Here is a 121,896-nt window from a genome sequence, read left to right on the forward strand (position 1 = left end):
TCTCCAAGACGGAGGTTCTTTGCAAACCAACCGGCTACCATAAGAGATTCGTTCATGAGGCCATTCACATATACAAGCACAGAGACAATTTCAACCGAGAAGATGGATTCTGGCTTAGTAACCATTGGAAAGATGTTTTAAATCATTTCTGTTCTTAATTAATTGTATTTTACGATGACCTTCAGACCGCAGCTCTTTCGCCAGCATTGACTCTTAATACCTCTCACACCACGGTTAATGGTATGGTTTACAACATGGAGTATAATAGCGCCTCGCAGCTGTCTCTCTCCCCCTCCTCTGTTCCGACCATGGATGAACTCGTCCGTCTGAACGGGGCCCGTAGCTATCCGTGGTGCTAAAGTTGAGGGTAAGAATCCACCCATTTTTTCGCCATATAGCATTGTGATATATAACGACTTATTGTTGGTAGCTTAGCTGATTGGAGAATATAGAGTTTATTGATAACATTAAGGTAATTTATATTTTAGTTTTTTATTGGTTCACTATATAGTACTGTGAATAGCTCAGATGTGTAGGCCTTGACTTCAACATAGTCAATTCTGTGACCAGTCACTAGCTAATCACTCAGTTATTTCAATGCTAAATTCGCCTAGTTATTTCAATGCTAAATTCTCCTGTTTGATTTGTACTAAGTGCCTCGGTGAATGTGTATGCTCTGACTTCAACGTAGCTATTTCTGTGACCAGTTACAAGCTAATCACTCAGCTATTTCAATGCTAAATTCTATGCTAATTCCTTTGTCAAGGGGTGCCTCTGCGGATGTGTATGCTTTAACTTAGCTATTTCAATGCTAAATTCTATGCTAATTCCTTTGTCAAGGGGTGCCTCTGCGGATGTGTATGCTTTAACTTTTAACATAGCTATTTCTGTGACCAGTCACAAGCTAATCACTCAGCCATTTCAATGCTAAATTATATGCTAATTCCTTTGTCAAGGCGCTTTGTTTCCTCTCACACAGCTTAAAGGTCGTGATCTGAACGTGGCTCTTTCACTCCAGCGCTGTCCTACCAGACAGTCTCGTCCCTTCACCTGATGAAGGCCGCTTGTGTTGTGGCCGAAACGTCGTGAGAATATTTTGTGTTATTTTATTTTATCAATTTATTATTTTATTCTCATTCTACGCGACTTTACCGAAATAACCAAAGAAGATGAATCATTGCAGTCACGAAAGCTTTAAATCGAAATCTACTACATCTAAAACAATCTGGGTTCTGAAAAAATACAGCACTACATCTGCTGCATTAGACTCTCTGAATCAAATTTACAGTAGCCTTGATAATAAGCAGTACTGTGCCTGTTTTTTTTCTTGACCTGTCCAAAGCTTTTGATACAGTAGACCACAACACCCTGCTTGGTAAACTAAGTTGCCTCGGTTTTTCCAAAAATACAGTAAAATGGTTAAAAAATTACCTCTTTTCTCACACCCAAACTGTGGTCACAGATGGTTGGAGGTCAAACAGTGTTAAGATAATAAAAGGGGTTCCACAGGGTTCCATCCTCGGCCCCCTCTTGTTCTCTCTTTATGTCAATGACTTGGGCACTGACCTGGATCATTCCAGAGTAAATCTTTTTGCAGATGACACGATACTGATTACTGCTGGCCGCTCTCCGGATGACGTGATTGCTAAGCTCCAGGGTGAATTCAACAAACTACAACATCAGCTAGTTGCTCTTAAACTAGTCCTGAATATCTCCAAAACCAAGGTGCTATACTTCTCACCAGGACTAAAGCAGGAAGTTATTTTTCCCCAATTACATTCCTTAAATAATTATCAAATAGAGCAAGTCAAGATCTATAAGTATCTTGGGGTCATCCTGGATTCAAAACTGAATTTTGAAGATCACATGATTATATTGGTAAAAAGACAAAAATAAAAATTGGTCTCCTGTATCGACACAAGCACTGCTTCCCCCCAATGTTCCGTTTGTAATTGATAAAAGGTACCATACTGCCTCTACTTGACTTCTGTGACATCGTGTATAAATCAGCCCCAAGTACTGTACTGAAGAAGCTTGATTCCATCTATCACTCGGCCTTAAGATTTGCATTGAACTGCCCATATAGGACTCACCACTGTGATCTCTACATTGGGTCAAACTTAACATCTCTTAATGTTCGACGGCTTATACACCAGATCTTATTTATTCACGATGTACTTACAAAAAATCCGCAGACTACCTGCTGGATCTCCTCTCTGTTTCAAAGAACAAATTTGACCTCCGGTCTTCGCTCATCTACCAGCTTCACATTCCCTATTGCCATACAAAAACCGGAGGAAGGGCCTTTGCTATTGATGCCCCCAGAGTATGGAATGCTATTGCCAAGTAAACTGCAACTTGAATCACTACCTATGAGATCTTTACTCAAAACTGCTCTAGAGGAGTTGTACACCCCTAGCTGCCACTGCTATTCAGTGGCCTAAAATAAAATAAAATGTTTCGCTCCGCATGACCGCTGCAAAGTATTATCTGTATTTGATCTGGTCTTAAAGGTGCATTGAAAAATGTGATACTCCGATTGATGCTCCTGTTGTTTGTGGAGTGACTCATGCAGCCAGCTGTGGCTCTAGGGTTTGGTGTTACATGTTATTTATGTAGTTTATTGTTAAAAATTCGGTCACAGTTCCTATGATCACTGTTACATTGCATTTATAGCTTTATTTTGGTTATTTCTAAAAGTTTTTTGGTTTGGCCATGTTTTTGTTTATTGTAGTTTGGAGTTAGACTGATGGCCTTAATCTAAGTTTTCTTGTTGTTGTTTGACTTGCATCCCACTGGGATTTTTGCACACAGCGTTGGTGTACGGTGCTATTTCATGAATAGTTTGATGTTTTTTCCTGGATTTTCTGTTTGCACATGCACAAAGTCACTTTAAGATGTTTTCTTGTTCATGTTTTTGTTTTTTTGTTTGTTGCGGTTGCACCCGATTCAAGAGCCGAATGGCTCACAGGGCTATACCAAATAAATGAAACTATGAAAACTATGTGTGTAAGGGTGAGCGGTAGTGTAGCCGTTAGCGCACTGTGCTACAAACTCGGCGATCCGAGTTCGAATCCCGCTCATAGCCAACACAAGTGACGATTATCTGAACCGGTCCTGGGCCTCCCCTAGGTCGACTCGGCCTCAAATGAGTACCCGGTTCTGTCTGCAAACATCAACACTGGGGAGACAAAGGCGGCTGGGCGTGGTACTGGCCACATCACCCTCTCGTACACCGTATCGGCCTTAATAAGATCTCACTAACAGCAATTGCCCCAACGGCCTGTGTGGCCTGTGTGGGTTACACGGGGATCTTTGTGTACGTGTGCGACAGATGTGTTCTCGGTGCGCGTAACGGTGAGCGACCGCTTTGCCAACGTGTCGGCGCTCGCCGGGAACGTGACGAGTGTTTGGGGCGTCGCCGAGCTATCTCTGGACGCGACGCTGACCGTCACGGCCCCTCCGGGCCGCGCCGTGTTCCGTGTGACTGCCCGTGACCGGGGCCACCTGCCCCCCGACGTTCGCTACAGCGCCGACTTTGGGGACGGTCGCACAGGTGAGCACGATACCCTGGAGCGATGAGGGTGACGTGGGGTTTTCCTGACTCATTTCATCTCTGGGGTAACTCGCTCGGCCACTCCTTATTCTCAAACGTCAAACATCGATTACAATCTATTCTTACGCTCACGTTAAATGCTCCAAGGATTGCTCGTAAGAATCACGTATGAATGACCGGCGTTAGTTATGTGTGGATGCGCCTTTCAGTTAATGAAAGGAAGCACGACGGAACAAATGCATGCATAACATCTGTAGCAATGAAGTTGCCCTGAATCATGACAACTCGTAGATCTACCGGGGTGATTGCTCAACCATGGCCGCGGGCAGCGGTTGGCCCACGTGGTAACAGAGCGATGTGGCTGATGCGTTCTGGGTCGGCTGCGCCAGGTTCCAGTCAACTGAGGGACCTGCAGATCCGGCACGTTTATCGACAACCAGGGACCTACCTCGCCCAGTTCAACCTGAGCAACCAGGCACGCCCTGTCCGCACATGTACCCAGCACCCTACACCCAGCACCCTGCACCTTACACCCAGCACCCTACACCTTACACCCAGCACCCTACACCCTGCACATTACACCCAGCACACTACACCCAGCACCCTGCACCTTACACCCAGCACCCTATACCCAGCACCCTATACCCAGCACCCTACACCCAGCACCCAACACTCAGCACCCTGCACCTTACACCCAGCACCCTACACCCAGCACCCTACACTCAGCACCCTGCAACTTACACCCATCACCCTACACCCAGCACCCTGCACCTTACACCCAGCACCCTACACCCAGCACCCTACACCCAAAACCCTACACCCAGCACCCAGCACCCTGCACCTTACACCCAGCACCCTACACCCAGTACCCTACACCCAGTACCCTACGCCCTACACCCAGCACCCTGCACCTTACACCAGCACCCTATACCCAGCACCCTCCACCCAGAACCCTACACCCAGCACCCTGCACGTTACACCCAGCACCCTACACCCAGCACCCTGCACGTTACACCCTGCACCTTACTCCCAGCACCCTACACCCAGCGCCCTACACCCAGCACCCAGCACCCTGCACCCTGCACCTTGCACCCAGTACCCTACACCCAGCACCCTGCACCCAGTACCCTACACCCAGCACCCTGCACCTTACTCCCAGCACCCTGCACCCAGTACCCTACACCCAGCACCCTACACCTTACTCCCAGCACCCTACACCCAGCACCCAGCACCCTGCACCTTACACCCAGCACCCTACACCCAGCACCCTCCACCCAGAACCCTACACCCAGCACCCTGCACGTTACACCCAGCACCCTACACCCAGCACCCTGCACGTTACACCCTGCACCTTACTCCCAGCACCCTACACCCAGCGCCCTACACCCAGCACCCAGCACCCTGCACCCTGCACCTTGCACCCAGTACCCTACACCCAGCACCCTGCACCCAGTACCCTACACCCAGCACCCTGCACCTTACTCCCAGCACCCTGCACCCAGTACCCTACACCCAGCACCCTACACCTTACTCCCAGCACCCTACACCCAGCACCCAGCACCCTGCACCTTACACCCAGCACCCTACACCCAGCACCCTACACCCAGTACCCTGCACCTTACACCCAGCGCCCTACACCCAGTACCCTACACCCAGCACCCTGCACCTTACACCCAGCGCCCTACACCCAGCGCCCTGCACCCAGCACCCTGCACCCAGCGTCCTACACCCAGCGCCCTGCACCCAGCGCCCTACACCCAGCACCCTACACCCAGTGCCCTGCACTCTGCACCCAGCACCCAGCACCCAGCACCCTGCACCCAGTAGCCTACACCCAGCACCCTGCACCCTGCACCCTGCACCCTACACCCAGCACCCAGTACCCTACACCCTACACCCTGCACCTTACACCCAGCACCCTATACCCAGCACCCTACACCCAGAACCCTACACCCAGCACCCTGCACCTTACACCCAGCACCCTATACCCAGCACCATACACCCAGAACCCTACACCCAGCACCCTACACCCAGCGCCCTACACGCAGCGCCCTGCACCCTGCACCCAGCACCCAGCACCCTGCACCTTACTCCCAGCACCCTACACTCAGCACCCTACACCCAGCGCCCTACACCCAGTACCCTGCACCTTACACCCAGCACCCTGCACCCAGCACCCAGCACCCTACACCCAGCACCCTGCACCTTACACCCAGCACCCTACACCCAACACCCTACTCCCAGCACCCTACACTCAGCACCCTACACCCAGCACCTTACACCCAGCACCCTGCACCCAGCACCCAGCACCCAGCACCCTACACCCAGCACCCTGCACCTTACACCCAGCACCCTACACCCAGCACCCTACACCCAGCACCCTACACCCAGCACCCTGCACCTTACACCCAGCACCTTGCACCTTACACCCAGCACCCTACACCCAGCACCCTACACCCAGCACTCTACACTCAGAACCCTACACCCAGCACCCTGCACCTTACACCCAGCACCCTACACCCAGCGCCCTACACGCAGCGCCCTGCACCCTGCACCCAGCACCCTGCACCCTGCACCTTACACCCAGCACCCTACACCCAGCACCCTACACCCAGTACCCTGCACCTTACACCCAGCGCCCTACACCCAGTACCTTACACCCAGCACCCTGCACCTTACACCCAGCGCCCTACACCCAGCGCCCTGCACCCTGCACCCAGCACCCTGCACCCAGCGTCCTACACCCAGCGCCCTGCACCCAGCGCCCTACACCCAGCACCCTACACCCAGTGCCCTGCACTCTGCACCCAGCACCCTGCACCCAGCACCCTGCACCCAGCACCCTGCACCCTGCACCCAGTAGCCTACACCCAGCACCCTGCACCCTGCACCCTGCACCCAGCACCCAGTACCCTACACCTTACACCCAGCACCCTGCACCTTACACCCAGCACCCTATACCCAGCACCCTACACCCAGAACCCTACACCCAGCACCCTGCACCTTACACCCAGCACCCTATACCCAGCACCCTACACCCAGAACCCTACACCCAGCACCCTGCACCTTACACCCTGCACCCTACACCCAGCGCTCTACACGCAGCGCCCTGCACCCTGCACCCAGTACCCTGCACCCAGCACCCTGCACCTTACTCCCAGCACCCTACACTCAGCACCCTACACCCAGCGCCCTACACCCAGTACCCTGCACCTTACACCCAGCACCCTGCACCCAGCACCCAGCACCCTACACCCAGCACCCTGCACCTTACACCCAGCACCCTACACCCAACACCCTACTCCCAGCACCCTACACTCAGCACCCTACACCCAGCACCTTACACCCAGCACCCTGCACCCAGCACCCAGCACCCTACACCCAGCACCCTGCACCTTACACCCAGCACCCTACACCCAGCACCCTACACCCAGCACTCTACACCCAGAACCCTACACCCAGCACCCTGCACCTTACACCCAGCACCTTGCACCTTACACCCAGCACCCTGCACCCAGCACCCTGCACCCAGCACCCTGCACCCTGCACCCAGTAGCCTACACCCAGCACCCTGCACCCTGCACCCTGCACCCAGCACCCAGTACCCTACACCTTACACCCAGCACCCTGCACCTTACACCCAGCACCCTATACCCAGCACCCTACACCCAGAACCCTACACCCAGCACCCTGCACCTTACACCCAGCACCCTATACCCAGCACCCTACACCCAGAACCCTACACCCAGCACCCTGCACCTTACACCCTGCACCCTACACCCAGCGCTCTACACGCAGCGCCCTGCACCCTGCACCCAGTACCCTGCACCCAGCACCCTGCACCTTACTCCCAGCACCCTACACTCAGCACCCTACACCCAGCGCCCTACACCCAGTACCCTGCACCTTACACCCAGCACCCTGCACCCAGCACCCAGCACCCTACACCCAGCACCCTGCACCTTACACCCAGCACCCTACACCCAACACCCTACTCCCAGCACCCTACACTCAGCACCCTACACCCAGCACCTTACACCCAGCACCCTGCACCCAGCACCCAGCACCCTACACCCAGCACCCTGCACCTTACACCCAGCACCCTACACCCAGCACCCTACACCCAGCACTCTACACCCAGAACCCTACACCCAGCACCCTGCACCTTACACCCAGCACCTTGCACCTTACACCCAGCACCCTACACCCAGCACCCTACACCCAGCACTCTACACCCAGAACCCTACACCCAGCACCCTGCACCTTACACCCAGCACCCTACACCCAGCGCCCTACACGCAGCGCCCTGCACCCTGCACCCAGCACCCAGCACCCTGCACCTTACACCCAGCACCCTACACCCAGCACCCTACACCCAGTACCCTGCACCTTACACCCAGCGCCCTACACCCAGTACCCTACACCCAGCACCCTGCACCTTACACCCAGCGCCCTACACCCAGCGCCCTGCACCCAGCGCCCTACACCCAGCACCCTACACCCACTGCCCTGCACTCTGCACCCAGCACCCAGCACCCTGCACCCAGCACCCTGCACCCAGCACCCTGCACCCTGCACCCAGTAGCCTACACCCAGCACCCTGCACCCTGCACCCAGCACCCAGTACCTTACACCCTACACTCAGCACCCTGCACCTTACACCCAGCACCCTATACCCAGCACCCTACACCCAGAACCCTACACCCAGCACCCTGCACCTTACACCCAGCACCCTATACCCAGCACCCTACACCCAGAACCCTACACCCAGCACCCTGCACCTTACACCCTGCACCCTACACCCAGCGCTCTACACGCAGCGCCCTGCACCCTGCACCCAGTACCCTGCACCCAGTACCCTGCACCCAGCACCCTGCACCTTACTCCCAGCACCCTACACTCAGCACCCTACACCCAGCGCCCTACACCCAGTACCCTGCACCTTACACCCAGCACCCTGCACCCAGCACCCAGCACCCTACACCCAGCACCCTGCACCTTACACCCAGCACCCTACACCCAACACCCTACTCCCAGCACCCTACACTCAGCACCCTACACCCAGCACCTTACACCCAGCACCCTGCACCCAGCACCCAGCACCCTACACCCAGCACCCTGCACCTTACACCCAGCACCCTACACCCAGCACCCTACACCCAGCACTCTACACCCAGAACCCTACACCCAGCACCCTGCACCTTACACCCAGCACCTTGCACCTTACACCCAGCACCCTGCACCCAGCACCCTGCACCCAGCACCCTGCACCCTGCACCCAGTAGCCTACACCCAGCACCCTGCACCCTGCACCCTGCACCCAGCACCCAGTACCCTACACCTTACACCCAGCACCCTGCACCTTACACCCAGCACCCTATACCCAGCACCCTACACCCAGAACCCTACACCCAGCACCCTGCACCTTACACCCAGCACCCTATACCCAGCACCCTACACCCAGAACCCTACACCCAGCACCCTGCACCTTACACCCTGCACCCTACACCCAGCGCTCTACACGCAGCGCCCTGCACCCTGCACCCAGTACCCTGCACCCAGCACCCTGCACCTTACTCCCAGCACCCTACACTCAGCACCCTACACCCAGCGCCCTACACCCAGTACCCTGCACCTTACACCCAGCACCCTGCACCCAGCACCCAGCACCCTACACCCAGCACCCTGCACCTTACACCCAGCACCCTACACCCAACACCCTACTCCCAGCACCCTACACTCAGCACCCTACACCCAGCACCTTACACCCAGCACCCTGCACCCAGCACCCAGCACCCTACACCCAGCACCCTGCACCTTACACCCAGCACCCTACACCCAGCACCCTACACCCAGCACTCTACACCCAGAACCCTACACCCAGCACCCTGCACCTTACACCCAGCACCTTGCACCTTACACCCAGCACCCTACACCCAGCACCCTACACCCAGCACTCTACACCCAGAACCCTACACCCAGCACCCTGCACCTTACACCCAGCACCCTACACCCAGCGCCCTACACGCAGCGCCCTGCACCCTGCACCCAGCACCCAGCACCCTGCACCTTACACCCAGCACCCTACACCCAGCACCCTACACCCAGTACCCTGCACCTTACACCCAGCGCCCTACACCCAGTACCCTACACCCAGCACCCTGCACCTTACACCCAGCGCCCTACACCCAGCGCCCTGCACCCAGCGCCCTACACCCAGCACCCTACACCCACTGCCCTGCACTCTGCACCCAGCACCCAGCACCCTGCACCCAGCACCCTGCACCCAGCACCCTGCACCCTGCACCCAGTAGCCTACACCCAGCACCCTGCACCCTGCACCCAGCACCCAGTACCTTACACCCTACACTCAGCACCCTGCACCTTACACCCAGCACCCTATACCCAGCACCCTACACCCAGAACCCTACACCCAGCACCCTGCACCTTACACCCAGCACCCTATACCCAGCACCCTACACCCAGAACCCTACACCCAGCACCCTGCACCTTACACCCTGCACCCTACACCCAGCGCTCTACACGCAGCGCCCTGCACCCTGCACCCAGTACCCTGCACCCAGCACCCTGCACCTTACTCCCAGCACCCTACACTCAGCACCCTACACCCAGCGCCCTACACCCAGTACCCTGCACCTTACACCCAGCACCCTGCACCTTACACCCAGCACCCAGCACCCTACACCCAGCACCTGCACCTTACACCCAGCACCCTGCACCTTACACCCAGCACCCTACACCCAGCACCCTACACCCAGCACCCTACACCCAGTACTCTACACCCAGAATCCTACACCCAGCACCTTACACCCAGCACCCTGCACCTTACACCCAGCACCCTACACCCAGCACCCTACACCCAGAATCCTACATCCAGCACCCTGCACCTTACACCCAGCACCCTGCACCCTACACCCAGCGCCCTACACCCTGCACCCTGCACCCTGCACCCAGCACCCTGCACCCAGCGCCCTACACCCAGCGCCCTACACCCAGTAGCCTCCACCCAGCGCCCTACACCCAGCACCCTGCACCCAGTAGCCTCCACCCAGCACCCTACACCCAGTACCCTGCACCCAGTACTCTCCACCCAGCGCCCTACACCCAGCACCCAGCACCCTACACCCAGCACCCTACACTGCAGTGTTATCTTATATACAGGGTGCATGCACTGTGTGTGTAATGTAACTGAGGAATGTCTCTCATGTTATTGACGCTGGGTGTGATGCTATAGGTGAGTACGGTGATTGTGGTGACCGGTTGTGATGCTCTAGGTAAGCGTTGTCTCTCTGGGTGTGATGCTGTAGGTGAGCGCGGAGTCGCTGGAGGTGAGGGTGCATGTGGAGCCGGGCGAGGGAGCCGACTGTGGGACGGTGGGAGTTGCAATCGCGGGGGGCGCAGCCGCGCGTGCTGACGCTCTCCCCCACGCGCTGTGGCGGCCGCTCACTCTCCGTGCCATCGTCACCGCCAACTGCAGCCACACCGCCTCACTGCGGTAAGCCACAGGCATTCGTTCCCTTCAGCCGTGATCGCTGCAGTCACCCTCGATCACTTCAAGTTGCACGAGCGTCACTATGGCCAAAGCCTCCAATGCCACCATCACATCTCCTCACCAGCACTGCCTCCTCTCCGCCAGATCCCACAGCTGCTTCTGCCGGGTAGACACGCAGCAACCTACAACGTCTGCCCTCACAGTCTCCCACCGAATCATATATACAGCGCTCACCGGCCATGTTATCTTGCGGACATCTGTATTGCTTCTCCTGTTTTGCCACGAAATTCCGAGCATCTGTCTCAGACCCCTAAGTTCAAATATCAGCGACTTCATTTCGGGCTGCTTATACTCCGGATCCAGTTCAGGAATGCAGATCCTCAAAATACCCTTCTCTTTGCACTCGGACTCAAGTCATTTCTCTCGCAAAGCGGTTTCCCCAGCCATTCACAAACCATACATATGTAGAGGTGTTAACTACTCACTGTTCGGTAACCTGCATTGCCACTAGGTATCAAAGGGGCAGTGCGGCGTTACCTCTGTGTACATAACGGTTGGGGTCAGACGAGGTGAAGTAGATCGTAGCCACAGTTTGGTAAGAACCAATCAGACAGTTCCACGTGGGAATGTGGGATTGATTACACCTGGCCACAAACGGGTATAAGAAGGGTGACCGCGCAGAGCGCGGGGAGTTCTCTCCCTACACGAAGACCGAAGCCTGGGCTGAAGATAGCCAGGACCCTGGACCCAGCCTTCCAGCCCTTCTGAGGGCTAAGGCTCGGCATATCCAGTGGTCAAGACCCACCGGGCCAGCGGTGGGTCAGATAGCCTCCCCTAGGTCCCAGCCAGAGGACTCTAGGGTAGCGGTAGACGTGTAAGTAAGTCCCGCCAAGATAGGAGGCTGTACCCCCTTAGGTTAGGAAGAGACCTGTGTGTAGGTCACACTAAGTCCGAAGGCTGTACGTTCTTAGGGTATCGGGTGAGGGGACCGTATACCCCTCTGTGTGTTAAGGACTGTGTAAGAGAAGTATTACAATAAACAATGTGCCTCACAAGAAGGTTATTCGTCATTATAAACACTACACATACATACAAACCTGCCCTGCTGAATGGGCGTGCCTCTTGACCACCTGCTCACAGCACCCCCCCCCCCTTCCTCCCCCGCATGATTGACATTAATGCCTCAGTACACAAAGTCCAATCCAACCCTGACCTCCTCCCATCCATGACTCGCGATCCAGCCACAGGAAGCCATGACCACTGCAGATGGCCAGATTCACGTGGGCATTGTGGAGCCCACATTCTCAGAGCGGCTGCCAATGGAATTTGCATTTGACGCTCGTGACCACGTTGGTTCCTCGCGTTTGTGTTGAAGGCTTCTGCGCTACAAATGGCGGCTGGTTTCCATGGAGACAAATGAAGCCATCCGCTTGCCCATCTCCGTGGAGACTCACCACCCCGAGCTCACGGTGCCGGGCCGGACCCTGGCACCTGGACTTCACCGCGTGGTGTTCACGGCCTGGATGGGAGGAGGAGGAAATGTGGAGGAGGAAGAGGAGGACGATCGCTGGGAGGGGGGCGATGGTTCTGAGCCCCCTGACTCGGCACCGGACTTTGGCCGCGCCGAGGCGTTTGTGTCGTTGCGCCCAGGGTCGCTGGTGGCGGCTATTGTGGGTGGCGCGGGGCGCACAGTGAGCAGCGGCCGCCCCGTTCTCCTCGACGCCTCTGCATCGCACGACCCGGACTTGGGCCCCACGGCCATTGAGGGTCTTGCCATTCCCACACGGAACCCCCAGACCCTCACTGCGCCGACTGCTCTCAACTTCTCTTGGGCGTGCGGTGAGTGGCTCTCACAATCGCGACGCGACGCCCATGATTACACATGATGCTCGCACCCTGTTAGCGGTAGTCATGCTCGCGCAAGTTTGAACGCGAATCGGCACACTTAGTTACACATTTCGGCCAATGTACAGGAGGCGTCCACCGAGCTACGTGGCGTTGTGCTCAGGGAAGTATTTGAGCGTTCGCGCTGTCGCTGCTCGTGGTCGTGAGATAGAGGTGCACACACGGCGGTGTTCTGTGTTCCATACGCACGCGAACCGGCCAGGCTTCCGGCCGGTTCGGACCGGGAGCCACTCGTGCTCTGGTCTTGATCCCTGCAGATGCTTGTGAACCCTCGTGCCTGGAGACCGTCTCTCTGAGCCGCCCGGTTCTGGAGCTCCCCTCCGGCTGCCTGGTGGCGGGATCAGAGGTCACGGTGAAGGTGACGGTCTCCGCGCTAAGCAAGCCAAGTGCCGAGGCTGAGCAAATGCTGATGGTGGTGACGGGGGCCGTGCCAAGAGTGGAGATCAGGTAGGGCACGCTGTAGTTGTGTAATGCTTTGAATTTGTCGTTCTTGAAAAAAGCTTCTTACGTCAATGGGCTTTACTCGGTAAATAAACTTCTGATTCTGGGAGGCACAGGGCCCACGCGGGGGCACGGGGTCGGAGATTCAGGTGTCCGAGCGCCGTCTCCTGCTGCATCGCTCCCATCCGCCCTTTAATTCACAGCCGGGATCCGCAAGGCCCAGGGAACCTTTGAGATCGAGGCCACTGCCAAGGGCATATTCTCCAGGCTGGCTGATTAGTTATGCTGAACAAAGCTCGTGCTTTGAAACAAAACCGATAAATTGACTCTGCATAACCGAATTAACCCCTCAAGTCTAATTGGACCCCAACCAAGCAGTTAAAAAAGGGTTGTTGGCACACGCAATGAGACAAATGCTGGGAATTTCATAGCAAGGCAGGATAAGAGATGCAGAAGTCGGGGGGTGTTGGGAGACTGTGAGGGGAGATCTAGGAGGATGCTATGTAGCAGCTGTGGGATCTAGCAGAGGGTAAAAAGCATTGGTGAATCATGGGACCTCCTTTGCCAGTACCAAAATATGAGAATAAGTTTTCCCCTTTTTTCTGGCAACAAAACAGGTGTTAAGATGTTAGAACACCAAACTGAAACCTTTTACAAGGAATCATGTCTGCATTAACCACAATACTTGTGGTCTTTAGAAATGGTATGTAGGTTATCATTACGAGATGTATTATATGTATCCTGTTTGAAACACGAGCCAAGTTCCCAAAGTTCCCGCACTCCTAGGCAAAGGGAAGGAAAGGAGGTGAGAACAAATCCTGGATTCGGCCTTGGGGCCAAGCGCTGCTCCCGGAGACCCTAGACTGCCCCTCCTTCCCAACGTGTCTCCTGTGTCCACAGCTGCATCTCTAACTGCGGGGCCAAGGTGATCCCGGGGCAGCGGCTGGCGCTTCACTGCTTGTGTCACGACTGTCAGGGCCCAGTGTCCTACAACTGGTCCCTGAGACAGCGAGAGGAGCAGGTACAGATGTTCGAGTGCACAGAGAGATGTTGTGTGTGGAGACCTGGGTCCGTGTTAATTGATGGAAACTTGGGTCAGGGTTAACTCACGGAGACTCCTCTCCAGCGAGCCATCGCCACACTTTGCACAAATGCCACGGTGCAATTACGGAGACTGTACGGTGGTTGTGGATGCTTAGGATGCAGCACTGGTGGAACGGGATGTGGACTGGGCAGCGGTGAGCACCACGGGACGGGAGCAGCCGTACCTCGTGTTCACGCCGGGAGCTCTGAGCAACCACACGGGAAACGGCATCATCCGGGTTACAGGCGAGACCCTACTTCATGCTTCTGCGTGTACTTGCGTGCTTCTGTGTGCTGCTGCTTGCTCCTACGTCTTGCTACGGAGTGACATGTATTGCCTTCCTGTGCAGTGTCCAACCAGGGTGCCGTGGCGCTGGCTGAGTTTGCGGTAGTGGTGGTGCCGCCCCCACACCGTGGCCACTGCTCCGTGAGCCCCACCACAGGCTTGGCGCTCTCCACGCGCTTCTCCATGCTCTGCTCAGAGTTCAGCTCTCCCGAGCCTCCACTCATTTACTGCTTCACCGCCGAAGACGGACACACGTGTATGCATGCATGTGCACCCGCACGTACACACTCTCGCACGCGCTCTCTCGTCACCTGCTCATGCACGCATGCCAACTCACATGTCTCCTGTGGTGCCGCAGCCTCCCTGCTGCAGTGCGGAGCGGAGCCCATGATGGAGGCCGTGCTGTTGCCCGCGGGGGACCCAGTGAATGGCGGGCGACTCCTGCTGCGTGTCTCCGTGACGGACGCGCTCGGAGCTGCGCTCTCCCAGCTCGTGTCTGTCACGGTAAGACGCCGCCGCCGCCCCATCTCGCAACACGTTGCCCGGTCTATCTCCTTAAGACACGTCGCCGCTCGTTGCAGAGGTTCACTGTTTGGATCTGGCAGGCTGCCCTGGGTAACACTGAGATTGTATTAACCTCAAAATACTTTGGGCCGTCTGCTTCGCAGGGCATGTTAAAGATCTCGTGACATCGTTTGAAGAGTAGACCATTGTGTGCTGGCGTCACGATAAAAAAATAACCAAATTAAAAATTACACGCCCACTCACATGAGTGAGTGAGTGAGTTGGGGAGTTGGTGACCTTCAGCGTACTGGTTGAACAATGTGGATGATGACATGAACCAGTCTGGTAAACCTCAACACGGGAGGAGGAATCAATGAGTAAAGTCCATGGGAACAGTGACCATGGGAGTAGCAATAGAAGTGTGAAGAGGAGCCAACTGACTGCCAGTGGAGTGAGCGAGGGACCGGAATTCATCGGTGCTGAACCCTCACCCTGGCGCCTTTACCTGCTGGGATCACAGGTGGTGGGTTCAGGGTGAGTTCAGGGTAGGATTACAGTTGGTGGGGTGAATATGTGGTCAGTGTGAGGTTAGGGCCAGTGGGATCAAGATTTTTGTGATGAGAGGTGAATGGTGTGTGGTTAGGTGGGTGGCCTTTGTGGTGTGGTGAGGTGCGTGGTGTCTGTATGTATGCACCGTATATAGCTAACCATGCAATCGAAGGTGCGGGGGAAAGACAACAAACTAAACACAGAAATCAGTTCTAAAGAAATGAGTTTTCAATCTAGATTTAAACGATGTGATGAGGTGAGTGACATGTGTGGTGAGGTCAGTGGGATGAGTGGGGTGTGTGTGGCGTGGTGAGTGGTGCGTGTGGTGAAATGAGTGGTGTGCTGTCCACGTAGGTGGGCGTAGCGCTGGCCGAGGGTGGCGTGGGCCTGGACGTGGGCGACCCGCTGGCGCTGGTTCACACGGAGAACGTGGGCGCCCTAGCACAGCTCACGAACGCCGTGGCCTCCGTGCTCAACCAACCCAGCAGATCGGAGGGGGGGGAGACCCCCGCACAGAATGAACAGGTGGGGGCACGGATGGAAACACGAGTGGGAACACGGATGGGAACGGAAACAGGAGCAGGGAGAGACACAATACCGAGCAGGCGCACACGCCAGTTGGTTCTGTCTGCATCCTGACGTTTGCTATTTATTCCATTCTGTGTGATAACTGATGCATAGCTGCCTGCTGTCTGCTGCGTCCTGTGTGCTGCCTGCTGTGTGTTTGTCCGTTGATCACCGTGTACTTTGTGTGCGCTGTGCATACTGGGGGCTGCAGCTGAGGGAGAAGATGATCGTGGCGCTGGGCGAGATGCCGGTCCGCGGGGTGCAGGGTGCTCAGCAGCTCTCGGAAGCTTTGAGCCAGATCACCGCGCGACCCAACGAGCTCAGCCACCAGGCGCGGGTACCAGCGGCATGGCCACAACTCGCACCGACACCGTAACCCTCAACCATGACCGCGAGCGCCGCTGCTGCCACCATCACCACCGGCACGTGTCCGTGTCGTGCGCGTGTCCCCGTCAGCTGCGAGCCAGCGCTACGCTGTCCACGCTGAGCGCGTCCCTCCAGGGCGCGGCCGTCCTGGATGGGGAGGAGCGGGAGCAGGGTGCCGCCGGAATGGAGCAGGGCGCCCGGTGCCTCGTGGCCGTGGCGAGCAACATCCTCCAGGTCACCGTGGAGACGGCTCACGGCCGAGAAGACCGCGACGCAGGCCAGGTAGCGGCGCATCTGTGTGCGCGTGGCCCTCGCCACACCCCACCCCCTTGTGCGCCGTACCAGCCCTCGTGGGTACCTGCCCCAACAACCTGTGTGGGCTCCATGGGATTTTTTGTCTTGTGTGTGTGTGGCTCAGCGGTAGGTTGAGCAGCTCGCTTCGAGAAGGTGAAATCTTGGTTGAGGATTGACTCGGCCAATCAGCCAACTAGGGCCAATTTGTGAGGAAGTCAACAATAACTCATCTATGAATGGATTCACCCCTCACCAAAGGAATGTGAAATTTCCTTGACTGGCTCAGGGTAGCAAATCACTTTGACTCGTGTGTGTGCGTGTACGCGTGCGTTCACTCGCGCATGTGTGCGCGTGTGTGCACGAGTACTCGTGCGTGTGGGGAGCCGGTAGTGCAGCGGATAATGCGCTGCTCTACAAACACGGCGATCCAGGTTCGATTCCCGCTCAAGGTCAATACAAGTGACGATTATCTGAACCGGTACTGGGCCTTCCCGAATTAGACTCAGCTTCAAATTAGTACCTGATGCAGTCTATAAACATCCCCACTGAGGAGACAAAGGCAGCTGTGGATCGTGTTGGCTACCCACCCCCTCATGTGCCATTCTGGCCTTCATAGGTGCTCGTTAACAGCACTTGCTCCTACAGTCTGTTAAGGCTATACGGGGGATATTTGTCTTTGTGCGTGACTCAAGGTGTCAAGGCAGGCTCTGGAGGCCCTGGACACTTTGCAGGGCGTGCTGCTCTCAAAGAGGGTCCCAGGGGAGGGCACGATGCTCGTATCCACGCCAGCTCTGACCCTCGCGATGGACCGGTGTGTACCGACCGTGCACACCACGCGACCACGCACACAAACCACCGGCATGCGCACCCTGCATTCCCCATTTCCAGATGGATAAAAAGTCTAAAGTGAGGCTGAGATTCTAGATTTTTTACGATGTCATTTGGTGTTTTGTTGACGTTACTTCGGCGGCGTCGCGTCTGCGCTTTTCCTGACGAAAGTGGGGTCGGACGACACGAAGACGATTCATCATGCAATGCAATCCAAAACCTGTCCACATTCGCATTAGACTCGTATTTCCGTATCTGTTCACACATCAGTACAATAGTCACTCTAAAAATGTTGAATGTTCCTCTAACTTGATTTTGTAATTGTACGATGATCAGTCTAAAATAATCTGCTGGAGCCGACTCACGCTACAGGAACTATATCTCATTTAACACTGATTTATGCTTATGCAATATTCTCGATTTTTCATGTGACACAGTTTTTTTTGTACTGATTTCTATTTGCTTCAATGGTGGTTGACGTGGTTGTTGTAGTTATTGTGGTTGCTTATGGTTGTGGTGGTTGTTGTGGTTGTTGTGGTTGCCGTAGTTGTTGTGGTTGACGTGGTTGTTGTGGTTGACAGCCGTTCTGGAGAGTCGATGTCCGGCTTCGCTATTGGAGGATCCCAGAGCTCGGACGCGGCCTTCACCCTGCCCAGCGCGCTGCCTCTCCCCTCTGCAGAGCCTGTTGATATCCAGGTGACCCTCACCTCATCCTCGCTTATCAAAACTTAACAAGGTCAGGCTCACTGAGCGATATAGCTCTTTTTCAGAAGTGACCTGGCCACAAATGATAACTCAACCAAGTGACTTATTGTGGGGAAATTTACTGCAGCCAAGTACTCTAAACGCATGTTGATTCTAAATATGGAGGGAAAAACCAGACGACCTATAGAAAAAAACCAGACGACCACGCGGAGAACACGCAAGCTCCATATATGCCGCAGGCGTCAGGGTCGGGATCCAACCCACGACCTCCAGCATATCAGGCGAGGTAGTGAGCATCTTGCCAACGCGGTGCCCCACCCTCACCTCACCTCACCCGACTCTACTGTTGCGTTGTGTTTCTTTGTACGTTGGCCACCAAACGCTCAGATCCCCCCTGCACTGGGACTAAAACTGCTTGTCTGCCCCCCCCCCCACCCCGCGTGCATGTGTGCACGTGTGTGTGCGCGTGCACGTATCCATAAACTGGTCCTGGGCCTCCCCTAGGTCGACTCAGCCTCAAATGAGTACCTGGTGCGATGTGTAAACATCGCCACTAGGGAGACAAAGGCGGCCGGGCGTGGTGTTGGCCACCCACCCCCTCGTGTGCCGTGCCGGCCTTTATAGGTTCTCGATAACAGCACTTGCCCCTACAGTCTGTTAAGGCTATACGGGGGATCTTTGTCTTTATATCCGTATGTGCATGAGCATTTGTGTGCGTGCATGTGTGCGTGTGCGAGTAGATGGTGAGCTTCGTGTCGAACCCGTTTGCCTGGTCGGCGGAGGGAGGGGAGGTGAGCGGCCCGGTGAGCAGCCTCTCGCTTCTCTCCGCCGTGGACCGCGCTCCGATCCCCGTGCACAACCTGAGCCAGCCCATCGAGGTGAGGGCTCCACACAGCAGGGGGGAGGTGCCAGTGGACAATCCGAGGCGTGGGCCGTGGATATTCCCCGAGAAAACGTATTTAATATTTTTTATTGATGTGAGGACCAAATTAAAACGTTTAAAATATCACGACTGCCGTCCCACCTCTTAGAAAGTTTCATGAACGGCCTCTGGGAGATGCTGCGTGAGCACTGGGGTCCCGACAACGTCACGGGACATTCAAAGTCCGCTGTGAAGCAGTAATACGCTTTAGTTAATACACACCCCAGTATTAACCGGGGCGGCCCGCCGGAACGTCTGGGCTATTGCTCGGCCGCGTCACCGCCCACGACACCCTGAGGTCGCGTGCGGTTGCGCACGCGTCACCCCAGTGCTCGTGTTGTTCAAACCCCGTGCCATCGTCCGCCTCGCCCTTACGCCGTTGTAGATAATGCTGCCGCAGGCCGCTCCCTCAGAGCTGAGTCGTGCCTTGGTGCCGGGAGACGGGCGGCTCACCCTGCTGCAGGTGAACGTGACGCGGGACGACCTCACGCTGGTGGTCACCGTGGAGACGGGCGGGCAGGCGATGCGCCTCGCGCTCTTCCTGTCACAGGGAGAGGAACCGACAGAGCGGCGGCACAACCTGAGCGTGTCGGTGGACACGCACGGTGAGGCATGGCGGGGTAACGCGCATGCATGCACACACAGCAGGGTGCCCGTGTCTTCTTCACGTGTGAGGCACAGGATCACACACCGGCACCCCCCTCCCTGCTGTCGCCGTGCAGGCACCGAGTACACATGGCTCGTCGAGCCCGAGGAGCTGCCGGGCGCTGGAACTTACTACGTGGGCGTGCAGGCAGAGCACGGCGCCGATGGCACAGGTGGGGGTTCCGCTCTGCACCGTGTGGTGGATGCTGTGGTTTGGGTGTGCGGGTGGGATAGGGTTTGTCTGACGTGGCGATTGTTGTTGTGGTTTTTGACAGGAAACGCGTCGTTCTGGGTGGGAACGTTCGCCACTCGCTGTCTCTACTGGCACGAGACGCAGCGACGCTGGGCAGGGGACGGGTGCAGAGTGGGTGCTTCCCACGCCACACTGTGTCACTTCACAACACGGACCACATCCTCACCCCACAGTCCACCATACCAGAGTGCATCACATCTCACCAGATAACACCTCACCTCACTTCCCCACAGCACATCACAATACACCTCAACCACACCGCGTGACTCGTGTGTGTGTTAGGTGGGCCCCCTCACCACCGCGACGCTCACCCACTGCCTGTGCTCTCACCTGACGTCGTTCGGCGCGGGCTTCCTGGTGATGCCCAATGTGGTGGATGTGTCGCGCACGGCCGAGCTCTTCGCCACCGTATCGGAGAACCCAGTGGTGGTGAGCGTCGTGGCCGCCGTGCTGCTCCTCTACCTCCCCATCGTGGTGTGGGCACGGCGCAAAGACCGCCAGGACCTCGCCAAGGTGCATGCACGGTGCGAGCACGTGTGTACATCCGCAAGTGTATCGGCGTGCGGATATGTGCAGCCTCTTGGAGCACTTGTTGATGCAAAGGCGGCGGCACAGGCAGCATCCCTCACTGGAGAGTAACGCTCACCCTGGCTGCCGGTCGCAGGTGAAGGTGACCGTCCTGGCCGATAATGACCCCCAGGCCCAGCAGCGCTACCTCGTCACGGTGTACACGGGCCACCGGCGCGGGGCCTGCACGACCGCCAAGGTGCGGGGGCTGGGGGTGGCGTGGTGGGGTGGTGGCACGGTCGCGTCGGTAGAGGCGGGCGGACGTGCACAGGCGAAGGGGAAGAGCAAGGTGTTGAACCTGGGCGTGGACAGGTAACGCTGACGCTGTACGGCGCCGATGCGGAGAGTGAGCCGCACCTGCTGGCGGACGAGCGCAAGCCATTGCTGGAGCGCGGCGGCGTCGACTCGTTCCTGCTCACGACGCTGGCGCCGCTCGGGGAGCTGCAGGCCGTGCGCTTGTGGCACGACAACTCGGGGACAGACCCGTCCTGGTACCGCACCGCACACAATCCACACAGACCACGCAGCGCCCCACACACGTCTTGTGTTCTGTACACACACGCGTGTCATGTCGCGTGTCGTGCCGCATGTCGTACAGGTCGCGTGTCGTGCTACGTGTCGTACAGGTACGTGAGTCGCGTGGTCGTGCAGGACCTGGAGCAGGAAGAGCGATTCCACTTCCTGTGCGACGCATGGCTCGCACTCGACGTGGGGGAGGGGTCACTTGACCGCGTCTTCCCAGCGGCGAGCACCACGGATCTCAAGCAGTTCCGGTGACGTACACACACACACGCGTACACGAGTGCGCATACGCACACAGACAAGCACGTACATGCAGCATGCATGTACACACACACGCACGTACAAACATCCACACACACACGTATACGCATGTGCGCTTACACGCACGTGCATAAATGTAGTGCACGTATACACGCACAAGCGTACACACGCGCATACACACACGCATGCTTACACACACATGTGCATGCAACACGTGTGTATGAGTACCCGTGGTGTGGCCACCGCCAGGGCCTTACATGGTCGCGGTGCATGTACACATGGCACGTGTGTGCACGTGGGCACACAGCTGGAGGAGCGCACACCTCATGCTCACTGCCCAACGAATCCCCATTCACCCTCACCACTCTGCACACTCACCCCTCGCTGACCATTCCTAGCACATGCTAGTCGCCATTCACCCTTATCCCTCACATCTCAGCATCACCTCTGCATGTGTATTTGACACGCAACTGCATTTGTCATGTGTCCCTGTTCACAAACCAGTGCAGCAATCACCCTAAATCTGTTTTGCTGTGCTATAACTTTACTATGAACGGCCGTAAAATAATTTGATCCATATTTCACTAAATGTATTTATTTTAAGTCACATCGATTGATGTTTGTGTACTGCTTGAGATTTGTTGCGTAATACGGTGGTGTCTGCCCTGAATTGTATTCGGTTGTTTTTGCTCTAATTGATATTTGCTTCATCGCTGCACCTTATTCAATGTTATTGCTTTCGTCAACGTTGGTGACCAAAGTTGGTGACCTGGCCTCGTGAGGTCTCGCTCGGTGAAACCAATTAAACTTGGAATTCCCCGGCCCTGGCATCGCCTCCCCAGGAACCTCTTCTACCAGAAGACCACACGAGATTTCCGCGACGGACACCTCTGGTTCTCCGTGCTGAGCCGCCCACCCCGCAGCCCTTTCACCTGCGTGCAGCGCGTCTCCTGCTGCCTGTCCTTGTTGCTGTGCACCATGCTCACCAGCATCATGTTCTGGGGCGTCCCCACGGGCCCGCCAAATGCCAAACTCGATCTTGGTGAGCAGCCACCTCACCGCTCCTCTCTCCCCGCCTCACTCCCACGGCCCCGCGTCTACAGCTGTATGGATCTGCTTGGATGAGGAGAGGTGGCGTGGTGGTCAGCGCACTGTGTGACGAACCCGGTGACCTGAGTTCGATTCCCGCTCACGGCCACTAATAAGTCGTGGGCCTCACCTCGGTCGACTCAACCTCAAATTAGTACCTGGTGCGATGTACAAACATCACGACTCAGTAGATAAAGGTGCCAGGCATGGTTCTGGCCACCTATACAGTGAGGGAAAAAAGTATTTGATCCCCTGCCCATTTTGTAGGTTTGCCCACTGACAAAAAATGATCAGCCTGTAATTGTAATGGTAGGTTTATTTGAATAGTGAGAGACAGAATAACAGCAAAAATCCAGAAAAACGCATGTCAAAAATGTTATAAATTGGTTTGCATTTTAATGAGAGAAATAAGTTTTTGACCCCTCTGCAAAATATGACTTAGTACTTGATGGTAAAACCCTTGTTGGCAATCACAGAGGTCAGACGTTTCTTGTAGTTAGCCACCAGGTTTGCACACATCTCAGGAGGGATTTTGTCCCACTCCTCTTTGCAGATCTTCTCCAAAGCATTAAGGTTTCGAGGCTGACGTTTGGCAACTCGAACCTTCAGCTCCCTCCACATATTTTCTATGGGATTAAGGTCTGGAGACTGGCTAGGCCACTCCAGGACCTTAATGTGCTTCTTCTTGAGCCACTCCTTTGTTGCCTTGGCCGTGTGTTTTGGGTCATTGTCATGCTGGAATACCCATCCACGACCCATTTTAAATTCCCTGGCTGAGGGAAGGAGGTTCTCACCCAAGATTTAACGGTACATGGCCCCGTCCATCGTCCCTTTGATGCGGTGAAGTTGTCCTGTCCCCTTAGCAGAAAAACACCCCCAAAGCATGTTTCCACCTCCATGTTTGACGGTGGGGATGGTGTTTTTGGGGTCATAGGCAGCATTCCTCCTCCTCCAAACACGGCGAATTGAGTTGATGCCAAAGAGCTCCATTTTGGTCTCATCTGACCACAACACTTTCACCCAGTTGTCCTCTGAATCATTCAGATGTTAATTGGCAAACTTCAGACGGGCATGTGTATGTGCTTTCTTGAGCAGGGGGACCTTGCGGGCGCTGAAGGATTTCAGTCCTTCATAGCGTAGTGTGTTACCAATTATTTTCTTGGTGACTATGGTCCTAGCTGCCTTGAGATCATTGACAAGATCCTCCCGTGTAGTTCTGGGCTGATTCCTCACCATTCTCATGATCATTGCAACTCCACGAGGTGAGATCTTGCATGGAGCCCCAGGCCGAGGGAGATTGACAGTTCTTTTGTGTTTCTTCCATTTGCGAATAATCGCACCAATTGTTGTCACCTTCTCACCAAGCTGCTTGGCAATGGTCTTGTAGCCCATTCCAGCCTTGTGTATGTCCACAATCCTGTCCCTGACATCCTTGGAGAGCTCTTTGGTCTTGGCCATGGTGGAGAGTTTGGCTCTGATTGATTGATTGCTTCTGTGGACAGGTGTCTTTTATACAGGTAACAAGCTGAGATTAGGAGCACTCCCTTTAAGACTGTGCTCCTAATCTCAGCTCGTTACCTGTATAAAAGACACCTGGGAGCCAGAAATCTTTCTGATTGAGAGGGGGTCAAATACTTATTTCCTTCATTAAAATGCCAATCAATTTATAACATTTTTGACATGCGTTTTTCTGGATTATTTTGTTATTATTCTGTGTCTCACTGTTCAAAAAAACCTACCATTAAAATTATAGACTGATAATTTATTTGTCAGTAGGCAAACGTACAAAATCAGCAGGGGATCAAATACTTTTTCCCTCACTGTACCCTCGTGTGCAGTGCCGGCTTTCATAGATGCTCACTAACAGCACTTGCCCCAACAGCCTGTTAAGGCTATATGGGAGATCTTTGTTTTTTTTTGTCTGGGGAGAGGTGGCATAGTGGTCAGCACGCTGTGGTACAAATGCACTGACATGAGTTAAAGTTTCAGCTGTGGCTAACATCAGTGGCCAGTGATATCTGAACCGATCCCGCACCTGCCGTAGGTCGACTCGTCCTTGAAAAAGTACCTGGTGTGGTGTCAACACCAGTGCTGGGGAGACAAAAGTAGCCAGCTGAATAGGTACTCACTGACAGCGTTCGGCCCAATAGTGTATGTAGGCTAAGCAAGGGATTTTTGTATTTGGTGATGATGAAAATGGTCATGATGGTGGTGATGTAATTATGGTGGTGGTGGTGATGATGGTAGTAATGGTGATATAGATGGTAATAGTGGTGTTGGTGGTGATGTTGGCGATGTTGTCACAGGTGGGATTGAGATCACATGGACAGAAGTGATGATCGGCATCGAGAGCTCCATCCTTATGTTCCCTATCAACCTCCTCATCGTGCAGTTCTTCCGCAACGTGCGCCCCAAACCCAACCGCCTGTCTCCAAGGCAACCGGCCCGATCCGCCCTCCCCGCCAAACCCGAGCCCCCTATCAACAAACCCGGGAGCATTCAGGTGAGAGGCGAGCCCCCATAACCAGACTTGGACTCGGGGACCGTGGCAGCGTGGCCTGCATGCTGCCGTGTGGTCTTCCGTGCCCCCCCCTTCCCCCTCTGCGTCACGAGCAGGAGCTGCGCAGGCTGGCACGCCGTGTGCTGCGGGCGCTGTGGCCCCGAGACACCCCGAGGGTGGCGGCCGCTGTGGCGGACGAGTCGGACGCGTGCCGCCTCACGGGGCTCGAGATGAGGACACTAGCGGCGCCGGAGCGGCGCATGGCACCGCTCGACCGGAGAACGGGTGCACGTGAGCGGCGCGGGGAAGAGCGCAGGGGGCCGCCCTGCGGCGCGGACAGGGAGGTGTCTCGGCTGCTGACGCTGGTGTCAGACGCGGCACGGGCACCGGCCTCTGCCAACGGCGACTTCTATGGCCCGGAGCGCAGGCACCTGGACTCGGTGTGCCTAGCCCTGGAGAAGCTGCTGCCCCCAGGTGTGAGCTGCACCCACCCGGGGTCTCCACTGTCTCTCCCGGTGGATCCCCACCGCCGCAGGGCGATCGCGAACGCCTCCCAACTGAGGGCGAAAGCATCAGCTCCGTCCGTTTATTTGTAACACGGGGGCATGGTAACTCCTGTAAAGAAGATTCAAGGTGAAGATCCTCGTGCAGGATTGTGTTGCTATTCAGAATTCGCCCTAATGAGAAGGGAGAGGCAGTGGCAGGACCATGAAGGGTCTGGAAGATGAGATGTTTGTGTAATTGTGTACGTGCATCGTCATGTCGGTGAGTCATCATGTACGTGTGTCATTTTGTACATGAGTCTTCATGTACGTGAGTCTTCATGTACGTGAGTCGTCGTGTATGTCTGTCATCGTGTATGTGTGTCATGTAATGGTTAGCGCGCTGCGCTACGAACCTGGCGAATCAAATTAGATTCCAGCTCACGGCTAACACCAGTGATGATGATCTAAACTGTTCCTGGACCTCCCCTAGGTCGACTCAGCCTAAAATAAGTACAGTTGCCTCGCCTTTTATGCGCGTTTACATAACACGATTTAGAAATAGCGCGTTAGATTTATTTACACTTATTTTTATGCATGCACGATTATTGAAATAACGTGTTCCAGCGCGTTGGCCACGGTGTAGGGAACGCACTGCGAGCTAATCGCTAGTCAGGAAGCCAAGTTCAGTAGCGATGCTGCCTGAGGTGCAGTATGACAACCACAAGCGCAGGCAGCATTCGCATCTCCTTGCGCATCATTTTGACGATCTTGTCCACGTGAAATTTGTCTTATGCACACATATCCCTCCACGTGGAACGTGCCATCATCTCTGCCATCGTCACCCAATGAAGATGACCCCCCCTCTCTCTCCACCACTCTCCACTCTTCCCCTCGACCAGCCCCAGTATGCCACACTCAAGCATCTCAATGTGTATTCTTTGGTTCTTTCGGTAAAGTCACGTAGATAGAAGAAAAATAAGACTAAAAAACCCACTAATGTAGACGGTAGTCTGGTTCTTAATCAGAGTGAGTGTACTGGCAGTCTATAATGTAGACTGTAGCCTGGTTATTAAGTTTGGTGAGTGTACTGGCAGTCTATAATGTAGACTGTAGCCTGGTTCTTAACCTTAGTGAGTGTACTAGCAGTCTATAATGTAGACGTATTCTTGGTTCTTTAAGTCATTTAAATATAATACAAAATAAAATAAAAACAAAAACCATGACATTTCGATCGCAACATAAGCGGTCGTCATCAGGAAAAGGGGGGTTAGCCTCTAAAGGCAAACTGTTAATAAAGGTTTAGAGATGGGCGTAGCCCAAGTGTGTCAGCAGCATAGGCGGGGCAGCTAATGTTAATGTAGGAGAACGCCAACGCAGTGGGTCTACACCGATCAAAGGGCCGCTAGGCAATCATTGCACCTCGCTCCACACACCCACACTGCTGACAGTGGAGGTTGACAAGAAAACACAAATCAAGTCATGACCCAAAGTGGTTGATGACATATTTCCAATTATTGGTGAGTTTAAACTGGCCCAATATCTCTCTGATAATAACATCTCACTGTCCCCAGGTGATTTGCTCATTAGTTTTGATGTAGTTTCTTTGTTCACCAAAGTTCCTGTGCCCGATACCATTGCAATCATTGAAGATTTGGTCCAACAAGGATTGAATGCTGATGTACCGGCCCTGGTGAGACACTGCCTCACTAATACATACTTCACCTGGAATGGAACATTCTACAAACAAATGGGTTCTCCCTTATCTCCGGTTGTAGCCAATATTTTCATGGAAAAATTTGAGATGGATGCCATCTAGGCATCCACTCTATGCCCGTCCTTGTGGAAGAGGTACTAGGATGACACGTTTGTCATCTGGCCACATGGCCGATCAGCTCTGAACCAATTCCTCAACCACATAAATTTCATTCACCCAGCCATCGAATTCACCATGGAGGTAGAAAAGGATGGCATGCTACCATTCCTGGATGTCTTAATCGAAAATAGACCAGATGGCTCAATGAGCCATTCTGTCTAGAGGCAAGTAACCCATACTGACACCTATCTAAAACCTGATTCCCACCACCATCCATCCCAGAATAATTCCCTCATCAAAACGCTACACCTTATAGCTCAATGTATCTCCGACCATGAAGACCTAACCAGTGAACTCAAACACGTACACCAAACTCTCAAGGGGAATGGATATTCTGACTACACAATCCGCAAAGTCATCACCCCAACCGTGAGGAAGGAGCCATCTGAGGATCCAATCAAAACCATCACCTTGCCATACAAAGCAGGGGTAACCAAAAATATTTCCAAAATCATGAACAAACACAAGCTCCAGGCCCGATTTAACACAGTACATAAAATTCGTGATCTGATCCCATCTGTGAAGGACAAGATTCCTGACATGTAATATCCCGGCGTCTACAAACTAAGCTGTATCTGCGGCAGCAGTTACTTTGGGGAAACTAAGCGACATGTCTCGGACCGTGTTTGTGAAAATAAGGCAGATTTTAAACATGGTAGGACCAATACTTCTGCCGTGGCTGATCATTATTTTAATGTGGCTGGTTTATACGAAATTGATTTCTCTAAGACGATGGTACTTTGCAAGCCTACTGGCTATCAACAAAGATTCGTTTATGAAGCTGTCCATATACTGTATACAGACACAATTTCAACCGAGAGGATGGTTATAAACTCAGCAATCATTGGAAAGATGTCATCAACCACTACATTATAGACTGCCAGTATGCTCACTCAGGTTAAGAACCAGGCTACAGCCTACATTATAGACTGCCAGTACACTCACTCAGCTTAACCACTACAGTCTACATTATAGACTGCCAGTATGCTCACCAAACTTAATAACCAGACTACAGTCTACATTATAGGCTGCCAGTACACTCACTCCGATTAAGAACCAGGCTACAGTCTACATTAGTGTGTTTTTATTCACTTAATTTTTTATTCTTATTTTTCTTCCATCTACGTGACTTTACCGAAAGAACCAAAGAATATTAATTCCTGCAGTCACGAACGTTTTAAGTCAAAATTCATCTCAATGTGTTTTTACTTTATTTTCCTTTATTTAAATAGGCTATCTTTATACATGTATGGTAGTATTGTAAATATGTTACTGTAACCAGTGAAATATGTAGACGTAAGAATGAGGTTCAATACCGTACTCTCCCTAACCCCAACCATTTGCTTTATTTATTATGGGATTTAGAGTTACACGCTGTTTTTTTTAAGAACCACACCCCCCCATGTAAGACGAGAGGGAGCTGTACCTGGTGGGATGTGTAAACATCGCCACTAAGGAGACAACAGTGGCAGGGCGTGGTGCTGGCACCCACCCCTTCGTGTGCCGTGCCGGTCTTCATAGGTGCTCGCAAACAACACTTGCCCCAACAGACTGGTAAGGTTATACGGGGATCTTTGTTTTATCAGGCGAGGGTGCGGGCGCCGACTCGGCGGAGCTGTGCGTGCATCTGCAGCGCGTGCTGCACGGCCTGGACGCCGGTCGCTACGGCGACGTGATGCGGGAGGTGGACGTCCTGGCCGGGCAGCTCGGTCGCTACGACAACGCCTTGCGGGAAGTGGACGTGCTGCCCGGGCGCTTCTATTACCGTGGCGACGCAATGCGGGAGGTGGATGTGTTGCCCGGGCGCCCCGGGCCCACCGCTCCTTCTCCAGCCCCCGGGACCTCGTGAGCACCGCGTCCGGCCCTTTCTGTATGCACAGGCGCCGATTGCGAATGCCACTATTTCGATACCTTTGTCAATTTCCCCCCAATTTATTTCATGCCAATCGTGCATCAAGAATCCTTTTGGATCTCACGCAGAGCAGTGCAGCCGTGTTGAAGACTGGCCAGTGGAAGAGGATAACACCGAGCAATCTCTGAGATCCCTTCAAGTGACCTCTGGTCCACACACAGTAGGGGGAAGCTCTTTCCACTTGCGCTACATATGAGATTGTTGTCTATCACGTGACGGTCAACATATTTTAGCTGCAGTTTAGCCATGTTAAGTGCAAACGCAAATTTAACGTGGATTTTTTTTTGTGCATTCACCGAACTTGAGAACCCAGTTTAATCACAGGCAGCTGAAATTTGGATTTGAACTCAGGACTTCAGTGGTGCCGGCTCAGCGCTCCAACCTGCATGTCACCCAGCATGAATACCAACACTGCGTTGGCATTAATACTGGGTGACATGAGCAGCCAAACAACATCGACCCTGGTTGCCAGCCGATGCGGGTAACAAGGTCACGCAGGACGTGGTGTCACGTCGTAACCAAAGAGCGACAACTCTCAACGCCGAAGACCCTCGGACCTTCAGCTGAGGCAGGGACACTCGTCCGCATGCGTCTTTGCGTGTATATGAATATGCGTGAACATGCGTACGTACTCTTTGGGTTTTTTCGGTAAAGTCACGTAGGTAAAAAATAAATCAAATCAAATAAATGAAAAAACAACTAAATTACATCACGACGTTTCGGAGGCAACACAAGCTTCCGTCTTCAGGTGGAAACCGTCACAGCAAAATTGCTGTATCAAGTGAAGAGAGCTCTAAGATACCCGAGATTATATACAGGTTAAGGGGGGGGAGGAGCCAAGAAGGGCCGTGGGGGGGGGGCTAAGTTAAGCTGCCTTTTGTTATGCTGCAGGGGGTTTGGGGGGCGGGGAGATGGCCGTGTGCAGGTTGAAGAGCATTACATATGTGAACCAGAGGCAGGAGGTAGTATTTAAGCTGACAAACTGGTTGCCTTGCAGTATACTGCTGTAAACTATAAGGCTGCTAAAGTTTAACTTAGGTTTAACTTGGTTAAAAAAGGGGGGGGCTAATCAAGCTGGGAATAGAAACCAACTGGAAGAAATGGAAATGGCTGTACAATTATAAGGCAGCTAAAGTTTGACTTGGCTGATGACATCTTTCCAATGATTGCTTACATATAATGTGTGAATTCATGTGTGTGTAGGCTGGTCAAAGTGCGCCTAGTCTGGCTAAGCTCTGTTGTGACATCACCGCCATTTTGTGAATTGTGTATATTGAATGAACACATGTATTGTGTATTGTCTGAATACGCGCGTGTGCGTCTGTGTGTGTGTACACCTCTGTGGAGAACTGTGGCACAGTGATTAGGGCGCTGCGCTACGAACCCAGCCACCCGAGTTCGATTCCCGCTCACGACCAACAACAGTAATGATTATCTGAACCGGTCTCGAGCCTCCCCTAGGTCGACACCACCTCAAATGAGTGCTCACCATCCACCCCCTCGTGTGCCAGTCGGCCTTCATAGGTGCTCGCTAACAGCATTTGCCCCAACAGTCTAAGGCTACACGGGGGATGTTTGTCTTTGTACGTGTTTGTGAAGGATGTTGCCTCACGCTGGCACGCCTCCCCGGCGAGGCGGGCTGCCCTGGTGGTGCGTCTACGTGGGCTGGGCCTTGGTGGTGGCCACCAGCGGCGTGTCGGCCTTCTTCACCATGCTCTACGGCCTGCAGTACGGCCGCAAGCGTTCGCTCGAGTGGCTCCTCACCACCAGCATCTCCATCTTCCAAAGTATCTTCATCACTCAGCCCCTCAAGGTGCAGCGCGGGCGACATGACTTCCAATTTTTATCTGGTGGAATTCGGATCCTGATTTCAAATCAAGATCCAGGTGTCACCCCGGCCAAAGCCGCTCATGTCACCACCGCACCTCCTCGTCAATGCGTTCTACCCTCTGCCACATCTCATAGCTGCTGCTGCAGGGTAGAGACACGGCGAACTCCTAGATCTGCCCTCAGTCTCCCACCACCCGCTGCGAGGTCTTGGCCCTTGGTCGCTGGACCTGTGGAGACCGCTTCAATGCCCGTCTCGGCAACGGGCCCTCACCCATCCTTCACGCGTCTCATCCAGTGCAACCATTTTGTCAAATCATATCTACAATACTCACCTGCCATGTTTTCTTATAGACTTCTGCATTGCTTCTCCTGTCTTGCCACCAAATTTCCAGCATCTGTCTCAGACTCCTGAGCTCAAATGCCAACACCTTCTGTTCAAGCTGCAGTCAGGGTCCAAGCGCTGTAATCTGCACAATAAAGCATTTCCTCAAATACCCTCTCCTCTTAGCACTGGGACTCGTTTCACTTCTCTTCCACACTGTGTCTGCGAGTTGGGTTCACAAAGGGGCTGAGCCTCCAGCAGGCGAGCTCAGTTCCTCTGACGTGATGGGGCTGCGATCCACTCCTGAACGCAGTCCCCTCAAACTTCCACAATCAACTGCCCATGTGCGCCCGCACCCTCTGGCTCGCACACAGGTGCTGGGCTTCGCCGTCTTCTTCGCTCTGGTCCTGAAGAAGGGCGACGAGGTGGAGGATGGCGAGGAGCAGATCGAGGACGCCATCGCCGGTCAGTCGCGGTGCCGTGCGTGCACGTGTGTGTGTGTGTGAGGGTATGTGTGTGAGTATGTGTGTGCCTGGGTATTTGTACCATCGGACACTCCACCCCCACAACTCCCAATCGGTGATGGGGCAGTTGTGGAGAGAGTGGAGAGTTTCCCATACCTGGGCAGTGTGCTTATGACTGGCTCCAGTTTAACAGCAGAGGTCTCACTCCGAATCAGTCGAGCGGCAATATCTTTTCATCGGTTGCGCAACGCTGTGTGGAAGCTACCTGGTCTGCCGCTCCGCACTAAGCTTCAGGTCTTCTCGGCCACGGTCATTCCCTCCCTTCTCTACACTTGCGAAACGTGGACCCCCCCTAATGGAACATCTTCGCCGGTTAGAAACATTTAGGCTGGCCTGCCTACGATCCATCCTGGGTTTAACCAGGCTGGATTGTGTGAGGAGCTCACAAATCCTTGAAAGATCTGGGCACGGTCCTATCGGTGAGCTCCTCCGGCAGGCAAGGCTGCGTTGGCTGGGTCATGTAGCCCGCATGCCCAGCCACCGCATGCCGAAACAGCTTTTGTTCGGCCGGATCGAGGGGGCTAAACGGGCGCGGCACAGGCTAGAGAAGAGATGGAGTGATGTGGTACAGGAGGACGTGGAGCTGAGTGGACTTGCCGATGACTGGTACCAGCGGTGTCAAGATCGGCCTCTGTGGAGGAGGCTCGTGAAGGACGCTACTGGGCAGTTGGAGGCAGTTGCCCTCCAACAACAACGGAGGGCGGAGGAGCGATGCTCACAACAATGAGCGGAACGCCGGGTGGCTAAAGCACAGCAGGTTGGCACAGTAGGGGGCACAGGTGGTGCATCAGCCAGTCATCTCAGTCAGTCGACCCGTGGCACCTGGGTCTGCCCCGTGACCTCCTGCCAGCGGGCATTCAACACTTCACGTGGCCTCAAGGTGCACATGGCCTGGCACAAGCGTCGTGGTGATGTCACCGCCACTTAGTGGCGAATGGCAGTTGTTGTTGTTGTGTTCAGTGTGTGTGTGTGTGAGTCTGTCTTTGTGTTCAGTGTGCGTGTGTGAGTCTGTTTGAGTGTTCAGTGCATTTGAGTTTGTCTGTGTGTGTGTGTGTGCAGTGCCTGTGAGTCTGTCTTTGTGTGAGTTCAGTGCGTGTGTGTGAGTCTGTGTGTTCAGTGCGTATGAGTCTGTGTGTGTGTTCAGTGTCCAGCAAAACAACCCCCTACCTCCTCGTCGTGCCGGACGGGCAACACTGTCGTGGGTAGTGCTGTGGGGGGAGGGCCATTTCCGATTGGCCTTTCCCCTCATGGCGTTTGTGACCACCACAGCGGCCAAAAGGGGGCTCTGGACAGGTGCGAGAGGCTGGTAACCCCTCCAGCTTCAATTAATTACCGCTAAACCACAACGGAAACATTTAATTAATAAGCTTGTGCCGGAGGCCCCGGGGGGACAGGCGTCTATGACATCTCCTGGCCAAACCCCATTTGGTGGAGCCAGGAGACTGAATCCTTAACCTCGGGGCTCCTCCAGAAACAACAAAAAACCACTACATGTGGCCATGTGGAATGTTCGAATGCTCACTGCTGAGGAGAGGCTGCCACTCCTCTGCCGGGCGCTGGACCGGTACTGCCTGGATCTCTGTGGTATTCAGGAGGTCCGGTGGACCGGCTCTCGCTCCTGCCACCATGAGGGATGGACAGTCCTCTTCTCGGGGCAGGAGACTGCTAAACAACAGGGAGTGGCTCTTCTTCTGAACAAAAGAATAAAGGGGGCGTGGGAGCGTGGCGGTGAGGTGTGGGAAGCTGTAAGCCCCAGGCTACTTTGGGCTCGCCTTCCCATTAACTTGAGGCGAGGAGTGCTCATGGTTACTTATGCCTCCACTGAAGACGAACATTCGTGGAGGGATACAGGTGTAGTGAGTCCAACTGAGTCGCAGACGTTGTCTTGGGAGCAATACTATTTATTCAATAACTCAACATAACGTAACAAAACCTACACTTGGGTGTTGAATGCTCATCTAGCCACGCTATGCTATCCTGGCCCGGACCACAAGCTGGGTCCCGGACCGCGTGGCTAGAGGCTTCTTTTACCCGACGTGAATCTTCATCACCAGCAACACGAAGAACCCCGAGCCCCTCACGGAGCCCCCGTTATATCGGCCCGGGCTGGGGCTGGCTCTGCCCCTCGCCCCGCCCACCTTCTAAATCTCTCGAGCTCTTTCCCAAAGGCTCCCCAAGAGCTCTTTTATACCACGTGACCGCCCAGCGGCCCCCGTCCACCGGTAGCCCCCCTCCAATATCATCCGGTCACGTGTCGGCAGGTCAACAAGCGTATCGTGCCCCAACGTAACCCTGGCTGGCTGACACTCCCTCTCGCTCCATCACCGGGAGCCCGCACCGCACACTGTACGTGGTGCCTCCGCGCTGACCAGCGCTCACCCAAGCCCCGCTAGGGCTGGTACTATGCCCAGTAAGCGGGCTACACATAATGCCAACACATTATCCGCCCTGGTTTCGTAAGGCCGGCACCACACAGTGACAATCACAGTCACTACACAGGCAAGGGCGATGAGTCAGATGCCTTCTATGACCTCCTGTCACAGGTGCTAGCTAAAGTGGCCCCTCAGGATAGTCATCTTGTTGGGTGACTTCAATGCCCGAGTTGGTCATGATGCTGGCACCTGGTCTGGAGTGATTGGAAGGCATGGGCCAGATCAGCTCAATAACAACGTTAGGAGGCTTCTAGATTTTTGTGCAGCCCATGCGCTTGTAATTACCAACACGCTGTTCCGGCATCGGCGCATCCACACAACATCATGGATGCATGCCGGGTCCAAGCAAGAACATCTGCTGGACTACATAGTGATGGAACAACTGATGCGGGCCCATGTCCTTGACACCAGGACCTACCGTGCAGCTGATCTGCCCACTAACCATCGACTTGCCATCTTTAAGATGTGCCTGCCATTCTTCCACTCCAGTGGTGGGTGTACACCCAGGACCCCATTCAAACCCTTCGTGGCATGGTCTTAGCTAGCTGATTAAAGTTGCAAGCGAGAATTTCATCATCGCTTGCGGCTGGGGTTGGCATCGTCTCCCACTCCTCCTGATGTCGAGGGTAAATGGGCGAGGTTTAGGACTGTGACTCATGCAGCTGCAATGACTGCTTTCGGTATGCGGTCCAGACCTCCCCAGAGACCCTGGCTGACAGAGGAGGTGTTCAGGATGGTTGAGAAAAAGCGACAGGCCCACTCTAATCGTCTACAGCATCCCACGTCAGAGAATGAGGAGGCTTACCGCAGCCTTCGCTCGGAGGTTCAGAGAGCCGTGAGGCGCTGCAAGGATGGGTGGTGGTCGCGGGTTGCTGAGATGGAGTCTGCCTCAGTGACCCGCGATCACAGATCCTTATTTAACTCCATCAAAAAAGTTACCTGCAGCGCCACACCTATTACCATCATTGGGGAAAAAACGGTGATCCAATCTCCGACCCCCAGGAACAGGTTTGCAGATTTGCTGAGCATTTCTGTGAGGTCCTGGGCGAGGGGAAATCCCTCAGCCAGGAAAACATCGTGGCTCAATGTGGGAATGACCCTGCTGAGGCTACGGCGCCTCAAATATTGCAAGAAGAAGTCACCCCCTGTGAGTGGCTGGCTGAGGTGCCATCTGTTGAGGAAGTACTGAAGGCGATCCAGAGTCTGAGACCAGGAAAGGCACCGGGCAGAGATTATCTCCAAAGTGAAATGCTGAGGGAGGGTGGCGTTTGTGCACAGACTGCCCTACATGACATCATAACAACAGTCTGGACCACTGGACGGGTTCCGCAGGATTGGAAGGATGCCCTGGTGGTCCCCCTCTTTAAGAAGGGGAACCGCACCGACTGTAACAACTACAGGGGCATCTCACTCCTCAGTGTGCCGGGAAATGTCCTGTCAAGGATTATTCAACATCGCCTTGCTAGGCGCGCTGAGGAGAGGCTTGCGGAGCCCCAATGCGGTTTAAGGAAAGGGCGGTCCTGCACAGATGCCATATTTTCTGTCCGTCTGCTACAGCAGAGGTGTAGGGAATTCCAACAAGATCTACATCTCTGCTTTATTGACCTGGTCAAAGCCTATGATACCATCAGTAGGCCTGGGCTCTGGGTTGTTCTTCGTGCTTTTGGAGTCCCTGACCTTCTGCTCTTGATCATTAAGGACCTTCATGATGGTGAGCGGGCCCAGGTAAAACTACGTGGCAGAGAATCAGAGCCATTCCCTGAACTTCTTGGGATGCGACAGGGATGTCCTCGAGCTCCCACATTATTTAACATCTATTTTTACCACGTAGTTCATGAAGCCTTCAATAGCTGTACCAGGGGAATTTCCATTTGGTACAGATATAATGGGAGGCTGATCGATGCCCGGGTGCGGTCAAGGGATGGCTCCCTATTGGTCAACCACGTTATGTATGCCGATGATTTGGTAATTGCTGCTCATTCAGAGGAGGAGTTGGAGACGCTGCTGCTGAAACTGGAGCGAGTCACTAAGAGATGGGGCCTTACCATCAGCCCCACCAAAACTAAGCATCTGCCTGGGTATTTTTTTACCATCGGACACTCCACCCCCTCAACTCCCAATCGGTGATGGGGCAGTTGTGGAGAGAGTGGAGAGTTTCCCATAGATGGGCAGTGTGCTCATGACCGGCTTTGGTTTAACAGCAGAGGTCTCACTCCGAATCAGTCGAGCGGCAATATATTTTCATCGGTTGCGTAACGCTGTGTGGAAGCTACCTGGTCTGTCGCTCCGCACGAAGCTTCAGGTCTTTTCGGCCAAGGTCATTTCCTCCCTTCTCTACGCTTGCGAAACGTGGACCCCCCTAATGGAGCATCTTTGCCGGTTACAAACATTTAGGCTGGCCTGCCTACGATCCATCCTGTGTTTAACCAGGCTGGATTGTGTGAGGAGCTCACAAATCCTTGAAAGATCTGGGCAAGGTCCCATCGGTGAGCTCCTCTGGCAGGCAAGGCTGCGTTGGCTGGGTCATGTAGCCCGCATGCCCAGCCACCGCATGCCGAAACAGCTTTTGTTCGGCCGGATCGAGGGGGCTAAACGGGCGCGGCACGGGCTAGAGAAGAGATGGAGTGATGTGGTATAGAAGGACGTGGAGCTGAGTGGACTTGCCGATGACTGGTACCAGCGGTGTCAAGATCGGCCTCTGTAGAGGAGGCTCGTGAAGGACGCTACTGGGAAGTTGGAGGCAGTCGCCCTCGAACAACAACGGAGGGCGGAGGAGTGACGCTCAAAACAACGAGCGGAGCGCCGAGAGGCTAAAGCACAGCAAGTTAGCACAGTAGGGGGAACAGGTGGTGCATCAGTCGGTCATCTCAGTCAGTCGACCCGTGGCACCTGGGTCTGCCCCGTGACCTCATACCAGCGGGCATTCGACATTTCACGTGGCCTCAAGGTGCACATGGCCTGGCACAAGCGTCGTGGTGACGTCACCGCCACTTAGTGGCGAATGGCGGTTGTTGGTGTTGTGTGGTTGTTGTTCAGTGTGCACGGAGTGGTATTGGTAAGCGCGCTGTGCTCCGAACCCGGCGACCCGAGTTCGATTCCCGCTCTCGGCCATCATCAGTGACGATTATCTGAACCGGTCCGGGGACTCCCCTAGGTCGACTCAGCTTCAAATGAGTACCTGGTGCGGTGTGCAGTAAACATCGCCACTGGGGAGACAAAGGCGCCCGGGCGTGGTGCTGGCCACCCACCCCCTCGTGTTGTGGCGGCCTTCGTAGGTGCTCGCTAACAGCACTTGTCCCAAGTCTGTTGCAGGCTATAGGGGGATCTTTGTCTTTGTGTGTGCGCGTACGTGTGTAGCGTGGAAGTGGAGTTTGTATGTTCTCTCCCTAGTGTGCAGTGTGCATGTGTGTATGAGTGTGCGTGTGAAATTGTAGTTTACCAGTGTGTAGTTGTGTATACTGTATACACAGCACTTGCCTCGACAGTCTGTTAAACCTATATGGATAATATTTGTCTTTGTACACGCGTGTGTAGGTGTTCGCAGTCTGTAGTGGGCTATACGGGGGTCTTTGTCTGTGGGTGTATGTATGTATCTAGATGCGTTATGTGTACGTTAATGTAGCGTAAATTGTTTAACGTGTTTCTTGGCGGTTTGTTGCGCGATTTCGCGTGCGTGCGATTCAACACGTGCGTCTGTGTACAGTATTTGTATTTTTGTGTTCTTTGTCCTCGTGTGTGTATCTGTGTGCGTATGTTGTCTCTGTGCATGATTATGCGTGCATTGCTTTAATGTCTAATACTGTGTACAGTTGTGTGTCGACCAGCCTAGTGTGGCTTACTGCAGAGTGTTTAGTCGGTGGAATACTGTAGCGTGTGGTGTACAGTGTGTTCAATTGGGCGCAGACACATCTAAGCGCCTGCCTGGGTATTTTGCACCATCAAACACTCCGGCCCCTCAAGTTCCCATTGGTGATGGAGCAGCCCGACTTATTTATTTATTTTGGTATAGCCCTGTGAGCCAATCGGCTCTTGAATCGGGTGCAACCACAACAAACAAAAAACATGAACAAGAATAGTGTGGAGAGTTTTCCATACGTGGGCAGTGTGCGTATGACCAGCTCCGCTTTTACAGCAGAGGTCTCCGAATCAGTCGGGCGGCAATCTTTTCATTAGCTGCGTAATAATGTGGAAGCTACCTGGTCTGTCGCTCCGCACGAAGCTTCGGGTCTTCTCGGCATGCCCTCCCTTCTCTGCGCTTGTAAAACGTTGACCCCTCTAATGGAACATCTGCGCTGGTTAGAAACATTCAGGCAGGCTGCGTTGGCTGGGTCATGTAGCCCGCATGCCCAGCCGCTGCTTGCCCAAACAATTTTTGTTTGTCCAGATAGATGGGGCTAAACAGGCATGACACTAAAAACTTTCGTGATTGCAGGAATTCATGTTCTTGTTTCTTTCGGTAAAGTTACATAAATAGAAAAAAACTGAAAAAATTATAAGATTAAATAAAAAGCGGTCTTCATCAGATGGATGAAGACCGCTTGTGTTGCGATCGAAACGTCGTGGGTTTTTTGCTTTTATTACTTTCAATTTATTATTTTAAATTCATCTGATACATTTTTTATTCTATTTTCATTTTTTTTTATTCTATTTACGTGACTTTACCGAAAGAACCAATAATAGCCATGACACGGGCTGGGGAGGAGATGGACAGATGCGCTACGGGAGGATGTAGAGCTGAGTGGAATTGCCGAAGACTGGTACCAGTCGTGTCAAGATCGACCTCTATGGAGGAGGTTCGTGAAGAACGCTACTGGTCAGTTGGAGACAATCACCCTCTAACATCAACGGAGGGCAGAGGCGTGACACAACAGCGAGCAGAGTGCCGGGGGGCTAAAATGTAGCAAGTTGGCACGGTCGGGGGCACAGCTGGTGCATCAGTCAACCCATGGCACCTGGGTCTATCCCGTGACCTGTCAGGGAGCCTTCAACACTTCAGGTGCCCTTAAAGTGCACCTGGCCTGGCACCAGCACTGTGGTGACGTCACCGCCACTTAGTGGTGAATGGCCGGTGTTGTGTGGGGGAGTGGCAGTGCAATGGTAAGTGCACTGCACGACGAACCCAGCTACATGAGTTCGATTCCTGCTTATGACCTACATCGGTGACATATCTTAACTATTCCTGACCCTCCCCTCGGTCGAGCCAGCCGGGCGTGGTGCCAGCCACCCCCTTGTGTGCTGTGTCGGCCTTCATAGTCCGTTAAGGCTACAGGAGATGTGTGTGTATCCGCGTCACTACAGACCAGCGGAGCCGAGCGTTGGAGCCGGGTGCCCAGAAGGCAGAGCGGAGCCGCATAGTTTACACTCCTCCATCGAGCACACGCATGGAGCAGCTCAAGAGGCAGCACGAAAAGGAGCAGCGCATGTACGGCCTACTCCGGGAAATCCTGGGTCAGCTCTCCCACTCGCCTACTCGCACCCTCCTTCTCACAGGCTCTTCTTGGCACTCCTCTCTCTACCGGGAGAGACCCTAGCTGAGTAATTTTGTGTGCGTCCTTACGTTAACGCCCTGCCGTTCAGTGGGGCTGGGAATGCTGAGCAAGCCACGTGTCGGCTGGGATCTGTTTGCATTACTCCTGCGCCAGTCGCTATGCCAATCTCCATGCCAGTTTCTTTCCCAATTGCCATCTTTATGCTTTGCAATCGTGCCAATTACCGTGTTAATTGCTTTGTTGATTCTTGTGCCATGCACTATTTACTCTGCCAACCTCTAAAAATTGCTATGTCGATCTCTGTGCCAATTGTCACACCAATCTGTGTTATGATCGCTGTGCCTGCAGTGTACATGTGCTTTCTCTGGGTGCTGCTGCTCGTGGCATACGGCCAGCGTGACCCCCACGCCTACCACCTGAACCGCGCACTTAGCGCCAGCCTGGTTGGGGAGCTGGGCAAGGGCCCCATCAGCCTCCGGGACGTGTTCTCCTGGGCCAACACGACGCTGCTACCCTCGCTGTTCGGGGAGCACCCAGGTGAGCGCGGGCACCCTGGTGCTGATGCGACGTCACTGTGGCCAAAGCCCTTGATGCCACCACCGCACCTCCTCGCTACGGACGTGTTGTCCCCTCCGCCTGATCCTGCAGCTGTTGGACAACGGACATGCGGCGACCTGCAAGATCTGCCCTGATAGTCTCATCCCATCATCTGGCCTTAGGTCTTCACCGAGGTCGCTGGTTTTATGAAGACCACTCTGATGCCCGTCTCGACAATCGACCTTCCCCCATCATGCACACGTGGCCCCACACAGCACAGTTGTGTTTTAATGATCATATATACGACACTCACCTGCCATGTTGTCCATGTAGCGCTATGCACACCACATGGACATCGTGCGGTCAGTTGGCGCCCGCGATTCGTGCACGTTCTTCTCTGGCAAATGTCAGTGCTCATGTAATCCGTCAGCAGGCGCCTTCTCCCCTGGTACTTACTGTCGCACTGCAGAAAAATCCTAAGTATTTCAGGCACTCTACCGCAGTCCTGGGACAGCTATATCTGAGCTCATTCAGGATCAGCGCACGACGAAATGTGCCCGCAGTTGCATGATGCCAAACGCTTATCGCACTCGGCCACTAGTGACATTGATATTGTTTTGACTTCCTGGTTGCTGACCTGAAGATGCTCAACGCAGCTTCAAGTGAAACCTTGCATCTAATTGCTCAACTTGTGAGGATTGCTCTTCCACCACAGGTGTGATCTTAAAGGATAATAATTGGCACATTTAATGTGTGTACACTTCGTAATTGTGGCGGAGAGTTTCACAACAAAAACTTGGCCAGACCATTACGTGGCCCAACCCTAAAACCAAGAATGGCTCGTGATGCTGGCTGCGTTAGGTTCAACAACAGTTCTACTGAATCCGAAATCAGATTTTTTTTTTTTTAATTTGACACTCATCTTGAGCCCGTTTTAATTCATGACCACACTCGAAGCCTAAATAGGCACTCGCCAATAACCATGGCACCGTGCTAACCAGAGGCGGTGTCGTTCCCACGGCGTGGGGCACAGGCTTCCTGGTGGGGGGCACGGCGCGCCTCGTGGGGGCCGTGAGGCTGCGCCAGCTACGCGTGGCGCCCGGGCGCTGCCACGTAGCTCCGCCGCTCTCCAGCATCAGTCCCCCATGCCGCGCGCTCTACTCCTGGGAGGACGAGGACACGCGGCACTACCACGGAGCGCAGTGGGCTAAGCAGCCGCAGCTCAATGCCACGGTGGCACCCCGCTCACCCGACTCTACCCTCCTCCAAATCCTCATGCCCCACCTCCTCTCCTCCCCATCTTCCCCTTCCCCCCCTCTCTTCTTCCACTGGGGTAATAGACATGCAATCTCTGTGTTCACAGATAGCTCGATTAACATCCACCACAGCAGTGGTCGGTGTGTGTGTGCATAATCCTCGTGTGTGTGCGTGGTATGTAATATGATGCATGGTGTATGATTTGTGGAGTGGTAGTGTAGCTGTTAGTGCACTCCCCTATGAACCAGCGACCCGAGTGTTAAATTCATGCTAATGGCCAACACCACTGACGATTATCACGGGCATTGGGCCTCCCCTAGGTTTAATCTGTTTCAAATGAGTACCTGGTGAAATGTGAAAAAACATCGTCACTGGGGAGACAAAGGCGGACAGGCGTTGTGCTGGCCACCCACCCCCTCCCTTCCTCGTGTACCATGCCAGCCTTTATAGGTGCTCACTAACAGAATTTGCCCCAACAGTCTGTTAAGGCTATACGGGGGATCTTTGTCTTTGGTGTATAGTGTGGTGTATATGATGTGTGGTATGTGGTATGTGTCTGATGTGTGGTGTTGTGTATGTGGTGTTGTGTATGTGGTGTACAGTACGTGGTGTATAGTATGGGGTGTGTGTGACGTGGTGTGGTACCCTCAGGGTGGTGACGCCGGTGAGCTCTTGGCCGGTGTGTGGCTCTACCGCAGCCAGGCCAAGTCGAGGTCATTCCCGTTGTGGGGCCGCCTGGCGTTCTACCGGGGCGGAGGTTATGTGGCTGAGCTGGGCACGGATCGTGGCCACGCTCAACGGTGCTGCCTCTACCACTGCACTGAGCACCACACTCGGCACTGTACTCATCCCCACCCTCAACACCACTCGGCACTGCACCAAACACCACACATAGCATCGCACTAATCCCAACCCTCAGCACCACATTCTGCACCGCACACTAATCCCAACCTTCAGCACAGAACTCGGCACCACACAAATCCCAACCCTCAACACCACACTGAGCACTGCATGTGACGCATCAGGTGTGCCGTGCATGAGTTCTGATATGTGCTATGGGGATGTGTGTATCTCCGTGTGCTGAATCTCCGCATGCTATACTCAGGCTGCTGCAGGTACTATTTGACAGCAGCTGGCTGGACACGCGCACCAGGGCCGTGCTGCTCGAACTCACCGTCTACAACGCCAATGTCAACCTCTTCACCACGGCCGCCGTCGTCATGGAAACCAACGGCCTGGGTGAGAAGAGGGCGCCAGAACAGCCATCATTCTCGCTTCGCTGCTGGTCGAAGCCTCTAGCCTGAGGCCAGTAGGGCATGGAACCAATGAGTGTTCATACACGTATATGCATCATCATGCAATGCAGTAATCGTCATTTCATCATCAGCAGCCATGGTCAATCCACTGCTGGCTGAAGGCCTCCAATGGCTAATGATGACTGTGTTGCATCATACAGCTATGTGTATCCCATGTGCACTCCGTGCCACGTGTGTTCCGTACAGTTTTTACTCTGTGTCACGTGTACTATGTACACTATGTATCACGTGCACTTCACAGCACGTGCACTCCATGCCACGTGTATTCCATACCACGTGTACTCCATGCCTCGTGCTATGCTTTCACAGGAGGTTTCCTGCCCTGGGTGGAGCTGCACAGCCTGCGCCTGTATCAGTACACGGGGTCTCTGCACATCTTTGTGATGATGGCTGAGATAATCTATTACCTCTTCATCATCTACTACATGGTGGTGCAGGTGTGTGGCAGATGTCCATCGACATAAAGCAAACAGTCCCTCGAGCGCGAAGAGCCGGGTGGCTGTGTGGTGACTCACTAGGCCCGGTTCACTCCGCAGCTATTGGGCTACATCGGCAGCAATAGCAGCAGCAGCTTCTCTGTGAACGTCTCTATCACCGGAGCGAGTGATCGCGCAGCTGGTTGCTCCCCTGGAGACGGATTCCACTGTCACGCATCGATCGGCTCGGATATTCGTAACGACGCATTTAATTGCTTTCACATTAGTGAAACTAAGATCGGTTGCACGATCATGAACGTTGACCGTTGGAGTAAACTGAGGAGAGGAGGCCACTTCGTGCTTGGCAGAGTTATTGTGATAGAAATCAGCGATAAATAAAATTTATAACACAGCAATAGATGAGACAACTTTTACAACTATTCACCAGTAACCAATGCAGAAGCAACGGCACCGACGGAGCGAGTCACCAGCGCAAATTCGCTTCTAAACCGGGAATCGTGTTGCTCAACCAATAATAGCTCAGATATGGATAATGCCGCTGTGGGAGGTTACGTTGATAACACTCAGGTGCGGCGGACTCAGCTTTAGACCGTGGGGGACATGCGCCGGCCCAGGTGGGGGCGTCCATCAGTAAGTGGCCCGTACCTTCCTGACTGCAGGTCAAGGCGGTGCGCAGGCTGGGTTGGCGCTACCTGCGCTGCCGCTGGAGTCTGCTGGAGGTGGCCATCATCGTGCTGAGCTGGGCCGGCCTGGCGCTCTTCACCAAGCGCCTGTTGCTGGGGCAGCGCGACGTCGCCCTGCACCTGAAAAACCCCAACCGGTGGGCACGGGTGGACGCACACACACACACGTGTACACACACACACAGGCGTGTAAACACACAACACAGGAGTGAGCAGCTCACAATAAAAATGTTGGAGTTCAAATCCTGATTGCAGATTGATGCAGCCCATCATCCTTCTACAGTTAATAAAAGGAATACCACTTTGTGGGAAGTCAATAGTCGCTGTCCTATAGACTCACTCCCTCTACACACGCACACACACACATGAGCGTGTGTGTAAGTATATATGGATATACACACATGCACACGCGCACTTCCACATGTACACCCAAGTACATGCACACACTCCCGTACAGACGACACCCACATATGCACGCACACAAGCACATGTACACATGAACGCACACGTACACAAGCAACGACGCACATCCAAGCTACACTGGAGCCTGCGTTGCTCGGGGTCAGGGTTCATTGATGCCGATGCTGCTTCGGCATTATCTCCCAGGTTCGTGAGCTTCTATGAGACGGCGCTAGCCGACTCGGCGCTGGGCTATGTGCTGGCGCTGCTGGTGCTGCTGGGCACTGTGAAGCTGTGGCGGCTGCTGCGCCTTAATCCCAAAATGTGCCTGCTGACGGGCGCACTGGCACGCGCCGGGCGCGATATGGCGAGCTTCCTCACCGTGCTGCTCGTCGCGCTGGGGGCGTATGCGCTGTCGGTAAGCACAAAGACAAAGGTCCCCTGTATAGCCTTTAACACTGTTATCTATTAAGACCGGCACAGCACACGAGGGGGTGGGTGGTCAGCACTATGCCTGGCCGCCATTGTCGATCTAGGGCAGGCCCAAGACCATTTCAGATTTTAGCCACTGTTATTGGTTGTGAGCAAGAATCACACTCCACTTACCGGTTACGAAGCACAACTCGCTAACCACTGCGATCCCCAAGCATGCTCAAATACACACATACACATGTACGCTCACACATACATGCACATACGTGCAGAAAAGGTCTTGAGAGGGGTCCGCTGTACAAAACGGGCTGAGGAGCACTACTGTGAGGGCCATCTTGCAGTCACAACTGAGTCATATGTTAGTGTCTGTGTGTTAACGTAGAAGGGGAGCGGTGGGTTAGCAGTTAGAGTGCTGTGCTACGGACCCAGCAACCCCAGTTCGATTGCTACTCACGGCCAACAACTGTGACGATTATGTGAACCAGTCCTGGACCTCTCCTAGGTCGACTCAGTCTTAAATGAGTACCTGGTGTGGTGTGTAAACATGGCCACTGCTAACGTATGTCCGTGTGTTAAAGTGTCTGTGTGTTAATGTGTAGCGAGTGGTAGTGTAGTGGTTTGCATACTGCGGCGGCCCAAGTTTGATTCTTGCTCATGGCTAACACTGGTTACGGATATCTGATGGGTCATGGGCCTCCTCCAGGTTTGACTCAGCTTTAAAAATGAGTACCCGGTGCGATGTATACACATCATCATCGGGAAAACAATGTCAGCTGGGCGTGGTGCTGCCCATCTACCCCGCTCATGCACCGTACCAGTCTTCATAGGTGCTCTGCAACAGCACTTGCCTCAACAGTCTGTTAAGGCTATATGGGAGATCTTTGTACGTGTTAATGTGAGGATCGATGCCCCCCTTGGTGGCGAGGGTGTGGGAGACGAGTGTGACGGTTGGTGCCCCGCTGCCACTGACGTGTTGTGCGCAGTGCCACGTGATGTTCGGCCGGTGCCTGGAGAACTATAAAAGCGTGTGGGATTCACTCCAGACGCTTGTCAGCCTCCAGCTGGGGGCATTCAACTACCGGGAGGTGAGTCACCCTATGAGATGAGTCACCGTGTGAGGTAAGTAACCCTGTGAGGTGAGACTCCCTGTGAGGTGAGTCACCCTGTGAGGTGAGTCATCCTGTAAGGTGAGCCTCCCTGTGAGGTGAGTCACCTTGTGAGGTTAGTCATGCTGTAAGGTGAGTCTCCCTGTGAGGTGAGTCACCTTGTGAGGTGAGTCACCCTGTGAGGTGAGTCATCCTATGAGGTGAGTCATCCTGTGAGGTGAGTCTCCCTGTGAGGTGAGTCATCCTGTGAGGTGAGTCACCCTGTGAGGTGAGTCTCCCTGTGAGGTGAGTCACCCTGTGAGGTGAGTCACCCTGTGAGGTGAGTCTCCCTGTGAAATGTGTCTCCCTGTGAGGTGAGTCCCAAGATTTGAGATTCAACAGTTCATCATTAGACGTTCCTCCGATATTCCAAAGGGTTTATTCCTTTGCTCACAGTCCGCACACAGGGATACGTGCCTTCCACTCTCAAGGTCAGAGATATGCGTTTGTCCTCACTTCCTTGACTGCCCGAATTCACATTCCTTGGCCTTGTAAGGTTATGTAACGGCGAGATGTGATGTAATATTAAGGTGCACAACGTCCGTGTTAATACTATGTATGCGAAGCAACACCCCGCCATGTGGATTGCAGCCTGGCCCCAGTAAGTGTGTGGACTCCCTATGATGTTGACTCATTGTTGCCAAGCTCTAAATTTTTAACGTTACCCCAATAGCAATGAAGGGGAAAATTGTTTGAATCTGTGTGGAGGCGTCCTATGTCTGCGGCTCACGGAAGGGGGGGCGAACTCTCGGCTTGGAATTTCCCCTCCCCTCTTGGTGACCTATGCGGCTGTGTTTCATCAAATAGGTTGTTTGTCATTTGGCAAGCTGGAGATTTTTCAGATAGTCGCTAACCCCTCTTCGCCCCGGAGTTTATTATTTATTTGCTTAAAAATGGCCTTTTTACGATCTCCATCTGCTGTTTACTGGGATGAGGTAGCTTGACGGTTCAAGGGTGCTATTATTTATTTATTGACTATTAAAAAACATATCGGCAAATATTATTATTGATATTAATTGTGGAAAAAGGGCCTATACAAGTCATCCTGTGAGGTGAGTCATCCTGTGAGGTGAGTCACCCTGTGAGGTGAATCACCTTGTGAGGCGAGTTACCCTGTGAGGTGAGTCACCCTGTGAGGTGAGTCAACTTGTGAGGTGAGTCATCCTGTGAGGTGAGTCATCCTGTGAGGTGAGTCACCTTTTGAGGCGAGTTACCCTGTGAGGTGAGTCACCCTGTGAGGTGAGTCACCCTGTGAGGTGAGTCATCCTGTGAGGTGAGTCACTCCGTAAGGTGAGTCACCCCTTGAGTTGAGTCTCCTCGTGAGGTCAGGCTTCTGACGAGATGTCACCTCGTGAGGTGTCATCCTGTGAGATGAGTCACCCTGTCCACCCTCTGGAGCTCATCAGTCAGGGTTTCTTGTTCAGCTGACACAGCCACTCCTCTTGCTCAGTGGTGGTGAACTTGACACGGTTCACTGAAGCACACGGCGAGAAGACCAATAGGCCTGGACGCCGATCGCTGAGTCTCTGTTATTGAGATACGTTTGAGGTTGTCACCTGCCATGACATGCGAATCAGACACATGGACGAGAACAAAAACGTGGAGCAAAATCTGAAAAGTGCACAAATGAGCGCAGAGTGGCACTTGATTTTAATTTACACCGAGATAAAAAACGAGGAGCACGCGGATTAGAGGATGTGTGCAGGACGCGTTGTGACCAGAATGGACGATGGCCAGTGGGCAAGACTAACAGCAGAGTGGCAGCCAAAGGAGATAATATAATGCATTCGACATAACGTCTTCCAAGGAAATGGAGCCATGAAGTCGGCTCGCATGCAGGTGCTTGTTAGATTACTAAGTTGCGGCATTGTGAGAGCTGGCAACGGCTCGGGGAGGTCTTCATCCAGCAGTGGATAGATCATAGATGGTGTTGCAAGGGAGAGCTGGGACTGATGTGCGCATGGCGGTGTCTCCGCAGGTGATGGAGGTGAGCCCTGTGCTCGGACCCCTCCTCATTGGCTCCTGCATCATCTTCATGAGCTTCACCCTCCTCAATCTCTTCATCTCCGTCATCCTTGTCGCCTTCGCCGAGGAGCAGCAGTTGCACGAGGTGAGCGTTGGTGTCCCACAAGCCTTGAATAAACCCGTTCCCTCCCCCTCACCTCCCCAGTTCCTCCCTTGCGTCTCCCCAATTCATCGCTGTTATCTCCCGTTCCCCTCCCTCCCCAGTCTCCCACCAGTACCAGCATGATAGCATGTGTGTTCGGAAAGCGGTAGTGTAGTGGTTAGCACACTGCTATGAATCCGGTGACGCGAATTCGATTCCCAACCACGGCCAACATCAGTGGTGGGTGATATCTGAACTGGTTCTGGGCCTCTCCTAGACCGACTCAGCCTTGCATTAGTAGCTGCTGCGGTAAGCAGCACTGAGATGAGAATGGTGGGCTGGTGTGGTTCTGATCACACCAACCTTTCGTGCACTATTTTGACCCAAATTGTTTCTCGCTAATAGCGCTTGCCCCAAAAGTATGTTCAGGCTATTTGGGTGATCTTGTATTTGTGAGAACACAGCATTTGGGTGTGATTGTGCATGTGTGAGCATGTTGTGTGTTACCATGCTTTTCTGGGTAGTGTTTTTGTGAGCACACGTGTCCGCGTGTCTGTCCAGGCCTCGGAGGAGGAGGAGATCGTGTCTCTGCTGCTCGCTAAAATCTACAGCTTCTGCGGCATCCGTAAACCAGCGAGTGCAGCCGCCTGATTAGCTCCCCTGTGCTTTCCTACTCTCCCACGTGCACCCCTACTCCCAATACTCCTCCACTCATCACCCACATCCCCTATTCACCCCTTACTCAAGCTACCACATCTCTGGCTTAACTGGGACACAGTAAACCGGTAGCCCCTCCCTCTCTTGGTCAGCCACACCCCACGTTACATAGCCACGCCCACAAGCAACACCACCCAAAGGTTCTAGATTTGAAGCTTTCGTGACTGCAAGGATTCATACTCTTTGTTTTTTCGGTAAAGTCACGTAGGTAAAATAAAATTTAAAATAAAAGAAAACAACTAAATTAAATCACGACGTTTCAGAGGTAACACAAGCTTCCGTCTTCAGGTGGAACAGTCACAGCAAGATAGCTATCTTGCTGCGTTTAGTTTTATTTTCAATTTTTTTACCTACGTGACTAGGCCTCGGCAAGGTAAGGTAAAAGGTAAAAACAACGAGCCTACCTTTACCCTACCTTTTACCTTACCACAATACAATCACTCTACCCTACCTTTTACCCTTCAGCAGGTAAGGTAAAAGGTTAAAAGCAACGAGCCTACCTTTACCCTACCTTTTACCCTTACCCCATACAAATTACCCGATTACAGGATAATTACTGAGGTACTACACAGGAAAAAGGTTTATAACAGGTAAATGCTAGGTAGAGTGCTTTATTCATCTATAGAATATTCTCGATTATTCCAATTTTACACGCTTTCTTTAAACTCACTCTGTTGTTGTATCCTCAAATCTTGTAACTCAATTTTAACACACTTCCCAATGTGGTTTCGACTGCGAACTTGGTATACTTATGTCATACTTATGACAAGACTATATTCTATCATTAAAAATAAAATAAAAATATTTTTAAACATTATTTTTTATGTTATGTTTCGGCTTGGGTCTAATTGTCCACTGTTAACTGACGTTGGCTGTAATTGGCCACGGTCCCTTACGTTGTGGCGAGCTTCGGGGCCACTTCTTGGAGTCGTGGAGTTCTGCCATTACTCATAGATTTCATAACAGCGTGTTTTTAAAAATTTTTTTTTAAATATTACTTATTAAATGGAGGCCACGGACTGCGCCACGAAGCTTTTAGCGGTAAACAAGGCACCATATTTACCGGGTAATACTTCGCGCTACCTTTACCCTACCGGGCAATTTTTCCGAGCTACCTTTACCCTACCCTTTACCTTAACCCTTGGCATGTCGACACCTTTACCCTTTTACCCGGTAAAAAAGGTAAATTACCTTACCTTGCCGAGGCCTATACATAACTTTACCAAAAAAAACAAAGAGTACCACCCAAAGGGTCCGCCCACTAAAGGCCGAGCCCATTGCTCACAGGCCCCACTCACTACTCAGCATCTGATCTAGGCCCCACCCATGACACGGGGTGCTCCGCCCTTTGCCCGCGTGGGGACCAAGACGTTTTAAACCAGGAACCAAGCATGTGGGGAGTGAGACACCGGGACAGATTTTTTGAACTTGGACTGTCCCAGCCAAACCAGGATGTATGATAGCTTTACCCTCACTCCTCCACTCTCTCCTCCACCACACTCGCCTCACACCACATATATCTTGGAAAATAATCACACGGAGGTGTGTGTTCCCGCGAGCTTCACCGGTAGTCAGCTGTAGTTAGGGGTAGTTGACCGTAGTTATGGGCAGTCGGGGGTAGTCAGGCGTCTGTGCTGTTCTCTGAAGAATGGACGGCGCTTGCCCCGGGTAACATCCGGAAGCGTGACTTGCCGCTACCCGCACCGTGACAAGGTGCTCCAACCGATGAGCCCACGCCACCGCGTGATCACAAATAATAAATCACCACGTACACCAAGACCCAGTGTCCATCTCGTGTATTTCCTGTCTCCCTTGTGCTCGAAGTGCTGAAGTCCCCTAAGCTGGGGTCATGGGGTTGGGTCTCTAAGATGGGTTCCATAATCACGAGTTTTAACTGCTGAGTATCTGGGTTTCTCAGTGACCAAAGTCTCCCAAGTTAGGAGCCTGTGAAACTCCCGAGTCATGAAATCACTGAGTTTCTCCATCTGCTCCTTTGGCTTCTGTTTCTTGGGGATCATTGGCCAGAGAATGTTAACAAAGCCCTGTGGGCCCCAGGAAATCTGGGCCATAATTTCTGCCAACTAGCGGGCAATCATGGCTTCACCTTTGCGTTTGACCCTGGATGCGGGTGCTGCTGGAGGACCCCTCACTGTGGAAAATATTTTTAGAGAAGTCTCAGAATCTAACCTTCTTGGCGCTCATCAACATTCACAAGCAGCCCTCCCATAGTCCCCTCAATTTCACATTGTGACGTATCAGTGGGGAATCCTAGAAAAGAGTGAGTATGGGATACCAAGAGCTGCCTCATCGGTGGCATGGGCCAGGAACGACATAGACCCCCCTGTGTTCTATCCATGCTCCCCCCTTGCCTCCCGTCTGTACGCGCTGATGTAGCATTTCACACGTGGCATATTGGTGTCAAAGCAATTCCGACTGCAATAACTTCACGTTGCCGCGATCCCGAGTCTCAGAATTATGCCACCGCCCTGGACAAACACCAGCATAGCTCTACCATGTGTGTTCCCAGTGTATCGCATTGATTGGCATGATGTCCAACGTTTCATTCCACGTATTGGGGAGCTTTTCCAGGAACTGAATGGAGCGGCTCGAGCTCTATGGGCGGGACTACCCGAGTCGTGGGCGGGGCCAACGTAAGAGCCGGGAGGCTGCCCCCTGTGTGGGTTGGAGCGAGTGGCTGAGTGGACATGGCTATACGTCCCAGGTGAAGTCTCCTAGAAACGTGGTCACCTGATTTAAACTATCATAGCTGGTCCCGTATACTTCACAAGTAGACCTAGGTACTACATCCCTGGAAAATGCCGTGTTCGACAAAACCGCGTTCGGCAAATAATAGGCCGTATGGTAAAAACAGGGTTGCGTTCCTGGATTGTAGTCATTGGTATTAAAGGATACTGTGTTGCTCTCCCTTTCTTGTGTGTGTGCAGTACACTAGTTTTCTATTTCACCTCAACATAACACATTCCTGCGGAGGGAGCTGGTAGGAACGTTGGGTTGCTCGGTCAATGGCCAGGGTCAACGGCGGCGCGGTGTATTCCGCAAATATGTCCCACTGTGAGGGCGGGCACAAGCCGGCGTGAAGGGTGGGGACCGAGTGGGGACCTGGGATGGTGGAAAGAAAAAATAAAGCTGTTCCTAAAAAAAAGTACAATACCCACGAATTGGCGGCTTATAATGTAGAGATTGAGAGCAACCGCATACTCCAAATACATGTTGTTGATTCTCCACGTGGAGGGAAAAATGTCGTGAAGATGGCCGGACGTGGTTGGTGGCCACCCAGCCCCTCGTATGTGCCGTGGCCGCCTTCCCCACCCAGCCCCTCCCTCCCCACCCAGCCCCTCCCCACCCCTCTCCACCCAGCCCCACCCCTCCCATTTTTGAATGCACGATGGACGGACGGACGGACACAATAATCCCCTGTGGGCTGGTGGAACCAGGAGGTTCCTACCAGTAAAACCTCCGTCTGACCGTCTCCATTACTCTTCCGCACAGAGGAACTGACGCTCAGTGCTCGCCCCTGACACTGAATTCCCAGCCTGCCGCTCGTCTCCAATAACGTCACTTGAACGTTAATGATTCGCCATCCAGATGTCCGTATAACGTTCTCAATGACCGGACGGCTATATGTATGCGGCAATGTGTGAACATGTGTTGTGCGCGATTTACTCAGTCGATTAATTTACACCTTCCAACGAATATTGCACTCTCACGACACTCCGTTTCGACGATGGGGCGATGAAAATATTAACCGTGTAAAACCACTCGCATCCGAAACATCACCGCCGTGTTTCTTAAAATACACATCATTAAACTTTGTACGGCATAAATCTTGACTTAGAGCTTTCGTGACTATAGGAATCCATATTCCTGGGTCTTTTGGTAAATCTTCTTGGCTCTTTCGGTAAAGTCACGTAGAATGGAAATAAAATAAAAATAAAACAATAAAATAAAATTCTCACGACGTTTCGGCCACAACACAAATATCCTTCTTCTTTGGTTCTTTCGGTAAAGTCACGTAGAATGAGAATAAAATAATAAATTGATAAAATAAAATAACAATAATATTCTGACGACGTTTTGGCCACAACACAAGCGGCCTTCATCAGGTGAAGGGACGAGACTGTCTGGTAGGACAGCGCTGGAGTGAAAAAGCCACGTTCAGATCACGGCCTTTAAGCTTAGAGTCGCGGCATCTCTTCAGAAAGGTGAAAGACTCGATTAGTTGAGCCTTCTTATCCCGGAGTCTGTTGAATGATCTTAAGGATGTGTGGAATCCCTCCCCGTAGAGGCGGTTAAATTTCGATTTAAAGCTTTCGTGACTGCAATGATTCATCTTCTTTGGTTCTTTCAGTAAAGTCACGTAGAATGAGAATAAAATCATAAATTGATAAAATAAAATAACAATAATATTCTCACGACGTTTCGGCCACAACACAAGCGGCCTTCATCAGGTGAAGGGACGAGACTGTCTGGTAGGACAGCGCTGGAGTGAAAGAGCCACGTTCAGATCACAGCGCTGTCCTACCAGACAGTCTCGTCCCTTCACCTGATGAAGGCCGCTTGTGTTGTGGCCGAAACGTCGTGAGAATATTATTGTGTTATTTTATTTTATCAATTTATTATTTTATTCTCATTCTACGTGACTTTACCGAAAGAACCAAAGAAGATGAATCATTGCAGTCACGAAAGCTTTAAATCGAAATTTAACCGCCTCTACGGGGAGGGATTCCACACATCCTTAAGATCATTCAACAGACTCCGGGATAAGAAGGCTCAACTAATCGAGTCTCTCACCTTTCTGAAGAGATGCCGCGACTCTAAGCTTAAAGGCCGTGATCTGAACGTGGCTCTTTCACTCCAGCGCTGTCCTACCAGACAGTCTCGTCCCTTCACAGGATGAAGGCCGCTTGTGTTGTGGCCGAAACGTCGTGAGAATATTATTGTGTTATTTTATTTTATCAATTTATTATTTTATTCTCATTCTACGTGACTTTACCGAAAGAACCAAAGAAGATGAATCATTGCAGTCACGAAAGCTTTAAATCGAAATTTAACCGCCTCTACGGGGAGGGATTCCACACATCCTTAAGATCATTCAACAGACTCCGGGATAAGAAGGCTAAACTAATCGAGTCTCTCACCTTTCTGAAGAGATGCCGCGACTTTAAGCTGAAAGGCCGTGATCTGAACGTGGCTCTTTCACTCCAGCGTTGTCCTACCAGACAGTCTCGTCCCTTCACCTGATGAAGGCCGCTTGTGTTGTGGCCGAAACGTCGTGAGAATATTATTGTGTTATTTTATTTGATCAATTTATTATTTTATTCTCATTCTACGTGACTTTACCGAAAGCACCAAAGAAGATTAATCATTGCAGTCACGAAAGCTTTAAATCGAAACAAATATCCTTCTTCAGGTGAATGAACAGGACTGTCCAGAAGACAGCGCTTGAGTGAACATTGCTAAGCATGGGTCGCATCTTTTAAGCTGTGTGGGCGGAATTTACATATGAATTAGCATGTCAAGTCACGTAGATAGGTTCTTTGATAGGTTCTTTGAACCTATCTACGGTATTACTTTTCTTTGAACCTATCTACGTGACTTTGAACCTATCTACGTGACTTTACCGAAATAATATTTGTACGACATAGCCAAACATGCGCTCATAAAGCCAGGCGATGATGCCCTCCTTGTGGCCGGACCCGACGTTTCACGTGGAGGATGTGGGACGTGTTAGCGGGCTTCTGCTGCCATCTCGTGGTCAAATGTGGGAGAAAATAATATGGCGCAATGAACAACCTGTGTCCCTGCCCCGCTCTTTCACTTTGAAGACGTTTATCTAAAACCCGACTGAACAAGTCGACAGAATGAATAATAAAGTGTGCGGATGGAGGGCCACCCACCGCCATGCGGATCGTGGGGGTTATTCGACCATACTTCTCGTTGGTTAGTGTCGGTTGCTGAAGGAATTTAGATTTTTCCGTACTTCCCAAATAACGTAATTTCCACAGCAGCCGAAATCTCCTGTCGTGCATCATGGTCGTGCGTTCAACGCATGTGCCGACAGCAGTAACTTTATTTTGAAAAATATCATATGTCCAACGGAATCAACACCCATGCATTGCCCGAATGTTATGACTACCTTATATAAATATCATGGAATTACACTTAGAGAGCAGTGGATTCAAAGAAGCCACACAGGGTAGAGAGACATCCCAAGTGCGAAGTGAGCGGGCTGGGCAGGGCGCGCCACGGCCAGAAGGGACGCTGGGATCCGATGGCCGAGACTAGTAACGGAGCGGCAGCCAAAGGATGGAATGCACTCGAGGGGACCAATCCCAAGGCGATGGATCGATGTTGGATGGATTATTACATCCCCGGATCGTGCGAGGTGTTGGCGGCTAAGGGAGGCCATCATCCAGCAGTGGTTAGATCGTGCCTGATGATGGTGAAAACTGAAAATGCAGGACACATTTGACTGTATGGTAAATGTTCGCTCGCTGTGAGTATTTTAGTGTTCGTTGTTAGTTCGCTGATCGCTGGCCATGCGAGACGCGATGCTGACGACAGTAACAGCGTGTGAAGCACACTGTACGTACAGTGCGCGCCCCACACTGCGCATGCGCCGTAAGCCACGTGACGTACAGTGCTGTTTCAGCAGTCGGCAAGGCTCCCAACGAGGTGCCAGGGTCCCTCTCTCCCCGCATCCCATTTCTCCCGGTATCCCCTTTCTCCCGGTCTTCTTCCCTCCCAGAGTCCCCTCTCTCTCCGTGTCCCCTCTTCCCCAAGTCCTCTCTGCCCTCTGGTTCTCCCACTCCTTCCCTTCTCCCCGTGTCCCCTCTGCGCGTCCCCTTTTACCCCATGTCCCCTCGGCTCCCCCGTCTACCCGGGTCTATCATCTCCCCGGGTCTATCATCTCCCCGGGTCTATCATCTCCCCGGGTCTATCATCTCCCCGGGCACCCCATCTCCCTCCCTGTGTCCTTTTCCTGAAGCTACCGGGTCCATCCCGATTCGGCCGGGATAATCCCGGTAGTTTCCGAAAGTCTGTTCCGTGTTCGCTGTGAAGCTTTTGCGAGATTCAGGATTTGTCTCCGTTTACAAAAAAACTCGTGGCCTCGCCCACTCCATGTTCCCGGTGCCGCGGCGCACGCTTCACGCACATCCAGGGGCCGCCCCTGCCCCCCCCCCCTCCGTGTGGGCGGGGCTAGTGCGTGAGTGGGCGGGGCTATATAAAAGTGGGCGGGGGAGGGGTTACTGGTTCCCCGCGTGTCCCGGTCAAGCATCCCAGAAGTGTGGTGGCGTCGCCCTCCCGCTCCCCACAGATGGAGGAGCTTCCCGAACTCTCCAAGGAGGAGAAGCAGAGGCTACGCAAGGAGAGGAAGCAGCAGCAGAAGAAGAAAAAGAATAAGGAGGAAGTGCACGGGGACACAGGCGACGGCAACAGTGGGGGAGGTTCAGGTTGGTGTGGTGTGAACGGTGTATGGTGATCTGGTGAGCGCTACTCGCTCTGAGAAGGAGTTGGAGGATCTGCTGCTGAACCTGGAGCGTGCCACCACGAAGTGGGTCCTTAACTATCAGCTCCACCAAAACTAAGCACCTGCCTCGGTATTTTGTGTGAGCAAACACTCCACGCCCACAAATCCCCATGAGTATTGGGGCAGTTGTGGAGAGAATGGTAACGTTTTCGATACTGGGCAGTGTGCTTATGACCAGTTTCGGTTTGGCAGAAAAGGTTTCATTACGAATCAGTCGAGTGGCATCTTTTCATCAGCTGTGTAACGCTGTGTGGAAGCTACCTGGTCTGTCGCACCACACGAAGCTTCAGGTATTAGGTACTTGAAAGATCTGGAAAGATTCCCATCGGTGAGCTCCGGAAGGCGAGGCTGCATTTGCTGGGTCAAGAATGCCGCATGTCCAGCCACCGTATGCCCAAGCAGCTTCTGTTTGGCAGGATAGAGGGGGCTAAACGGGCACAGGACGAGCTTGAAAAGAGATAGGAATATGTGGAGTTGAGTGGACATGTCGGTAACTGATACCAGTGGTGTCAGATCGGCCTCTATGGAGGAGGCTCGTGAAGGACGCTACTGGGCAGTTGGAGGCAGTCGCCCTTCAACAGCAGATGGAAGAGGAGCAACGCTCACAACAACGAGCGGAGCGTCGGGCTGCTAAAACGCAGCAAGTAAGTACAGTGGGGAGCACAAGTGATGCATCTGCCAGTCATCTCAGTCAACCCATGACACCTGGGTATGTCCCGTGACCTGCCAGCGTACCTTCGACACTGAACTTGGCCTCAAAGCACACCTAGCCTGGTACAACCATGGTGATGTCACCAACACAGTGGCGAATTGTGGCTGTTATTGTTGTTGCTGTGTGGGTGTATCTCTGGGTGTAGGCGTGTGAGTTTATCTCTCTGGGTGTAGGTGAGTGGGTGTAGGTGTGTGTATCAGTAGTGCCTGGGTGGCATCGTGAGGATTCGTTTCCCTGCCACCCCGCGTTTCCCTCTCTCAGAACCGGCACCAGCGGCGCCGCCCATCCCGGCCGCGGCTACAGTGAGTGGCGATGGGAGGGACTGTGGGGTCAGGGTGACTGCCCCCCCCACCCCCTCCCCTCCCTCCACCTCCACGGCGGCCCTTACGAACGAGAGGGGAGCTCCGGGAGAAGCGAGTGGGCCCAGCAAGAGCAAGGCGGAGTTACGTGCAGAGCGGCGCGCGCGCCAAGAGGCCGAGCGGCTCGGCAAGACTGCCAAGCGCGGGGGGGACAGCGGTGCCCTCGCCCCTTGCGCCTCTGCCAAATCTCGGGGAGCCGGCCCAACCATCGACCCGAAACCCAAGCCCCCTGGGCTGGACGGGGGCCCCGGTGAGAGCAGTGGGGTCGGCACCCCCTTAACCGCATGTGAATGTCTCACGTGCCCCCCCCGCCCCCACCTCGTGGTGATGCGCAGCATGTGGAGTGAGGTTTACGTCCGACAATGTTGCGCTCACTTGTGTTGGGCTGTGATGAATTACGTTTTCTTAAATTGTTGCATAATATCAGGTTATGTCAAGTAGGTATATGTGTATCCTGAAATTGTGCTGTGCTGTGTCATCTTACGTTGTGAATTGTTCAATCACGTGTTGTATTAAAATGTGTTAAGTTGTGCTGTGTGCCAGGTGGCTCAGCGGTAGAGCGAGTGGATTGCAACAAGGTTGTGAGTTCAAATCTGACTAGGAATGTGGAATTTCCACCAATGCCTCTGCAGGACTGTTAAGAGATAAACACTGCCTCAACGACCATTTAGCAAAAACTCATATTTACTTGTTTTGAGTTGTGTTACTTTGTGTTGATTTTAGTTGAATTATGACGAGTTGTGATGTGATCCATTGAATTGTGTTGTGTTGAGACCCATTTTTATTGCGGTTGAGTTGAGATTGAGTTGCGTTGAGGTTGAGTTGCCGGTGTGTGCACAGTGGTGAAGCGCGTCTCGGAGCACATGCAGGCCGATGACCCGGCCGCTCAGAAGAAACTCGCCAAGAAACTCGAGCGGCAGCAGGTGCCACTCGCCACGCTCACCTCGTTCGCCACGCTCACCTCGCTCGCCACGCTCACCTCGCTCGCCACGCTCACCACGCTCGCCATGTTTACCATGCTCACAAACTCTCACTTTCCTCACCTTACTCGCCACACTCACTAAGCTCACCTCGCTCACCCCACTTACTAGGCTCGCCACACTCACAACTCTTACCGAGCTCACCATTCTCACCTTGCTCGCCCCACTCACCTCTCACTATGCTGATCATTCTCACTCGGCACGCTCATTACTCTCACCACTTTCACTCACGCAGGTGCCACAGCGAACGGACTCGACACGCAAGGTCACTCTCTTCTCCCACCTCCACCAGTACAGCCGGCAGATGTCCCTCACTCACTCCCTCAGGTACCTCACCCCGTGTCTCACTCAGGTACCTTACCCCATGTCCACTCACTCACACCCTCACGCTGTGTGTCATTCACACTTTGACCCTGTGTTTCACTCACTCAGGTACCTCACTCAGGTTCTCACCCGTGTCCACTCATTCACCCAACCGTCACTTTGTGTCTTAATCACTCGGGTACCTCATCCCGTGTTCACTTACGACCTCACCCTATGTCTCAATCACACCCTGTGTCTCACTTACGCGGGCACTCTGTGTGTACCGTGTAACCTGTGTGTGTACTGTGTATACTGTGTAACCTATGTATGTACTCTGGGTACTTTGTAACCTATTTGTGTGTACCCTAGCAGCACTGTGTAACCTGTGTGTGTATTCTGTACTGTGTAACCTATTTGTGTGTGTACTCTGACTGCTCAGTGTAACGTGTGTGTGTATTGTTGAGAGTAGTAGCACAGTGGTTAGCGCTCTGCCCTACAAACCCGGCGACCCGATTTCGATTCCTGCTCACAGCCAACACAACTGACGATTATCTGAACCAGTCCTGGGCCTCCACTAGGTCGACTCAGTCTCAAATGAGTGACATCACCACTGGGGATTCAAAGGTGGCCGGGCGTAGTTCTGGTCACCCACCTCGTCGTATGTCGTGCCAGCCTACATAGGTGATCGCAAACAGCACTTGCCCCAACAGTCTATTAAAGCTATACAGGGGATCTTTGTATTTTATTTTATTCTGCACGCAGCCTGTCATCGTGTGTGATCCACCCGTCCGTGCTGCGGCTGGGCCTGCAGTACTCCCAGGGCGTCATCACGGGCTCCAACGCGCGTGCCGTTGCGCTGCTGCACGCGTTCAAGCAGGTGCCTCCATACAGCAGCGCCCGAAACGCGCACGCATGTACTCACGCGGGGCACACCAGCCATAGCCAGCAGGGGCCCCAATACCACTGAGGTCGCGGCACTGCTCAGACCGCGGTACCGACACCATTTCTCCATCGCGTACTGGCATTGTAGAGTGATTGTGGTGGTGAGTGATTGTGGATTGTTGAGTGAGCGATGGCGTTGCTATCCTCCTCCTCCGTGCTCTTGCTGTGTGCAGGTGATCCGTGACTACTCCACGCCCCTCAACGAGGATCTGTGCCGCGACCTGGTCAACAAACTTAAGCCCGACATCAGGTGACTCGCCACTCACCCTGTGAAGCCTAAACCCAGCCCGAAGCCAATCTTTGGACTGGAAAGCGGCGCTTGGCTTGAGCAGTTGAGAAGCTGAGCTGACCCATGTCTACTTCTCCCTGCAGCTTCCTGAATCAGTGCCGGCCCCTGGCTGTGAGCATGGGCAATGCCATCAAGCATCTCAAGAGCTGCATCAGCAGCATCCCTGCCGGCACTCCCGAGAGACAGGTGTGTGTGTGCATCTAGAGACAGATGCGTGTGTCTTGACAGTTGTGTGCGCGTGTGTCTGGACAGTTGTGTGTGCGCGTGTCTAGAGGCAGGTGTGTGTGTCTAAAGACAGGTGTGTCTCTCGCTCAGGCCAAGGAGTTGCTGTGCGATTGGATCGACAGCTTCGTACAGAATAAGATTGAGCTGGCGGCCAAGGCCATCGCAGACTTCGCAATTCAGAAAATCAAGGACGGCGACACGATCCTGGTATACGGATGGTACGAGCTTACCCAGTCACGTACACACGCACACACGTGCATGTACACTGCTCGCCTGCACCATGTGTACGCGCATAGACACGTATTCTCGCACATACATTCGCTATGGTCAAGGGATAGGCCTGGTGCCTATGGATTTTACTGACCGAGATGACTGACAAGATGACTGAATTTCACCACACACACTCACCACACACACGCTCTCACCGCCACACCCCAGCTCGTCGCTGGTGAACAGGGTGCTCGTAGAGGCACGAATGCGGGGCCGCACGTTCCGTGTAGTGCTGGTGGACAGCCGTCCCCGCATGGAAGCACGTGAGGCGATGCGGCGCCTGGTCCGCCACGGCGTGCCCTGCACCTACGTCCTCGTCACGGCACTCGCCTACGCCATGCAGGAGGTGAGGCCCGTGCCGTCACACCGCGATTGGCCGCCCCCACATCCTAGGAACCACCCCCCCCCCACCCTGCGTGACGTGGTCAGTGCTATTGATGACATCACCAAGCCCTGCCGGTCACCTCCCGTCCAGCGGCACACGTGCGAACAGAGACGACGCACTATTTTTGTTAGCCGATTGGTGGAGTGATGGAACCGATGGTCAACCATGATGAATTATGGGAGAATTTTGAACAGTTATCCTATTACTTGCAACTCAGATTGTTTACAGCTCTAGGGCCAGATACTATTGTCCTTTGCACTATTGCTATTTGTGACAATCAGCAGTTTTCCAATCCTTTGCAGAACTGTTTTGCTTTTCGCATATTTTTGCAGGGTAGTTGAATGGCACATTCTACTTATGATTACCTGAAAAAATGTTTTCCATGGAATAAAGCCACACATACTAAGATTCCCCACAGCACCACGGATAACAAGAATCCTCCTGTACCTAAGTATATGGACAAATCGAGCTCTCGTTGGTGCTGTCGTTTCCAGGTGTCCAAGGTGTTCCTGGGTGCCCACGCTCTCCTGGCCAACGGCTACGTGATGTCGCGCCTAGGCAGCTCGCAGGTGACGCTGGTGGCCAAGGCCTACAACGTCCCCGTGCTCATCTGCTGCGAGACATACAAGTTCTGCGAGCGCGTGCAGACCGACTCCTTCGTGTCTAATGAGCTCGGTAATCGGCCCCCATCCCCACTCACTAAACATTGGCCATGGCGTGGCCATCAAGATGTCTCGTTGCTACCAATGCTTTCTTCCCTCTGTCAAATCCCGCAGCTACTGCACCACAGACACAGACCTCTTAGACGAAACCCGTAATTCTGGCATTATTACATTTGGTATTTGCGAACGATGCGAATAGCAAATGCTTGAATAATTTCATTAGGTGAATTCTATTTAGAGTTTTTATTGCTGGTGGATTGCCTTCTGCTGGGTGCATGTTAAAATGGCACTTATTTTTCTTCAACATTTGACGCAGCACACGTCTAAAGGCAGCCACATCACTCTTATCGTTCAAACCTAAAAACGTGATAATTGTCACTTCTGGTTTTGGTCAATAAGGTTAAATTGGGCATGTATTTTTGTGTCTGGTAAGACCTTAAATGGTTACCTGATGCGGTGTGAACATCAGCACTGGACATGGTGCTGGTCATCCACCCCGTCGTGTGCCACATTGCTGGGCTTCATAGGTGCTATTCGCTAACAGCACTTGCCCCAATATTCTGCTAAGGCTATAGAGGGGAGCTTTGTGCATGTGCTGTGTTCGTGTGTATGCCCATGCGTATGTGGGAAGTGGTAGTATACCGGTTATGCTGCGCTACGAACCCAGCAACCCGAGTTCAATTCCGGCCAACACCAGTGACGATTATTTGAACCGGTCCTAGGCCTCACCTAGGTCGACTCGACCTCAAATGAGTACCTGGTGCAGTGTGTAAATATTGCCACTAGGGAGACAAGCGCAGCCGGGTGTGGTGCGAGCCACCCACCCCCTCGTGTGCCATACTGTCAGCCTTCAAAGGTGCTAATCGCTAACAGCACTTGCCCCAACAGTCTGTTTAAGGATATATGGGGGATCTTTGTCTTTGTGTCTGCACGGGAACTCTGTGTCCCAAGACGACCCGGACAACCTGGTGTGCTCACGCGGGGACGAGACTCCCCTGAGCGGCTGGCGAGACGTGCCCAGCCTCAAGCTGCTGAACCTGGTGTATGACGTGACGCCACCCGACTTCGTGGCCATGGTCATCACGGATGTGGGCATGATCCCCTGCACGTCGGTGCCAGTCGTGCTGCGTGTCAAGAGCGACGACTGAGGGCAGTGGCGGAGTGTCTATCCCGCTCCTGTCACAATGCGATCTTTGCTGGGCCTGTGCATCTCTGCATAGGGAGTTCGCGTAGTGGCTTTGGTGAATGGGTGACAACCTTGCTCTGCTTGGTAAATGATTCCACCACAGCGCACATGCACCCAATTACCTGAGATATTTGTGTGCGCATAATGAAGGGTGAGAATAAACGTGAACTTTTAGGTGCTCGCGAACAGCACATGGAAGTTACACTGGCGTCTGTGTGCAACTGCGTTTTTGGTTGGGAATTATATTTGATTTGGTCAGAAACTGCACTTCCTTGTTTACATAAATAGGTTGCTCAGCAGGCACAATGTTTACCCATTTCACTTCTAAGTGTTCATGGTAAAAAATGGGCAAGTCCCTGCCACTAACACCTACAGGTGGAGCACACATGGATCAAATATTCCCCGCGGTGTCCACATACACAAAATACACGTTTGTATTCCAGAATGGTTTTACATTCAGCGTGTGTTGTGCTGCGAGTATTCATGACTGGAGCCGTAGATCAGTGAGGCAAGACGGCGCTGGCCAAGTGAAATGTTTATTGCATCAGTAATGTGCAGCAATGACTGTAAACGGTGGGCAAGGAGGCACGCAGATTCATCTGCAAGGCAGCAGAGCGAGTGGAGGCTTCAGCCTAGTGACCTTGTGCTGGAACAGAAACATTTGTGCAAATTAAACTCTGAGCCAGCAGCAGTGGGCAAGGGCGGGTCTCCCAGTGCTGCGTCATTTCACAAATCCACACCATCACACACCCCGACAATTGTGATCAAACACCCAGTCAGTGATTGTCGTAAGGTCAGTTCGGGGCGTAACCTCTAGGGCACAAAGACACCAAATTTACCATCCTAGTTTACCAGTCGTAAACGCACCAAATTTACCGGCCGAGTTTACCAGCCGTGCAAACTGAAACCACCGGCCGAGTTAAACGGCCGTGCAAAGACACCAAGTACAGGTAATCAGCCAAGTGCAACTTCGGGCATAGAGATGCCGAATAGAATCTGCAGCGGCAGAAAGCAAGAGGAGATTGAGGACAAAGAAAGGAGAGCGGTCAGGTGGGTGACTGCCTTCTGGGGAGACAGAGGCACCAGCATAAACGGATCTGTGTTAAATGGCATAAAACGAGTAAAATTATCCCATTTCCCTTGTCATGGACTGCCTCATAAGGAGGCGTGTATCGCCACAGTCGTTTCACCTGGGCAGAGTCAGCCCAGCTCTTGGATGGTGTGGCTGGGGTCATGAGCCCCAGGGCAATGCGATGACCTGAGCTGGGAAGAGATCAGGAGGCAGGAGAGCGTCCACAGGGGACGGAAGAAGAGCCCCGAGCCAGATCCTCGGCAAAACCCCAACCCTCGGAGACACCAACCTAAGCGGGCACCTCGGACCCCACGAGACCTCAAAGGAACACGACCAGGTCTTTACTTTCTGCGCGAGCGAAGGCCGCCTGGATGCTGGCGAACACCACGTCGGGAGACTGCGCCGCGTCCACCGCGGTGTGCAACCCACGCCGCTGATAGTAGCCGACGAGCGGGCTTGTTTGCGTGTGATATGACGCCAATCGCGACGCCAGCGCCTGCTCGTTGTCATCCGAGCGCCGGATAAGAGGCTCTCCCGTCACCTGCGTCGACACGGGGAAACACGAGGCAGACGTTCAGGACATCACAGAGGAGCGAAGGACAAAACCACTCCACAGTAGCGCGATCAGCGCTCGCAGAAAAAGCAGCCCCAGAAGGGCATGGTGAGGGTGGCACTCACGTCATCACGCATGGGCACAATTGGAGGATTGAACTCCTCGTGGTAGGAGCGCCCACTCTCTTTGTGAATCAGCCTGGAACACACGACGGGCAGACAAGACAGACATTACTGGGTTACGGCACAGCATTGAGCTGTTGTGTGTTTATTGGGAGAGCGGTCTTACAGTGTTAATGATTATGGTAGTAGCTATGTTTGCGGCTGTGGGGAAAGTGGTGATGTGGTAGCGTACTGCGCTACAAATCCAGTGGCCTAAGCTTAAATCCCAGCCATGGTTAACACCAGCAGCTAGTGATATCTGAGTCGCTCCTCCAAAGCATCCCTCCCCAGGTTGACGCAGCCTTAAATGAGTATTCAGCGTGGTGTGTAATCATCAGGACTGGGGATAAAAATATGGCCGGGTGTGTTGCTCACCACACCGCCTCTCCATGCACTGTACCGGCCGTCATAAGTGCACAGCCGGTACGCTCACAGCACTTCCCCCAAAAGCCTGTGCAGGCTACATGGGGTAAATTTCTGTTTGTCGTCATAACTGTAGCTATGAATGTGGTTATAACTGGCTGTAACTGTAGCTATAAACGTGGCTATGATTGTGATTTTGTGGTTGTGGATGACTCCGATACCGGCCACAGATGCGACGGATGAGCAGGGAGTCGTCCACTTGGAACTCGACGACGGAGTTGAGTTTCTCTTTCCTCTGATCCAACAAATCATCGAGCTGCATGACACAAGCCACTTTATTATAATACTCACCCCCTCATCACATAATACAAGCATTCACCACACACTCCCTCGTCACACCACACACCCTGCCATCATTCACCACTCGCCCACTCATACCACTTACCCACTCACCTACCTCATCCGGTCACCACACCACTTACCCCCTCAACACACTGCTTGCCACCTCAACACGCAACTCACCCCACTCACACAGGAGACCCCCGCTCACCATCTCGGCCTGGCGCACAGTGCGTGGGAAACCATCCAGCAAGAATCCCTTACTGCAGGCTGGGCTGTCCAAGTTCTGCTCAATCAATTCCACCACCATCTCATCGCTCACCTGCACAAAAACAAACACACATGCACAGACACATGGACACACGGGCATGTACACAAACGTGCACGCATGCGTACAACCTCAGATGAGTATCTGGTCATTTGTGTAAACATCAGCATTCGGTAGATAAAGATGGCCACGCACCATGCCAGCCTTCATAGGTGCTTACTAACAGCAATTGCGCCACCATCCTGGAAAGCTACTACAAGGGGTCTGTGTGTGGGAATGAGTGCCCACCAACTTTCCGGCGTCCATTGTCTCCTTGAGGCGTCGCCCCAGCAAGGAGCCGCTGGACACCATGGCACGCAGCATGTCTCCCGTGGATAGGTGGCAAACGCAGTACTCCTCCGCCAGCCGTGGGGCCTGGAGTGCACACACACACACACACCATATGCGACACATTTATCACAAACACGTCATACACTATACATACATCACACATACACGACAACTACACTACACATCCGCAAACATAAATCATTCACTATACATACATTATACATAGACATACATGATACAAATATCCTCTATATAGCCTGAACAGACTGTTGGGGCAAGTGCTAGCACCTATGAAGGCAGGGACGGCACACGAGGGGGTGGGTGGCCAACACCACGACCAGCCGCCTTTGTCTCCCGAGTGGTGATGTTTACACACCACACCAGGTACTCATTTGAGACTGAGTCGAACCAGGGGAGACCCAGGACCAGTTTAAATCATTGTTAATGGTGTTGGTGGCCTTGAGCGGGAATTTAACTCGGGTTGCCGGGTTCGTAGCGCAGCACGCTAACCGCTCCCCACCATGATACAGTATATACACAAATGTCATACACTACACATAGGGCGGTGACAGTGATCGCGGGTTAACCATTTGTGGGTCAAGATCAGCAGGCCGCCGTGGTGAACGCTGTAACCGTAAGATCTAGTCATCCAGTGCGTCAATCTGGACTTGCCTTTAACCTCACGTGAATGTCCGTATGTGCTGGCAGTTGGATATTTTGGGTTAAGGTTTCACAATGAGACTGTCACCCTGTAAAGAATCCGACAGATACAGATTCCCCATATGCTCTTTAACAGACTTGTTGGGGAAAGTGAGCACATAAAAGTTATACACACACACCCTTGATTCACACAAACCTTCACACCCATTATGTACAAAGACAGATCCCCCGTATAACCTTAGGCTGTTGGTGCAATTATGTACACACCTTTTTTACAGGCATTATGTACAAATTCACGCATTGTACAAACTTTCATACACATTCATTGATGCAAACTCTCAAACAAAACAGATTATCACACAGCAACAGACGTGCAAATACACAGATATGACAGCATCATAAACACCGCAACCACCACCATTCGCCTCGGACAGCCAGCCACGTCCACACAGCGATTGTGCCAGGCAAGGATTGTGCAACGCAAAAAACACAAACATCCCCGCCATTCACCACTAAGTGGCGGTGACGTCTTCACGGCGCTTGTGCCATGCTATGTGCACTTTTGAGGCCACGTGAAGTGTCGAAGGCTCGCTGGCAGGTCACAGAACAGACCCAGGTGCCATGGGTTGACTAAGAGACAGGCATTCACACACGCACGTTCACAATCACACACAATTGTTCACGCAAAGATACCAGGCGCACACCTTCACACAGAAATGCAAGACAAAGTTCCCCTTTATAGCCTTAAAAGACGTTTGAGGCAAGTGCTGCAAGCGAGCACCTACGAAGGCCGAAAGGGTACAAAGGTGGGTGGCCAGATCTCCACTAAGGAGACCGCCTTTGTCTCCTTAGTGGCGATGTTTACACACCGCACTAAGTAACTAATTTGAGGCCGGGTTGGCCGTGAGCGGGTAAGCAGCGCGCTAGCCGCTACACTACCGCTCCCCAGCCCGGCCGCGGCCCCGTGGAGCCACTGTCCCGCGGAGCTTGTCCGCCATCAGGAATGCGGCCGCACAGCATCCTCGCTGCAGGGAGGGGGGACCCGGGTCACCGACACGGGCCCCAGGGCGGGGGTCCTGATGCCCCCACCTCCCCTCGCCATAGACGTCAGCATAGCCCGAGATGGGACACGAAATCCAGGGCCTCCACACCCCTCATGCCATGTCCTCGTAACACACCTCACCACGCATCCCTCTCACCTTCCCCGTAAACCCTACATCACCCCTATCTCACCCCCATCTCACCTCCCCTCGCTCCGTCTCTTCCCCCAACCCTGTACAGTTCTCACCCGCGACCTCCATCACCTCTCACGAATCCCCATGACCCTTTCCCTCCTCTCTCCGCAGACCTCCACTCTCTATTCACCTCACCCCTCTTCCCGTCACCTCTCACCGTGCCCTCCTCAAACCTTGTTTCACCGACCTCTCCTCAACCCCGACGTCTCTTTGGCTCTCCTGAATTCAATTAAATCACTCCGTCCTCTGATCCAATCACCACGTCCTCTTTCCTCACCAACCTCTACCCTCAAACCCATCTCTTCACCCCAGGTCTCTCATCATCTCCCCTCACCCCTATCCTTTCTCCTACATTCACCCGTCAACTCACCTTCCTCTCCTCCCTCCTCCATCGGGCTCTCTCCTCTGCTCACCCGATCCCTCCCCCACCCATGACCTCACCTCCCTCACCCCTTACGGTCCTCACCTGGGTCCCCTTCCCGGCACCCGGGGGTCCGAGCAGCACCGCGCGGATCCCGCGGCGCATCTCGGCCGCGAGCCCCGCGTCGCGCTGCGCGTGAACTTGCGGCGCCATGAGGATGATGAAGCGGAGGGTGAGGAGACGGCCACGCGTTGGAGGAGAGGACGCGACCCGGGACCGGAAATTCCACGACTCGCGATGCACGGAACCGGAAAAACGTCACTGCTACTGAGACGTCAGTGCGTGATGTCATTTTTCTCTGTTGATGACGTCGTGCGGCTGCGATTCGGTGACGTCATGTATCCACGTGCACCTTTGGGGGACGAGGCGGTCTCCGTGTGATTGAGGCCGCTATCAGAAATCCTGCCTCTGTGGCAGGCTAGGGGGTCTCTGTGATTGGGTCCCCCCTGTGCTCTCCCCCATGGCCCGTGGTGGACTGTATGTGGCAGCAGCAGTGACCCCGCTGGAGGGAGATGACGCGGCGCTGGGATCCGCTTAGGTCGTCGTTCCCACCGGCGCGGCGCCGCGGCTTTATTCCGTAATCCGCTCCGAATTGGGACGCGATGGCCCCTCCGAGGCTCCCAGCACAGCGGAGATTGCAAAACGCCGGTGGATGTTTCCGCGTTCAGCATCAGCTGCTGATTAGTGCAGTACGATTGTGATTAGTGTCGCTTCATAGTGCAACCGCATTTAAATACAATCTGCTGAATCTGTGGACATTTATTTTGAGAGCGGAGCAGTCGAGCAGAGTAAAAATTAATTAAAGCCTTGAGCTTTGACTTAAGCAGGGACAGGGAGTCGACTACAGGGGTGGCTGGGGGGAAGAAGTTTCAGACAATGGAGGCAGCAGAAGAGAATGAGCGAACTACACCCCCTAATATTCACTAACAGCTGATGTTCACACATCACATAGTTGATGGTAAAACTGATGTTCACACATATGATGAGTCTATAGCTGGTGTTAACCCACAGTTGATGTCCACGTGTTCGCCTAGTCACTGTCCCCAGCCCCACCATCCGCCGCTCAGCGCCGTTATTTTTAGTCGAATTACCCGCGCCCTTCACGGAGCAAACGTTTACGCAATTCGCTGAGCGCCCCTTGGGTTGCTGAAATGCTAAACGCGCAATCGCTGGGGGATTACAACTTACTTGGGGGGGGGGGGGCAGCTGGAGCCCCTCCCATCCCACTCTCACCTGGGTCAAGCTCTCACATTAGTCCACCCCACTCCCCCCAGGGAAAGGGCCCCAGGTATAGGGCAGTGGTTGGAACAGATCGGGCAAGACACCGACGGAAAGGACAGACGGGATGAGACGAGGACCAGGGGCAGACAGTACAATAGTCCAGGATGCGTTTAATGGCCACGCCGCGTTTATTGCGCCAGCGTGGGACGGAATGCTATAGAAGAAATGTTTACAAATGCTTCACTGTAAACTGATCATGCACAACACCTAACCGACCCCCCACAACACACACAGGTGCCCCCCACCTCCGTACTCTGTGCGGACGAGACCCCTCGTGCTCTGGAACCTCCCTCATTGAGTTATTTACTCATTCCAGGTCACAAAACCTCCAAACCACCCTAACCCTAATTCAATCCCCACAGGTGAGACTTCCCTTCCACACCTGGATATTGAGTGCTGCCCACTCCACAGTGCAGAATCCAACAACGAAGCAGGGATTTGACACATTCTCACAGCAAACCCCATTGCGCCAAGAGAACCAGGCTTGGGGATGGCGACTTGGAGAAGAATACTGGATGAGGTTGTGGGAGTGTGGAGGGCCTTACATTACGGACATCACTACAAAAATTGTTAAAATATAAAACCACCTCCACAGCCTCGTTCTTCTCACACAGGCTGGGGCCGTTCCCCATATGCGTCATGGCAGTCCCACTCTTTGGCCTGGAGGCCACGAAGGTCGGCGTGGCTTCACGTGGTTCCATGCCACTCACCGTGCCCAGCACGGAGCGCCATGCCCTCTGGCACACGTGGGCTCACTAACTCCAAATTCACAAACAACTCCAAGTTCAATATGAAAGACTAGATTCACCGTTGACTCAAAGGTCACTAGTGCCTCAGGGCTCACCAATGATAACCAGGTTCAACAATGACACTGGGTTCACCAACGACTCCACGTTCATCTTCTTGGTTCTTTCGGTAAAGTCACGTAAAATGAGAATAAAACAATAAAACAAAATAAGACAATAAAATTCTCACGACGTTTCGGTCACAACACAACAGCCTTCTTCAGGTGAAGGAACAGAACTGTCGGGACGACAGCGCTTCAATGAACGCTGCTAAGATTCGCAACGTCTTATTTTATTTTATTGTTTTATTCTCATTCTACATGACTTTACCGAAAGAACCAAGAAGATGAATCCTTGCAGTCATGAAAGCTTTAAATCGAGACTCCACGTTCAACACTTAATACCAGGCTCACAAATAACCCCTGGTTCAACAGTGACCCCAGGCCAGAACGTCCCCCCACGGCACCATCATATGGTCAGGATGCGTCCCAAAGTGCTCCCTTTGCTCACATAGCCCCGCACGGAAACACGACCGCAACGTCACGGCAACACAAAAGCAGGGACCGGAGCTGCAGGTTAGGCCGGTGTTTGGGATGGTGGTGGGGCCTGAGCTAGGGCCGGCATTGTGTTTTCGACCAGCCAGCACCACCTGCCAAGACAATGAGCACCAGCACGCACTCCGACTCATCTGAACCCCGACAGTGCATGGTGGGCTCGTTCAGATGATAGCTGGGACGATTAGTTGATCAAGTGAATTGATTAAACGTCGTCTGTGCTTAAATGACACACGTGGAAACTGAGATAAAACATTCTTCCAACTATTTTCGTGTTGGTCGAGTAATGGGACTGGTAATTAGGAGAGAAATTGATTGATTACTTAAATAATCGGTTATCCCAGCTCAAGTTCTGAGCTAGCCGTTCAAGAGAGCAATGATTTCTGGGCCCTTTGTCAAGCGAATCATAACAAGGCAGCAACAGCAGCCACTCTCATAACATCCACTGGAAGAGTAATTATAAATAATCTCTTTAAATTTAACACATTAGGAATGTGAGCAGCATCTGCCAAGACCCCACAGGGCTATAGGCGTCATTTGGATTTACCCGGATATCCCCTGTGCTGGAAGTTTCAGCACCGCCCGTGACACCTGCAGCTCCTCACGCTGCTCCCTCAACACGAAACGGATACATGCGCAAGCAAATTACACTCGCACACCTAAGACAACGCTATCGACTGAACCTCAGTACTGCCGAGGACAAGTAGCGGTGGCTGAGCAAGCACTTCCTGCTCCACCAGATGCTACCGTGGTCCCGCCGGGGCTGGAAGAAGCAACCAAAGTAGTGGTGCCACCCAAGAATGGTGCCTTTAACCCCCCCTTCCCGCCACCGCCCAGATATTCAGGGAGTTTTCCGCTGTGGTGCATGGACACCAAGTGTCGCGTGGTGCATGCATAACACGGAATATCATTTGCTACCCAGAGTATGCTGTGGTGTGTGCAATACATGCGGTGTGGGTGTAGTGTGTCTGGTACATGTGGAGTCATATATTCAGGAAATGTAGTGTAGCGCATGCATAATATAATTTGGTATACACAGTGTGGTGTGTGGTACACAATATGTGTGGTACCTGTGAGTTGTGTGCTGACTGCGGTAATGTGAGGTTTGGTGCATTATATACATCAGACATTGTGCGGTGAGTGTGGTACATGTGATGTGGTACTTGAGGTGTGATGTTGTATGTGTTGAGATATATATAGTGTGGAATTTTTTACGTCACACGATACGTGTGGCGATGTGTGGTGCGATACACAGTGGAATGTGTGATATGGTACACAAGATGTGAAGTGTTTGGTGTGGTACACGTGGGGTGGTATGCAAGGTGTGCTGCGCTATGTGTGGTGTGGTAGGTGCAGCATGGTACGCAAAGTAAGATACGATGCGCGTGGTGTAGTATGATGATACATGCGGTGCGATTGGTACACTCATTGTGGTATGTTAAGTGTGATATGGTAAGCGAGGTATTGTGAGGTACACAGGACGTCGCGTGTTCCGTGCTTTGGCGCCGCTGGATGAGCGCTCGCCTCCTCAGAACTGCGTGGCGCCGGAGGGGTCGCACTGCAGCAGCCGAACAATGGAAGGGTCATTCTTGGCTCCAGCAATGAACTCCTCTAGGGAGAGTTTGCCTGTTGCACACAGACACCTAGTTACAAACCAATACACACACCAACACACAAACAGCAATACACGAATATAAACATTAACGCACCTATACACACACACCAACCCACGCATAAAAAACAGCAACAGGCACGTACAAAACACACACCAATAATCACAGGCCATCACAAGAGTGCACTCACACTTTGACACAGCGGTTTTGGAAGGGGCTGCCCACTCAACTAAGCAGCTGAGCCTAATCCCTCATACCGCATTGAGGCTGAGTGCAAGGGCTGGGGGGTGGAGCATGTGTGATGTCACTGCACCATACCATCGTGGTTCTTGTCCATCTGCCTGAAGATCTTGTCAGTGCGTTTCTCAGGTGTTGACTCATCCTCCGGCATCTTCATCACGGAGGAGACCATCTTGTAGATGGCCTAGAGATGGATGTAGTGTGCAAGAGAATCCCACAAACACCTACTTAGACTACATCACCACCTGCACCCACCACCCCCTCACCTACATTACCTCCATCTCCATTATATCCATTCCCACCTTCACTTCCTCAGTTACAACACCCTCCCCCACCCCCTTTACCTCTTCTGCCTCACCACCTAGATCACTCCCTCCCCATCACCTTCGTTACCACATCCATCACCGCCTCACCTATACCACTTAACGTACACCCTCACCACCTCCACCACCTTCCTCACTGCCGCCGCCCACTCACCTGCACGATCTCCAGCATCTCCTCTCGACTGATGTAGCCGTTGCCGTCCAGGTCGTACATGCTGAAGGCCCATTTGAGCTTCTGCTCGAGCTTGCCACGCGATGTCACGCTCAGCGCCACGATGAATTCGCGGAAGTCGATGGTGCCATCGCCGTTGGCGTCGAAGGTACGAAACACGTGTTCGGCAAACTTGGACGCGTCGCCATATGGGAAGAAGTTCCCATAGATCTTCTTGAACTCATCCACTGTGAGGCTACCACCTGGACAGTCCTTGAGGAATCCCTTGTACCACTCCTGCAACTCCTGCTCCGAGAACTCAGTGCTCTCCCGCAGGTCCTGCAGCGCCTCGGGCCGCAGCTTGCTGTTCTGCTTGCCCATGCTGGCCCCAGCCCTGCACCTCCTGCTAGGAGAGAGGGGACACCAAGGGGATATTAGAGCAAATAGGGAGTGGACAACCATAGTCGAGTCCATGGGGACACCATGACAAATCAAAGGGATAGCAAGATGACGACCATGGGAATGATCATGTGGACACCATGGAGATAGCGAGCGGCCACCACAGTGGACATCCCGGGGCTACCAAAGCAACACGACGGAGACACCGTGCGGACAGTAATAACAAGCGGACTCCCCCAGGGAAAGAAAAGGTTTGATATCACGGGACACCATGGGAACAAAAGGGGACAAACAGAATATCAAGGGGATATCAAGGGGGCGCCACGGGGACACAGAAACACCATGGGACCACCAGTCTAGGTTCCCTCACTCACCAGGTCCATTCACTCAATGGGGTATGCTTACTCAGTAGGTCCACTCACTCACCCGGGTTCCCTCAATCACTGTCATATAGGTACCCTCACTCACCCGGGCCCCCTCATTCACCGATGTCAGGGTCCCCTCATTGGGGTGTGGGTCCCCTCACAGGGTCTCCTAACTTACCCCGGGCCCTCACTCAGCCGAGTCCCCTCACTCAGCCGGGTCCCTTTACTCACCGGGTCCCTTTACTCACCGGGTCCCCTCACTCACCGGGTCCCCTTTACTCACCGGGTCCCCTCACTCAACCGGGTCCCCTCACTCAGCCGGGTCCCTTTACTCACCGGGTCCCCTTTACTCACCGGGTCCCCTCACTCAGCCGGTCCCTTTACTCACCGGGTCCCCTTTACTCACCGGGTCCCCTCACTCAGCCGGGTCCCCTCACTCAGCCGGGTCCCCTCACTCACCGAGTCCCCTCACTCACCGAGTCCCCTCACTCAGCCGGTCCCCTTCACTCAGCCGGTCCCCTTCACTCAGCCGGGCCCCTTCACTCAGCCGGGCCCCTTCACTCAGCCGGGCCCCTCACTCAGGCGGGTCACCTCACTCACCGAGTCCCTTATCTCACCGGGTCCCCTCACTCAGCCGGGTCCCCTCACTCAGCCGGGTCCCCTCACTCAGCCGGTCCCCTCATTCAGGCGGGTCCCATCACTCAGGCGGGTCCCCTCACTCACCGAGTCCCTTTACCACTGGGTCCCTCAGCCGGGTCCCTTTACTCACTAGGTCCCCTCACTCAGCGGGGTCCCCTCACTTACCGGGGTTCGGCTCCCCTCGCCTCCCCCGCCTTCCCGTGTCTCTAGGCCCCGCGCCGCCTCCGCGACCCCCTGAGTCTGCGAAGCCGCGTTCTGCCGTGCGCTCGAAAGGGTGCTGAGGGGGTCGAGGGGCCTCTCGGGGAGAGGGGGACTAATGGGGTCTGTGGGGATCGCAGGGGTCGGGCTCCGCGCTCTGGGATCAGCGGCGGCGATTCCATGGGGCGGGGCCAGCGTGCGGGGCGGGGCCAGCGTGCGGGGCGGGGCCAGCGTGCGGGGCGGGGCCAGCGTGCGGGGCGGGGCCAGCGTGCGGGGCGGGGCCAGCGTGCGGGGCGGGGCCAGCGTGCGGGGCGGGGCCAGCGTGCGGGGCGGGGCCAGCGTGCGGGGCGGGGCCAGCGTGCGGGGCGGGGCCAGCGTGCGGGGCGGGGCCAGCGTGCGGGGCGGGGCCAGCGTGCGGGGCGGGGCCAGCGTGCGGGGCGGGGCCAGCGTGCGGGGCGGGGCCAGCGTGCGGGGCGGGGCCAGCGTGCGGGGCGGGGCCGAGCGCGTGACGCCACGGGGATGGGACTGTCCGAGATTAGAAATCAGAATCTTTAGACTGGATTAATATTAATCATAATCTCCACACGTGATGCATCATAATAATCACGGAATAGTTAAGACTAACGGAGTCGGTCAAGGATGTCAATTGTAATTCGGTCAAACGGCGAATGGATGCACGATCTGGTGAATGAGTGGGTTAATTACTCGGTTAATGAATTAGCTGGTACAGAGGAGATAGTAAAATATTCAGTTAGTGAATGAACGAGTTTATGAATGCCCAAGTGGAAGAATGAATATTCTGGTGAATGAATGAGTTCTGGAACAAAGTGTTAATGTTACACGTGCTTGCAAATGTTAAATGGGGAGAACGCCTATTCCAGGGTCACACCATGCTCTCCACATACTCACACACAGGATGAAACCTCAAACAGTTTCTGCAAAATACGTTTATTGGAACACATCCCATCCCGATGACAGTATCCTGTCCAGACACATCCCAGCTCGAGACAGTCCCAAGAAGTGTGCCCAGCACGTGTTGTGCACTGGGCAGCACTGAGGGCAGCCCCCAGAGGAGCTGCCACGAGGGGCTTGCAGAGCACACAAGCAGATGCGTCATCATCGCGAAACGGGCACATTCTCACCAACTTTCATCTTTTCGTGTTTAGTTTGTTGTCCTTCAGCCGCACCTCCGATTAGTGCAATTGGATACATATGCATGTTGAACTTCTTTCGCAACTATACACTGCCAACTGTGCTAATCGGAGGTGTGTGAGGACAACAAACTAAACACAAAAAGCAGTTATTTCGCACGGATGGGGCAAATGAAGTTCATCATACATACCACACGTGTCATTTCACGTCGACTGCAACTGCACGCAACAGTCTGGCTCCACACATAGCGCAGCTCCAATTGTAGGATTGCTCCATTAAGACCTGATGTCAAATAATTCTGATAACCAATTGCTATCACTCTAAATAATTGTAATGTTATCTAACAATGCTATCATTGTATTTATAATTGACCACAGCTCTGGCTCGACGTAGAGCTTGTGTGTGGAGCTGCTCCAGGTGGAGCGTGGATGCACTGCTCACATGAGCGTTGGCTCAGGGCCGTGCGTTGTCGAAGCGCACGGATCTCACCACCCTGGCTGGCACACTGCCCAGCCCAGCTCCAGGTCGACTCAGAGCCTTCTCCTCCCAACTATCACCCTCGCCATCACAGCTTCGCTGGTGAGAAAACGCCAGCGCTGGAGGAACGGTGGCAAGGTCATGGTCAAGTTCGAGACCGAGCTATGCTCACGCTGCAACTGGTGTCACAAGCAATCCCCGTCTCCATCCATGCTTGTTTCCATGGGTCTCTGTGTTCCTGACACGGGGGCCCGTGGGTCCCCTGGCAGGGCCCCCCATGCTTGTCACACAATGACAGGCGCGAGCGAGCGGAAGAGGCGAGTGACGCAGCTCTGCAGCATCTCCCGCAGAACCTCATCCTCCTCCTCGCTCCCCTCGGCACACTCAGCACGCTGAGGACAAAGAAAAATGAGCTAGAAAGAGAGCGTTACATGAACACACACAATCCACAATCCCAGGCATCTCACTTGTCGGTACCAGTTGAGGAAGTGTGTCCTCAAGTGGTTCCAATGGATTTGACCACTAACAGTGATTTAATGCCATAACCTTTTGAAACGAGTAGGTTACTGTATATTCACTCACACATGTGGCCTCGTGACCCACAAGGAAATGAGAGGGGTGAGACTCACACACGTGTCCAGGGAGACGTTGACCGTGCGTCCGTCCACGCTCACTGAGAGGGCATCCCCAGCCTGCGATAGCGATACCGAGTCCTCTCCGAACATGTCGCTGTGTGGGGGTGGCACGCAGCTCTGGTTAAACTGAACCACAAAGTCAAAAATAACTGCACCATGGCATCCCACAACCGAAGTACACGGAGTGAGTAGCGCTCATAGCACCACGGGTCGCGGGCCACACACCTAAGCATAGTGAGGACCCTCTGCAGGAACACGGCGCTGTGCGTCTTCTCAGGTGGTCCATGGTGCGGAACTGCACAGGGCAGAGGGTGGTCAGAGTCAAGGCCAGCACCACCAGCACCTCCACCCCCCCCCCCCATTATTGCCGGTGCGCTCCTCCCACCGGCACGGCACCGGCTGTGTGCGTGATGGGCTGTTACCTTTGCAGAGCTTAGGGTTGGATTGAACTTCCAGCACTACCGTGACGACGGCGTCAGCGTACATATCGCTCACGGGGTTGGCGACCCACTGCAGACATTACACAGGGCACACACACAGTACCCGAATGCAGCGCATACAGCTACAAACAGCTACACAGTTATACAAGGGAACACTAAGCATACACACACACAATACACACACGGATACACACAGCACAGTAATCCCAGATTGTTATTGCAAGTGCTGTTAGTGAGCACCTTATTCAGGCTGGTATGACACACAAGGGGGTGGTGTGACCAGTACTACGCCTTGCTGCCTTTGTCTCCCAAGTGCCAATGTATACACCACACCATGTTCTCATTTGAGTGGACCTAGGGGAGGCCCAGGACTGATCCAGATCAGCGTTACTGGTGTTGGCAGTGAGCGGGATTCGAACTCGGATCACTGGATTCATAGGGCAGAGTGTTAACCACTTAACTACACAAAGCACACAATACATGCTTGGCCACACATAACACAGGCATAGTACACAAACACAATGCACACACGTACACGGGCACAAACATGATGCACACAGCACAAACACAGCACTCAAAAACTCAGCACACAATTGGGCATTTAGCACATGTAACTACACACAGCACATTCAAAGTGGTTAACACTCTGCCCACATTCTAAGTATATATACACACACACACAATGTACAGTACTCAAATACAGCACACATGGTACATGAGGTGGGGGGGGTTTGGGGGGCTCAGGGGGAGGGGGTAGAGGGCTTTGGGAGAATGTCACCTCCAGGACCACCATGCCAGGCTCCTGGATGATGGTGACGGCACGGAACACACGCAGCGCTGGCTTATCCCCAACCTCCACCTCCTCCACGTCGCCTGCACACACGAATTACACAGGAACACAGCATATACACACACCGCATGACACAGGCACACACACACACACCGCGTTACACAGGCACACACAACAACAACCGCCATTCGGAACACACACATCACGTTACACAGGCACAAAGCACACACACCATGTTACACAGACACATACACTGCATTATACTTGCACAGAGCACTCACACATACCACGTTACACAGGCACACACACACACCACATTACACAGGCACACAGACAGCATGGTAGTGTGGTAAGGATGAGCATGATGAGGTTGAGAGTAGCGGTGTGGTGAGGTGAGCGTGGTGAGGCTGAGTATGGCGATGGTGAGTGTGGTACCAGCAAGCGTCTGGAGGTGATGGGCCAGCAGTGTGAGAGGTCCCGTGTATGGCACCGCCTGGCACTGGGTCACATGGCTCATCGTCAGCTCCGTGTAATCTGAATCACAACACAACAACACTCATCACCTCTTCCTCCTTACCATCCTCTCCTTTACCCTCCTTCTTACCTCCAGTTAAACTCAGATCCATACTGACCCCATCACTGGTATCAATGGTGGGGGGCAGGGAGGGGTTGTGTGAGTGCGTGGGGGATAGCGTGGTATGTATGTTGAACTTCTTTTGCACCATACGTAGCGAACCATGCTAATCGGAGGTGGTGGCAGTAGGGGGGCAGGGTGAGCTCACTGGACAGGTCGTTGGGGGCCAGGATGTGGTAGTTGAAATTCCTCTTCACCAGGATCCCTGAAATCCTCTGCCCCTGCTCGGCCTTTCTCACCGCCAGCATTCCCATCACCTGGGGAGGGCAGCAGCACACTGTAACCCACGACACAACGCGTGGTACCACCCCACCGCTGTTCGGCACGTGACGAGTAAAGCATCATAATTCAGGGTCACAATTTAGGTCCCGAATCGATTCTCATTTGGCTTCTCTCCATCGTCCATCTCATTTTTTATTATCACAGTGGTCAAGATCAAGATGTAATCAAGCCCACAGCCATGAATGCCACCAATACACCTCCTTGCTACCAACGACTTCTGCTTTCCACCAGATCCCACAGTTGCTGCACAATCGACATTCAGAAATCTCCACGATCTGCCCTGACATTCTCCCACCATCTGCTATTAGGCCTTCCCTGAGCCGCCAGACTCGTGGAGGCCGTTCCAATGCAACTGAGCAGTTGACCTTGGCAAGCTTCTCTCCGCGGAAGTGCAGCGCGACGGCTTCAGTGTTGCGTGGGTTGTGAACCTCCATCGAGACCTCCTTGTTGTCCTCGTACTCACGGATGATGGCCGCCTTAAGCCGCCCCATCTCGTTCTGCTCCCCGTGCACCAACACCTGCGCTCAACCCACCCGACGATGACGAATACAGTCACAAAATGTCAACCACGACAACCAACCACAAATTAATATGCAGCCACAGTCACGCACAACTATCAATCACGACCACAACCACAACCATAGCCACAACTAGAGTCATCTGCAACTGTCGGTCATGATCATCAGCAGGCTACCATAGCCACAGGCACCACACGCCACCTCCACATGTGGAGCAGAGACACGTCTTCACTCCAATACAACCACAGCTACACGTGTCCCCATGTCCCAGTGCCTCTCTGTCTACATGTCTCCCTCTCTATGTGTACCCGTGCCTCTGTCCCCATGCCTGCCATGTCCCCGTTTCCGAGTCCACATTCCCCCACGTCCCCCCATGTCCTCGCATACCACGTGTGGGGGTTTGAGTGCGCGGATGAACTCGCTCGTCTGCTGGTAGTCTGTGTGCGCCGAGAACGAGATGTAGTCCACCGACATCTTGAGTGGTAGCTTGAGGCCGGACATGGTCATGATCTCCTCAGGTTCCGACATGATGTGCTGAGGTCACATGGCACACAGTGACGTTAAGACACCAGCGACAGGGCAAGGGGCAGGGTCGCAGGGAAGGCAGAGAATGTGTGACAGCAGTGGGCAAGAGTGGAGGAGTCCAGGATAGTCAAAAACAAATGTAGTTTAGGGATTTAGGTTAGAGGTAAAGAGTCGGCTTTAGGGTTAGGCATAGTTTCAACCATATCATATTACACTTGTTTATTCAGGAGGGTCCTGTTAACTTTTCACAGGAGGGAGCAACAATTGTTGCGTCTCACAAAATTAGTAATTTGCAAGTATTTTTTTTATTTTGGCTTATGTGGACCATGACGCTGGCACACATTGGTCTACTCTTCCTTGAATGACGTTACGATCTTTAACATCCATTGTGAAGCAGACAGTGCATATCTATGATTAATACACCCAAACTATTAACCAGGGTGGCCGGGTGTTCATACCGTGCATTCAAACTGCAAGCAAGCGGCACACATACTTATGCTTGACCACGTCACCAACCTGGTTAGGGGTCAAGGTGAGATACAGGCACGCACGATGTGGAAGCGTTAGGGATTAGGTGTATACACTGGGGGCCTGTGTAGGGGAAGCGGCACCTTGGCGAGCGTGCCCTCCACGCAGTAGCCGGCGATGATGACACCGTTACGTTTGTCTGTGCACCAACTCTCGAAGAGCTCGCGTGAAAGCCCGCTCTGCATCATCCCCGGGGAGGCCATCACCACGCTGGGCCCGATGTCATCAAAGTGATCCATGCTCTGTGTACGCGCACCATACGACCGCCGCACAGGGTTACGCAGCCCGACATATCCACACAGCTCAAAACGAACCCAAGCAGCTCCACACAGCTCCATGTGACATCACGTCATCATGACTCCGCGGGACTTCATGTGACGCCACACAGCTCCATGTGATAGCACATTGCTCGACACTGCTCCACGTGACCCAATGACCCCACGTGACCACACATCGCACCACGCAATCTCACGTGAGCCTTCACTCACACCTTGAGGTTGCTGATGTGCTTGAAGACGAACGGGTTGCTGATGCTGATCTGCTTGCGGATCTTGTCGTTCATGGCATGCACGTATGTCTGGTACACGGCCATGCACTTCTTGGCAAGGGAGGAGGCGTAGTAGATGGGGATGTCGTGCAGCTCCGGGTGGTTCCCCCAGTATTCGTCTGCGTGCAGCAGCACAGCGCAGGGCAGGACACATTAGACAGTAGAAACAGCACAGCACATAACATGGCACAGAACAGAGTATAGGACGCATGAGGCAGCACAAAGACAGCACCAACAAGGGACACACCACACAGCACAGCAGAGGACACAGCACAGGACAAATCAAAGAGAGATGCACAGCAAAGAGTATAGGACACATCAGCAGCTGTATAAATACAGCACCAATAGTCCTAATGTCAGTCCATTCACTAAATGTTAATCAACTCAAGCCCATGACCCATGTGCTGTGAATGTCCACCCTTGATTGACTATGGCAGGAGGATCAATCAGTGTCACTGTGTGGTGGTGCTAGCGGTGATGCAGGAGTACTGTGTAGTATTGGTAGTGCTGCCAGTGACACGGCGCCAGCGGCCATGACGCTAGCGCTCCGTGCTCTCACCCAGGATGAGCAGCAACTCCTGCGCCCGTCCTAGCGCGAATACAGGGATGAGGCAGCGCCCCCCACGATTCACGATGTCCTGCACTGTATTACAGAAGCGCGCCTCGCGCTCCTCGCGCTTCTCATGGATATGAGTCCCGTACGTTGACTCCTGAGTAACGATGCACACAACAACAACACGTGTGTGTTACTACCATCATCACTACAGCAACGACATGTGCCACTACCACCACCATCACCAAAAGGTGTCATCACCCAAGACAAAGTTCCCCCGTATAGCCTTAACAGACTTTTGGGGCAAATGCTGTTAGTAAGTACCACCTATGAAGGCCGGCACATCACACGAGTGGGTGGCCAGTACCACACCCAGCCGCCTTTGTCTCCCTCGTGGCGATATTTACACACTGCACCAGGTACTCATTTGAGTCCGAGTCAACCTGAGGGAGGCCCAGGACAAGTTAAGATAGTCGTCACTGGTGTTGGCCGTGAGCGAGAATCAAACCCAGGTCGTTGGGTTCGTAGCACCGCGCGCTAACCTCTCCACTATCGCTCCCCATACCATTACCATAGTAATTATCACTGTGTCACAACCACCACAAGTGTAACCACAGCACGTGACACCAACTACACGGCCGCACCATGTGGCACCACAAAACTACACCCGTCTCTACCCCCATATATCACTATCACCATACGCAGACAGCATCACCACCACCATACATCCCACACACACCACCTATCACTCCCAGGCCACATGCTCACTTCTGCACCTGTTATTGAGTTAAACTGAGGCACAGGTGGCGAGCGGTGAGGAATTCACTGTGTGGTGAGCGACGGCTGTAGTGGTAAAGGAGTGGTGTCACTCACGATGATGAGGATGTCGGGTTTGACACTGGGGATCTCGGCGGCCATGAGATGTCGGTCTTCCTGACGTGAGAAGTCGCCTGTGTACAGCACCTACAACAACAACAACTCACTATCACAATAGCACAACAGCAATACGTAAAAAACAATTCAACAACACAACATAACAAAACTCAACAATATAACATTAACACATCAATACCACAATATTAGAAATGCACAATTACGGCAACAACACAGCAATACAAAAACCAACAACTCAACCACAACAACATCTTGTTCTGTGCCACAGCAAGGCTCACTGTGGAGCCGAGGCTCGCTTCGCAGCTGGGCTTGCCCGGCTGGCGGTGCATGCACGTTTGAGACGCCACACCCCTTGCTCACCTTCACTCCCGCGATCTCGATCATGAACATGGCGGCGCCCAGCACGTGCCCCGCGTTGTAGCACCAGAACTTGACGCCGGCCACCTCCTTCACCTCATGAAAGTTGATGGTCTCGATCTTGTCCATGCTGTCCTCCAGATCCTGCTCCGTGTACAGCATGTCGTCGGCCGAGATGTTACTGGGAGCAACAGAATGCACACACACACGTCACTCATGTCATCATCATCATAAGCCATTATCTATCCACTGCTGGATGGAGGCCTCCCCATGCCGTCGCCATCCCCCATTGTACAGTGTTGTTACCATGCATCTCACTCCTGCACATGAACTAATCTCATCCGTAAATCTCCACGGTGATCATCTTCTTAGACGTGTTCTTATTTTTGGTTCACATTTGACCTCCAGAGATAACTTAAGTTAAGAGGTTGAACGGTTAGGTAACGATGTGACTTGAGGTGACCAGGCGCTCAGGGATCAGAGCGCTGAGCCAGCACCCAAGAGAGTATGGGTTCGAATTCGAGTTTCAGTCACCCGTGATAAAGGGGGTTTGTCAAGTGCAGGGAAGTCTCAGTCCTGTCACCAATGACTGCACACTGTAAAGGAGACTGTTTGGATAAGGGTAGAGATTTGTTTGTCTAGGGCGAGGATTTGGTTAGGTAGACTGCTGTGCTGGATTATGGTTGGGGTAAGAGATCTCACTTATAGAGGAGTCACCTTTCTAAGCTGCGTCCATCTCTACTGGGCCAGCCGATGGGGGGACTGCACGGCCCCTCACTCACTCCGCGTCATTATCACAAACAACCAAGCGCCTCACCTGACTTTGACGAAGTCGGACAGCAGCCAGCGGTAGATAGCCTTGGTGGCGTGGGTCATGAAGGTCCTGCCCTTAAAGCTGGTCTTCTGCAGGAACCACGGCAGGGCCCCACAGTGATCCAGGTGGAAGCTACGCTTACACACACAGAGGTCGAGGGTTGGTGTGACAGCAGTGGCTGAAAGCGCCACTGGTGCCACAAGGCTCACTGGCTTGTCAGCGAGCCCATTTGCTCAAGCATGAGCCTGTCTGCTCATCCATGTGCATGTCTGCTCACCCGTCTGCTCACCTGTATGCATGTCTGCAAACTTCTCTATCCAATTCATGTCTGCTCAATCCTTTTCTGGCCCCCTTCACCCATCTGCCTCTGCCCATCTGCTCACACAATAGCCTTTTGACCATCTACCTGTCCATCTGTCTGTTTATGCGCTCGCCCATGCTCACTGGCTGATGAGCAGGAGGTCGATCTCGGCGGGGTCGATGATGTCAATGTAGGGCAGTGCGTCCATTCCGTCCAGTCCCGGGTGGATCCCACAGTCCAGCTGACACCGCATGGAGGGGGTACACAGACACTGCACTCTTATAACATGCACCCGAGCCAAACAGTTCACCACGTGGCCTCCTGGCCAGATGCTTTCAACAGCAATGCGCTCGTTTGGCCGACATTTAAATTATTGTGTAGGAACTTTGCTGCGACCAAATCAGGTTGTATCTTGGATAGTGTTAGGATGGGCGACCGCCATGTATAAAAGAGGTTTCCGTATGCTCCAGCAGTTAGCTTTATGGTGGGGCAGTGTAGTCCAATCCATTATTGTACTGTAAAATGCTTCAACGTCTATGCTCCCCGTATTCACCAAATCGCACCGACCAGCCTTATTAAGTGTGGTCAAATAATGCCCATGACCAACACAGCGTAGGAAGGTCCTCTTTCGGCAGTGCACTGACAAGACAGCTGCATGTGTACATGATTTTGTAACACAATGCGTCCCAGCAGCAGGCAAGGGGCCCGACTCGGCTCGGAGACATTTTAGGGCGACACCGGTCCAGGGTTTGCTTGCTGAAACAAATGCCGAGAGAAAACGTTGGTCCGAAAGGCCGATAGGCAGATGGGCATGAGTTTATAAAAGTGACATGCAGACGTTGGCGACTGATCTTTAATTCTGATGAATGTTCTCGAAAGGCACGAACATCGAATGGAGACGCGAGCGAAGGACATTGCGAGCCTCACCATGATTTTCCTTCCCTTGAACTCGAGGATGATACAGGACCTCCCGACCTCCTGCCCCGCGCCTCTGTAACGACAAAAGCAGCGCTCAGCCCCGAGATGGGGACCTCAGGTCTGAGCTGTGATCTCCTATCTAGCCGGGCGGTGGTGGTTGTACACGCTTGTAATCCAGCGCTGTGGTGGCGAGGGTTGATGGATCGCACAAATGTTAACTCCATTCCCGTGGGCGTCGAGGGGATGCCATACCCTGGCTCGACAGAAGGCAGTACAGCAAGTGGACTAATCGCCATCGGTTTCCATCCGTACAGCGATAGTGTTTCCACCTCGCGCGCGTGGATTTTATCCAGGTGCTCCAGATTCCTCCCACGTGTATAATACACACATTATTAATTGGTTAAAAACACCTTGATATAAATACCCCAATGTAGCAGGGCCCTTCCTAAAAAATGAGTCCTACGACTGAGCGTGGCTATCCTAAATAAACAAGTAAAATAAAGATGAGCGCTCACGTCGAAACATGGGAGCTTCTCACCAGAGCTGCGAGCTGCTGCCTGCAACTGGGACCTCGTGAGTAAAACCAGGAGCACCTGACAGGAGGACCTGACTGGAGCAGCGGGCTTGCTCCTGGCTGGGGCCGGGCACTCACAGGGGACGGATGAGCAGCTGGTCGCTCTCCTCCGCCGGCACGGTCGCGTCCGCCTTCTTGGTCGCCATGCCGTTGACTCCTTTCACTGCCGGGGCAAAGGTCGCCCTGGCTCGCCACTTCCACTGTTCATTGATTGGACGCCATGTTGCGTAGGGCCCCGTGTCGCCTGTCGATGACGCCAACATCCGTTGCTCAATCCCCACCCAAGATGGCCTAACAGTGTCCATAGCAACTGCTTCCCGGTGTTTCAACTTACTGCAATATTACAACTTCGCTTGTTTACCAAGGAAAGCCTCAACAAGTCTCGCTCGGCTCTTTCAGGAGGATGCTAAGTTTTCACTCGGAGGCGACGATGGCTATTGGCACACGATGGCCTACTCTCGCGAATTACGTTACAGGATCTTTAACGTCGTTGAGGGGTGGGCCCGGTGCAGACAAGGTGAGGTTGAGGTAGATGAGGCGAGTGGTGTGACGTGAGGTGTGGGTGAGTTACAGATGAGCTGTCGGTGAGGTGAACATACTGTGCTCTTCTCACCAGATCCCTGGCTCAGGGTTACCCTCTTCCTATGGAGATGGGGGTGAGTGAAAGAACGAGCGAGTGATGGAATTAACAAGGACCACAGGCCCCATGTCTGTAAAGGAACCGAGAGAACGCAACGGAGTAAAAACACGAATCCTTTATTGACGAGACGAGAACCGGCCGAGACACACACCTGGTCATTCCTAACGGAGACTTTGGAATGGGATCATCGCGAGTGGAGGGAGGAGCGAGCGCACTGCCTTTCATTTGAGGGCAGTGGCATTAACACCATCACTGCCACGATCATAGAAAACCGGTCCGAGGTCAAACACAAATCTGAAACAATGAGACCTCACAATGCCTCATTGCAGCCTCAATGAAACCTCAACAAAATTCCGACCCCCTGGGGCCACGACCAGGGCTTAATTTTTCAACGACTATTTTCCAGGTCACTGGTAGACGAGAGAAGGCACGCGACTCGGAGCCACAGCCTTCATGAGAGGTATACTGGATGTGGTGTGAGATGCGGACATTCTCTGGGTCGCCAGCCCGGAGAGACCCAGAGAATGGTCCATCAAGAGGTTCCTCGTCCCAGCTCCTAACCCAAACTTCTTACCCCACCAGCTTGGTCTGGTTTTTAAACCACACTTCGTGGGAGCGATTCCACGGAAATGGACTGCGGTGTTTGAGCGACATGAGGGCAGCGACAAACGGACTCTACGGAGTGAAAACCCCACATTCATTCAAACGCAAGACAGGCAAAGTACACTCAAATTACAATTTACTGGAGGAAATGTGATGTAGATACAAATGACCAATTAATTTAACGTGTGTAATTTAGATACCAATTACGAATGTAATTAAATTACATATTTACATTACATGTAATTTAGAAATGTTCCATCTCTGCCCGACAGGCTGTAATGCAGCTAGGACCAATTTGCACCTGCTCCTGACGGGCACCACATGGACACACTCGCGCCACACGAACACAACACACCACGCAGATACCAGACACCACTCAACCGGCATACACCACACACGGACGCCTAACACACACCACAGCCTCCCTGTAAAAACTCGTGCGAGGGTTCGCCCCAGCACTGGGCCAGGCTGGAACCACACGGCCAACAATGCCACGGACTTAACACAGGCTTTTCCTCGTGAGGCTCACTTTTGGCCTGAGGCATCTGTTCAATTATGATCAGAAACCCGAGTAATTAAACCTTGTGGTGAATACTTGGCACAGACACCGACTTGCCAGGAAGGCTCAACTGCTTATCAGGGTTACAGGGAGTGGGCATGGGGTCGGGGTACGAGATCACAGGCCAGAAGGCAACAAGAATTCTATGCCAGCCTAGGTAAACAATCACAGGGAGACAGAGCGACAGCTTACACTGCTTGGCGTAGATAAAGTGGCGATGACAGCGTAGGGTTTCATGAGATACATTACAAACCGTTAGCCCGCATCTCAGTCTGCACCCACGGCGACACACAGGGGACGCACGGGGAGACAAGGAGGCAAAGGGGCGTTGGGTGACCCCGACGCATCAGCCGCCAAGGCTCTCCTGAGCAAGGGGCCTGGACCCTGCACTAACCCTGTGATGGCTCCCACCGAGATCGTGACTCCACGGCATCAGGAATCAGCTAACGCTTCCACAATGCACGGACGCAGCCATTTAAAAACTTTGCACGCGCAGCCTCAATGCAGAATGGACGCCGCACGATGGCCAACGGTTTGCCTGGACCCTTGTGTGTGTGCACGACTGTCAATTCAACCTCTGCTCCCTCCTGCCTCCTCCCCCCTCATGGCTGAGCACCTGCACAGAACGCACGCTCCCATCATGCCTCTGTACGGGCCCTCTTCTCTTTTTGTCGCACCTCCCCTTCGCTTACTCTCTCCCCTTCCTCCTCCCCATCCACGGATGACTCCAGCTTGTGCTTGTTGCTCTCCTGGAGGGGGCTGGCAGGAATAGCAGCACTAGCAGCAGGGCAGCCGGGCCGCAGGGTGAACGTCACGATGAGGCACGTCATGTTGTCACAGCCGGTGCCGTCGCCAGTGTTGTCTGGAGCCAGGCACTGGTCCAGCAGCTTATGGAGCATGGCGCAGACAGATACACAAACGCATGGGTGAGCAAAGGATGGCAAGCTTGCTAGAGTGAGCCTTTTTGAGTGTAAGGGGCATTGCACAATAATAAGTTCGTGGGTATTTACACATTTGAATGTGTGTATTTAAACAATTGTGTTTGTGCACGCGCATGTAGAGGAAGGGTACACACACCTCGTCCGTGATGGCCGATAGAGACAGCAGGTTCCCTTGAGCATCGCGCCGGTGCAGACGCTCGGACACAAAATCAACGACTTCCTGACTGCTCAGCACATTCCTGGCAGCATCCACATCAACAAAAAAACATCAGCAACAAGCACTAACATCAAACGACACAAATATGCATTAACATACAGTAACATCAATACATACTACCACCAGTGCACACTACCATCAACAATACCACCAGCACACACGCAGCAATACACAGAATCAGAATATGTATTTATACTGGAGGAATCCGACGAGCTATTAAGCTCTTTTTCACAAATGTCTAGTCGGGGCGGGTCAGAAAATTACAAACCCCACACCTCCTGTCGTTGTTTTTGGCGCGATGGATTTTCATGGTATGCTACTGCTGCTGCGTAATTGTACACGCATGCGCACATATGCAGACGTGCACACACACACACACACGACAAAGATCCCCCCATATAGCCTTAACAGACTTTTGTACCAAGTGCTGTTAGCGAGCACCTATGTAGGCAGCACAGCCGGGAATAGGTGGCCAGGACCTTGCCCAGCTGCCTTTGTCTCCCTAGTGGTACTCATTTGAGGCCCAGTACCGGTTTAGATAATCGTCACTGGTGTTGGCCATGTATGGGAATCGGACTCAGGTACATAGCGCATTGCACTAACCACTACACCCACACACACGCACGCATGCCAGTGCCGTTTACCAGATGCCATCGCAGGCGATGACCATAAATTCGTGCTCCTCCGTCAGCGTGAGGCTCCGCACGTCTGGCAGTGCCGAGATCATCTGCTTCTCTGGGGGCAGCAGGGCGTTCTGCTTGTAGAAGTGGTCCCCTACACCAACACAGCGACACATTCAAACAGATCCCCCGTGGATCCTCAGACTGCTAGGGTGAGTGCTATTAGTGAGTACCTATTAATACCACAATTGCCAAGAAGTTGTGCTGAGGCACACCATAGGACACACTATGACATACGTTGCAGAAAATATAAAGAACTTACCTATAAAAGGCATTTTTTGTCTGTCTGTGGCCCGAAACTTGCGAAGGATTTGGCTCGTGAACTGTGGGGTTTACTTTTTTAAAAAGTACCCAGGTAGCACGCCATAAGCCCCGTGGCTGAGCCAGCGCTATTCCGATTTCGCGTCCGTCACTTTTAAAAGTGTGTGGGTCGATGTGTGTGTGTGGGGTGCGGTGGTGTAGCAGTTAGCGCGCTGCGCTACGAACCCGGCGACCCGAGTTCGATTCGCGCTCACGGCCAACACCCAGTGACGATTATCTGACCCAGTCCTGGGCCTCCCCTAGGTCGACTCAGCCTCAAATGAGTACCTAGTGCGATGTGTAAACATTGCCATCGAGAGTCGCTGTGTGTGTGCGCACAAGTCGATGTGTGTGTGTGTGGGTCGATGTATGTAAGTGGATGCGTTTGTGTGTGTGTGTGCAAGTCGATGTGTGTGTCTTTTTCGCCCGGGCAATGCCGGGTACTTCCCGCGAGTCCCCTATTATAGCCTTAACAGACTGTTGGGGCATGTGCTGTTACCGAGCACCTATGAAGGCCGGCACGGTATACGAGGGGGTGGGTGGCGAGCACCACGCCCAGCCGCCTTTGCCTCCCCAGTGCTGATAATTTTACACACCGCAGGTACTCATTTGATGCGGAGTCGACCTAGAGAAGACCCAGGATCGGTTCAGATAATTGTCACTGGTGTTGGCCGTGGTTGCCGGGTTCGTAGTCCAGCACTCTAACCATTACACTACCACTCCCCACACAGTGCAGCACACACACAAGCACAGGCACACCGTAACAGAGTTGGCTCAGTGGTAGAGCAAGCTCACAATTGGAAGACTGCGAGTTCAAACCCTGTTTGGGAGGTGACTCAGCCTATCACATTGCGAGATAAAAAATATATCTAGTCAATGCCGCGCTAGGCTTTGCTCAAGCAACGAAACGCCGCCCAAGGGGTAAACGGTCGGGGGCTCTAGTACGGCTACGCAGACGCGGGATCCGAACAGTGCTTCCGAGCTTTTTCCTCTCCAACGTACGTTCACTGTACAACAAAATGGATGAACTTCAGCTACTGATGGTAAAAAACAAAGACTTTCTTTCAGCTTCTGCATTGTGCTTCACGGAAACATGGCTGTGTGATTTGATTCCGGACACTTCGCTACAACTAGCAGGATTCCATCTTGTAAGATCGGATCGTGACATAGCACTCTCCGGCAAGACGAAAGGCGGTGGTATTTGTTTTTACATTAACAGTGGCTGGTGTGTAGATGTCACAGTGATTCTGCAACATTGTTCTCCACTCCTTGAATCAATTTTTATAACCTGTAAACCGTTTTACTCGCCTCGCGAGTTCGCGTCGCTCATTTTGGTCGGAGTTTATTTGCCGCCTTGTCCTCAGGTTAAAGAGGCCCAACGCATGCTCGCCGATCAGATTCTGAGTGTGGAGCGAGCAAATCCAGATTCGTTGGTTATCGTACTTGGCGACTTTAACAAAGGTAATCTCAGTCACGAACTCCCCAAATACATACAATTCATTAAATGCCCAACCAGAGAAGGGAACACTCTGGATCACTGCTACACTACAGTCAGTAGAGCCTACCACGCCGTCCCCCGAGCAGCACTAGGACACTCTGACCATGCCATGGTCCACCTGATTCCTACATACAGGCAGAAACTAAAACTCTGTAAACCTGCTGTGAGGACATCTAAACAGTGGACCAGTGAGGCTGTGGAAGATTTGCGGGCGTGCTTAGACTGTACTGACTGGGATATGTTCACGACTGCTACCAATAGTCTGGATGAACTCACAGAGGCTGTGACGTCCTACATCAGCTTCTGTGAGGACTGCTGTATCCCAACACGTACCAGGGTGAACTTTAACAACAATAAGCCCTGGTTCTCAGCAAAGCTCAGAAGGTTGAGGTTGGAGAAGGAGGAAGCGTTTAGGAGTGGAGATAGAGACAGATTCAAGGAGTCGAAGAACAGGTTTAGCAAAGCGGTGAGAGAGGCTAAACGACTGTACTCAGAGAGACTAAAACACCAGTTCTCTACAAACGACGCTGCTTCTGTCTGGAGAGGGCTCAGGCAGATCACCAACTACAAACCCAGAGCCCCCCACACCACTAACGACTCCCGCCTAGCCAACGACCTGAACGAGTTCTACTGTAGATTTGAAAGACAATTGGACTGTCCTGAACCACCCCTTCCAACCCAAGAGGCCCCATCCCCCACCAATACTACAGAGACGACTATCTCCTTTCAGGAGGGAGAAGTTAATAGACTTTTCAAGAGGCAGAATCCACGCAAAGCAGCCGGGCCGGACTCTGTCTCTCCAGCCACCCTCAGGCACTGCGCTGACCAGCTGTCTCCGGTGTTCACCAACATCTTTAACACCTCCCTGGAGACATGCCATGTACCAGCCTGTCTCAAGTCCTCCACCATCATCCCTGTGCCCAAAAAGCTAAGGCCAACAGGACTAAATGATTACAGACCAGTCGCCCTTACATCTGTGGTAATGAAGTCTTTTGAGCGCCTGGTCCTGGCACACCTCAAAGCCATCACAGACCCTCTCCTGGACCCCCTTCAGTTTGCCTACAGAGCCAACAGGTCTGTGGACGATGCAGTTAACATGGCCCTCCACTTCACCCTACAGCATCTGGACGCCCCAGCATCCTACGCCAGGATCCTGTTTGTGGACTTCAGCTCTGCCTTCAACACCATCATCCCTGCCCTGCTTCAGGACAAGCTCTTCCAGCTGAACGTGCCATACACCACCTGTAAATGGATCACAGACTTCCTGTCTGACAGGAAGCAGTGCGTTAAGCTGGGAACACAAGTCTCTGGCTCCAGGTCCATCAGCACCGGAACTCCTCAGGGCTGCGTCCTTTCCCCTCTGCTCTTCTCCCTGTATACCAACAGCTGCACCTCCAATCATCTGTCCGTCAAACTATTGAAGTTTGCGGATGACACCACCCTCATTGGGCTGATCTCTGGTGGGGATGAGTCTGACTATAGGTGGGAAGCTGACAATCTGGTGACCTGGTGTAGCCAGAACAACTTAGAGCTAAATGCTCTAAAGACAGTTGAGATGGTTGTGGACTTCAGGAAGAATACAGCACCACTCACCCCCATCACCCTGTTAGACTCCCCAGTAAAAATTGTAGAGTCCTTCCGCTTCCTGGGCACTATTCTCTCCCGGGACCTCAAGTGGGAATTGAACATCAGCTCCCTCACCAAGAAAGCTCAACAGAGGATGTACTTTCTACGGCAGCTGAAGAAATTCAACCTGCCAAAGACAATGATGGTGCAATTCTATACAGCGATCATTGAATCCATCCTCACCTCCTCCATAACCGTCTGGTACACTGCTGCCACTGCCAAGGACAAGAGCAGACTGCAGCGTATCATCCACACTGCTGAGAAGGTAATTGCCTGCAATCTACCGACCCTCGAGGACCTGCACACGACAAGGTCTATGAGGCGAGCGAGGAAGATTATGGCCGATTTCTCCCACCCTGGACACTCTCTGTTTCAGCTACTCCCCTCCGGCAGAAGGCTTCGGTCCATCAGGACCAAAACCTCACGCCATAAAAACAGTTTCTTCCCATCTGCTGCTGGCCTGTTAAACAAGGCCAAGGGCTAACACTGTTTTTAACATTTGATCTACATAACGACACGTTGCTGATATTAACTATGTTTCCCTATTTGTATTTTTAAATTATATCTTAAAGCTATTTTATATTCGATATTTATTTAATTTTATATACTTCAGCCCCTTAGTGTTAGACTTTTAACCCTTATTATAGTAAGACTTGTTTAAAACTTATTTAAGATTTTAGATTCCTATATGTTGAATGTATGCACCATCCTGCCAAAGTAAATTCCGTGTCGGTGTGAACTTACATGGCGAATAAAACCCTTTCTGATTCTGATTCTAAAACCCTTTCTGTACCATTTTGTGGGAAAGTCAAGTGGTTGTTCTATGGAGACACCCCTGCGATAATAACGTGGAATTTACACCGCTGGCTGAAGACTGTAAACAGATGAGCACCATCTCAGTGCTCAAATGAGCAGGAAATAACTTTGACCTTGTGTAACAAACACCACAACTCACACACAGCAACATGCACGCATTGAATCACATAAGGGGGCTTTGTTTTTTGGGGGCCCATACCGATGGCACGGGAGAGGTTGAGTCCCCCATTGACTCGCCCATCCATCGTCACTTTGCCCCCTGCCGCACAGATTCTATCCAGCTCGGCCTGGTCCTCAGGTTTGTGGTCGCACGACATCTCCAGCGCCTTGCCGCCGGCGCCGCTCACCACGCAGCGCGAATCTCCTGCATTCGCCACCACGAGTTGCGACCCACGCAACAGCGCCACCACTGCCGTGGTGCCGCTGTCACAGCCAGGCTGGGAGAAAGCAAAACATAGAAACGTCGTGACACAGTGACAAAAAGGCACAGCACCATCGTGATGGTGCCATTACAGCCGGGCTGGGAGACAGCATAGAACAGTACAGGATTCCCTCTCTTTATGCGAGATAGGTTTCCGTGATTTCACGTAAATGCAGTTAACCTACTTCTACCCTAAATTCGTTATATGTGGTTTGAAGTCACTCAGATGTGGCTATACAGTCGGACATAGGACATTGTTTTTGCGTACTATATGCACTGAGCAGGTAGCTGTCCGGTGTGGGGCATTATGGGTTGGATGACGAGTTCGTTTTATGCGATTTGGGTTCATGCGTCTCTTTTTGGAATGCATCAACCGCATAAAACCCACAGCGCCATCATCGCCATACTGCCGCTATCACATCCAGGCTGGGAGATATATGCAGTGACACAAACACTTAACCGTCACTGTCGTGCCACTATAAAAAATGTTGCAGTCCACGATAAACAGTAACAAGGACATTGTTGCTGCCAATATTGTTTCAGTAAAATTGCTCCAATCAACTTGAGCTTAGGACCCAAGGCTCATTGTGAGAGGAGCTTCCCAGGCCACCTTGGGCTGGACACCATCCCGAGGCCATAAGAGCCCCTGGGTCTCCTTGATTGGAAATCTCCTCGGTCCCCTTGACCCCTTGTTACCTCCTCCCTGATTTCCATTCCTGGGATCCCAACGTCCTCCTCATCAGGATCCTCTTCATCCTCGCTCTCCTCCTCGCTCTCCTCCTCCTCACTCTCCTCCTCTTCCTCGCTGCAGCTCTCATCCTCACTGTCCTCATCCTGTGACAAGTGAGCATATGCGCGCACACGTAAAGACACAGACGCTCACTCTCACATATAGACACAGCCACTCAACCTCGTCGTTGGCTCCCCATCACTCCCCTAGTCTCACCTCGTCACTGCTTGCTTTGTCCGCGTCCGAGTCGTCATCGCTGTCCTGAAAGAACACTGGCTTGATGACGGAGCGGGCGCTCCGAGCGGCCGGGCCGGCACCCTTTTTGATCGCTGCTGACGATGATGGTGCAGCCGGTGGTGCTGCCGATGTGCCCGATTGATCGTCCGTTGACGCGGCGGTGCTTCCCCCACCGCCACTGCTTTCCGAACGGCTGGCACTACCCCCCGGGGATGTGTCTGCTGCGCCTGCCGGTTCTGGTGCCGATTTTTCTGGGACACCGTTGCCGCCAGTGGCGGCACTGTGGGGTTTCCCGTCGGATGGCGCTTCCTTCCCGGGCTCCCCGGGGCAGCTGCTGCCCTCCCCGTTGAGACCGTCGTGCTCTGGCTTGGGAGGGATGCCCTTGCGTGCCCGGGCGGCGCTGCCACCCTGGCCGTAGCGCCGCAGCAGCTCCTCCATCGTCATTGTGGCCTCTTCATGGAGGAGGGCAGCCTCCTCGTTATCAACTGGGGAAGGGCCAGAGTGATACACGCACGCATACAGGCACTTACACACGCAATTTCATACTCTCCACATATATACGACCACGTATCACACCACACGCACTCCACTCATACGTAATCTAGATACTTCACCACTCATCTACACCATGCAAGCAGGAATTACACAGTACTCTTCACTTTAATATACTATTCGCAATAAACCTCCGATTAGCATGGTTGGTTATGTGCGGTGTGCAAGAAGTTCAGCATACATACACACCCACTTCAGTATAATACGCGCTTCATACAGACACTCACATGCAGTACTCACTCTTCACTTCCTTCACACGGGTGCTCACACGTACAGCACTACTCATATACAAACACAAACTGAACACATTCGTCAATAAAACTGTAGTCTTAAGAGGAAAAATAGGTGACATGTCAAGCAATGTCCCTTTATCACCCATAATCACCACCATCCTCACATCACCACAATGCACATCACCCTCACACCGTTCTTACCATCGTCCTCGTCGGCCATTTCTGTGCTACCCTTCCCCGTGTCGTGCACGGCCATGGCCTTGAGCTCTCGGATGACGGCAGCATCTGTGAGACGTGCGTCCAGCGCCAGGAACGCGTCCTTCAGCGCCTGCAGACAGTGAAATCATTAGTTACACGGTGACCCTTTGTTCCTGTGTCCCGTTCCCCTAATGTTCTCTTGCTCCCGTGTCTCCGTGTTGCCATGTCTCCGTCCTCGTACCCCACCGTCTCTGTGTCCCTGGTTCCTCGTGTCCTCGTGCCTGTGCCCGTGTCTCAAGCCTCGTGTTTTTTCACTTCCCCATTTCACTGTCACCATGTGTTCATATTCCTGTGTCCCTGTACCCCATATCCCATGCTCCCAAACTCCCTTGCCTCGTGTGTCCGTGTTTCTCACCTTGTGCAGCTTGCCGTCCCTGTACCCCGCTTGCTCCTTGATGACATCCGGCAGGTACTTGGCACAATACTGTGCCACCTCGGCACCTGCGTAAGACGCAATCACACAACAGGTGGTGCTGCTGAAGCCCTGTGTCTCACGTCACCGTCAGAATCACCCCCCACCACTGCTCGTGCCTCCAATCCTTACCTCCGTGGCCGTCGTAGACGGCAAAGAGCGCCGTCTCAGAGTCCAGGTCCGGCAGGCAGCTGTGAGCGTCCTGTGAGGAGCGCATACCGGGCACAGCACACGTACACCACCAACCAATATAATAATAATACACCGTCCATATACACCACCATCGACAGCCGCTAATAACATGGCTACTACAAAACACCACACAACACGGCACATCAACACACCCCATTAACGTACACCGCTAAAATACACATCGAAATCATCTACACGCTTCTCGATAAATTAATCAATTGTAATATATATAGGAAAACATCGTCCCCCACAGAAAATGTGATAGGATCCTCCTGAAAAAACCACGCGACTCGGCGAGGCTTTCCTGGGTAAACAATCAGAAAAATAGTAACATAAAATATACGTACCCACCACCTAAACACACACAAACGCGCTAACATGCCATTAATTACGCTTATAGCACACGCCATCAACAAATCATTAGCATACCTTACCAACATAACGCATCACAATGTACACAACTGATACCATGAACACACACGGAGTAGCAGCATGGACACACCATGCTGCTCACGGTAAACACCCTATGAAGGCGCCATACGCACACACAGCACGAGCACCCCCATTACCATACCACGAACACAAACGCAGGGGACCCCAGCAGAGGGGACCCCAGCAGAGGGGACCCCAGCAGAGGGGACCCCAGCAGAGGGGACCCCAGCAGAGGGGACCCCAGCAGAGGGGACCCCAGCAGAGGGGACCCCAGCAGAGGGGACCCCAGCAGAGGGGACCCCAGCAGAGGGGACCCCAGCAGAGGGGACCCCAGCAGAGGGGACCCCACCATACCCTGTGGGGCCATAGTAAAACCTGTGCAGAGACCACATCAGACCCTTTTTTACGGAGGTGACCACCCCATTGGGAACCACACGAGACCCCTTGACTGATCTCGCAGACTTAGACCCCGGCCTCCTCATGTCCCCCAGGGCTCCCCACCCCCCTGGGTCCCACTTACCTCCATGGCGACGCGCCATCCCTGCATGGCCGAGACCCCGAAGGAGAGGCGGCCCGAGCTGCGCTCCCACGATTCCTTCTCCACGTTGGGCTGCGTCAGGTAGGCGCCCATGGCGGCACGGAGACCAAGGGGGACTTCGGGGGTCCGGATTCCGGAACGGGGCTCCCTAATCCCGGTGCACGTGCTCCTCGATACGGGGCCACAAAGCGGAGGCGGCGGCGGGATCAGGACGTGACGTCACTTCTTCTAAAGGACGTCGCGCGGTGTCTGGATTCGTTTCCATGACGTCATGACACGTGAGGAATCAGTATCGCGACGTCACGCTGTGGCAATAGCCGGTGGTGACGTCAAATGTGTCATGTGTAATGACGTAGGCGTCCCCTAAAGTGTTGTGGGGAGCGGGTGGACGACACGTCAGCAGGTCCACGCGCTCACGTGAAAGGCGGCGGTGGTCAAGGCACAACTCTGCAACGTGGAGATGCCTCCACTAGGTGGCGCCTCCCCGAGGGGCGCCTCCACTAGGTGGCGAATCCCCGAGGGGCGCCTCCACTAGGTGGCGCCTCCCCGAGGGGCGCCTCCACTAGGGGGCGCCTCCCCGAAGGGAGCATGCACTGGGAGGCGACTCCATACGAGGGGCGCCTCCACTAGGGGGCGCCTCCACGAGGGGAACATGCGCTAGGGGGCCCCTGCACGCACTTTTTTCTCCTAATTTGGCAAATTTAAACCCTGACGCCGACACACAATGGCCTATACCCTTGCGAGTTAGTCGTAAATAATGTAGCTAAAATAGCTGAAGACACTGTGTAACAATTTTTTTTGTTCCTGAGTAGTAAGTGTTATTTCCTAATGCTTATGTCTCAAAAGTACAGAAAATTGATATTATTTCTCACAAACTTTGCCTTTGTGACCAGGACAGTGATATTTTGAAATTGACCTATTTTCCAAAACATTCCAGACAGATTCAGTACTGAGTAAACTTGGAGTAACTTCTAGAACATTCTAGAATTTTCCAGTAATATTAATAGTAGTATAAATATAGGGGCCTTAAGCCCAACAGTTCAGTTTAGTTATATCTGGCATCAAGAGGCTGCAAGCATCCGGCAGACGCATTTTGCTATGTCTGCGGCCAATTTATCAAGACAAAAGCGAAAAAGTACTCTGTGGAAGCATCTGCTAAGATGTGTGAGACCTATAAGGCATATTTCGGCATGCCTGTCGGAGATCAAGACAAACCCTGGGCACCTCATTTCACCTACGAGCAATGCAAAAAAAACTCTGGAAGGTAAGATGGACAATTGTTGCTCGGAATTTAATGTTACAAAATTTATACAAATTTAAAATTGTTAAAGTTTTTAATTGTAAAATGTTTTAAAATTTTCAATGTTATTGAAAAAATATATCATATATGAAAAATGTTGCGAGAATCTCTTACACATTAGTCATGGGTGAAATAAATGTATTTTTGTAGGATGGTACAGAGGGGAAAAGGGAGCCATGAGGTTTGCTATCCCACTGACCACTCAAGCAACTACTACTTCTGCATGGTGGACCCTTCAAAACGTCGGACTGGCAAGAATGCACCTGCTATCACATATCCGGACCTTCCTTCATCCATCGCCCCGGTGCCACACTGTCATGAGCTCCCCGTACCCACTCCTCCAGAGAGAGAGCAGCCGTCTTTAGAAGAGAGCAGCAAGTCAGAGAGCGAGGAAGACGTTGTAGATCCAGATGACAATATCAGAGGTGGAGCTGAGGAGAGAAACCCATACTACCCCAACCAAAAATACCTCAACGACTTGATCGGAGATCTTGGTCTCACCAAGTCCAATGCCGAGCTTTTGACGTCGAGGGTCAAGCAGTGGTACTTGTTGGATAAAAGTGTGCAAGTCGCACATCAGAGGAAGCGTCACCAATCTTTGTACAGCTTCTTCACCCGTCAAGATTGGCTCTGCTTCTGCCACAATGTGACTCGTCTGTTCGAGGCAATCGGAATCGCCTGTAACCAGAATGAGTGGCGCCTCTTCATTGACAGCTCATCCAGGAGCCTCAAAGCCGTGCTGCTCCATAATGGTAACAAGTACCAGTCTCTTCCCCTGGTTCATTCGGTGCACCTCAAAGAGGATTACAACAGCATCAAGACCTTGCTGGACGCCTTGAAGTATGATGAGTACGGATGGGAGGCCATTGGAGACTTCAAAATGATGGCGCACTACCAGATGCGGGACTGGCCACAGTGGACCGAGTTCTCTGTGCGGAGGAACAATGTAAAGTGGGAGCCACTGGTGGACCCCCGGAAGGTGCTGATGCCACCATTGCACATCAAATTGGGCATTATGAAAGAATTTGTCAGAGCTGTAGATAAGGAGTCGGCAGCCTTCGAGTACCTTCAAGACTTCTTCCCTAAGCTGTCTGAGGCAAAGGTCGAAGCCGGTGACTTCGTCGGACCACAGATAAAGAAGATCCTGGAGTGCAATGAATTTCCCAAGAAGCTCACTCGTAAGGAGAAAGCGGCTTGGAACAGCTTTGTCGCAGTGGTTCCTGACTTTCTGGGCAATCACAAGGTCGAAAACTATGTGTAGCTGGTTGAAATTCTGGTGAAGAACTACGGCACAATGGGCTGTAGGATGTCCCTCAAAGTCCATATCCTTGATGCTCATCTTGATAAATTAAAGGGAAACATGGGAGCGTACTCGGAGGAGCAAGGCTTGGGCTTCCACTAGGATATACTGGACTATGAACGCCGCTACCAAGGACAGTTCGACGAGAACATGATTGGAGACTACATTTGGGGGCTGATTCGTGAAAGTGATTTCCAGTATGATCGTAAATCTAGAAAAACTACTCACTTCTAAATCTTTTGTAGTAATTTTTGGATTACTTTAGTATAAATACATGTTACTTTGGATTCATATGTTGTTCTAGATTTGAAGCTTTAGTGACTGCAAGGATTCATACTCTTTGTTTTTTTTCGGTAAAGTCACGTAGGTAAAAAATAAAATTAAAATAAATGAAAACAACTAAATTAAATCACGACATTTCGGAGGCAACACACGCTTCCTTCAGCAGGTGTAAAAAAGGCACAGCAAAATAACTATAGAGAGAGCTATTTGTGGTGATAGACTGCTATATAGGGTAAGAGGGGGAGGAGCCAGGGAGGACGGGCGCAGTATGGGGGGGGGGAGTGTGGGTGGAGCTAGGAAAGGAAAGATGATGAAGAACATCGGAGCCACGGATGGGGGGGGGGGACGCGGGGCGGGGGAGAGTATCGGTTTAGGTTTAACATGGTTAATCACATCTTTCCAATGATTGCTCAATTTGAATCTATCTTCTCGGTTGAAGTTATGTCTATGTTTGTATATCTGTATGGCTTCATTGACACATCTTTGGTGTTATCCAGACGGCTTGCATATTACCTTGGTATCGGAGAAAACAATGTCATGATAACCCACAGCGTTGTAACAGTGATCAGCTACGGCAGAAGAATTCGTTCTGCCGTGTTTCAAATCTGATTTGTGCTCGCGAATTCGGTCAGAAATATGTCGTTTCGTCTCCCCGATATAACAGTCACCGCAGGTACAACTCAATTTGTAAACACCGGGGTACTGTAAGTCAGGAATGGCATCCTTTACGGATGGGATCAGATCACGGATTGTGTGTACTGTATTGAACCGGACCTGGATCTTGTGTTTGTTTATAATTTTGGAAATCTTTTTGGTAACGCCTGCTATGTATGGCAGCGTGATGATTTTAATTGGAGTTTCAGGTGGTTGTTTTTGTATGGTGGGAGAAACAACTTGGCGGATAGTACAGTCTGAGTATCCGTTCATCTTGAGGGTCAGATATACATGTTTTAATTCACTGGCCAGGTGGTGTTGGTCAGAGATGCAATGAGCCCCATGGTATAGTGTTTTGATGAGCGAATTATTTTGAGCCGGGTGGTGGTGGAAATCAGGTTTCAAGTAGGAATCTGTGTGGGTGACCTTCCTGTAAACACAATGTCCCAAAGAGCCATCAGGCCTCCTCTCAAACAGAACATCCAAGAATGGCAGCTTGCCATCTTTCTCCACTTCCATGGTGAATTCGATGGATGGGTGTCTGGAATTGATGTGGTCTAGGAAATGGTTCAATGCTGGGAGGCCATGTGGCCAAATGACGAAAGTATCATCCACATATCTCTTCCACAGGGAAGGACGAAGGGTGGATGTCTGGATGGCGTCTGATTCAAACTTCTCCATGAAAACATTGGCTATCACTGGTGATAAGGGGGAACCCATAGGCGTACCCTCATTTTGTTTGTAGAAGGTGCCATTCCATTCATATGTTGTTGTTTTATTACTTTATGTGAACGAAAAGACACAAATTCGCCCGTTTTCTCATTGAAAATAGGTCAATTTCTAAATGTTACTGTCCTGGTCACAAAAGCAAAGTTTGTGGGGAATAACAATAGCCATCCTCTATACTTTTTAGGCATAAGCAATTACGAAATAACATTGACTACCCAGGAACAAAAAATGTGTGACAATAATATCAGAGACCCAGATCGAGAAGTCATCATGTGCGGCTAAAGTCGTTAATACAATCGAACCTCGTCGCCAGTGCGTACGAGCCTCACAGCAGCTGCTGCTGCAGGGTAGACACGCGGCGACCTCCTAGATCTGCCCTCACAGTCTCCCACCACCCGCTGTGAGGTCCTGGCCCTAAGTAGCTGGAAACGTGGAGACCGCTTCAATGCCCGTCTCGGCAACGGGCCCTCACCCATCCTGCACGGGTCCCACCCACCGCGGCCGTTTGTCGCATCTACAACTCACCGGCCGTGTCTTCTTGCGGGCTTCTGCATGGATTCTGGTACCCGTCTCAAGACACCTGTCTTCCTCAAATGCCTTTTGTTCTATTAACACTCAAACTCATCTATCCTCTCTTACAAAGTGGTTTCCGTAGCAACGCGGATTCCTCTACTTGTGGCGCGCGACCGTACCTGTGCACGTGCAGGCATCAGGACAGATGTGGCCACGCGGGTGAAAGTTCATCTGAGTTTATTTTCCTCCATAGCCAGGCCACAGTTCGCTCATGGCACAAGGACGGACAGCGGGGACACGGGGATGCAATTAAAACGAAGACGAAGATAACGATAAGAGACGCCCGGAGCAATCCGGGAAATACCGCGGCAGAGAAAGAAGGGGGAGTGCAGATCAAAGGAAAGGGCAGCTTATATGTAGGCAAGGGCAGTGCATTCCGGGGAAGGGCAGCTCGTACCAGGGAAAGGCAGCTGATAGCACATAAGGGCAATCCCTTACAGGGAACGGACACTGGTGTCATGGAAGGACATTTCCTACGAGATCAGGGAAGCTGAAAAGGGCAGCTCACACGAGGAAGGGAAACCACGGTATAGTTGTGCAAAACTCTGAATGATTGAGCCCCACATTATCGTGTTACCCATCGTTGTTACGCGGTCATTGCAGCGATCGCAATGATATTGCAGTGTGCGAGATGAGAGGGGCACTCACGTCTTGACAGGTACGAGGCCCCCAGCAGCATCCTGCCAACCTCACCAGACATTCACCACTCGCATCAGATTCTCCATATTCGTACCACTCACCAGAATCTCACTGGATTCTCACCAAACTCACACGACCTCTTCTCCTAACGCGTAGGGACTGGACTCGGTGTTGTGTTAACGCCAAGCGAATTTATGACTCGGGTATCACGGGAACGTAACAATTGTGCGACTGACGTCAACGCGAACTTGGCAACTGCGGGGTGAATGAATCACGACCCTGGGCAAAGAGGCAGTTTCCTGCTCGCATGAGCTTTTATGTGGGACTCAAGGTTCATGTCTATGTCGGGGGCGAGGCTATCCATAGGACAACCACTGTTGACTTTCTCAATGTGGTACTTATTTTATGGACCGTAAAAAGATGGACTGAGTTAACCTCCAAACGAGGATTTGAACTCGCAAACCTTGTGAATACGAAACGCTCGCTCTACCGCTGAGCCACGGGGCCGGGATACGACCACTCGGTGTACAGATGTTACCACTAGATGGCAGACACATCACGCGTTTCAATCTGTTGGCACGGCACCTTCGCAAAATTGCACATACTAGCATCAAGTTGTTGCTGTTTATGTTTTGTTGTGACCATGTGGACAAGTGAAACGGAACAAAGAATAAAGCCACAAGACAGTGACGACTGTGAGTTGTGCAGTTTGTGAATGGGTGGATCAGATGCAATCGGAACATGTGCCAAGATGGCAGATGTGCGAGTCCTAGTTGAGACAAACTCCGGGCAACATGACTCTTGTTGAGCCCTAAGTATAGACAACAGGCGAGTAAAAATGTACGCACGATGATGGCCACTTTGGGTAGGCTGTTAAATCCTGCCTCGCCGTCCAGACTCCTGTGTGGAGGCAGTGAATGTATCCTCGTCTCGCATCACCACCGCCGATGAAACCCGGAACAATCCTGATCCAGGAGGCGAGTGCTTGAACACCGAATGGAAACACCCGGGTTCTCCTTCAGGGCTTAAAACAAAATCCCCTGCTGGAAACTTTAGAAAATAAAAAATATGGACATGCAATGCGCGCTGGAATTTGGTTTCCAGGAAAATCAACAACGTGCGGTCAGCATCGTGATCTGTCTGAGAACCACAGGCTGACATTTGTCAGAAACCCCACGAGACTGTCGAGAAAGGCAGCGGTGTTCAGCACGGGAAGATCTCGGACGCCCGGCACACAGCATGGAGCCAGCCCCTTCGGACTGCAATCTGTGGGGACCTCTGAGACAGGCGGAGCGTGGACAGCGGTTCGACAACTGCTTACTCCCAAGAAAGGCAACGTCCATCGCTATGTTCAAACTCGTTCACCTGCGAATGGCTGAGCTGCCATGCAGCGGATTGCTTCCATGCTTCTGTCGTATCTTTGACAGTGAAGGGGCGGGAAGGAAGCGATGCAGTCTCGACTTGAGCACCAACCACGCGGCTTCAATGCATGATGAATTTCGTGGCTGCTGGGACGAGTACATGTCACTAAACGCTGTATGAATGCTCGTGTTTCTTAGTGAAAGGCCCTCATATCGATTGGCAGGTGCGTGTCAGTGTCGTTCATGGCACGGTCAGTGTGACCGGTTTCATGGCCCCTATTGAACGAGTGAGTGGCACCGGGTGATGCGTGTAGTGACACGTGTAATGAGGGACAAGTGTAGTGAGGCACACGTGTAGTGAGTTAAATGTGTAGTGAGGGATGTGTTGTGAGTGAGGGACATGTGGTCAGTGGTGTGTGGTAGAGTGGCTCTAATCATCACGATTCACACAATATTTAATGCAGCTTGGCTCAGCCTATCATCATTTTTTTGGGGCCACTCAAATGAGCACAAAGTTGTACACATCATTGAATCCTATAGACTGGGCTTCTCCACAGCAACGCGGAAATTCCTCCGGTGGTTCTGTATAACGGACGTGAGCGTGAGGCCAATGAGAGCGACCCAGCTGGAGAGAGTGACTTGAGAACTGATGGAGTCCATACTGCACTCTCACCCTACGGCTGCCCCTCGTGTGGACTCAAACGTTGAGCGTTAATCAGTGGCATGCGACTGCGTGTCTCCATGTGTCATCGTGCGTGTCTGTGTGTCGTGGTTGACGTACAATGTGCTACATTTTTGCCCATCGTGCACCACAAACCTTGCCCGACCTCTCTGTGGTCCGGCACGAGTTGTGTAAACGTCGGCACTGGGGAGGCGTTGGTGGCCGAGCATGCATCGTGCTGACCCAACCACATCGTGCCTTAATCGGCGCTCGCCGGCCATACTCCGTAAGGCTAGCGGGTGTCTGTGAGCGTAGCCACGAGTCTCTCTCGGCCGAGCGGTGATCACCGTCGAGAAGGCGTCCGCTCTGGAGACTCGGGAGAGGGGGGGGGCTTCAGTGCAAAGTTGGGCCCCGGGGTCTGGGGCTCGGGGGACCGGAGGTTAAGGCAGGGCCCCCACGGCTCCCTGGCGCACCTCTTGGAGGCGCGCCGCACGCCTCGTCTGTGGCAAATACGGCCGTAAACAGTGGAACGCGTACAATTTGCGTAAATAAAAAATATACAAATATATATAGAGAGAAAGAGAGAGATAAAGAGAGAGCACTTTCGTGTTAAACATACTCAGACACAAACAATGCAGGCAAAGGTGGTGGCTGTGCAGCCTGAGAGGGAGGAGGGGGGCAAAAAGGGAGGCACAGAGATGAAGGGGAGGAGGGAGGCAGGATCCATCGGCATCCCTCACAGCGAGACGCCTACACCACTTCGTGTGAACAGCTCCTGCTGCTGCCACTTCATCGCGCTCTGCAGGTGTCATGGGGGGCTTGTGGTGACGGGGGCAGCCACGGGGGAAGGGAGTCTGTGAGCCAAGGCAGATATCTCACTCGTTGGTACCACCAGAGGTGGAATAACTTTAGTAGGTCCAATTTATGTTTGTGGCTAATAACAGTGAATTACTCGATAACCGTTTGATATGAGTGGGGTTATCAAGTAATTAACGAGTGTTTACAGTATGTTTTGATACCTAGGGTGTTACCGGTTTCTGATTTGGCTCACGGACCAAGGGTGAGGAGGCCGCGTCGCTCACCGCACACCCCTCGGGGCGGTTTCCCTTTCGACGCCTCCCGCTCCGCGTGACGAACGCGGAGGTGTTTCACACAGCCAAGTGCAGGCGGTGCCTGGGTTACAAAACATATCGAACCTCGTGCCATCCTGCCGACCCTGCTGGCTGACACGGCGGTGGGCATGCAGATTCTTAGGCCCGGTTACTACATTCTAATTAGCGAAGCCAATTTAACGCCGCCGGTGAGCGTGCTCCCGGCTCCGAGCGCAGCCCTGTCCCCGCACACCGGGTTCCGGGACGGGGTAACCCCTCTGCTCAAGTCCCCACTCCTCGCACCTCCCTCCTCGGCCCTAGAGCTCCTCGCGGCCACCCGGGTCGGTCCCCGAGGAAGCGCTCTCTTCGACGGGCGACCCAATGAGTGGGCGGTTTGGCGAGCCAGCCGATGGGCAAGCGGATGGACTGCTGCGCTGGCTAGCGGCTGGAAAGCCCGGGGGGCTGGTTCGTAGGCAGGCTGGTGGGCTGGCATGCGGACTGATGTACAGGGTGGTTTGTGGGCTAGAATAGGGACTGGGGAGCTGGCTGCCATGCCGGTTGGCATTTGGGCTATCATGCGGGCTAGCATGCAGGCTGGTGCGCGGGCTGGCGTGCCGGTTGGCATTTGGGCTAACACGCGGGCTAACGTGCGGGCTAGTGTGCAGGCTGGTATGCGGGCTGGAATGCCAGTTGGCATTTGGGCTAACACGCGGGCTAACGTGCGGGCTAGCGTGCAGGCCGGCAGGTGGGCTAGCAGGCGGGCTGGCAGGCGGACTGGCTGGAGTGGCGGGCGGAGGGCGGTGCAGGCCGCGCTGGATGTGGGTTGCAAAGTCGTACTTGTCGGCGCAGGCGTAGGCGCAGATAGCGCAGTGGAAGGGGCCTCCGTCGCCGTGGCAGCTCATGTGCAGTGCATGCAGCACGGCATCCAGAAAGAGGACGCCGCAGTGCGGGCAGCGGGGAGCCTCATCCTGCGTGCCCCTCTCCACCGTCGTTGCACCACCATTGCCGCCGCTGTCGCCGCCACCGCCGCCGCGCCACCGTCGTCCCAGCGCCCCGCCACGCCCCTCCGCCTCCTCCGCCGGCGCTCGCTTCACCGCCAAGTCTAGCGGAGCATTGCTAATGCCGCCACTGGTGCTTGCGTCGGCGCAGGCGAGTGCCTGCGGTCCCAGCGCATAGGGGGGGTACGCCGGGTCCCAGGGCAGGGACCCCGTGGGCTGCAGCACCAGCAGCTGAGCGGCGGGGCCCCCGCTCAAGGCCGAGCGGTACTTGGACCAGAAGCGCAGCCACTCGCTGTCTGGGTAGGTGTAGGGTGGTACGGCGTGGCCTGGTGGGGCTGGCAGTCCGAGCCCCGGGAACTGGTACTTCTCTATGGGGCTGCCGGGCGGGGTGGCGCCCGCCCGCGCTGGTGGCCTCAGGTATTTCTCGATGGGGCTGCCCCGCTCGGACGAACCCCCGCCGTCCTCCGGGGGGCTGGTGCGACACAGCTGGTCCCCGGCCCGAAGGCCGCCTGGCCCTGCCGCTGCCTGCTGCTGCTGCTGCCGCTGCTGCTGCTCAGAGCAGGGACTGCTGCGACCTTCGGCCACGGAGAAGAGCGGCCTGGGCGGGCCAGGGTGGCAGGGCGGCGTGGCCACGCAGGGCGGGCGATCACCGTGTTTGCCGGGCGGGCCCTTGGTGGTAGCAGCTGCGCCAGCCCCGCCAGCCCCGCCAGCCCCGCCAGCCCCGCCAGCACTGCCAGCACCGCCGCTAACGCCGCTGCCGCCTGGGCTTCCGTCGTCAGTGGACGTCCACTTGAGTTGCCTGGCAGCGGCGACAACATCCGTGGGCTCTGGGTGGACGCGCTTGCGTGTCCTCCGTCGGATGATCTGCTCACCATTGCTGTGCTTGATGATGTTGAGGGGCCGCGGCGTCTGCGGTGGTGGGAGGGGTGCGTCGAGAGGGGCGGGGGGGCAAACGCCGGCGATATTAGGCTCCAGCTGCCACGTGAGCGGATAGGCCCTCACGGCGCGAGTGGGGCTGCCGGGACGCGAGAAGTGGGGACCACGCCGTGAACCCTAACCGGCGCAGCGCCGCTCACCGCATGCAATTTCTGGTAGAGGCCGCAGGCGTTGCACACGTAGCCGCCGCTCGCGTTCTTCCTCCACAGTGACGTCCGCGTCGTCAGGCAGTTGGCGCACGACACGCCCGCCCCGCGCCGCCTCTGCACCATGCACAGGGAAGCAGAGTCTCAAGGGGGGATGCCGGGGACCGTGGTCTGGGACCGCTGTCCCCGGCATCGCTGGTATACCGGAGTAGGGCGCACATTACCCGTAGCCATAGCCATCGTGAGCAGTATTCTGGACATGGTGTGCCGGGTGTGGAAATGTTTTCTGGGTCACCAACCTGAACAAAATCGGCTGGAATTAACCCCTTAAGACAACTGGCAACCATGGTAGCCTTGTAGAGAAGATGGGAGACAACCGGAGATCACAAGGGACCGTGTGCGATTTCCGACTACCACTGGAGACAACCTGTGATCACGAAAACCAAATTAGGACCAAAAAGAACCACCAAGTGGCCATGGGGCACCATGGGGACCACATGTGACCACTGAGCTTCGTGAGGTATACCAGGCCCCATGATGGAACCTTGAAGGCCACAGGGGCCCACTGAGAACCACGTGGGCCCAACAAGTACCCTGAGAAAGCATGGCTCATCGTATGAACCTCAGGTGAACCACAAGAGGCTACAGAGACCATGGGCGTCTACAGGGACAGTGGGACCCGCAGGCACCACGACCCGTCCAGCCGTACCCTCATGAGGGAGGGCAGCTCCTCCTTCATCTTGTGCTGTGGCTGCTGCTGCTTCAGGTGCTGCTGAGTGCCACCGCTGGGCCGGTTGGCAGAGGAAATAGGCGGGGAGTTGGGTCCTGGGCCCTTGCGCCCGTTGTCAGGGATCAGCGTGGGTCGCTGCCGGGGCGGCTGTTCAGGGGTCAGAGTAATGGGTCCCAAGGCCTCATGGGGCCTCTGCAGGGCCCTCAGGGCTGGCTGCGATGCGAGCGGGGGGTCCAGGCCAGTGTTGGGGCCCGAGCGGGGGGGCCCGTCCACCTGGTGACCCTGAGATGCGTGCTCCTCCAGCTCTGCTGAGTCGTCCGTCACGAAGTCACAGTGGCCGCACTGCAGCCAGGAGTGGGTCCTCCTGACGAAAACATCACCAACATCACCACCCCCACCGACACCACTAATCTCACTACCGCACTACCTCACCTATAGTCACACCACCGACACTAGCAGTGCAAACATTACTGAGATCAACACCACTCCAATTAGCACGGTTGGTTACGTACGGTGCGAAAGAACTTCAACATACATACATACATACACTGACACCATAATCACAATCACTGACATACCACCATCACCACCACCTCACCTGTGAGATCTCCACCCATGAGGACCCTCACCTGTAGTGAGTGGTGAGAGCAGTCCTGTCGGCTGTCCTGAAGGCACACTCCCGGCAATCGAGCAGGCGGCCCCCTCCTCCTTCTCCTCCTCCGCGCGCATCCCTGCCACCCCTGGGCTGCTGCTGCCTCCCGGGAGACTCGAGGCCCCCGGGGCAACGGATCACCGAAGCCTGGCCCTCTCCACCCGCCGCACTCCAGACCATCAGCTCAGCCGCCTCGGCTCCTCGGGGCCCCTCGGGGGCCCGCAGCGCTCCCCGCCCGGCTTCGGCCTCGCCGCATAGGCCGCAGAGGCCGCACCACACGTAAACGGCACCCGGCGTATCGCCGTGGCCCGGGCAGGGGCCTCGCGCTGCCGCTCCCTGGCCCTCGGCGTTGGCGACGGGGGGGCCGCGCGGCCGGACATCCGAAGAGGAAGAAGAGGCGTCTTTGCCACTGACGCCGGGCCCCGTACCAGCCTTCACCTTGTTGGGGTGAAGCGAGAGAGCGTGGGCCTCCAGCTCAGCCGGGGAGCTGCCCAGGTAGGTGAAGTTGCAGAACTTGCAGCGGTAGTACTTGGTGTCGCCCTGACAGTCCGGGGTCTTGCGGCCGATGCCCACGTGAGTTCCTCGGCACATCACCTGGGCAGGTAACGGGTGAAAGAGGGGCGGATGAGAGGTGGATGAGAGGTAGGTGAGGGGCGGGTGAGTCAAGCGGGAGCACCGACGGAGCAATGCACATAGGGAAAAGGAAGCCATTGAAATTCCCTACACCTCTTCTGTAGCAGATGGACAGATAATATGCAGTCTGTGCAGGACCGCCCCCGCCTGAAACCACATTTGGGCTCTGCAAGCCTCTCCTCTGGAAGCTGCCCTGCAAGGCGATGTTGAATAATCCTTGCCAGGATCTTTCCCGGCCTTACATTGAGGGAGATGCACACAGCCCCGCCTACTCTGCTGCTGACCCCACCCACTACTCAGGGAGACACGCCCTTTGCCCGAATCGTGCATGAGGCCAGAACATTTTAAACGACTGACCAAATTCCGATTATCGCAATAATGTTCGTATGTTTAACTTCTTTCGCACCGCACATAGCCAACCGTGCTAATCAGAGGTGCTGAATGTGCGGCTGATGTCACACGCAATAAACCCGTCGATTTGCAATGTAGATGTATGACAAATTGCATTCGCATTGCCCCTGGCCCTGCTCGGCCCCAAGCCAGTGGAAATTGTTTTCTGAGACAGGGACCCTGTGTTTCCTCGGACCCCGTTTTCTTTAGAAGTCCCCTGGAGGTACATACACCTCTAGGTTAGACTCGCTCTTATATTAACTCTATTGCCCGAGATGTTTTACGTCAACTATCGTGATAATTGATGATAATTTAGTACATTTGATATTTATGCCATTCTTGCAGCACAAAGTGAACACAAAGGCGTGATGTTTCACAGACCAGTATAGTTCATGATAGAGGGTGATGTTTTGTAGTTTTACCAAATTAAGAAATTTGAAACTGTTTTTTTTAATTTGCCAATTTTAGAATGATGTCACGGGATCTTTAACGTCCACCGTGAAGCAGATGACAAGGGTGAAGCTTCATACACGCGCAGTATTACCCAGGGCGGCCACTGGGTTTGGGTTCAGGTTAGGGTTCATACGCGCTCAATATTAACCAGGGCGGACACTGGGTTAGGGTTTGGGTTAGGGTTCATGTAAGTATTAACCAGTGCGGCCAGTGGGTCTCATGAAGCGGAGTCTGCGTCGCCCCAACCTCCTGTGATCCCTTACTATGCTCGATGACAATTTTGATTTGTACACCACTGCTGGGCACAGGCCCAAAATGTCTTGTATAGCGCCTTAATCCAAGGTGTTTTCAAACAATCATAAAATTGCACGTAAGATTATAGTGGTTAAAATAAAGAGTGGGGTTGTTATTTAAAGTGGTGTAGTTATGGTGATAGTTAAGAAGACAGGTAGGAATGGTTAAGGAGGGGGTGGGATAGTGATAGGGGTAGTGATAGGGGTAATGATAGGGGTTGCGGTAGTGATAGGGGTTAGGGTAGGCCTGGTCGTAGGGGCAGGAAGTAGCAGTAGCAGGATGGGCAAAGGAGAAGAGATGAGTTGTTGAAAGGAAGGAATGGGAACAGATTAGTGAAGATTATTGTTTAATGTGCTGCAATGGGAGTTGGTTCCAGTGAGGGGGAGCAAGAAAGGATAGAAATAAGAGAGCGAGGCTGGGCGCAGCACGAGGAAAGCAAAGAGAGGGGCGGTAAAGATTGGGAGCGTAGAGGACGGGATGGGGCACAGTAAGGTATGAGAGAAGCAAGTGGTCAGCAACAACAGCACTATTAAAGTTACAATATATAAGAGGTAACACGCATCTTGAATCAAGCAAAGTCCTAATAAGTAAGGTAGTTGGGTTTATGTTTAGCGATGAGAAGAACAATAAGGAGACGACTGACCACCGGTGAGTATGTGACGAGAGTGATTCGTTAGTGCTGGATAATCGATGGCCCTCACTGGTGCTTTACACTGAATGCGATTGGGTGCAGTCAGCCAGGAGCTGGGTGCTCCACCCCAGATCTGACAGCAGCAGCAGCAGGATCCCATCATCGGTCGAGCGTAGCCTCTGTTTATTATCAGCGATTGATCAACGCTAAATAATTTAGGAAAGAGCCATTGCCCCTACCTGCACATCATGGGCCACCGGGCTGGGTTGGGCCCCATCCCTTAGCAACAGAAGATGCCGCTCAACGGCGCGGGGCCCGGTAGGGCCCACCTCTGGGACGCGGCGCAGGGCGCGAGGCCCCGCCGCCAGGACCCGGCTCCCATCGGGGTCGGGGTCCCGGCCACGGGCGTGCAGGCCGAGGTGGAAGCGACGCACATGCTTCACGAGGTCGGCGGGGTCACTGCCCAGGTAGCTGTAGCCGCAGGCGCCGCACGTGAAGTCCTGTAGCCGTGGCGTGGAGGCCGCAATGGCTGGTGCGCCCGCCGCCGGCGACCCTCCCCGGGCCTTCGCGTCGGGACCTCCCGGTGAGGGGCCACCCCCGCTGTCCTGCCCGGGCGGGGCCCCCGCTGGGTCGGGCCCGGCCTCGTCCCGGGCCCCGGGCCCCTCCGGGGAGCCGGGCCGGTCGAGTTCGGGGCTCCAGGGACCCCCGATGCCACCCCTCGGGGTCGCATCGGCACGGTCGGCGAGAGGGTCTGAGGCCTCCCCACCTGCGTGGCCTGGTTCGGCTGCAGCCTCTGGGTCCTCGGGGCCCGCGGGGGCCACCACGGTGCGCAGGGGCAGCGTCTTCTTGCGCACCATGGCCCCCCGGGGCCCACGTGGGGCAACTCAGGGCAGTGCCTGGGCAGGGGAGAGAGGAAGAGGGCAGTAGTGAGGGCCTGTGACGTGACCCAGGTGCTGATCTCACTCGTGAGAGGCAAGGGGGGCCTCAATAGAGGCCCTCCAATCCCACATGACACTCCTAAGGCCTTGGAGTAGGGAACAGGGTCAGGGTCACAGTCATAATCTGCGTCGAAATGTTAAGGTCAGACTAGGAGGGTATCAAGTGGCTTCTCTCCCGTCCTCACCACCTCCTTCCTTGACTCAGCTCCTTCCTGTCTCACCAACTGATTCCCTCCCTCCCTACCCCCTCCCTCACTATCTCATTCCTTCCCTCACCTCTTCCGCCATATCTCCCTGTGATCGTGATATGTTGGAGTAAGTCTCTGCACAATGACAATTGCATATTTTGGGAAAGAGGAAGAGAGGGTGGCGGTGGAGAGAGAAGAGGAAGATGAGGAAGAGAGAAGAGGCTGAGGGGAAGATGAGGAAGAGATAAGGAGGATGATGATGAGGAAGATAGGAGCAGTAGGAGGAGCAGCGCTCTAGGGATGAGTGACTCAATTACGGGGAGGGCGCTTCTCTCACAATGGCCACCGCTTTGGTATTCAGGCCTCGCCTGCCCTGACATTCACGGGCGCTGCCGGAGCCCCGGGCCTCACAAAGGGCTCCTTATAAACACTGACATTAGCTTGGTGGCATGTGCAATCGCCTGCACCGCCCTCAAAGGAGACGAGCACCCCCCCCCCCATTCTAGTGCCATGAAAGCGCGGGGGGTGGGGGGCTCCATTACGTGCGCACCGCCCGGCTTCCAGCCTCCCCCTGCCCAGGTCTCAGATCCTACATCCCAGTTCCCAAATGACGGATCATCACCTTGGGTCCCAGATCCCAAATTCAATATCCCAGGTGTATTATGGCAGATACCAGGCCTCAAGATTTCAGATCTCAATCATAGGGCCTAGATGTCAGATCCCAGATTCATAATCACTTGAGTTTGTGTCCGTAGTAGCGAATTACAATTTCAGTGTAATTGTTATGTCAGATGACAATACCGCTGTGATTATAATTTTCCCCAGGTCTGAATTTCAGATACATCATATATACAGATCCTCAATCCGAGATTCACCACCCAGATGCCAGATCCCAGTGGCAGTCCCACAGATTATGAATATCGCATCATAGTCAGCCACGTGAATCGCTCACGGCGTCCATTGCTACCGGGCACCACACCTCAGTGCCAGATCCTGAATCCCAGTCGAAGATCCCCAAATCACAGAGATCCCTCTCACTGCGCAACATCACCCCACATCACGGACAGCAAAGGGAGGGAATAAATTACGCATGAGGGCTCCAGATGAATGATTGAAGGCAGGGAATGAGTAGAGGGAATGAGTGGAATGGAGGAGGGAGGAGCCCCAGGTGGAGGAATGAGTGAACGAATGGAAGGCATGAATCAGGGTGTGTTTGCCTCATGAGCGCGCATCTTGTGTGTTCACCGCTTCCCCATGGAAACGGCACAAGAGGCGCTTTGTGGCGCCCGGGCCGAGAGAAAAGTGGGGAGGGGGACATAAACACACACAGGGACACACATACACATAGACACACACACCGACATATATACACCGACATCATATATACAGAGACAAAGATCCCTCATATAGCCTCAACAGACTAAGGACAAATGCGGTTAGCGAGCACCTATGAAGTCTGGCACGGCACACAATGTGGTGGGTGGTCAGCACCACGCTCGGTCGCCTAAGTCTCCCTAGTGGCGATAATTACACACCGCACCAGGTACTCATTTGAAGCTGAGTCGACCTAGGGGAGGCCTAAGACCCGTTCAAATAATCGTTACTGGTGTTGACCGTGTGCAGGAATCGAACCCGGTTCACCGGGTTCATAGCACAGCACGCTAACCACTTTGCTACCGCTCCCCGCTGACATACACACACGCTGACATACACACACACAAAGCTGACATACACACACAAAGAGACACTCACCCTGTACCCTGCACTGACAAACTGACACCCTGTACTGAGACAGACTGCAAAAGACAAAAATCACCGTACAGGCTTAAGCAGACTGTTGGAGAAAGTGCTGTTAGCGAGTACCTATAAAGGCCGGCACGGCACGGCACACGAGGGGGTGGGTGGCCAGCACCACCCTGCACTGAGACACGGGGACACCCTGCACTGAGACACCCTGCACTGAGACACAGAGACACCCTGCACTGAGACACAGAGACACCCTGCACTGAGACACAGAGACACCCTGCACTAAGACACGGGGACACCCTGCACTGAGACACAGAGACACCCTGCACTAAGACACAGAGACACCCTGCACTGAGACACAGATACACCCTGCACTGAGACACAGAGACACCCTGCACTAAGACACAGAGACACCCTGCACTGAGACACAGATACACCCTGCACTGAGACACAGAGACACCCTGCACTGAGACACGGGGACACCCTGCACTGAGACACAGAGACACCCTGCACTGAGACACAGAGACACCCTGCACTGAGACACAGAGACACCCTGCACTGAGACACAGAGACACCCTGCACTGAGACACAGAGAAACCCTGCACTGAGACACAGAGACACCCTGCACTAAGACACAGAGACACCCTGCACTGAGACACAGAGACACCCTGCACTGAGACACAGAGATACGCTGCATTGAGACACAGAGACACCCTGCACTGAGACACAGAGACACCCTGCACTGAGACACAGAGAAACCCTGCACTGAGACACAGAGACACCCTGCACTGAGACACAGAGACACCCTGCACTGAGACACAGAGATACGCTGCACTGAGACACAGAGACACCCTGCACTGAGACACAGAGACACCCTGCACTGAGACACAGAGACACCCTGCACTGAGACACAGACATCCTGCACTAAGACACGGGGACACCCTAAACTGAGACACAGAGACACCCTGCACTGAGACACAGAGACACCCTGCACTGAGACACAGAGACACCCTGCACTGAGACACAGAGACACCCTGCACTGAGACACAGAGACACCCTGCACTGAGACACAGAGATACGCTGCACTGAGACACAGAGACACCCTGCACTGAGACACAGAGACATCCTGCACTGAGACACAGAGACACCCTGCACTGAGACACAGAGACACCTGCACTGAGACACAGAGACACCCTGCACTGAGACACAGAGACACCCTGCACTGAGACACAGAGACATCCTGCACTGAGACACAGAGACACCCTGCACTGAGACACAGAGACACCCTGCACTGAGACACAGAGACACCCTGCACTGAGACACAGAGACACCCTGCACTGAGACACAGAGACACCCTGCACTGAGACACAGAGACACCCTGCACTGAGACACAGAGATACGCTGCAGAGTGAAGCCCGACAAAGAGATACCCGCACCCTCCACTGTCACACCCTGGCCCTGCGGGGCCCGGTGTGAGAAAGAGAGAGACGCCCTGCACCGGGGCACCCCGAACCCCGGCCACGTCAGCGGCACCTGCTGCGAGACGGGGAGAGAGCGTTGCGGAGAGTCGGTCGGTGGGGGAGTGTTTGGGGAGTGTGGCGAGGAGGGAGTGATGGGGGGGGGGGCAGAGGGAGGGTGGTGAGAGGGGGGTGTGTGGTGGGGAGTGGTGGGTATTGAGGGAGTGTTGGGGGTGAGTGGTTCGTGCGGCGTGCAGGGGAGGGGGGTGTGGAACAGAGGGAGGGAGGCAGTGGGGGAGGGAGGGAGGGAAGGGGGAGCGGTCCACACGCCTTCATTAAGACTGACGTCACCATCAGTATGCTTCTCGCCGGACCCATTCATGAGCAGTGTCACGCACATTCGCACGCACATAGAGACATAACAACCGCCGTCGGCGGTGACGTCACCACGGCATTTGTGCCAGGCTAGGTGCACCTTGATTGAGATGACTGGCAAATGCATCACCTGTGATCCCCACTGACTGTGCAAAATCGCTGCAATGTTGTGAGCGTCATTCCTCTTCCCTCTGTTGTTGTTGGAGGGCAACTGCCTCCAACTGTAACTTCCTTCACGAGCCTCATCCACAGAGGCCGACCTTGAATCCGCTGGTACCAGTAACCTCCGAGTCCGATCAGCTCCACATCCTCCTGTACCACATCAGCCCATCTCTTCTCTAGTCAGAGCCGCGCCCGTTTACTCCTCTATCCGTCCAAACATACGCTGCCTGGGCATTCAGTGACTAGGCATGCGGGCTACATGACCCAACTAATGCAGCCTCGCCGGCCGGAGGCACTCACTTGATGGGACTGTGACCAAAACTTTCAAGGATTTGTGAGCTCCTCACACAATCTATTCTGGTTAAACCCAGGATGGATCGTAGGCACGCCAGCTTGAACATTTCTTACAGGCTCAGATGCTCCATTAATCGGTCCACATTTCGCAAGCATATAGAAGAGAGGGCATACATGTGGATGAGAAGTCCTGAGCTTCGTATGTAGCGAATGGGCTAGATACCGTCCACACAGCATTAGGCAGCTGATACAAAGATAATTCCGCTCGACTGATTCGGTGTGAGACCTCCGCTGCCAAACTAGAGCTGGCCATAAGCATACTGGTCAATACACTTCTCAACTCTCTCTAGAACTGCTCCATCACTCATGGGGAGTTGAGCGGGTGGAGTGATTTATGACATAGAATAACCAGGCAGGTGCTTGCTTTTGGTTGGGCTGATGGTAAGATCCCATATATTAATGGCATGCTTCAGGTTCAGCCTCCGCAGAGTGAGCAGCAATTACCAGAGCATGAGCATACACCACATGTTTAACCAATAGGGAGCTATCCCTTGACCTTACCCGGCCATCGATCAGCATCTCATTGCATCTGTACCAGATAGGAATTCCTTCTCGAAATACGTGGTCGAAAAAGATGATACACACGCATAGAGATACACAGACACGCATCCAGACAAGAACCAAAGACCCCTCTATTGGCTTTAACAGACTGTTGGACAAGTGTTGTAAGAGAGCACGTATGAAGGCCGACACGGCACACGAAGGAGTAGGTGACCAACACCATGCCCGGCCACCGTTGTCTCTCCAAAGCTGATATTTACACATGGCACCAGTTACTCATTTAAGGCCAAATCGACCTATGAGGCCCAAGGACCGGTTCAAATATTCGCCACTGTTATTGGTCGCGAGCAGGAATCGAACCCTGGTCGCCGAGCTCATAACGCAGTGCGCTAACCACTGACCTACCAAGGACCGGTTCAGACACAGACATGCAAATGTAAAAAGATACACATACGGGCACGCACTCACCACACGCACAGATGCACAAAAACACAAACTCACAAATGTACACTGACACACAGATACTAAGATACACAGATAAAAACAACACACATATATAGATACACACTCGCATACATATACTCAGACACAAACGTATACACATCTAAGTATACACAGAATCGTACACAAAGGTCCCCTTATAGCATGAACAGACTGTTGAGGCAAGTGTTGCAAGCGAGCACCTATAACGCCTGACACGGCACACGAGGGGGCGGGATGCCCAGCCCCACACCCGAGCATATTTGTCTCCCAAGTGCTGATGTTTATACACCGGCTTCTCATTTAAGGCTTAGTCGACCTAGGGGAAGCCCTGAACCGTTTCACACGCAGATTTCCAATGATGTTAGCCGTGGCAGGGAATCGAACCCAGGTCACCGGATTAATTGCGCAGACATAGACGTGCATATAAACAAGCGCACAAGTGCATCCCAAGCACAGGTACACGAGTGGCTGATGTTACGTCCCTTATACCAGGCTAGGTGCACTTTGACGCCGTCATGTGAAGTGTAAAAAGCTCCCTGCTGCGTGTAAACAAAGGTCACGGGACAGAGCCGGGTGCTCTGGGTTAACTAGCTTAGATGACTGGCAGAAGCATCACCTGTGCTTCCCATTGTGTCAACTCGCACACACACAGCACACATGACATCACTCACCACTTTTCCTCACCACATGACTCAACACTCACTATATCTCTTAACATCACTCACTACCGCTCATCACTCACTATATAATGTATGTATGGTGAACTTCTTTCGCACCGTACGTAGCCAACCGTGCTAATCTCCTCACATCACTCACTTTCATACCCCCACCACATCACTCACCACAACATTTACCACATCACTCACCACCTCTCCTATGTCACTTACGACATCACACACTACCCCTCTTCACCACATCACTCAACACTCACTCCATCTCCTTGTCACATCACTCACAGCCATTCACGACAGCTTCTCAGCACCCGACTCGATACATAGACATATCTCTCCTATAGCCTTGATAGACTGTTGGGCTAAGTGCTGTTAGCGAGTAACACCTCTGAAGGCCAACACCACACACGAGGAGGTTGGGTGGCCAACACCATAACGGACGCCTTTGTCTCCATAACAGTGAAAGTTTTCACATATTGCACTAGGTACTCATTTGAGGCTGAGCCGACCTAGGGGAGGCCTAGGACCGGTTCAGATCGTCACTGGTTTTGTCCGTGAGTGAGACTCGAACTCGGGTGGCGGGGTTCGTAGCGCAGCGCGCTAACAGCTGCACTGCCGCTCCTACATAATTCACCACATCACTCACCGCAGATCCTCACCACATAATTCACCACATCACTCACCGCAGATCCTCACCACATAATTCACCACATCACTCACCGCAGATCCTCACCACATAATTCACCACATCACTCACCGCAGATCCTCACCACATAATTCACCACATCACTCACCGCAGATCCTCACCACATAATTCACCACATCACTCACCGCAGATCCTCACCACATAATTCACCACATCACTCACCGGAGATCCTCACTACATAATTCACCACATCACTCACCGCAGATCCTCACTACATAATTCACCACATCACTCACCGCAGATCCTCACCACACAATTCACCATAACATTCATCGTATCACGCACTACCTCTCCTCACTACACTACTCACTACTCGCTACCTCTCCTCACTTCACTACTCACCACTCACTACCTCTCCTCACTACACTACTCACCACTCACTACCTCTCCTCACTACACTACTCACCACTCGCTACCTCTCCTCACTACACTACTCACCGCTCACTACCTCTCCTCACTACACGACTCACCACTCACTACCTCTCCTCACTACACTACTCACCACTCACTACCTCTCCTCACTACACTACCCACCACTCACTACCTCTCCTCACTACACTACTCACCACTCACTACCTCTCCTCACTACACTACTCACCACTCACTATCTCTCCTCACTACACTACTCACCACTCACTACCTCTCCTCACTACACTACTCACCACTCGCTATCTCTCCTCACTACACTACTCACCACTCGCTACCTCTCCTCACTACACTACCCACCACTCACTACCTCTCCTCACTACACTACTCACCACTCACTACCTCTCCTCACTATACTACTCACCACTCGCTCACGACATCACTCACCGTAGGGACGAGCGTAGGAGGTGGTGTCAGGAGCCGAGATCGGGGATGAGAATCAGGGATGAGAATCGGGGATTCAGGATGAGGGAGTCGGGTGAGTAGGAATCAGGGAGAGAGGATCTTGGAAGAGGAACGAGGGAGCTGCTGTGAGGATCGGGGATGACAGCTCGGAGCTCGGGGATCGGGATGAGGGATCAGAGGAGAGGGATCGGGGATCAGGGACTCGCTGTGAAGACGGGAGGTCATGGCTGAGGCGGCAGTGGGGGCGGCGGAGGGGGTGGAGGGATCGGGGGGGTCCAGTGGCACGACTCGAGATGAGAACTGGGGTGAGGAATCGGGGACTATAGGAGAAAGATCGGGGATCGGAGAAAGGGGATCGAGGCCAGGGAGCCGGCAGTCGGCGCGGCCTCGCCACTTTAAAGCGAGAAGAGAGCGGAAGCGCGGGGAGACGCGACTCGAGCAGAGGCGGCGCGGGGGCGGAGAGGGCCGGGGGGGGCATTAGTGAGTGTTGGGGGAGGAGGGAGCGAGCGAGCGGGCGGGCGAGCGGAGGAAGGGTCCCATCCCAGGGACACATCCCACACAAGGGACTCAGCCTCCTTAATGAGGTGGGAGGTGATGGGGTGGGAGGGGTGGACCCATCACAGTCTCTTTAATGAGCGGGGGGAGGGTGATGGAGGGAATCAGTTTTGCGGTGGGGGGGGGGGCAGTCGCCCCCTTCCCCCCCGAGGGCAGAACACGGGGACCCGGCTCACAACCACGCCTAGGCCGCACACCCCGACCAACACCTCACTACTCACGCCTCACCACGAATCACCACCGAACAACAGAGCTCACCTCACACAGCACCGTCAATGTCACCCCGCACACCCCTCCAGCATCACTCACACTTCTCGCCCCCACCTCACACACCGCATCAGCTCCGATAACGCCTAAACTCTCACAACTCACCTCACCGCCCTGCGTCAAGATCGGGGGCTTAGTCGCCCGGGCGCGGTCCCAAATGAGAGCAGGAATGTTGATCATAGAACATACCCTACATAATGCACACAGTACACACCACACATAGTGTACACACCACACACAGTACACACCACACACAGTACACACCACACATAGTACACACCACACATAGTGTACACACCACACACAGTACACACCCC

At 53.4% G+C, this 121,896-nt stretch overlaps 7 protein-coding genes across 18 annotated transcripts in view; 2 read left to right on the forward strand and 5 right to left on the reverse strand.

The window, feature by feature from the left end:
* Positions 1-51,032, forward strand: part of LOC116945100 (polycystin-1-like protein 2) — a 69,868-nt gene extending 18,836 nt beyond the window's left edge. For all 4 annotated transcript variants that reach the window (XM_032959211.2, XM_032959208.2, XM_032959209.2 and 1 more), the window contains exons 10-48: positions 3,335-3,556; positions 3,946-4,031; positions 10,885-11,072; positions 12,445-12,908; positions 13,232-13,421; positions 14,316-14,436; positions 14,615-14,744; positions 14,849-15,040; positions 15,143-15,288; positions 16,192-16,362; positions 16,616-16,741; positions 16,861-17,052; positions 17,757-17,875; positions 18,474-18,588; positions 19,338-19,475; positions 19,905-20,124; positions 20,242-20,337; positions 20,440-20,528; positions 20,700-20,930; positions 21,082-21,183; positions 21,297-21,475; positions 21,611-21,757; positions 22,610-22,809; positions 25,163-25,359; positions 25,473-25,830; positions 29,301-29,559; positions 31,226-31,439; positions 32,153-32,243; positions 40,033-40,182; positions 40,572-40,760; positions 41,794-41,993; positions 42,669-42,817; positions 43,123-43,256; positions 43,643-43,770; positions 44,430-44,590; positions 45,060-45,270; positions 46,268-46,369; positions 48,408-48,539; positions 49,098-51,032. In XM_032959211.2, coding sequence (XP_032815102.2) covers positions 3,335-3,556; positions 3,946-4,031; positions 10,885-11,072; positions 12,445-12,908; positions 13,232-13,421; positions 14,316-14,436; positions 14,615-14,744; positions 14,849-15,040; positions 15,143-15,288; positions 16,192-16,362; positions 16,616-16,741; positions 16,861-17,052; positions 17,757-17,875; positions 18,474-18,588; positions 19,338-19,475; positions 19,905-20,124; positions 20,242-20,337; positions 20,440-20,528; positions 20,700-20,930; positions 21,082-21,183; positions 21,297-21,475; positions 21,611-21,757; positions 22,610-22,809; positions 25,163-25,359; positions 25,473-25,830; positions 29,301-29,559; positions 31,226-31,439; positions 32,153-32,243; positions 40,033-40,182; positions 40,572-40,760; positions 41,794-41,993; positions 42,669-42,817; positions 43,123-43,256; positions 43,643-43,770; positions 44,430-44,590; positions 45,060-45,270; positions 46,268-46,369; positions 48,408-48,539; positions 49,098-49,187 — 6,629 coding nt within the window. In that variant the 3' untranslated portion in view covers positions 49,188-51,032. The remainder of the gene's footprint in view (positions 1-3,334; positions 3,557-3,945; positions 4,032-10,884; positions 11,073-12,444; positions 12,909-13,231; positions 13,422-14,315; positions 14,437-14,614; positions 14,745-14,848; positions 15,041-15,142; positions 15,289-16,191; positions 16,363-16,615; positions 16,742-16,860; positions 17,053-17,756; positions 17,876-18,473; positions 18,589-19,337; positions 19,476-19,904; positions 20,125-20,241; positions 20,338-20,439; positions 20,529-20,699; positions 20,931-21,081; positions 21,184-21,296; positions 21,476-21,610; positions 21,758-22,609; positions 22,810-25,162; positions 25,360-25,472; positions 25,831-29,300; positions 29,560-31,225; positions 31,440-32,152; positions 32,244-40,032; positions 40,183-40,571; positions 40,761-41,793; positions 41,994-42,668; positions 42,818-43,122; positions 43,257-43,642; positions 43,771-44,429; positions 44,591-45,059; positions 45,271-46,267; positions 46,370-48,407; positions 48,540-49,097) is intronic.
* Positions 51,033-55,714: 4,682 nt separating this feature from the next.
* On the forward strand, positions 55,715-63,320 carry EIF2B4 (eukaryotic translation initiation factor 2B subunit delta). Of its 3 annotated transcripts, none has more exons than XM_032959212.2 (12): positions 55,715-55,753; positions 56,593-56,728; positions 57,779-58,126; positions 58,717-58,799; positions 59,092-59,183; positions 59,922-60,036; positions 60,275-60,351; positions 60,474-60,576; positions 60,706-60,833; positions 61,054-61,231; positions 61,765-61,945; positions 62,884-63,320. In XM_032959212.2, exons 1-12 carry the CDS (start codon positions 55,730-55,732, stop codon positions 63,078-63,080), a joined length of 1,662 nt encoding a protein of 553 aa, XP_032815103.1. In that variant the 5' UTR covers positions 55,715-55,729; the 3' UTR covers positions 63,081-63,320. The 3 variants fall into 3 exon arrangements, with proteins under 3 accessions (XP_032815103.1, XP_032815104.1, XP_032815105.1); XM_032959213.2 differs by lacking the exon at positions 55,715-55,753 and adding an exon at positions 55,844-55,949; XM_032959214.2 differs by lacking the exon at positions 55,715-55,753 and adding an exon at positions 55,910-55,988.
* A 320-nt stretch (positions 63,321-63,640) lies between these two features.
* On the reverse strand, positions 63,641-68,786 carry AK2 (adenylate kinase 2). Of its 4 annotated transcripts, none has more exons than XM_032959217.2 (7): positions 68,566-68,786; positions 66,163-66,288; positions 65,818-65,928; positions 65,489-65,583; positions 64,869-64,941; positions 64,509-64,731; positions 63,641-63,764 (listed from the first exon to the last, which is right to left on the reverse strand). In XM_032959217.2, the coding sequence occupies exons 1-6, from the start codon at positions 68,671-68,673 to the stop codon at positions 64,510-64,512; spliced, it is 735 nt and encodes a 244-aa protein (XP_032815108.1). In that variant the 5' UTR covers positions 68,674-68,786; the 3' UTR covers positions 63,641-63,764; position 64,509. The 4 variants fall into 4 exon arrangements, with proteins under 4 accessions (XP_032815108.1, XP_032815109.1, XP_032815107.1 ...); XM_032959218.2 differs by having other exon boundaries at positions 64,536-64,731; positions 68,566-68,785; XM_032959216.2 differs by having other exon boundaries at positions 64,480-64,731; positions 68,566-68,785.
* A 1,108-nt stretch (positions 68,787-69,894) lies between these two features.
* On the reverse strand, positions 69,895-75,282 carry HPCA (hippocalcin). 2 transcript variants are annotated; one of them, XM_032959220.2, is made up of 4 exons: positions 75,036-75,282; positions 73,471-73,870; positions 73,072-73,177; positions 69,895-72,766 (listed from the first exon to the last, which is right to left on the reverse strand). In XM_032959220.2, exons 2-4 carry the CDS (start codon positions 73,846-73,848, stop codon positions 72,669-72,671), a joined length of 582 nt encoding a protein of 193 aa, XP_032815111.1. In that variant the 5' UTR covers positions 73,849-73,870; positions 75,036-75,282; the 3' UTR covers positions 69,895-72,668. The 2 variants fall into 2 exon arrangements, with proteins under 2 accessions (XP_032815111.1, XP_032815110.1); XM_032959219.2 differs by having other exon boundaries at positions 73,471-73,873.
* A 718-nt stretch (positions 75,283-76,000) lies between these two features.
* Positions 76,001-86,226, reverse strand: CPSF3 (cleavage and polyadenylation specific factor 3). Its single transcript, XM_032959222.2, has 18 exons — positions 86,086-86,226; positions 85,443-85,506; positions 84,659-84,756; positions 84,218-84,346; positions 83,404-83,581; positions 83,023-83,112; positions 82,156-82,306; positions 81,540-81,715; positions 81,133-81,291; positions 80,384-80,530; positions 79,844-79,996; positions 79,345-79,453; positions 78,998-79,096; positions 78,551-78,645; positions 77,755-77,842; positions 77,558-77,627; positions 77,327-77,426; positions 76,001-77,089 (listed from the first exon to the last, which is right to left on the reverse strand). Exons 1-18 carry the CDS (start codon positions 86,151-86,153, stop codon positions 76,982-76,984), a joined length of 2,082 nt encoding a protein of 693 aa, XP_032815113.1. The 5' UTR covers positions 86,154-86,226; the 3' UTR covers positions 76,001-76,981.
* A 521-nt stretch (positions 86,227-86,747) lies between these two features.
* On the reverse strand, positions 86,748-98,172 carry PPM1G (protein phosphatase, Mg2+/Mn2+ dependent 1G). The gene is made up of 10 exons (XM_032959223.2): positions 97,875-98,172; positions 96,863-96,932; positions 96,674-96,759; positions 96,262-96,388; positions 95,255-95,760; positions 95,005-95,142; positions 94,087-94,324; positions 89,612-89,741; positions 88,887-88,989; positions 86,748-88,696 (listed from the first exon to the last, which is right to left on the reverse strand). Exons 1-10 carry the CDS (start codon positions 97,983-97,985, stop codon positions 88,448-88,450), a joined length of 1,758 nt encoding a protein of 585 aa, XP_032815114.1. The 5' UTR covers positions 97,986-98,172; the 3' UTR covers positions 86,748-88,447.
* A 4,718-nt stretch (positions 98,173-102,890) lies between these two features.
* Positions 102,891-121,418, reverse strand: LOC116945107 (zinc finger transcription factor Trps1). Of its 3 annotated transcripts, none has more exons than XM_032959225.2 (6): positions 120,740-121,418; positions 112,585-113,241; positions 109,922-110,538; positions 109,272-109,653; positions 108,557-108,679; positions 102,891-108,389 (listed from the first exon to the last, which is right to left on the reverse strand). In XM_032959225.2, exons 2-6 carry the CDS (start codon positions 113,200-113,202, stop codon positions 106,800-106,802), a joined length of 3,330 nt encoding a protein of 1,109 aa, XP_032815116.2. In that variant the 5' UTR covers positions 113,203-113,241; positions 120,740-121,418; the 3' UTR covers positions 102,891-106,799. The 3 variants fall into 3 exon arrangements, with proteins under 3 accessions (XP_032815116.2, XP_032815117.2, XP_032815115.2); XM_032959226.2 differs by having other exon boundaries at positions 109,272-109,656; positions 112,780-113,241; positions 120,740-121,415; XM_032959224.2 differs by having other exon boundaries at positions 109,272-109,656; positions 120,740-121,414.
* Positions 121,419-121,896: the final 478 nt, after the last annotated feature.

The sequence above is a fragment of the Petromyzon marinus genome, chromosome 23 (assembly GCF_048934315.1).
Source record: "Petromyzon marinus isolate PM22_M1 ecotype Great Lakes invasive population chromosome 23, UKy_Petmar_22M1.pri1.0, whole genome shotgun sequence".
Classification (NCBI taxonomy): domain Eukaryota; kingdom Metazoa; phylum Chordata; class Hyperoartia; order Petromyzontiformes; family Petromyzontidae; genus Petromyzon; species Petromyzon marinus.

What these genes read in the sequence shown, in the direction of transcription:
- EIF2B4 (XM_032959212.2), top strand. Translation starts at nt 55,730, where the DNA reads ATGCAGGACACATTTGACTGTATG. An exon ending in TGGGCTGGACGGGGGCCCCG is followed by an intron (nt 58,127 to 58,716) that starts GTGAGAGCAGTG and finishes GTGTGTGCACAG; the next exon opens with TGGTGAAGCGCGTCTCGGAG. An exon ending in TCGCCTACGCCATGCAGGAG is followed by an intron (nt 61,232 to 61,764) that starts GTGAGGCCCGTG and finishes TGTCGTTTCCAG; the next exon opens with GTGTCCAAGGTGTTCCTGGG.
- AK2 (XM_032959217.2), bottom strand. Translation starts at nt 68,673, where the DNA reads ATGGCGCCGCAAGTTCACGCGCAGCGCGACGCGGGGCTCGCGGCCGAG. An exon ending in GTGCCGGGAAGGGGACCCAG is followed by an intron (nt 66,289 to 68,565) that starts GTGAGGACCGTA and finishes TGTGCACTCCAG; the next exon opens with GCCCCACGGCTGGCGGAGGA. An exon ending in ATCCGTCGCATCTGTGGCCG is followed by an intron (nt 64,942 to 65,488) that starts GTATCGGAGTCA and finishes CGTGTGTTCCAG; the next exon opens with GCTGATTCACAAAGAGAGTG.
- HPCA (XM_032959220.2), bottom strand. Translation starts at nt 73,848, where the DNA reads ATGGGCAAGCAGAACAGCAAGCTGCGGCCCGAGGCGCTGCAGGACCTG. An exon ending in AGATGCTGGAGATCGTGCAG is followed by an intron (nt 73,178 to 73,470) that starts GTGAGTGGGCGG and finishes ATCCATCTCTAG; the next exon opens with GCCATCTACAAGATGGTCTC. An exon ending in GATGGACAAGAACCACGATG is followed by an intron (nt 72,767 to 73,071) that starts GTATGGTGCAGT and finishes TGTGTGCAACAG; the next exon opens with GCAAACTCTCCCTAGAGGAG.
- LOC116945107 (XM_032959224.2), bottom strand. Translation starts at nt 113,202, where the DNA reads ATGGTGCGCAAGAAGACGCTGCCCCTGCGCACCGTGGTGGCCCCCGCG. An exon ending in GCTCTCACCACTCACTACAG is followed by an intron (nt 109,657 to 109,921) that starts GTGAGGGTCCTC and finishes TGTTTTCGTCAG; the next exon opens with GAGGACCCACTCCTGGCTGC. An exon ending in TCTACCAGAAATTGCATGCG is followed by an intron (nt 108,390 to 108,556) that starts GTGAGCGGCGCT and finishes CCACCACCGCAG; the next exon opens with ACGCCGCGGCCCCTCAACAT.
- CPSF3 (XM_032959222.2), bottom strand. Translation starts at nt 86,153, where the DNA reads ATGGCGACCAAGAAGGCGGACGCGACCGTGCCGGCGGAGGAGAGCGAC. An exon ending in GCGGAGAGAAGCTTGCCAAG is followed by an intron (nt 79,454 to 79,843) that starts GTCAACTGCTCA and finishes TGCCCTCCCCAG; the next exon opens with GTGATGGGAATGCTGGCGGT. An exon ending in GGCCCCCAACGACCTGTCCA is followed by an intron (nt 79,097 to 79,344) that starts GTGAGCTCACCC and finishes GTTGTGATTCAG; the next exon opens with ATTACACGGAGCTGACGATG.
- PPM1G (XM_032959223.2), bottom strand. Translation starts at nt 97,985, where the DNA reads ATGGGCGCCTACCTGACGCAGCCCAACGTGGAGAAGGAATCGTGGGAG. An exon ending in AATGGCCGACGAGGACGATG is followed by an intron (nt 95,761 to 96,261) that starts GTAAGAACGGTG and finishes GCCCTTCCCCAG; the next exon opens with TTGATAACGAGGAGGCTGCC. An exon ending in ACAAAGCAAGCAGTGACGAG is followed by an intron (nt 95,143 to 95,254) that starts GTGAGACTAGGG and finishes CACTTGTCACAG; the next exon opens with GATGAGGACAGTGAGGATGA.